The sequence below is a fragment of the Pristiophorus japonicus genome, chromosome 3 (assembly GCF_044704955.1).
Source record: "Pristiophorus japonicus isolate sPriJap1 chromosome 3, sPriJap1.hap1, whole genome shotgun sequence".
Lineage (NCBI taxonomy): Eukaryota > Metazoa > Chordata > Chondrichthyes > Pristiophoridae > Pristiophorus > Pristiophorus japonicus.
The window spans coordinates 250,601,312-250,745,490 of NC_091979.1; the positions used below are offsets into that span (position 1 = coordinate 250,601,312).

The window sequence follows — 144,179 nt, forward strand, 5'->3', positions numbered from 1 at the left end:
AAGAAATTCCCCCTCATCTCAGTCTTAAATGGCCAAACCTCTTATCCTGAGACTATGCCCCCTAGTTCTAGATTCTCCAGTCAGGGGAAACAACCTCTCAGCATCTACCCTATCAATTCCGCAACCCCCCCCCCCACCCCACCCCCTCAGAATCATATGTGTTTCAATGAGATCAGCTCTCATTCATGCAGTATTGAACACAGATGGTACAAGACTGTCTCCTCCAACTGTTCTTAAATCAAGTAACAATTCTGCAGTTATACTGTAACTTTAGCATTGCTGATACGGAAACTGTTGCAGTCTAAATGTGCCCTTAGGATCTGATGTTTTAAGTGTATCATGTTTTAAGAGAGCAATCTCCTAAGGTCCCATTTTACTCTCTCCATGGGTTTGCATTAGAAACATAGACATAGAAAATAGGTGCAGGAGTAGGCCATTCGGCCCTTCTAGCCTGCACCGCCATTCAATGAGTTCATGGCTGAACATGCAACTTCAGTACCCCATTCCTGCTTTCTCACCATACCCCTTGATCCCCTTAGTAGTAAGGACTACATCTAACTCTTTTTTGAATATATTTAGTGAATTGGCCTCAACAACTTTCTGTGGCAGAGAATTCCACAGGTTCACCACTCTCTGGGTGAAGAAGTTCCTCCTCATCTCGGTCCTAAATGGCTTACCCCTTATCCTTAGACTGTGACCCCTGGTTCTGGACTTCCCCAACATTGGGAACATTCTTCCTGCATCAAACCTGTCGAAACCCATCAGAATTTTAAACGTTTCTATGAGGTCCCCTCTCATTCTTCTGAACTCCAGTGAATACAAGCCCAGTTGATCCAGTCTTTCTTGATAGGTCAGTCCCACCATCCCGGGAATCAGTCTGGTGAACCTTCGCTGCACTCCCTCAATAGCAAGAATGTCCTTCCTCAGGTTAGGAGACCAAAACTGTACACAATACTCCAGGTGTGGCCTCACCAATGCCCTGTACAACTGTAGCAACACCTCCCTGCCCCTGTACTCAAATCCCCTCGCTATGAAGGCCAACATGCCATTTGCTTTCTTAACCGCCTGCTGTACCTGCATGCCAACCTTCAATGACTGATGTACCATGACACCCAGGTCTCGTTGCACCTCCCCTTTTCCTAATCTGTCACATTCAGATAATAGTCTGTCGCTCTGTTTTTACCACCAAAGTGGATAACCTCACATTTATCCACAGTATACTTCATCTGCCATGCATTTGCCCACTCACCTAACCTATCCAAGTCACTCTGCAGCCTCATAGCATCCTCCTCGCAGCTCACACTGCCACCCAACTTAGTGTCATCCGCAAATTTGGAGATCCTACATTTAATCCCCTCGTCTAAATCATTAATGTACAATGTAAACAGCTGGGGCCCCAGCACAGAACCTTGCGGTACCCCACTAGTCACTGCCTGCCATTCTGAAAAGTACCCATTTACTCCTACTCTTTGCTTCCTGTCTGCCAACCAGTTCTCAATCCACGTCAGCACACTACCCCCAATCCCATGTGCTTTAACTTTGCACATTAATCTCTTGTGTGGGACCTTGTTGAAAGCCTTCTGAAAGTCCAAATATACCACATCAACTGGTTCTCCCTTGTCCACTACTGGAAACATCCTCAAAAAAATTCCAGATTTGTCAAGCGTGATTTCCCTTTCACAAATCCATGCTGACTTGGACCAATCATGTCACCTCTTTCCAAATGCGCTTCTATGACATCCTTAATAATTGATTCCATCATCTTACCCACTACCGATGTCAGGCTTACCGGTCTATAATTCCCTGTTTTCTCTCTCCCTCCTTTTTTAAAAAGTGGGGTTACATTGGCTACCCTCCACTCGATAGGAACTGATCCAGAGTCAATGGAATGTTGGAAAATGACTGTCAATGCATCCGCTATTTCCAAGGCCACCTCCTTAAGTACTCTGGGATGCAGTCCATCAGGCCCTGGCGATTTATCGGCCTTCAATCCCATCAATTTCCCCAACACAATTTCCCGACTAATAAGGATTTCCCTCAGTTCCTCCTCCTTACTAGACCCTCTGACCCCTCTTATATCCGGAAGGTTGTTTGTGTCCTCCTTCGTGAATACCGAACCAAAGTACTTGTTCAATTGGTCTGCCATTTCTTTGTTCCCCGTTATGACTTCCCCTGCTTCTGACTGCAGGGGACTTATGTTTGTCTTTACTAACCTTTTTCTCTTTACATATCTATCGAAACTTTTGCAATCCGTCTTAATGTTCCCTGCAAGCTTCTTCTCGTACTCCATTTTCCCTGCCCTAATCAAACCCTTTGTCCTCCTCTGCTGAGTTCTAAATTTCTCCCAGTCTCCGGGTTCACTGCTATTTCTGGCCAATTTGTATGCCACTTCCTTGGCTTTAATACTATCCCTGATTTCCCTTGATAGCCACGGTTGATCCACCTTCCCTTTTTTATTTTTACGACAGGAATGTACAATTGTTGTAGTTCATCAATGCGGTCTCTAAATATCTGCCATTGCCCATCCACAGTCAACCCCTTAAGTATCATTCGCCAATCAATCCTAGCTAATTCACGCCTCATACCTTCAAAGTTACCCTTCTTTAAGTTCTGGACCATGGTCTCTGAATTAACTGTTTCATTCTCCATCCTAATGCAGAATTCCACCATATTATGGTCACTCTTCCCCAAGGGGCCTTGCACAACGGTATTGCTAATTAATCCTCTCTCATTACACAACACCCAGTCTAAGATGGCCTCCCCCCTAGTTGGTTCCTCGACATATTGGTCTAGAAAACCATCCCTTATGCACTCCAGGAAATCCTCCTCCACCGTATTGCTTCCAGTTTGGTTAGCCCAATCTATGTGCATATTAAAGTCACCCATTATAACTGTTGCACCCTTATTGCATGCACCCCTAATTTCCTGTTTGATGCCCTCCCCAACATCACTGCTACTGTTTGGAGGTCTGTGCACAACTCCCACTAACGTTTTTTGCCCTTTGGTGTTCTGCAGTTCTACCCATATAGATTCCACATCATCCAAACTAATGTCCATTCTAACTATTGCATTAATCTCCTCTTTAACCAGCAATGCTACCCCACCTCCTTTTCCTTTTATTCTATCCTTCCTGAATGTTGAATACCCCTGGATGTTGAGTTCCCAGCCCTGATCATCCTGGAGCCACGTCTCCGTAATCCCAATCACATCATATTTGTTAACATCTATTTGCAGTTAATTCATCCACCTTATTACGGATACTCCTTGCATTAAGACACAAAGCCTTCAGGCTTGTTTTTTTAACACCCTTTTTCCTTTTAGAATTTTGTTGTACACTGTCCCTTTTTGTTTTTTGTCTTGGGTTTCTCTGCCCTCCACTTTTCCTCATCTCCTTTCTGTCTTTTGCTTTTGTCTCCTTTTTGTTTCCCTCTGTCTCCCTGCATTGATTCCCATCCCCCTGCCATATTAGTTTAACTCCTCCCCAACAGCACTAGCAAACACTCCCCCTAGGACATTGATCCGTGGCGTTGGTCACACGATGGAGTGCAGCCAAAAGGAGGGAGATTTCTTGTAGCCAACTGTACTCCTGACATTTAAAAGAATTTTTACACTTTCCTTTTATTTCCATCCAGCCAGGGGAGAGCTATCTCTCCCTCATTTAGATTTGTTATTGAATGCTGGTCTCTAGCCCAGCGGAGGCTTTGCAGTGATTGGGAGACCAGATTACAGAGGAATGCACGTGCACAGGACTGGCTCCCCTTTTGCTTGCACGACAGTAGCCGTTGGATCAGGAATGGATTTGATCTTGCTTCTGGGCAGGTCAGATTATTGCGACCTCAATTGACAGAGGGATTGATGCAGCCCTTGATTCGCCATTGACTGCACTCCTCCAACATAAAAGCACCCAATAACAGCATGTACAGTTCTTTTTTAAAAAAAAAGACAATCACAGCTTTTGCCTCTGGCTGACCTGTCTACTTGGAGACACAGCATCCATCGCTGGTCAGTACAGGCTGGCTGGACTGTCCAGCCCACATACACTGAAAACAGCAGCAGCTCTTTATACTTTAAGCTGAGTCACTGCCAGCCAAATAGCATCTCTCGAGGGGTTTAAGAACACAAGCATTAGGAGCAGGAGTAGGCCGTACGACCCCTCGAACCTGCTCCGCCATTCAATAAGATCGTGGCTGTTCTTCGACTTTAACTCCACTTTCCTGCCCGATCTCCATGTCCTTTACAATTCAAAAATCTATCTATCTCAGCCTTGAATGTACTCACTGACTGAGCATCCACAGCCCTTTCAGGTAGAGAATTCCAAAGATTCACAACCCTCAAAGTCAAGAAATGTCTCCTCATCTCAGTCCTAAATTGCCACCCCCTTATCCCGAGGCAGTCGGTGGTGGAGCGAGCAGCCGGAGGAGGAGTGAGGAGAGGTCTATAAAGGCACAGCGGGATTCCGGGGATCAGCGGCAGTTGGTGCTGGAGCGAGCAGCTAGCTGCAACAGGGTCAAAAGTAAGAAAGAAGTAAAAAGTAATTGAAGGGTGACGTCACAGCCAAGAGGGTAAGTGATTGGCTGGTTGAGTGGAGAGTAGTTTTTTTTTTCTTTATCTTTTTTCTTGTTATTATCAGTAAGAAACCTTTGGCATTGCTGCCAAATTAAGTAATTTAAGGGTTAAGTCATGGCAAGAGAGTCCAGACCCGTGTCATGCTCCTCCTGTGCTACGTGGGAACTCGGGGATGCTTTCAGTGTCCCTGATGACTACATATGCAGGAAGTATATCCTGCTGCAGCTCCTGCCAGACCGCATTGCGGCACTGAAACTGCGCATGGATTCACTCTGGAGCATCCGCGATGCTGAGGATGGCGTGAATAGCACGTTTAGTGAGTTGGTCACACGGCAGATAAAGATTACACAGGCAGATAGGGAATGGGTGACCATCAGGCAGAATAGTGGAAGGAAGATAGTGCAGGGGTCCCCTGCGGGCATCTCCCTCCAAAACAGATGCACCACCTTGAGTAGTGTTGGGGGAGATGACTCATCAGGGGAAGGCAGCAGCAGCCATGTCCATGGCACCAGGGGTGGCTCTGCTACACAGGAGGGCAGGAAAGAGTGGGAGAGCTATAGTGATAGGGGATTTTATTGTAAGGGGAATAGATAGGCATTTCTGCGGCCGCAAACGAGACTCCAGGATGGTATGTTGCCTCCCTGGTGCAAGGGTCAAGGTTGTCTCGGAGCGGCTGCAGCGCATTCTGGAGGGGGAGGGTGAACAGCCAGCTGTTGTGGTACACATAGGTAACAACGATATAGGTAAATAAATGGGATGAGTTCCTACAAGCTGAGTTGAGGGAGCTAGGAGTTAAATTAAAAAGTATTACCTCAAAAGGTAGTAATCTCAGGATTGCTACGAGTGCCACGTGCTAGTCAGAGTAGGAATGGCAGGATAGCCAAGATGAATACGTGGTTTGAGGAGTGGTGCAGGAGGGAGCGATTCAAATTCCTGGGACATTGGAACCGGTTCTGGGGGAGGTGGGACCAGTACAAACCAAACGGTCTGCACTTGGGCAGGACCGGAACCAATGTCCTTGGGGGAAGTGTCTGCTAGTGCTGTTGGGGAGGGGTTAAACTAATATGGCAGGGGGATGGGAACCTATGTAGGGAGACAGAGTGAAGCAGAATGGGGGCAAAAGAAAAAAAGATAGCAAGAAGAAAAGTAAAAGCGCAGGGCAAAGAAACCCCAAGGCAAAAATCAAAAAGGGCCACATTACAGCAAAATTCTAAAAGGGACAAAGTGTGCTAAAAAGACAAGCCTGAAGGCTCTGTGCCTCAATGCGAGGAGTATTCGTAATAAGGTTGACGAATTGACTGCGCAGGTAGCTATTAACAAATATAATATAATTGGGATTACGGAGACATGGCTCCAGGGTGACCAAGGCTGGGAACTCAATATCCAGGGGTATTCAACATTCATGAAGGATAGACAGAAAGGAAAAGGAGATGGGGTAGTATTGCTGGTTAAAGAGGAAATTAATGCAATAGTAAGGAAGGACATTAGCTTGGATGATATAGAATCTGTATGGGTAGAGCTGCGGAATACCAAAGGGCAGTAAACACCAGTGGGAGCTGTGTACAGACCAAACAGTAGTAATGAGGTTGGGGGCAGCATCAATCAAGAAATTAGGGATGTGTGCAATAAAAGGTACAGCAGTTATCATGGGCAGCTTTAGTCTACATATTAGATTGGGCTAACCAAACTGGTAGCAATATGGAGGATGATGATTTTCTGGAGTGTATTAGGCATGGTTTTCGAGACCAATATGTCGAGGAACCAACTGGAGGGCTGGCCATCCTAGACTGGGTGTTGTGTAATGAGAAAGGACTAATTAGCAATCTTGTTGTGTGAGGCCCCTTGGGGAAGAGTGACCATAATATGGTAGAATTCTTTATTAAGATGGAGTGTGACACAGTTAATTCAGTGACTAGGGTCCTGAAATTCAGGAAGATAACTTCGATGGTATGAGACGTGAATTGGCTAGAATAGACTGGTGAATGATACTTAAAAGGGTTGATGGTGGATAGATAATGGCAAACATTTAAAGATCACATGGATGAACTTCGACAATTGTACATCTGGAGTAAAAACAAAAACAGGGAAGGTGGTTCAACCGTGGCTAACAAGGGATACTGTTAAATCCAAGGAAGAGGCATATAAATTGGCCAGAAAAAGCAGCAAACCTGAGGACTGGAAGAAATTTAGAATTCAGCAGAGGGTTTAATTAGGAGGGGGAAAATAGAGTATGAGAGGAAGCTTGCTGGGAACATAAAACTGACTGCAAAAGCTTCTGTAGATATGTGAAGAGAAAAAGATTAGTGAAGACAAACGTAGGTCTCTTGCAGTCAGAATCAGGTGACTTTATAATGGGGAACAAGGAAATTGCAGACCAATTGAACAAATACTTTGGTTCTGTCTTCACGAAGGAAGACACAAATAACCCTCCGGAAATACTGGGGGACCGAGGGTCTAGCGAGAATGAGGAACTGAAGGAAATCTTTATAGTCAGAAAATTGATGGGATTGAAGGCCGATAAATCCCCAGGGACTGATAGTCTGCATCCCAGAGTACTTAAGGGAAGTGGCCCTAGAAATAGTGGATGCCTTGGTGATCATTTTCCAACAGTCTATCGATTCTGGATCAGTTCCTATGGACTGGAGGGTAGCTAATGTAACCCCACTTTTAAAAAAAAAAGAGGGAGAGAGAGAAAACGGGGAACTATAGATCGGCTAGCCTGACATCAGTAGTGGGGAAAAGGTTAGAATCAATTATTAAAGATGAAATCGCAGCGCATTTGGAAAGCAGTGACAGGATCGGTCCAAGTCAGCATGGATTTATGAAAGGGAAATCATGCTTGACAAATCTTCTAGTTACATCTGCAAAAAATTCCAGTAGAGTGGACAAGGGAGAATCAGTGGATGTGGTGTATTTGGACTTTCAAAAGGCTTTTGACAAGGTCCCACACAAGAGATTGGTGTGCAAAATCTAAGTACATGGTATTGGGGGTAATATACTGATGTGGATAGAGAACTGGTTGGCAGACAGGAAACAGAGAGTAGGGATAAACGGGTCCTTCTCAGAATGGCAGGCAGTGACTATTGGGGTGCCGCAGGGCTAAGTGCTGGGACCCCAGCTATTTACAATATACATCAATGATTTAGATGAAGAAATTGAGTGTAATATCTCCAAATTTGCAGATGACACTAAGCTGGGTGGCGGTGAGAGCTGTGAAAGGATGCTATGAGGCTGCAGGGTGACTTGGACAAGTTAGGCGAGTGGGCAAATGCATGGCAGATGCAGTATAATGTGGATAAATGTGAGGTTATCCACTTTGGTGGCAAAAACATGAAGGCAGAATATTATCTGCATGGCGGCAGATTAGGAAAAGGGGAGGTGCAATGATTCCTGGATATCATGGTACATAATTCATTGAAAGTTGGGATGCAGGTACAGCAGGTGGTGAAGAAGGGAAATGGCATGTTGGCCTTCATAGCGAGAGGATTTGAGTATAGGAGCAGGGAGGTCTACAGGGCCTTGGTGAGGCCTCATCTGGATTATTGTGTTCAGTATTGGTCTCCTAATCTGAGGAAGGATGTTCTTGCTATTGAGGAAGTGCAGCGAGGGTTCACCAGACTGATTCCCGGGATGGGAGGACTGACATACGAAGAAAGACTGAATCGACTAGGCCTGTATTCACTGGAGTTTAGAAGAATGAGAGGGGTTCTCATAGAAACATATAAAATTCTGACGGAACTGGACAGGTTAGATGTAGGAAGAATGTTCCCAAAGTTGGGGAAGTCCAGAACCAGGGGTCACAGTCTAAGGATAAAGGGGTAAGCCATTTAGGACTGAGATAAGGAGAAACTTCTTCACTCAGAAGTTGTTAAGCTGTGGAATTCTCTACTGCAGAGAGTTGTTGATGCCAGTTCATTAGATATATCCAAGAGGGAGTTAGATATGACCCTTACGGCTAAAGGTATCAAGGGGTATGGAGAGAAAGCAGGAAAGGGGTACTGAGTTGAATGATCAGCCATAATCTTATTGAATGGTGGTGCAGGCTCGAAGGGCCGAATCGCCTACTCCTGCACCTATTTTCTATGTTTCTTTGTACCCCCTAGTTCTAGATGGTCAGCATCTACCCTGTCAAGCTCTCAGAACCCATGTGTTTCAATGAGATCATCTCGATCTTCTAAACTCGAGAGTATAGGTCCATTCTACTCAATCTCTCCTCATAGGACCAACCCTCTCATCCCAGGAATCAATCTAGTGAACCTTCGTTACAGCCCCTCCAGGACAAGTATTTCCTACCTCAGGTACGGAAACCAAAACTGTTCACAGTTCCTTCCCTCCTCCTGTGGCAATAGTCCCACCTTGCTTACATCACAGTGCTGCTAAGGTTGGAGTTGTCATCAGTGCTCGTACTGTAATGCTCCTACATTACAACAGTGACTACAGCCAATGAAGTACTTTTTGAAGTGCAAAGTGCTTTGGAACATCCTGTGGTTGTGAAAGGCGCTGTATAAATGCAAATCTTTCTTCATATAAACAACTTGTTTTTATACAGTGCCTCATTGCACCCTCAGGATATCCAAAGCGTTTTACAACAAATGGATTACTTTTGAAGTGCAGACACTATTGTTATGCAGCAGCCAATCAGGGTGCAGCAAAGTCCTCCACATAGCAAATGAATCCATGGCAAGATAATCTGCTTTTTGGCAAGACTGGGGAAGAAATATTGGCCATGACACAGGAAAAACTTCATGCTCTTCTTCAGCTGTGGCTCAGTGGTAGCACGGTCACCTCGGAGTCAGTAAGTTCTTGGTTCAAGCCCCACTCCAGAGACTTGAGCACATAGTCTAGACTGATTCTCTCTCTCTCTCTCTCTCTCTCTCTATACAGCATTGGAGTGAGAGAGTGTGCCGTACGATTTTGATTCCGTCTTTTGGAGGGGATCTGAAACCGGGATCCTGTTTGCCTGCTTAGGTAGACAAAAAAGATCCTATAGCAGTATTCAAAGAGCAGGGGAGTTCTTCCGGTGTCCTGACCGATATTTATCCCTGAACTACCAACACGAAGATCGATTATCTGCTCATTTGTGGGATCTTTCTGTGCATCAATTTCCTACATTACAACAGCGAGTACATTTTAAAAATACTTTATTGGCTGTGAAGTGCTTTGGGGCATCCTGAGGTCAAGAAAGATGCTATATAAATTGTTAAGTCTAGAAGAACTTCACGAGACTGAGTACTGAGAGCTAAAACTGATGTGACCTTAGTCTCTTTATTACAACTCGAGTGCTTAAGCAGCATGGCAGACAACCTTTTATACTCTTGCACGAGGTGTGCAGGTGACCCCTGGGCCTCCAACAATTGCACCCTCTGGTGGCAAGTTACAATATTTACATACATAACATAAATGAAGAAAGTTATTTTTTTTTCCTCTCTTCAAATTATGTCATGGGATCTTTTAACCACCTGAACAGGAACTATCACCAAGAGAGGAGAAATCAGCACAATGCCAAGTAATCAGTTAGTAAAAATCTGAGAGCAAGTTATCCATCCAGTGTCTCAGTCTGGGAATGCTATGTGACATCAAGGGGGCATCAGATCTGGGACAATATTTTTAATTTGCCCCCTTGATGCCACACAGCATTCACATTTGCTTTGGGTCTCCGTGACACTACCTGGATGATTTTTTTAAAACTTCATTCACAGGATATGGGTGTCGCTGGATAGACCAGCATTTATTGTCCATCAATAACTGACCTTAAGAAGGTGGTGATCAGCCGCCTTCTTGAACCGCAGCAGTCTATGTAGTGAAGGTACTCCCATGGTGCGATTAGGGAGATAGTTCCAGGATTGTGACCCGATGATGAAGGAACGATATATTTCCTAGTCATGATAGTGTGACGTGGAGGGGAACGTGTGATGTATTTGCTTCATGGGTTCTTTGCTATTAAGAACTACTTGGTTTATTAACAAAGGTTTTATCACACCACACATTACCAGTTCATCCATAAGGATTCTGAACCCAATTGGCTGGGGTTTCATTGAGTCTTATCAGTTGACTGGCTAAGCCACTCACAAGGCAACAACTCTAACTATTTTGTATCTCTACAACTATTTTGTAAATGTGAGCATCCTCACAGGTGTATCATCATCATCATAGGCAGTTCCTCGAAAATCGAGGAAGACTTGCTTCCACTCCAAAAATATGAGTTCTTAGGTGACTGTACAGTCCAATATTGGAATTACAGTCTCTAACAAGTGGGACAGACAGTCGTCGAAGGACAGGGTGGTTGGGACTGGTTTGCCGCACGCTTCTTCTGCTGCATGCGCTTGGCTTCTGCATACTCTCGGCGATGAGACTTGAGGTGCTCAGCGCCCTCCTGGATGCACTTCCTCCACCTAGGGCAATCTTTGGCCAGGGACTCCCAGGTGTTGGTGGGGATTGTAAAGTCCTGTCCCTGCAGTACAGACTCACATGAGGCACATGCTGAAGTCAAGGTCACTCAGGACCTGCACCTTTATTACACAGCTCTTGAATGCCACACTTGCCCGAGACCTGTCCTTATATACCTGTCTGGGACAGGTATCCAGTGTCTCCTGCAAGTGCACCCCTGGTGGTAAGGTAAGCTTGTGGTTACAGGTCATCTCTAGTTAGTCATGTATAGCAAGGTAAGATACAGTTATATACAGTAGAGATACATGACATCACCCTCCCCCAAGGTCTTAATCTTTATAGGTTCAGTCTCTCAGGTGGTCTACGCTCGCGCGTGGAGCATCTTTGTGGTTCAGTTGTTTGTCTTCCTGCCGGTTTTTCTTTCGGTGCGATTGCTGGTATCTCGCCTGGCTGTCTGTTTCGTTCAGTATGATTGTTGGGATTGCCCTTTCCTCAGGTTGTTCCCTCTGTCTGTCCACCAGGTGTGGTGTGAGTTCCACATTGTAGTCTGCTTCTGGTTCAGCAGTGTTGTTGGTAAATCTACTTTTGACTTGGTCTACATGCCTCCGGCAGGTTTGGCCATTGTCCATTAGTACCATCAGTAGCCGGTTTCCTTCCTTGTCTGTTACTGTTCCTGAAAGCCATTTGGGACCCCTGCCATAGTTTAGCACAAACACTTTGTCCCCTATCTCATTTCACCTCCCCCTCGAATTTCGGTCATGGTACTTAGTTAGAATTTGACGCTTAGCCTCAACAATTTCATGCATGTCTGGGAGGATTAATGAGAGCCTTGTCTTTAAGGTCTGTTTCATCAATAGTTGTGCGGGGGGAACTCCAGTCAATGAATGCGGATGAGATCTGTATGCCAGCAGCAGTCGCGACAGGCGGCCCTGCAACGTGGGACCTTGGATTTTGAGCATGCCTTGTTTAATGATCTGCACTGCTCGTTCCACCTGGCCGTTGGGGGCCGGCTTGAATGGTGCCGTCCTAACGTGATTTATGCCGTGGTCACTCATACAATCTTGGAATTCTGCGCTGGTGAAGCACGGACCATTATCACTGACCAATATGTCAGGAATGCCGTGCGTTGCGAACATGGTTCCAAGGCTCTCCACAGTGGTGGAGGTGGTGCTCAAGTTTAAAATGGTGCATTTGATCCACTTTGAAAATGTATCTACAACTACGAGGAACATTTTGCCCATGAGTGGGCCCGCATAGTCTACGTGCACCCGCGACCACAGTTTGGTGGGCCAGGGCCTCAGGGTGGCATTACCGAGTTGGGCACAAATGGTGCACCTTCGGACGCAGAGCTCCAAGTCCGCGTCAATGCCAGGCCACCAGACGTGGGATCTGGCTATGGCCTTCATGAGAACGATCCCCGGGTGCTCGTGGTGGAGCTCCCGGACAAATGCCTCTCTGCCTTGCAGAGGCATAACTACTCGGCTGCCCCACATCAGGCAATCTGCTTGTAGTGACAGCTCATGCATGTGCCTATGGAAAGATTTGATCTCCTCGGGGCAGGCATCACGAGCCTCTGCCCAGTCACCAGTTAAGACATCTTTTTATTAGGGATAACGTGGGGTCGCTGGTCGTCCAGGCTCTGATTTGGCGAGCCGTCATGGGCGAACTTGTGAACTCAAAGGCATTGATTGCCATGACTATCAGTCCTGTTCGTCAGACCTTTCCGTGGTTGCCAGGGGTAGCCTGCTAAGCGCATCGGCACAGTTGTCTGTGCCTTATGGTGTAAATCGTAAGAGGTCAGCATGAGTGCCCACCGTTGAATGCGCGCCGAGGCGTTGGCATTTATTGCCTTGCTCTCAGATAGTAGAGACGAGAGGTTTGTGGTCGGTTTCGAACGCAAACTTGGCCCTGAAAAAAGGTATTGTTGCATCTTTGACACCGTACACACACGCGAGCGCCTCCTTCTCCACCATTCCGTACCCGCGTTCCGCCCGCGAAAGTGACCTGGAAGCATAAGCTATGGGTTGTAATTTACCCGTACTATTGACTTGAAAAATGCACCCGACCCCGTACGCTGACGCATCACATGTAAGAACTAGCTTTTTACCTGGATCAAAGAAAGTCAAAACACTGTTGGAACACAGAAGGATGCGTGCCTTATTGAAGGCGCGTTCCAGGGCGTCCCCACCAAACCAATCGCACCCCTTTCTGAGTAGCACGTGGAGAGGTTCCAGCAGCATGCTCAAGTTCTGCATAAGATTCCCAAAGTAATTGAGTAGTCCGAAAAAGGCGCGCAGTTCTGACACATTCCGGGGCCTGGGTGCCAGGCGAATTGCTTCAGTTTTGGACTCTGTTGGGCGGATTCCATCAGCGGCAATCCTTCTGCCCAAAAATTCAACCTCTGGCGCGAGAAACAGGCACTTGGATTTCTTAACACTTCGGCCTACCCGATCCAACCGCTTTAGTACTTCCTCCAAATTGCGGAGATGGGAGTCTGTGTCCCTGCCCGTGATAAGTATGTCGTCTTGAAATACAACCGTCCCCGGGATGGACTTGAGCAGACTCTCCATGTTGCGCTGGAATATGGCAGCTGCTGACCTGATGCCAAATGGGCATCGATTGTACATGAAAAGGCCTCGATGTGTGTTGATGGTGGTGAGTAGCCTAGACTCGGTCAGTTCTTGCGTCATATACGCAGATGTGAGATCTAGTCGAGAAAAGTTTTCCTCCAGCCAATGTGGCAAATAAGTTTTCCGCTCTGGGCAATGGGTATTGGTCCTGTAGGGAGACTTTGTTTATGTAGATTTGTAGTCCCCACAGATTTATACGGATCCATCAGGCTTCATGACTGGGATGATGGGACTTGCCCAGTCGCCAAATTCCACGGGTGAGATAATGCCTTCCCGCAGAAGCCTGTCCAGTTCATGTACAATCGTTTCCCTCATCACATAGGGCATAGCTCTAGCCTGGTGATGGACTGGTCTGGCATCCTGTGTGATGTAGATTTTGACTTTAGCCCCTTTGAAGGTGCCCACACCTGGCTGAAAGATGTTCAAATCGACTTGGAACTGCTGAGCAGGAGGTCAGTTCCTCTGACGACATGGAGTGAACCTCATCCCATTTCCAGTTTAGTTTTGCCAGCCAGCTTCTCCCCAGCAGTGCTGGGAGATCTAGAGGGGACAATCCACAGGGGAAGTCAGTTCACTGTCCCTTTGTGTGTGACTGAGAGCATGGCGCTGCCAAGGACAGGGACAATTTCTTTGGTATAGGTCCTTAGTTTGGTGTCGACCCTTGAGCTTTGTGAGTTTCTGCAAACAGCATACTGAAATCGACACCCCCTTGATGAGTGCCTTCCACCACAGACTGCTTCCATTGTTTCCAAAGGATGAGCTGCGCCTGGCTGATCTCTCTTGAGCTTCTCTCAGTTTGTAGTTGATTGCTCGCATTGTGGGTTGATGAGGTGTGAACGGCCGTTCATGTGGCCCTTGATGGCTTCTGGCACCACTGCCTGCTGTTGAGGGCCTGCTCTCCTGCCTTTGTGTGTGTGAGGGGGTAGCGGCTTGTTTCACGCTGTGAACCCCTTGTTCCAATGTTTTGTTAGTTGTTGTACCTGCAGTGTAGATCAACCTCGTCGTTTCTTCTCCTGCCAAGAATGTCTGTGCAACCAATGCTGCTGCCTCTAGGGTCAAGTTCTTGGTCTCTATGAGCTTTCGGAATATGCCTGCGTGGCCTATTCCTTCAATAAAAAAAGTCTCAGTACTTCTCACCTTAGTTCATCGGAGAACTCACATAAACTAGCCAACCTCCGAAGTTCCGCCACGAAGGTCGGGTATGCTCTGGCCCACACAGCGTCTGCAGTTGTAGAACCTGTGTATGGCCATATGTAGGCTGCTCGCTGGCTTCAGGTGGTCTCTTACCAGTGTGCTCAACTCCTCAAACGACTTGCTTGCTGGTTTCTCGGGTGCCAGCAGGTCCTTCAATAAGGCGTATGTTTGAGCCACAGCTGGTCAAGAGAAGGGCTCTTCTCTTGTCTGCCTTATCGTCGCCTAACCAGTCTTTGGTTATAGAAAGGCTCCAGCAAAGCTTTGTAAAGTCCTCCCAATTATCTCCAGCATTGTATTTTTCATCTGAGCCGTTGGTCGCCATTCTGTGGATTCTGTAATCCCGTAACTCGTCGCCACTGTAAAGTCCTGTCCCTGCAGTACAGACTCACACGAGGCACATGCTGAAGTCAAGGTCACTCAGGACCTGCATCTTAATTACACAGCTCTCGAAAGCCACACTTGCCTGAGACCTGTCTTTAAATACCTGTGTGGGACAGATATCCAGTGTCTCCTGCAAGTGCACCCCTGGTGGTAAGGTAAGCTTGTGGTTACAGGTCATCGAGTTACGGTCATGTATAGCATGGTAAGATACAGTTATGTACAGTAGTGTGAGATACATGACCGGGTTGTTGCACTTTATCAAAGGAGGCTTTGAGGGTGTCCTTGAAATGTTTCCTCTGCCCACCTTGGGCCTGCCTGCCATGTAGGAGCTCCGAGTCTTGTGTCAGACATGCGAACAATGTGGCCCGCCCAGCAGAGCTGGTCGAGTGTGGTCAGTGCCTCGATGCTAGGGATGTTAGCCTAGTCAAGGATGCCAACGTTGGTGAGTCTGTCCTCCCAGGGGATTTGCAGGATCTTGCACAGACACCGTTGGTGGTATTTTTCCAGCGATTTGTGGTGTCTGCTGTATATGATCCACATCTCAGCCATACTGGAGGGCGGGTATCACTACAGCCTTGAGCTTGGTGGCAGAATTGAGGTCCTGATCTTCAAACACTCTTTTCCTCAGGTGGCCGAAGGCTGCGCTGGCACACAGGAGGCAGTGTTGAATCTTGTCTTCCAAGTCTGCCCTTGCCGATAATCAGCTTCCGAGGTATGGAAAGTGATCCATGTTGTCCAGGGCCGCGCCATGGGTCTTGATGACTGGCGGGGGGGGGGGCAGTGTTGTGTGGCGGGGACAGGCTGGTGGAGGACCTTTATCTTACGGATGTTTAGTGTCAGGCCTATGCTTTCATACGCCTCAGTGAAGATGTTGACTATGACGTGGAGTTCAGTCTCTGAATGTGCACAGACGCATGTGTCGTCCGCGTACTTTAGCTCGACGATAGAGGTCGGGACTGATATGTCTTTACAGTATACAGTATCAATGCACACGAGGCCCATACTTGAGAGAAGGTCACTGTGTGACCAGTTACCTTTATTACCAAGACCTCAAGTGATGAAGGTGGGTGGATCTTCCCCTTTTATACCTGAAAGTCCAGGTTAGGAGTGTCTCCCACAAGTGCACCCCTTGTGGTCAATGTTCTCAAGGTGTACAACTTAGGTCAGTTTATACATGGGATACAATGATAGTTGAATACATGACATCACCTCCCCCCCCCAAAGTCTTATTGGAATCACAGGTTAAGTCTCTCGAGTGGTTTACGCTCCCTTGTAGAGCGCCCGAGTTGGGGCTCCTGTTGTTGGGCGCTGGCCTGAGTGTCTGCAGTTTGCAGTGCCTCAGGCCTGCCCGGACTGCCCACAGTGACTGGGCTCTCCTCCACTTGGGTCCGGTGTTCAGTCATCGTGTTCTTCCTCTGCTTCTTCGATGGGGTTGCTGAACCTCCTTTTAGTTTGATCCACGTGTTTGCAGCAGATTTGTCCATTGGTAAGTTTAACTACCAAAACCCTATTCCACTCTTTGGCAATCACAGTGCCTGCAAGCCATTTGGGCTCTGCGGTGTAATTAAGGACAAAAAACAGGGTCATTGACATCAATACATCGCGCCCTCGCATTTCTGTCATGGTAGTCACATTGTGACTGACGCCTGCTCTCAACAATTTCTTTCATAGTAGGGTGTATAAGGGATAACCTAGTTTTGAGCGTCCTTTTCATTAGCAGCTCTGCGGGTGGAACCCCTGTGAGCGAGTGTGATCGGGATCTGTTGGCCAACAGGAGGCGTGATAAGTGGCTTTATAGGGAACCCCCTTGGATTCTGAGCATCCCCCGTTTGATTATCTGCACTGCTCGTTCCGCCTGGCCATTTGAGGCCGGCTTGAACGGTGCCGTTCCGACATGGTTGATTCCATTGCCTGCCATGAAGTCCTGGAATTCAGTGCTTGTGAAGCACGGGCCATTGTTGCTGACCGAGACATCCAGTAGACCATAGGCGGCGAACATTGCCTGTAGACTTTCTACCGTGGCAGAGCATGTGCTGGAATTTAAAATGTCACACTCAGTCCATTTGGAGTAGGCGTCTACTGCAACCAAAAATATTTTTCCCATGAAAGGACCTGTGTAGTCCACATGGATGTGTGACCATGGCTTGGCGGGCCAGGGGCTAAGGGGGGCTTCCCTGGTGCGTTGCCCAGCTGAGCACATGTGTTGCACCTGCGAACACAAAATTCCAGGTCTGCATCTATCCCTGGCCACCAAACGTGTGACCTGGCAATTGCTTTCATCATGACAATGCCCAGGTGCTCATTGTGAAGTTCTCTGAAACACCTCTCTGCCCATCTGGGGCATGACTACTCGGTTTCCCCACAGTAGGCAATCGGCCTGAATCGAGAGTTCATCCTGGCGCCTATGAAATGGTTTAAATTCTTCAGGGCATGCCCCATACGTGGCTGCCCAGTCCCCATTCAGGACACATTTCTCAACTAAAGACAGTAGCGGGTCTTTATTTGTCCAGACTTTAATCTGACGGGCTGTCACAGGTGAGCCTTCGCTTTCGAAAGCTTCAACAGCCATGACCATCTCAGCATCATGCTCAGTTGCCCCCTCAGTGGTGGCTAGTGGGAGCCTGCTGAGTGCATCGGCGCAGTTTTCAGTGCCCGGTCTGTGCCGAATTGTGTAGTCATAACGTAAGTGCCCACCTCTGTATGCGGGCCGATGCATTCACATTTATGGCCTTGTTGTCAGCCAAAAGGGACATTAGGGGTTTGTGATCTGTCTCCAGCCGAACAGGTACTGGTGATTTTTTTTTTTTTTATAAACTGCATATACTCATGCTAGCGCTTCCTTTTCTACCATCCCGTAGCCACTTTGTGCCTGGGACAGACTTCTGGAGGTATAAGCTACCAGCTGTAACTGACCATTGGCATTCACATGCTGCAACACATACCCGATCACATAGGACGACGCATCGCACGTTAACACAAGTTTCTTACACGGGTCATACAACGTTAACAGTTTGTTAGAGCACGCAATTTGTTATGCTCCATCAGAAGCCTTTTCCTGGCTGTCCCCCCAGACCCAATCGCGACCTTTGTGTAGGAGCACATGTAGCGGCTCTAACAGCATGCTCAAATTTGGGAAGAAAGTTACCAAAATAGTTCAGGAGCCCCAGGAACGAACGCAGCTCCGTCGTGTTGCGGGGTCTGGGTACTCTCTGGATTGCTTCAGTTTTGGACGCAGTAGGTCTGATCCCGTCTGCTGCTACCCTCCTCCCCAGGAATTCTACCTCTGGAGCCAAGAAGATACACTTCGCCTTTTTCAGTCGCAGCCCTACCCGGTCCAGTCTGCGTAGCACCTCCTGCAGGTTGTGGAGGTGTTCTTCAGTATCGTAATCCGTGATGAGGATGTCGTCCTGAAAAACCACCATCCCTGGAATTGACTCGAGGAGGCTTTCCATATTTCGCTGAAAGATTGCGGCGGCTGAACGAACTCGAACGGACATCTGTTATACTCAAACAACCCCTTGTGTGTCGTGATGGTGGTTAGCTTCTTCGACTCACTCGCCAGCTCCTGGGTCACGTTAGGTGAGGTCAGGTCCAATTTTGAAAAAGGTTTACCTCCAGATAGCGTCGCAAAGAGGTCCTCCACTCTCGGTAGCGGGTACTGGTCTTGGAGTGACACCCGATTGATGGTGGCCTTGTAATCGCCACATATCCTGACCAACCCATCCGCCTTGACCACCTGCACGATCGGGCTCGCCCAGTCACTGAATTCGACTGGCGAGATGATGCCTTCCATCAGCAGGCGGTCCAATTCGTATTCTATCTTTTCCCGCATCACGTACGGCACCGCTCTGGTCTTGTGGTGTACTAGCCTGGCGTCCGGGTATATGTGGATCACTACCTTGGCCCCCATGAAAGTGCCGATGCCGGGTTGAAATAACGAGTCAAATTTGTTCAGGACCTGTGAGCATGATACTCGCTCCACAGAAGAAATTGCATTGACATCGTCCTATTTCTAGTTCATGACAGCAAGCCAACTCCTCCCCAGTAGTGCGGGACCGTCACCCGGGACATCCAGAGTGACAACCTGTTCTCCGAATCTTTGTGGGTCACGGCTACCGTGGCGCTGCCTAGCACTGGAATGATCTCCTTTATCTATGTCCGTAGCTGTGCGTCAATCGGCAATAATTTTGGCCTCCTGGCCCTGGACACCCACAACCTTTCGAACGGTTTGATACTCATCAGGGACTGGCTGGCACCCGTGTCTAGCTCCATTAATACTGGGATGCCACTGAGGAGCACTTTCATCATTAACAGTGGCGTCCTGGTATATGAACTGTATATGTGCTCCACATGAGCACGCTGAACTTCAGCTTCCAGCGATTTCCCCCAGTATTTATTTGGCCTCGTAGGCTTACGTTGGGCCTGTCCTCCTTGTACATCAACCTGGCTGCAAGCTTCCTGCACATATGCGGCAAGTGACCACTGACGTTGCAGTTTCTGCAGGTATATTGCTGATATCTACAAGCTCTGGCTGGGTGTTTGCCTCCACACCTCCAGCATGAGCTGGAGGCCCCATTGTTGGAAACAAAAAAGGTCCATTACCAGTTGATCGTCTCTAACTGTCTCCGTGGCTGTCCTTAAGTGTACCATTAACAGGTGTTGATGGCCCCATTACTGGCCGTATTGTCCATTGCGATGGCATGAATCGGCGTTCAACGAGCCATTGTTTCTGCTGAATTCCCCCTTTGATTCGTCTACATGCTTGGGTATGTCCGATTGCCCTTGTCTGCCACGTTAACAATGTTGACTCCCTGGTCGTTTGCCACATTTGAGCCAAGATTTTTGTCATACATCGTTCTGGTCTCTTCCTCCCCAGAGATAAATGTCTGGGCTATCAGAGCCGCCGCTTCCAAGGTCAAGTCTTTGGTCTCAATCAGTTTCCTGAAAATCCCAGCGTGCCCGATGCCCTCAATAAAAAAAAAAAGTGTCTCAGCATCTCCGCTCTGCATGCATCTGGGAACTTACATCGGCTTGCCAGTCGCCAGAGATCTGCCACGAAGTCTGGAACGCTTTGCCCTTCTCGCCGCCGGTGCGTGTAAAACCGGTGTCTCGCTATGTGCATGTTGCTCGCCGGTTTAAGGTGTTCCCCGATCAACTTACTGAGCTCTTCGAACGTCTTGTCCGCCGGCTTTTCTGGCGCTAGAAGGTCCTTCATCAGGGAGTACATCCTGGATCCACAAACCATCAGGAGATGAGCCCTGCGTTTGTCGGCTGAATCCCAACCATTCCTTCGTGACAAAACTTTGCTGTAGTCTCTCAATAAAGTCGTCCCAATCATCACCAACTCAGTACCTCTCTTCTGTGCTGCTAGTGGCCATGCTCGCATGGTTTAAATCCCAGTTTGGTGTCGCCAATGATATGTCCTTACTATACAGTATAAATGCACACGAGGCCCATACTTGAGAGAAGGTCACTCTGTGACTAGTTACCTTTATTACCAAGACCTCAAGTGAAGAAGGTGGGTGGAGCTTCCCCTTTTATACCTGAAAGTCCAGGTTAGGAGTGTCTCCCACAAGTTCGCCCCTTGTGGTCAATGTTCTAAAGGTGTACAACTTAGGTCAGTTTATACATGGGTTACAATGATAGTTGAATACATGACAGGGATGGTCTTGGATCTGGCCTGGAGACGACGAAGGTTGAACAGGTTCCCATTGGTTCTGTAGTTTAGTTCCACTCCAGCGGAGAACTTGTCGAGTGTGAGTATGCTGAGAACAGGTGCATACATTACAGGTGTCAATGCAGCCAATCCAATCCTGCCAAATTCCACCCTTTGAACTTTTGCTCAATGGTATGCCAGATTGGACGGAAGTGAAGTCACCCTGGGTCTTTGTGGGGAAATAAGTCTAACGCCACAGGCAAGAGCAGGAAGTAGCTGTGTTAGGAAGTGCAGACAAAGCCAGATTAATGCAGAGGCCACTTTAGGCACCACAGGAAAAATTAACCTGCCGAGGGCATCCTGCTGTCACCATCACGGAACTGGAGGCGATTCCCAGGCACACAGAGGCAGGTGTTGGAGCTGTTCCTGGATTGCTACCAGTGCCACGTGTTAGTCAGAGTAGAAATAGCAGGATAGTTAAGATGAATACTTGAATTGAGGAATGGTGCAAGAAAGGGATTCAAATTCCTGGGACATTGGAACCGGTTCTGGGGGAGGTGGGACCAGTACAAACCGGATGGTCTGCACCTGGGACCTGGGCAGGACCAGAACCGATGTCCTACGGGGAGTGTTTGCTAGTACTGTTGGGGAGGGTTTAACCTAATATGGCAGAGGGATGGGAATGTAAGCAGGGAGACAGAGGGAAGTAAAATGGGGGCAGAAGAAAAAGATAGGAGAGATATAAGAAAAAGTTGAGAGCAGAGAAATCAAAGGAAAAATCAAAAAAGGGCCACATTACAATATAATTCTAAAAGATCAGAGTGTTAAAAAAACAAGCCTGAAGGCTCTGGGTTTCAATGCGAGGAGCATTCATAATAAGGTGAATGAATTAACTGCGCAGATAGCTGTTAACGGATATGATGTAATTGGGATTACGGAGACATGGCTCCAGGGTGACCAAGGCTGGGAACTCAACATCCAGGGGTATTCAATATTCAGGAACGATAGACAGAAAGGAAAAGGAGGTGGGGGTAGTGTTGCTGGTTAAAGAGGAGATTAACACAATAGTAAGGAAGGACATTAGCTTGGATGATGTGGAACCTGTACGGGTAGAGCTGCGGAACACCAAAGGGCAGAAAACGCTAGTGGGAATTGCGTACAGACCACTAAATAGTAGTAGTGAGGTTGGGGATGGCATTAAACCAGGAAATTAGGGATTCGTGCAATAAAGGTTATCATGGGTGATTTTAATATACATATAGATGGGGCTAATCAAACTGGTAGCAATACAGTGGAGGAGGATTTCCTGGATTGTATTAGGGATGGTTTTCTAGACCAATATGTCGAGGAACCAACAAGAGAGCTGGCCATCCTAGACTGGGTGTTGTGTAATGAGAGAGAATTAATTAGCAATCTTGTTGTGCGATGCCCCTTGGGGAAAAGTGACCATAATATGGTAGAATTCTTCATTAAGATGGAGAGTGACACAGTTAATTCAGAGACTAGGGTCCTGAACTTAAAGAAAGGTAACTTCGATGGTATGAGATGTGAATTGGCTAGGATAGACTGGCGAATGATACTTAAAGGGTTGACGGTGGATAGGCAATGGCAGATATTTAAAGATCACATGGATGAACTTCAACAATTGTACATCCCTGTCTGGTGTAAAAATAAAATGGGGAAGGTGGCTCAACCGTGGCTAACAAGGGAAATTAGGGATAGTGTTAAATCCAAGGAAGAGGCATATAAATTGGCCAGAAAAAGCAGCAAACCTGAGGACTGAGAGAAATTTAGAATTCAGCAGAGGAAGACAAAGGGTTTAATTAGGAGGGGGAAAATAGAGTATGAGAGCAAGCTTGCAGGGAACATAAAAACTGACTGCATAAGCTTCTATAGAGAAAAAGATTAGTGAAGACAAATGTAGGTCCCTTGCGTCAGAATCAGGTGAATTTATAACGGGGAACAAAGAAACGGCAGACCAATTGAACAAATACTTTGGTTCTGTCTTCACTAAAGACGACACAAATAACCTTCTGGAAATACTAGGAGACAGAGTGTCGAGTGAGAAGGAGGAACTGAAGGAAATCCTTATGTTAGGGAAATTGATGAGATTGAAGGCCGACAAATCCCCAGGGCCTAATAGTCTGCATACCAGAGTACTGAAGGTAATGGCCCAAGAAATAGTGGGTGCATTGGTGGTCATTTTCCAACATTCTATAGACGCTGGATCAGTTCCTATGGATTGGAAGGTAGCTAATGTAACCCCACTTTTTAAAAAAAGGAGGGAGAGAGAAAACAGAGAATTATAGACAGGTTAGCCTGACATGGGTAGTGGAGAAAATGTTGGAATCAATGATTAAAGATGTAATAGCAGCACATTTGGAAAGCAGTGACAGGATCGGTCCAAGTCAGCATGAATTTATGAAAGGGAAATCATGCTTGACAAATCTTCTAGAATTTTTTGTGGATGTAACTAGTAGAGTGGACAAGGGAGAACCAGTGGATGTGGTGTATTTGGACTTTCAAAAAGGCTTTTGACAAGGTCCCACACAAGAGATTAGTGTGCAAAATTAAAGCACATGGTATTGGAGGTAATGTATTGACGTGGATAGAGAACTGGTTGGCAGACAGGAAACAAAGAGTAGGAATAAACGGGTCCTTTTCAGAATGGCAGGCAGTGACTATGGGATACCGCAAGGTTCAGTGCTGTGACCCCAGCTATTTACAATATACATTAATGATTTAGACGAAGGAACTGAATGTAATATCTCCAAATTTGCAGATGACACCAAGCTGGGTGGTGGTGTGAGCTGTGAGGAGGATGCCAAGAGGCTGCAGGGTGACTTGGACGGGTTAGGTGAAAGGGCAAAAGCATGGCAGATGCAGTACAATGTAGATAAATATTAGGTTATCCATTTTGGTGGCAGAATCAGGAAGGCAGAATATCTGAATGGTGACAGATTAGGAAAAGGGGAGGCTGGGTGTCATGGTACATCAGTCATTGAAAGTTGGAATGCAGGTACAGCAGGCAGTGAAGGCGGCAAATGGCATGTTGGCCTTCATAGCGAGAGGATTTGAGTATAGGAGCAGGGAGGTCTTACTGCAGTTGTACAGGGCCTTGGTGAGGCCACACCTTGAATATTGTGTACAGTTTTGGTCTCCTTATCTGAGGAAGGACGTGCTTGCTATTGAGGGAGTGCAGCGAAGGTTCACCAAACTGATTCCTGGGATGGCAGGACTGACATATAAAGAAAGGCTGGATCGACTAGGCTTATCGTCACTGGAATTTAGATGAATGAGAGGGGATCGCATAGAAACATATAAAATTCTGACGGAATTGGACAGGTTAGATGCAGGAAGAATGTTCCCGATGTTGGGGAAGTCCAGAACCAGGGGTCACAATCTTAGGATAAGGGGTAAGCGATTTAGGACCAAGATGAGGAGAAACTTCACCACTCAGAATTGTGAACCTGCGGAATTCTCTACCACAGAAAGTTGTTGAGGCCAGTTTGTTAGATTTATTCAAAAGGGAGTTAAATGTGGCCCTTAGGTAAAGGGATCAAGAGGTATGGAGAGAAAGCAGGAATGGGGTACTGAAGTTGCATGATCAGCCATGATCATATTGAATGGCGGTGCAGGCTCGAAGGGCCTAATGGCCTACTCCTGCACCTATTTTCTATGTTTCCTCTACTGACCAACTGACAGTGGGGATGGTCTCTACCTATCAATCATCAGCAGAGAGCCACTCAAGGACCCGTCAATGCCATTGGGCGGAGACTACTGAACATTTTCCAAAACAGGTCAACTCTTTGAACAAGGCGGAAATGATAACCTGGAACTGGTGAAAGTTGATTCATGTTTTCACAGTTTTTTTTTTTAAATGAAAGCATACACCAAAAGATGCAATGTGATAAACTAGGCTGAAATTAATAAGCATCCAGAGGTAAATTAATATCTTAAGTTCAGTGGTATTAAATGTATTGTCTTGAATAATAACACGTAGATAATAAAGAACTTTGGTTGTAAAGTGTGTTAAAACCTGAGTTACTTATTGAAGTACTGCTGTTGTGTGGACAAATGAAGCAGCCAATTTACACACAGCATGGTCTCTAAACAGCAAAATGACAATAGGGAGGAGTATTCGCATCAAGACAACTTCTTTGAATAGTGCAGTGGGATCGTTTGATGCCCAGCTGAGCAGGCAGACTTCAATTTAACATCTCATTCAAAAAGAGAGCACCTTTGTCCCCACTGTATCCAAGTGTCAGCCTAGATTATGTGCTCCAGCCTACAGTAAGGCTTGAACCCACTATTCTTCTGACTCAGAGGCATCTGAGGCAAGCTGACATTTAGTTAAAAAAGAAAGCTATTTCATCATAAACAAGTGCACAATATCCACACGGTTTTGAAACTTTCAATTATTAAATCAGACAACAACAGCCAAACTGATATACACACACACACACATATATATATATCTAGTGCGGCAAATAGGTTGCAAAGCACCCTGAACAATATTATCTGAAAGGGATTGGCAGAGATCTTCCTGTAAGTTGAAGCCGGAGATGTAATAAAACATTTTAAAAAAAATTCAAAATTTTAAAAATCAGTCTTTTCAATTAAATAGTTCAAAAATTCAAAGCAACTCTTCCAGATTCATCCAATTTTCACTTTAAGGCTCAGAGATCTTACATTGATTAATCGAATTGTAGAAACTTACATCAAGGAGGAGGCTATTCGGCCCGTCGTGTCTGTACTGGCTCTTTGAAAGAGCACTCGTGTATTGTCCCACATGCCCGCTTTTTTGTCCGTAACCCTGTAAGTTTCTTATCCTCAAGTACATTTAAAATTATTTATTGAATCAGCTTCCACCACCTTTTCAGGTAGAGCATTCCCGATCCGGACAACAGTGAGTGAGAAAAGTTCTCTTCGCCCCTCTAGATCTTTTGCCAATGATTTTGAATCGGTGATCTCTGGTTATTGACCCTCTACCAATGAGAGTCATTTTTCGCTTTCTACTCTATCAAAACCGTTCATGAAACCCTCTATTAGGTCACCTCTTCACTCCTAACTTTTCCAACCTCTCCTCATAACTGAAGTCCCTCATCCCTGGTAAACCTCCTCTGTAACCTTTCGAAGGCCTTTACATCTTTCCTGAAGTGTGGTGCCCAGAATTGTCCACAGGACTCCAGCAGAGGCCTAACCAGTGATTTATAAAGTTCTAGCATGGTCTCTTTACTTTTATATCCGATTCCTTTCATTATAACCCCAAGTAACCCATATGCTTTTTTAATCACCTTATCAACTTGCCCTGTCACCTTTAAGGATTTGTGCAAATGGACACCAAGGTCTCTTTCTGCTCATCTACACTTTTCAAAATTGCACTATTTATCGAATTGTCTTTCCATATTAGTCCTCTCAAAGTGCATCACTTCACACTTCTCTGCATTGAACTCCATCTACCATACTTCTGCCCATTTCACCATCCTGTCTATATCATCCTGAAGCCTATAACTATCCTCATCACTATCTATTATCCTGAATGTTGATATTGTGCACCATATATTCTCCCCAATGCAATGTGAAGGCTTTTGTCCCAAATCATTTACACACCACCATGTCTCACAATCATGTTAATGTATTTTATATTGTTAATTTGAGAAACATTTGACCAAATCAAATTGATTTTGATGACCTGATCTATATTTTTTCCAATTTGAAGACAAGAATGAAACCCTGTGAAAAGCTAGAGATACAGATTACTGTTTCCTACTAAAAGGTATGGAGAGATTGGTCAGCATATCTTCTAAAAATGATTTGGTAATTGTTGAATGGAATTAAACAGTTAAATGCTAAAACTATTTTTCTTTTTAAATTGAAGTAGAATGTTACGTTGATGCTATGATATCTGCTGAGAACACCATCAAGGGGCTTTACAGCACAGAAGGAAACCACAGATGCCAATGGATCTCACTTATCAGCTGTGACTCAGTGGGTAGCACTCTCACCTCGGAGTCTTTCTTCCTTTTTATGCTCTATCCAGTTCCAACTTTCACAGTATTCTGGCCACAGCCTCGCCCCATAAAAAATATCATTCAAGAAAAAATATACCATCTTCAATTAATGAATGATAAAAATATTTTCCAGCACCGATAAACAGCGTGTGGCTTTTATACAGATTCCAGACCACCGCGGGTCAGAGTGCACGTGTTGTTTGCATTTACAAATACAGTGTACCAGTATAAATGGTGAACAGGAGATCAATGAAAAGGAAAGGCTGTCACAACAATTAAATCATCCCAGTAACACGAATGTCTGAAAACACAGTGCTCAGCAGCAATGCTGCGAATTACTGGACTGCAATATTTGCTTACTTTTTTCCCATAAATCGCTGCTTTTAAAAACAGGCTGATCAGATATCCTTTTGACGTTGTAGGAGCTCCTTTCATAATGAGAAGATGCAAGGTACTTGTTGTGTCCTTAGATGCTCTAACAAGGACTCCACGAGGCAGTGTGTTGTACTTGAACTGTAGTGATCTTAGTCCTTTATTAGTTAACTCCAGAGTGAGGATCACACCTGGTGGCCTGCCTTTTATACTAGGTCAGGCACACTAAACTGGGTGGTGGTGAGGGAGATGCTCAGAGGCTGCAGGGTGACTTGGACAGGTTAGGTGAGTGGGCAAATGTATGGCAGATGCAGTATAATGTGGATAAATGTGAGGTTATCCACTTTGGGGGCAAAAACGCAATGACAGAATATTATCTGAATGGTGGCAGATTAGGAAAAGGGAAGGTGCAACGAGACCTGGGTGTCATGGTTCATCAGTCATTGAAAGTTGGCATACAGATACAGCAGGTGGTGAAGGCGGCAAATGGTATGTTGGCCTTCATAGCTAGGAGATTTACGTATAGGAGCAGGGAGGTCTTACTGCAGTTGTACAGGGCCTTGGTGAGGCCTCACCTGGAATATTGTGTTCAGTTTTGGTCTCCTAATCTGAGGAAGGACATTCTTGCTATTGAGGGAGTGCAACAAAGGTTCACCAGACTGATTCCTGGGATGGCTAGACTGACATATGAGGAGAGACTGGATTAACTGGGCCTTTATACATTGGAGTTTAGAAGGATGAGAGGGAATTTCATAGAAACATAAGATTCTGACAGGATGGGACAGGTTAGATGCGAGTAGAATGTTCCCGATGTTGGGGAAGTCCAGAACCAGGGGACACAGTCTTAGGATAAGGGGTAGGCCATTTAGGACTGAGATGAGGAGAAACTTCTTCACTCAGAGAGTTGTTAACTTGTGGAATTCCCTGCTGCAGAGAGTTGTTGATGCCAGTTCATTGGATATATTCAAGAGGGAGTTAGATATGGCCCTTATGGCTAAGGGGATCAAGGGATATGGAGAGAAAGCAGGAAAGGGGTACTGAGGGAATGATCAGCCATGGTCTTATTGAATGGTGGTGCAGGCTCAAAGGGCTGAATGGCCTACTCCTGCACCTATTTTCTATGTACAGGTAACCTACGCGTTTCCCACTGCTGTGCCCTCTGGTGGCACACCTTAAGATAATGCCAACAGTGGCCATGACAGTACATATCTTTCCCACCCATTTTCTCCCTTTAAATTGGTGGGGTGTGACAGGGAGTCCTCCAGTATGTCACCCAAAGTGGCCATCTTGAGATGAGACTCTGTAGGCAAGACCATTCAAATGGGGGGGGGGGGGGGGGGAAAGAAAGGGGGTAGTGTCACCTGATGTAGTTCTCACTAGATAACATCCCAGCAGGAGTCACTGGTCTCCACACCCACCCCCAACCCAGGAATGCTGAGACCAACTGAAGGGCCCCCACCAGTGCCCCAACTGAGATTAACAATGTCAGCACAGACCAGTGATTAAACCAGGAGGCTAAGAAACCAACCAAGTCCCACACTTTTCTGAAAATTTGGAGTTGAATGAATTCTACGACAGTGTGTATTCAGTGGACAGCACGGATTAGCGGTAATTTTCCAGGTACAGATTGATGTCGGGGAACCTCGCTCACTTGGTGCATACTGGGAAAATTACCTCCATTGTGTCACAGAGCGAGGAGTTTTAGCTTTGCTCCTGTGATTTTCCAGTCAATTCTTGATCCTCCTTAGCCACCATGTCAGCTGTGGTTCCAGTGGGTAGCAACCTCGCCTTTGAGTCAGAAGGTTCTGGGTTCAAGTCCCACTCCAGAGACTTGAGCACATAAATCTAGTGCAGTATTGAGGGAGTGGTGCACTGTCGGAGGTGCTGTATTTCAGATGGGACATTAAACCCTCTCAGGTGGACGTAAAAGATCCTGTGGCACTGTTTCGAAGGAGAGCAGGGGCGTTATCCCTGATGTCCTGGCCAATATTTATCTTTCAATCAACATCAGTAAAAGCAGATTATTAGCACACTGCCATGTGTGGGATTTTTCTGTGTGCAAATTGGCTGTCGGGTTTCCCACATTACAACAGTGACTACACTTCAAAAAGTACTTCATTGGCTGTAAAGCACTTTGGGACATCCTGAGGTTGTGAAAGGCACTACGTAAAAGTAAGTCTTTCTTTCAGGTGAGAGCTCACTCAGAGGTCGGGTACTTCCCCACAGGGAGGGAGCGAATACTAGAGATGGAGACACTTGGGCCACTCGACTGTTAATGTCTGGTTTTCTTTTTTTTTTAAATTGTCCTGTGAAGCATTATTTTGGAATTTCCTAAGATGGCTGCTTTTTTTTTTCCAGTCAACAAGTTTAAAAAAAATAATTGCCGCAATGTTGTTAATTAAAATATCTTCAGTGCCTGGGTGATATGGGTTTGTTTCCATCTCAACAATCCTCCAAGAGGCAGTCATGATGAGTGGCACTCTGGGCAAGTGTTGCTGGAAATTGAGGGTGCCTGGGTATTGGCCGAGACCAACATTAGGCTGACTTTGATGAGTGTGCCCCCATTGCCAAATAGCACGTGGATACTCGGGATTAAATTCCTCCAAGTGAAAAAAGGGGATGAATACTTGTTTCCTCAATAATTCGTAACACTAACAAAATTGGATTCTCGGAGATTGCATGTTTCAAAGCCATTACCTGCACGTTCCTGTGATTTCAGGAACAGATTGTTAATCGTTAAGAAAAATAGGCATTGTCCTAAATTTTTGTTCAAAAATGAATTTTGGGCTCACTGCCTAGACTTGTACATGAAACAGTTAGATGAGCTATTCAAAGGCCTGTTGATACCCAGGTATCCCAGCATAAGACAGCACTGTTTGAAGAGGGGGAAGAAATTAAATTATTTTTTAAGAACATAAGAAATAGGAGCAGGAGTAGGCCATATGGCCCCTCGAGCCTGCTCCACCATTTAATATGATCATGGCTGATCCAATCATGGACTCAGGTCCACTTCCTTGCCCGCTTCCCATAACCCTTTATTCCCTTATCGTTTAAGAAACTGTTTATTTCAGGTCTTAAATTTATTCAGTGACCCAGCTTCCACAGCTCTCTGAGGCAGCGAATTCCACAGATTTACAATCCTCAGAGAAGAAATTTCTCCTCATCAGTTTTAAATGGGCGGCCCCTTATTCTAAGATTATACCCTCTAGTTCTAGTCTCCCCTATCAGTGGAAACATCCTCTGCATCCACTTTGTCAAGGCCCCTCAATCTTGTATGTTTCGATAAGATCACCTCTCATTCTTCTGAATTCCAATGAGTAGAGGCCCAACCCCCTCATCTCCAGAATCAACCTATTGAACCTTTTATTAATTGCCTCCAAAGCATTTCTTAAATATGGAAACCAAAATTGTATGCAGTATTCCAAGTGAAGCCTCACCAATACCCTGTATAACTGTCGTATAGTAGGATGTGCATTCATCCCCACAATTCTCTACATGATTTATTGAAGGAGGCACTTTGCCAATGAGAGGGGAAAAATCACTGGAGGATCCCCTGGTGCTCTTCACTCCTGGCATGTTGTGGAATATTATACTGAGCAGAGGATTGGGAACAGGCTGCTTCCATTCCCCTCTCCAGCCCCACTAAGGCTGTAAATAACTCATGATGCAGTGTCAGTTGTGGCTCAGCGTAGGGGTGAAGAGGAAAGGGGGAGGCAGCATTCTCACCTATGAGTCAGAAGGTTGTGGGTTCAAGTCTCACTCCAGAGACTTGAGCTCATAAATCTAAGCTGACACTCCAATACAGTGCTGAGGGAGTGCTGCACTGTCAGTGGTGCCATCTTTCTGATGAGAGGTTAAACAAAGGTCTGCTCTCTCAGATGGATATAAAGATCCCATGGCACTATTTAAGAGCAGGGGAGTTATCCCCAGTGTCCTGGTCAATATTTATCCCTCAATCAACATCACTAAAACAGATTATCTGGTCATTATAACATTGCTGTTTGAGGGAGCTTGCTGTGCGCAAATTGGCTGCCGCGTTTCCTACATTACAACAGTACTTCATTGGCTATAAAGCGCTTTGGGAGATCTGGTGGTCGAGAAAGGTGCTATAGAAATGCAAGTCTTTCTTTTTTAACTAAAAGTGCAAAAAATAACTTTTTTTTTTTTAAATGGAGGGTTGAGGGGAAGAAAGCCTTCTTAGAAACATCCACTTCTCTAATTCTGCTGTATAATGTACAAATTTTTCATTTCCCCAAATGTTACATGGTACAATGCAAGTCAGGAGTCGAGATTACTACAATATGCAACAAATATTGACAGTTAATAGTCTTTACAAGTGAGACTGTGAGCTTAGTTACAAGTTGCTGAGGTGAGATTAAAGCCTGCAGTGAGGGTGTGGAATGAGTCAACGAGCAAAGTTGAAATAAAGAGTATTTTTTTTAATTAAACAGAGGTGCATTGAAAAAAATTTTTTTTTTTTTTAAAAACACACACTCATTGTTTCACTTTAGTCAAAAAGAACATTTTATATATTGACCTTATGAAACATAAAACTTGATACTTTTGTGGTTGACCACGAGAGCTGGTATTGCAGAGAGAACCGGCATGATCTTACGTTACTGTGCCAGCCAATGGATCCGTTGAATGCTCTGTGTGTGAGTTGAGACATGGGCGCTTAAATGTCACATAGTGGCGCGCTGGAGTCGACAATATAAAAAAAAGAGGCGGCAGTACCGCGTCCTGGGAGCATTTTCTGCTGGATTGGACCAGGCGCTGAGACTCGCGGGAATCGCTCAATAACTCTATTCATCCCCGGCACCAGACACAGACAGGCTGAGCCTCACATGTGTAAGTGAGAGAGAGAGAGAGAGAGAGAGAGAGAATGGGAAAACGCGGAAGGCCCAGGAAAGACGTGCAATTATAATTGCCTGTCATTTATCTCCAGCCCTCTGATCAGCAGCAAGCCGCTTCTGTAACTCGGCTGGGATCTCGCAGCAATGTCGCGATTCCCTCTCAATAACATCCTGAATACAGAAGAGTCTGTGGACCAGATCAACACTTTTCTGCAAAGTGTTCAAATCCTCCTGGAAGCGGCCAGTCACTTAGAAAGGACCGAGACGGAAAACGAGAGTAAGTGCGGGGCATTAATCCTGACCGTCTGAAACTGACATGGAAATATACACGCGTTAGTTTAAAAAAAAAATCACATCAGATTTTCTACTGACTGCTTTTCGATGTGGCTGAACTGCAGAACACAGGACAAACTTAAGTTAACTATTTAGTCATCGACTGAAACTAAAGTTTCTGTGGGATTAACGTGTCAGATTTTTTTTATCCTCTCTCCACAGCACAGGTGTATGATCCACAAAGCAACTAAAAACATAGATCAAATATTTTTTTTTAAAGAGTTAGGAGAATATTGCATTGTGTTTTCGGATACAATTATTTTTTGGGAAAAAAAGCTTAATTTTAATTGGAGGCGGGAGGTATAGATAATGATATATTATATGAATATAAACATTCTAAATATAATTTTACACTTTATTGGAAAGTTTGAGTATTTAAAATGTATAATAAATGGAAGGTAGAAAACAAACTCTAGGCACGCTACACAAAGAAAGACGACACTCAGGCATCCTGTATAATTAACATCTGGTCGCTGTTTTTCCCCTTTGAACAGATCAAATGTGAACATTTAGTGATTCCTATCTCAGAGTCACTGTTCTCCATTAGTGTAATGATAATATTCACAGTAAAGATTTTTTAAAAAACGGGTTGGACTTCTAGATCCGTTTGAAACCAGCGAATAAAAGGTGGTAAAATAAAAACTCCTTTGCTTTTGTAACTGGAAAAAAAAAATCACACAATCAGTCTCGTGTTAATGTCCCGTGCTCTTTTAATCTCAGAAACGTGTTGGAAGGCGATGGGACAAATATCCTCTGCTGTTAAACTCCCTGCCCTATCTCCCCCAGACAATTCTGTGCATCATTACACAACACAGACAGGCACATAAAGTGCAGCCCTGCAACATGAGGTGCCTTTCCTTCGAATAATCAGGATCCCTTTGATACTAGTTTTTTTAAAAAAATGTTCGGTATCACTGGCTGGCGAGTCCAGCCGTGGTTTTGAGTACGTGATGACAGGTAATTTCTCAGTGCAACAGGGCATAAAATACGTGGGGCTAGAAATTGCATTGGCTTACACTGGGCGGTATGGGCCATTGTGGGCGATAACCAGGTTGGCGAGAAATTGCCCAGTTGAGTTACGCCGGCAGTTTTGAGATACCGCTGGGGAGCGGAGTGCACCGTCCTCAGATCGCCCTGGCGCGATATTTGGCTCAGCGGTGACCCATAAGTAAGTATGAAAAAAAACGTCCACGAGAATCAGGTGAGTAGCTCTGCAAGAAAAAGGTTAGTAATTGGTTTTTTTACTCATTATTTTAAAATTCTTTTGTGCGCTGATTTGTTAAAGGGGTCTTGAGAATGTTTATATGATTTTTTTTATGTTCTGTTTTTTGAAAAAATATTTTTAGTGTTTTTCTCCTCTTAGGCCCAACCCACAGCCTTGGGGTAAATTTTTGGTGAATTTTTTATTTATCGTCCATTTTCTTTAGGAACTGCTCAATTGACCCAAAATTCCACGCATTTTTTTTTGGGGGGGGGGGGGGTTAAGTTTTCGCCAGCGATAATCTTGGGAATCTTAGCGGCCTTTTGGGCGGCAATTGGGCGCTGGCAGGTTGATAGGAAATTCTAGCCCTTGATCGCCACATGCTTTGAAAAGCACAGGCAAGTGATACACAGTCATGTGTTGTAATAAGCAACAGATGTCTGAGTCTCTCTCCCCCAGGTAACAATACACCCCTAAACAATCAAATTTACCTGCATTCTGCACATTAATTTATTTTAAAAATAATAATCCAATTAGATTGTTGTTTTTTTTTCCTCAGTAGGATATTACGCTTTAGTAAAATGTCACAATGACAATCACAACAGGCGAAAGCAAACAATAACTCTTGTGCATTTAGCCCCCGTTTAAAGATGGTGCATGGGGAAGGTCTTTGTACCAAAATGCTTACTGCCCCTAGTTACTAGTCAACACAAGATTAACTAAACAGACTTGGGCCAGTTATTAACAGAGAACCAGTGCCCTCTGTTTCTCCCTATACAGTTCCTTCCTGATAGGATACAGTTTACTAATAACAAAGGTTGCTAGATGTAATGAGGGGGAGAACCCACTGTCTGCATGGCGTGAATCAGTGTATGTTTAGTCCCGTTTAGAGTTATGCTTCAGTCAAGTCAGACTCCACAAAACTAACGAGGTTTTTCTTTGCTTTAGCAGTTTCAAAATTACTACAGGTTAATCTGCATGATTTCTCAACAGTTCAATTCTTGGCAACTTAAAATGGTAATTGTATGCATCTGAGAAAATTGCATCAACTGTTAAAATGATACAAATGTGGTTTTAAAAAAAAAAGCCATTACTATTGATTTCACTAGAATTCAATTGAGGGAAACAACACATTTTTGACAATGAATTTGTTCTTGCAAATGTTGCTCCCTTCCCCACTCCATACACAGCAAGTTCTGTACAGTCATTTCACCAGGCCATCATTTACGTGGCTGGTAGTTTGCTTACTAGTGAAGCTGTACAGCCTTGTGATATTCTGTAGGTTATCAGGCAGGTCGGAGTGAAATGGTTTTCATGCCTATTTTTTTCCTACTTAGCAGCATGGATGAGAGTTGATGAAACCCAATAGGGATTGGCAATGTTCAAGCTGGAGTGCTGACCACCATCAGAACTTCACTCCAGCGCTGGGGGTTTATAATTCCAGCATCTGTGGCCTTGAATATCAAAAATATGCAACTCAAGTAGGGCATTGCTTATTCTTATTTATTTTGGTTTTTTTCTTCTTTACGTCTTGATCTACCTCTTCTCATGCTCTCTTCAACCATGTTGGTGTCCCACACTGTGGCTCTTGGGTAGGGGTGCATTTACACTAGAAGTTTAGCATTGGTGTGAGGCAGATTTATCTTTACACTAAAACCTGCAAAGTGTAAGTCCAGAGTTAAGACTACGCCTGACTCCAGAGGGAGCTAGTGAAATTCCTTCTTCCAGGATTTAGGCTACATTTATATTATATCTGTGATGTTAGTGAAGCAAAAATACATCGCACTTGTAATGTAAATATGGCTTGGGTTTCTCCATTATAATATGTGCATTGGTTCATGTACGCATTTTGAGATCAACAGAAATAAAAAAAATCAGGAGAGAGAGAGAGAGAGAGAGAGTATACAAGGGATGGTGGATTCGATATTGCCCAAAGTAAAAAAAAAAGTGTTTCCCCACAGAAACAAAAGAGAGAGAAAAAAATCAATCTAGGCCATGTTTAAAACACCTCCCAGTGATTGCTCCTGAAAGCCACAGGCTGAGGCCTACAGCAGGTGCTCTGTCTGCATGGCCTGAATCAGGAACAAAAATGCATTTAAAATGGGAGACAGTGTAATTGGTTGAAGCACAGATTAAACTGGTATTAATGAATCATCTGAATTTGTATTTCCTTAACTTTCCTCCCCTCTTGAAAATTCTGACTCACGGTAGGATGATACATTAGCCAATAACCACATGTGGCTAATTGGGAATCCAAATGTGGATAATTGCATTCGATTAGTAAATAAAAAAATGAGTTATAGACTGTCATTTGGCATGTTATCTCAGTACTCATATTCACATAGTATATTCTCGTGAACTTTAATTTTTTTGTGTACGTTTGTTGGTAAAATGGAGAGATAAAAAGCAGTGTGCACATGGTTTTTGATCACGGCGTACTTTATTTCCATGGTTACTGAATGGTGGTGGGGGTTATGTAACTATACACGTTAAGTAAATTTACCTGTATTGTGTGCGTGTGTACAAGGCCTTTTCTACTAATATTAGTGCACGTGGCTAAAACAGAGTAGCCATATGCATAACCTCTGGTTAGTCAGCAATTTCTATTGGGCAACATTCCCACAGGCACTGGCAGTCATTACTTCACCCAAGTGGCCATTCCTCATGCAAGAGCTTGGAAAGTGAATGTTGGCAGACGATTTACCTGAGGGAGGTATTACAGCAAAGCATGAGCCCAAGATCGACTCGGCAGTTACTTGAGCACAAAAATCTAGGCTGACTGACACTCCAGTGCAGTGCTGAGGGAGCCCTGCACTGTCGGAGACACCATCTTTCGGATGGGACATTAATCGAGGCCCCGTCTGCTCTCTCAGATGGACGCAAAAGATCCCATGGAACGATTTTGAAGACGAGCAGGGGAGTTATCCCCGGTGTCCTCGCCAATATTTATCCCTCAATCAACATCTAAAAATTAGATTATCTGGTCATTAACGCATCGCTGTTTGAGAGAGCTTACTGGGTGAAAATTGGCTGCCGCATTTCCAACATTACAACAGTGATTACACTGCAAAAAGTACTTCATTGGCTGTAAAGCGCTTTGGGACATCCAGTGGTTGTGAAAGGTGCTATAGAAATGCAGGTTTCTTTTTTCCCCCTTTTATTCTCACCCAATAGCCACACACATGCACAATTTTTTAGCAGAAGTCACTGGGTCTGTTTTTTTCCCTCTCCTGCATGAGGCTGATTGGCCATAATTATAACATTAATATAACTGCATATTAGCATGTTTAAAAAAAAATGAAATTGCTTAGTCATTCCCATTTTGAAACATGTTTTCTCATCCTTCAATAGGACAGACTGGTGCCCTTCTTTCAAACCACGAGCATTGCTCCTTCTAAAAAGTAGTGTTCTGAATATTGGTCTAATCCTGCAAATAAATAGCCTAAATAGTTACATTGTGTGGCCAATTAGAGGCTAATTGCTGAGGTAAATTTCTACATTGACAACTGTTTATAAACTCCCAGCTCCTGCCCCTGGGCTAAGGCCATGTTATCAAGGTCAGAAAAACAAAGTAGAACATGTCTGGCTTTCTATCCCATTTTTAAATACTTTTTTCCACTAACATTGTTTTGGAGCGGAAGAGTGATTATCTGACATATACATTGTTGTATAAACTGATTTTGATTTATACATAATTATGACAATCTATATGTACTGTGATAATAAAATGAATTGCAACAAAATTAAACAGCTAGCCAAATGTACCTGCATTTCATTAATTAACTATTTGGATAGAGGCTGAAAAATTACATAAACAGGAGGGCTGGAGAGTACAAATATCCATTGTGCTCCAAAGGGGATCTAAAAAAATCACTTCGAACTCTCAAGGCTAGCAAAACTTCCTATGCCATAGCAGAACCAATTAGGGGAAATATTCTAAAGTTTCAATTTCCTATTGAAAATACATTTGCAGCAGGACTGGGTACAAATATAAACATTTGGAACAAAATAGTGCTAAAGAGCTGCCAACATCTCATTTTCTCTCCACACACACATTAAAAAAATCAATTATGTTGTGTTTTATTGGATGTGGGTAGTCATGGGTCACGATGATTTTGCTTTTATGTAAAATAATAATAATTCCTTTGAGAAGTTGTGGCTCAGCACCAGCTTGTTGATATCAAAGACACTCCCAAAAGTAGAATCAACATTTAAAATATTCACAACCTTTGTTGTCAATTGATTAGGTTCTTGCTTAACTATTATAAAACAAGATTCCAAAAGCTGCCGCCAACTATGGACTACAAATGTCTTTAGAGATGACTATCTGAAGACTTTTCTGGATAAGCATCACATCTCTCAAACATCGCATATCAAGTACACAAACACAACATAGCATAGCAATGAGATGCATGGCCAGTTAATCTGTTTTTGAGCTGTTATTTGAAGCTGGCATGTTGGCCAGCATCCAGAAAATGTCACAGGATCTTTAACATTTACCTGCAACGCTGAAACAGGCATAAGAGGTGTTCAGTTTAATATCTCATCTGAAGAAAAGTACAAACTTCTGTCTAAAAGGCAAGAAAGAATGCTGCCAAATTGAACCAAACTGCAAAATGTGCATTAGCATCAATATTTAATACAAAAAACTGGTATTTCCAGCATTTACTATTTTTGTTTTACATAAAAATGATGCTCCCAGTTTTGAGGAAGTAACTTTGTGTGTCAGCTGTGGCTCAGTGGGTAGCTTATCGCCTGATTCAGAAGGTTGTGGGTTGGAGGTCTCACTCCAGAGATTGAGCACAAAAATCTAGGCCGTCATTCCAGTGCAGTGCTGAGGGAGTGCTGCACTTTCAGAGGTGCTGTCTTTCAGGTGAGATGTTAAACTGAGGCCCCATCTGCCCTCTCAGGTGGACTAAAGAATCCCTTGGCATTATTTCAAAGAAGAGCAGGGGAATTCTTCCCGGTGTCCTGGCCAATATTTATCCCTCAATCAACATAACAAAAACATTATCTGGTCATTATCACATTGCTGTTTGTGGGAGCTTGCGGTGTGCATATTGCTGCTGCATTTCCTACATTACAACAGTGACTACACTGCCAAAAAAAGGTACCTCTTTGGCTGTAAAGTGCTTTGGGACGTCCGGTGGTCGTGAAAGGCGCTATATAAATGCAGGTCTTTTGTATACTGATTACAAGGATATGACAGTCCAATCTTTTGACAGATCTAAAAATAAAGCTATCCAATTTACTGCAACAAAGTTTTCAATATTAATACATTCGTTACTTTCAGTAACAAATTGTATTGGAGGCACGAAGTTGCACTTGTATAAGAGTGAATGAAACCCACCTGTGCACCGTCGCGGTATTGCTCCCGTGCAAGCTTGCTTTTGTCTTTTAAATTTCCCGGGGCTGGACGCACACGAAGACGCCTGCGTCCCCTGTGACACCCGGATGTGCTCCCCGACATGTGCTTTTCACATGTTAGAAAAAAAGCCGAGCCACCGATTGGGCACGGCACTGCAGACGTCACGAGGTAGACCCCGCCCTCTCCGGGCGGAGCTCCACCAACGAGGAAAAAGCCACTCTCCTCCTGTGACGTAACGTGTTGCCAGGTTCGCTCGCACTTGCTGGCAGATCAGGAGGGCGTGGGGGGGCTCGATCGTCGACGTAGGGTGGGGGGGCCGGGGCATTGTGGGAAGTGCAGTCCGCCCACCCGACTCGGCTGGGCGGACGGGCGCGAAGAAGAACTATATTTCCCGGCATGCAGTGAGCGCGGCAACAGTGAGGGCGGGCGGGGTGAACGAGAGAGGGAGAGCCTAGCGGTGATGGACGCCTGCGCAATGGAGCGGCTCTGTTGAAGCCGTCCTCCTCGATATATCCTGAGGTAAACAAACTTGGACTGAGAGAGAGTGAGAGGAGGGTCGGCTGCTCGCACATCGCTCGCTTTTTCCCCCTTTTTTAGCCTTTCATTTTTTTATTTAAGCATTTTTTTCCTTTTTTAAAAAATAAAATCCACCCTTTTTTACTTTTTTTTTTACATGTATTGTGTGTATATATAATAATTATATATATATATATACACACACATACACACACGACCGAATTATAAATAATGAACGCAGTACAATTAATCAACATCCAGAGATTGATAGAAGCAGCCGACTATTTAGAGAGGAGAGATCGAGGTAAACAAAAAAAAGAACATTCCCGGGATTTGCGAATAAAGAAATCCGATTAATTATTATTTATTTATTTAAAAAAATTCAAATCGCCAAGAGTTCCAACTGCCATTAACCGCAGTGGAAGAAGCAGCAAACAGCAACAACCCTCGAACGCTTACAAAAATATCGCTCCCTCTCTGAAGATTTATATCTCTTTTTAACATAAACTGCAGTAGTACATTTAAAAAGCAAAAAAATACCAACGTGAACTTGTTTTTGTTTTCCTTTCAGAAGCTGAGCACGGATATGCCTCGACGTTACCCTGCACTGTCGAGGCGACGAGGAAGAAAATGAAAACCAAAAAGAATTCGAGCAATAGGTAAAAAATGTCCCTGTCTTATTTGATTTCTTGATAAATATACATGTCCCCCCCAAAAAAAAGTGGATTAAAGTCGGGGTAAATGAAAGCCAAGCGCTGTTTATGTGGTTGCCACTGACTGTACCCGCCATTTTATATATTTTTAATTTATTTTTCAAATCCGACTGACCTTACAGCTGGGAAGCTGTGACTGAGGAAAGTATATCAAACTTTTCAAATAAACATAACAGCTTTTCCTCTTTGCAAACATTTTGTGTGTGTGTGGTGAGTAGTGCAAAGAGTTGGAGGGAAAAGAAAATGCAGAGCTAATTTTTTATGGGGGGGGAAAGAGGGTTTCGAGCGCCATCTGTAATCAGCTGATTGTCAGATTTACAGTTTTGAAAACACACAATGATGTGAAATGTGAAAAGGGGGTCCCACGGAAATACCGATATATTTCACATCTGAATTTTATCTCATGGCATTTTACCTGTAAGGATAGTTCATAAATTCCTCCCCCCCCCCCATGTACCTGTAATTTACAGTACAATAATTTACAGAATAAAAAAAATCTAATGTACATAAACGATAAAAAATAGGAAGAGACCCAATTATTTCAGTTGTATTTTCTTGCATGTCAGAGACTGTTACGGGAATCGTGCAATATAATTGGAGGATCAAGGTCTTGCATTCAGTTATTTATGTTTAACTAATTCTGTGTGGTCTCGATGAGCAAAATAGACATTTTATGGTTGAGGTCATGGAAATTTGTGAGTAAAATTTAATTAACCCTCATCATGATACACACAATTGTTTTGCTCTCCCTAAATAATACTTTGTTTCACCTAAATAAACATAATTCAAAGTGTGGCTTGAAACTGGTTATTTTTAAGTAAACATTCAAACTGCTCACCTGTCAATTTCTATTAATTTTTTTTGGAATCAAATGTTTCTTTCTAGATGGTGTAACATAAAAAATGTAGGAGAGTTTATGACTAATCATTACTGTGTGGTATGTAGATTATGGAAATGTTTTGACTACATGCTCGAGATGAAAGGCAATATTGCAACTAAAAATAATCTGGGTTTTTTAATTAGAGGTTTTAATTTTCAAATTGCAATATAATGCAAACTCAGTGCTTTATAGTGCATGTCATTGCTAAAACAGGTTTTGATGTGTCTGTCCCCTTCCCACTTCCAGCATAACAGGAGGGGGTCATTTTTCTTGGTGTAAAGGTGATACCAAAACTTGCTGAAGCCAAAATAAACACAATGCATAAGGAGTCTCAATGGTCAAGTGACATCCACATATGCATTTGATATTCGCCCCCTCAAATTTTTCCCCTTCTCTTGGGGAAGGCACTCACATCTGCTATGGTGCAGTTCAATGGGGGCTAGTGGCCTCCCAGTACCTCACACAAGTCTCCTAAATACCTCATCTGTGACTTGAGACAGTAAGTGCTGTCTGCCAATTCACTGTGGCTGGTATAGTTCAGATCAATCCTGCCCTCATCAGACATCCACGCCCACATTTTGCTCTTAAGTTTTTTGATGAAATCAAAAGCAGGAACTACAGCTTATTTCATTGCCCTCCCTAATCCAGCCCAATTGCAACACACCTATCACCCACTGTTAAATCTGCTAACTCAGCACAGATCAGAAACTGGACCTGGTATCTTCTCATCTGCAATATGCCGTGCAGTGCATTTAAGTCATAGGTGAAGCCTCAGATGATTATCTTTAGGTACCAACTAGTAAAGTTTCAGTTCATTGTTAACCAATAAGATGGCTAAACTGATGCCTGATTATCAAAGGCTATTAGTTCAGCGTGGAGTGCTGTTGTTTTAGTTATATGCCTCCCACATTCCACCCTACGTAAACTAGAGATGATCCAAAACTTGGCTGTCCGTGTCCCAACTCGCACCAAGCCCCACTCACCCATCACCCCTGTGCTCATTGACCTACATTGGCTTCCGGTTAAGCAACGTCTCGATTTCAAAATTCTCCATGGCCTTATTTTCGCATCTCTCCGTGGCCTCGCCCCCCCCCTATCTCTGTAATCTTCTCCAGCTCCACAACCCCACCCCCCCCCGCTCCCCAAGATGTCTGTGCTCCTCTAATTCTGCCCTCATGAGCATCCCTGATTGTAATTGCCCAACCATTGGTGGCCATGTCTTCTGTTGCCTAGGCCCCAAGTTCTGGAACTCCCTACCTAAATCTCTCCGCCTCTCTACCTCACTTTCCTCCTTCAAGACGCTCCTTAAAACATACCTTTTTGACCAAGCTTTTGGTCACCTGCGCTAATTTCAACTTATGTGGCTCGGTGTCAAATTCTTATCGCATAATACTCTTGTGAAGCGCCTTGGGACATTTCACTATGTTAAAGATTAAAGGTGCTATATAAATACAAATTGTTGTTGTTTAATTAATTTTCAGTCAGTTTAAGAATTGAATGGGCTCACCCCCCCCCTTCCAGTGTCAGCTGTGGCTCAGTGGACAGCAGTCTCGCCATTGAGTCAGAAGGTTGTGTGTTCAAGTCCAATTCCAGAGTTTTGAGCATAAAAATCTAGGCTGACACTCCAGTGCAGTACTGAGGGAGCGCTGCACTGTTGGAGGTGAGGTCTTTTGGATGAGACATTCAAACGAGGCCCTGTCTGCTCTCTCAGGTGGACATAAAAGCACTATTTCAATAAAGAGCAGGGGAGCTATCCTGGTGTCCTGGCCAATATTTATTCCTCAATGAGCATCACCAAAAACAGTTTATCTGGTCGTTATCACATTGCTGTTTGTGGGAGCTTGCTGTGTGCAAATTGGCTGCCGCATTTCCTACATTACAATAGTGACTACACTTCAAAAGTTCTTAATTGGCTGTAAAACACTTTAGGACGTCCTGAGGTTGTGAAAGGAGTTATAGAAATGCAAGTCCTGTGGTAAATTCACTAATAGTGTGGTACTGAGCTGTCCAGACCAGAAAGAATTCAAGTTCCATTCCAAGACACTAATCTCATCTAAGGTGGTATTGGGATTGCTACAGTTGGACTCAGCGCTCCAAGCTAGGAAGGATGAGAAATAATCCAATTTACCTGCTTCTGAGCACTGACTAGTAACCAGTGCCATAATGAGTTTGTATGTTAGATGTCAAATGAGAGCAGGATAGGGATGAGCTTTGTTGACTCCCACAAACAAATAATCTTTACAGGCATTGGATGAAGGCAGGATTGGGTTCTGCTCTAAAGCCCTCATCCTTGATTACCTGCTGCTTACTATCAAGGTTCACACATGAACCATAGTCACAGGCTAGGTACCAGAGAGCTACTAGTGGCCTTGAAATTGTACCCTGCCATGGGACGATATCCTTTTTGGAGTGAGAAATTTTTGGAAAAATTAATATATATTCCTTGCATTGAAATATGTTTTTAAAGTTCTGCTTTGATGTAATTTTTTGATAGGTGATAAGTTGAATGTATTTTTGGATGACACATTGAATATACAAAAATACATTCAACTGTCATCCCTCAAATGCTAGCTAGTTTGAACATTTTCTAAAATGATACGTTCAGGAATTCATCGGTGTAAGTGAATGTTTCATTTAAGTTGTTTAAATAACTTGAAGAAATCTGTACATTGCTTTGTGTATAACTACACTTTTACTGCAGATCATGATATTGTGGTCTAATTGAGTGGCGATAGGTAGCCAGAAGCCTCGCTGCTTGTTTTTTTGTTTGTTCTTGGAAGCCTTTCTTGATGATGTTACGATGCATATTCAAATGAAAGAATGTTTTTAATCTACTGTTGACTTCTTATTGGCCATTCCCCCTATAATCAGGGGTTGGTGTCTTTCTCCTATGATTCACAGTGGGACTTTGGAATTCACAGATTTTTTAGGGCATTTTATTTCTCCAATTAAAAAGGAGCAACATTATTAATATTGGATTTTAACCATAGGGAAACATGCTCGTTGTATAGTTAAATATGGAAATCATCTCCAGCTTCAGAACAGGAAGGTCCAAGATTCAATCTTTGGTCTGTGCTGTGTTATCTGATCCCAGTTGTGGCATTCCACCTGGCCTCAGCATCCCTGGTTTGGGGACAAACAAAAATCAATCCAAATTCCTGCCTATGATTGCTGTCCAATGGCTCCTGCTGGGAAGTTGGGTGAAGACAGGATCAGGCTCAGCAGTGGCGTCTCTCAAGATCTAATAGCCTACTGACACTCACTCTTTAGGTATAAGAACGGCCACTTGGATAAAATACCAAAGGGCAAGTGGCACGTGCGAGTCAGCACCTTCAGTAGAGGAGGGAAGAATATTGGAGGAACAAAAAAAAACACAGGTTAATTAAGTTTAAATGTGACCAGTTTACTTCTCACTGGTTCTGATAGAGATGTTTTAAAAATGCATTCAAAATAACTGCTAAATTTCTGTCTTGCAGATCTACACACAATGAATTAGAAAAGAACCGGTAAGTCACTTTCAAAAAGGACTGTCACTCACTTATGTATGTAATGGGCATGAAGATTTCATTTTCATATATATATTAAATTGTATGTAATTTTTAATTTCTAAAACCTGAGTCATAAGACCTGACTTACAATAAAATAAGGAAGGCGGCTACCAATTTTGATATGGGTCTAACTTTGAGAGTCAGAGAAGCAATGTGTTTGCAAAATGCAAGAAGATGTCTGACCTACTTTAACCAGAAAATCTGTATGCAGAATACTGATTGCCTTTTTTTTCCTGACATACTGAACTCTGATTGGATCACATGATAGTGTTGTTGCTAAGGTGTCAGGTTACTGAGGCACTGTTAGTGAGCTCTTATAATGTGAGGAAAAAACCTGAATGGTCACATCATTCCAGAAGCAGAACTGTTATTTACTCTACAGAAACAATCCATCATGCACCGTGCTCTAACTTTTCATTGAATTGGTAGAAGTAGAATGGCACAAAAAATTGCAGTGTTCTGGGGGTTTCATTGACCTCAGAGAAATTTCACAATTTTCCAGAATTATTTTTCATTGTTGATTTACAATGTGCTGATTTGAAAATTAACGTTTTATTCTAAACTATTGTGCCCAAGGTGACAGTTTTCATGCTGAAGATAGTTTAGCATTAACACCAAGCACTCCTAAATTGAAGAGTAACGCTCCCTTTATTTTGCTGCAACAGTGTGCTTCCCCGGAACCCATATTTTAGAAAGGCATCCCCTGTGACATTAGACAGGAGTTTTCCATTGCTCATAGCAGCCATCTTCTGGCATCTGAGTGTGATTTTCAATTCATTGCTTATTTTTGGCATTTTGTGTTGAGGACTTTTGCCTGTTCAGACCTGGGTTGAGGCTATCCAATCGCATTTTAGTTAGTACCTATACAACCACAGAAGGAGGAGACTTCCGTCCAGTAAGTCAGCATGCGATTTGAACCATGTCCTGGAAGTGAAAAGGCAATGTACCAAGAGACTGCCATCCAGTCTCTTTGGCTTTTATAATTTTGTGAAAAATAACCTGCTATGTGAATGATCTTTTAATAGTATTGCATCACTCACTCCCCTGCTGTGACATTTAATCATGTTCCTTAAGATTATCCAATGTTTATAATTAATTTGTTGTGGTGATGATACTGTAGAACTGTTTAATTGCATGCAATAAACATTTGTTGAGTGGTTCCATATTTGCACTCTAAATTTTAAATCATGCATCAACTTCTGCTTTCCAGAATACACTTTGTAGTTGGGTATTTTCACAGTAATTATATTTCCCTAGGCTAGTTATTTCTATAAAAATTAATTTTTTAATGTGGAAAATAACAGTTTTTACATTATAATAAAGACAGACATGAGGGGTGGAAGAAAAATTGGTAGGTAAATTGCAGCACATATTCTGGAGTAAAACATTGAGTTACATATAATCATACAACTCCTGATGAGTGATTTATTTTCTGTAATTCACAGCTGAAATCGGCCCTAATGAATATAGCCCGAGTTATTTCATTCTGCTCTACATTGTGCAGAGGATGGAATGGTTGGTAGTTTGACATGAGTGCTGTTGTGTTCTGATGTGTACTTGGATTAGGGCAGCATGTGTTTGTGCAGTGCTACATTTCATCTGGTTTAAGTCCTGTAAAAGAAGCTTCCGTGCCACTTTTACACGAGGCAAATTTTCCCCACCTACAAAATTTTTTAAACTGGCGCACAGACCCTAAAAACATCATTAGGAAAACCCCTACCTGCAGTTAGAGAATCCACGCTGGCCTACTGCTATCCCTGGCCGAAGGGACTTCCATTTAGTCTGCAATTTAACTTACCTTACAGTTTAAGACAAAATATAAACTATAAACCGCTATAAATATAAAATAAATAAAAACTCACCCATATTGATGATCCTATGATGAAAAAAGAATGATGGCAGGAAAAAAATCCTTACCTTTTTCCATAGATGTCCTCACGGATGCACAGTTGGATCACAAAAATAATTTTTTTTTTACATTCGTGCACAACGTGCATCCGCAGTGGGTTAGAATATTTTTTTTTCCTCGCATGCGCTGTGCCGTTTCAGTGCTCATTGGAGGCTCCGCCTTGCAGAGTTGAATCAGGTAGTGCTGGTGCCAGAGAGTGCGCATATGGTGGAGAAAATACTACTTTAAATTTTCAGCACTGAGGTGCCTAAAAAAAAAGGTAAGTTGAGGGCATTTTTTTCCTTTGGGGAAATTTTAGGCCAATGCCTGGCTCATATATATAATATATATATATATATATATATATATACTGGGGATGATTTTTCTCCTTACCACTTGGGGCAGTTCGCCATTACAGGTACAAAATCCCTAACCACCAAACTCTCAAATGTTCCACTTGAGCTGGTGCAAAATGTATTATTTATTTAGTTATATTTATTATGACTTATTATTATGTTAATGACTTTACATGTTGGATAAGTCATTTTCATGAGTGCTGTCATGTGTTGGTCTAGCTATTTGAAATGTATTTGATCCAATTCTTAACTTCATTATAGAACTTCATTAGAATTTCTGGGTAGAGAAGTCTATGCTTCTATTGAAACAAAGAAAACGTTTTAACAGCACTCAACCAAATAAAGGGATGATGGGTTGAAAATAATAATGACCTTTCCCTAGCATGGTGGTAACTGTCACAGGTGGGACAGATGGTGGGACATAGGTGGGACACATGACAAAGTTTGTGGCTCTCGTTTTGGACTGTTCAGCCACCAAAGAACTCAATTCAGGAGTGGAAGCAAGTCTTCTTCGATTCCAAGGGACTGCCTATGATGATGATGATGATGAGGTAACTGTCTATTGTCCACTAACGAGGTAGAAAATTGATAGCCTGGGTATACTTTTTAAACCATTAGAACCAGGTAGTGAATACATAACAAGGAATATTGCAGTATTCAGAAAGGTTACAGTTACCTAACTTTGTTTCAAGTAGCTTGCCTCTGTTTTCTCTCTGTGTCCATGAAAAAGTACAGATAGCTTTAAATGCGGATTTGTGACTTTAGTAAATTGAAGATATTATATTATAATTACAGTAATATTGAGAACATGGGCAGGTAATCTTGTCTTAGACTTCTGCCTTTGTCATTCTCAAAGGGTTGCAAGAAAGTAGCCTGGTGCATTAATGATGTGGCGGATTACACGCTCTCCATTTGACCTCTTTGTTTGGCGAAGTATCTTAACTCTGCTTGCTGCTCCCTTCTCACAACCTGGTCGAGAACAGGAATCTGCCATGTGGACTATCCTGAGTGTGCACATATGCACACTCATCATTGTAGAACAGTCGGGTGATTTTAACTCTCCCCAATTGGCTCCATTCCCCGCTCTCTTCCCACTGATCTATGATTTTAATGCTGCAAGTTTTGGCAGTCCATGAGACACCCACCATACTCCTGTGGGAGTCTCATGAATAAATGCAAATCAGAGTCCTATGACACACATGGAACTCTAATAGAATTTTAACAGTCTCCTGAGCGGGGCAGCTGCTCTGTCAGGTAATCCAGTTGTAAAGCCAGCAAGGCCCACTAAACCAAGTTTAAAAAAAAAAACATTTTAGTAGATCCTGGAGGAACAGGAGTGGTCCTCCAAGCCCCACAAGGAAATTCGAGAGGGGAGAAATTTGGTTGTTTGACGCCACCATTAGCGCCAGAGAGGGTTGCTAAGGGGCCGCCAAACACCGACTGCCTGAGTGCTGTGCTATGACAGCCTGCTGCGAACTTCACTGGTAGTTTAGTGGCGGCGCTATCATTTAGCGCTGCGCACTCTAGCGCACCCACTTGGTGACATCAAGAATGTGCGACGCGTTTCCGAAATTGCTTTCGCCTCTGTAGCGCCTGCCGCTATTCCCGACAGGGAAGCAGACGGTGCACAGAGGATCCCAGGGTGATATCACAGGTATTGAAGAGGTAAGTGCTGAGAGTCAAATTTTTAACAATTACTTGCCACTCTTACCTGTGGACGCTGTTGGTAGCCTCCCTTCCATTTTTTTGCAGGTTTCACATGGTCGACCTCACATCCTCTTTAGGCGCTAGGATGCCGGTATCGCTCTACTGCCCTGCGATGTGAGGCGCCTTTGGACATTTCACTATGTTAAAGACGCTATATAAATACAAGTTGTTGTTTAGCTCCCTAAGACGATTGTGCATCGCTTCTCTTAGTGCTCCACTCTCCTCTTGGGGCTATACAACTGAATATCGCACTTTGAGGTGGGAGACATTGCCCGGCACTAAAGGTAGCACCCCGATGGCGTCACCGTTTCAAAGCGGGCAATACTGAATTTCTAGCCCTAGGTCTCTGCTGTCCCAGGCTCCTCAAACCCCTGCCACCTGTGCCCCACCCACGAGACCCTGCAAACGCTACCCCCTTCCCGGATTTAACTTGCCACCACCGGCCATCTTCCGATGCTGGTGGGTGGCCTCTGGGTCACCTGGTTTTCCTCCTTCCCTGCTGACCAGCTGTTGCTTTCTGATGGAAACAGCTAAGCAGCTGACCAGCGTGATTCAAATTAGGCACAGCAGTTAAAATCTGCTGAGTCTCTGACTTAGACACCTGGACGGAATTTCCGTCCATTCCTACTGGGAGTTAAAATCAGCTCTAGTAAATTCAAACAAAAATACATTCAACCAATTGTGGATGCAATACAATCCGATTTTACTAAAATTGATGTGTGACTTCCAGAGATTGGAGAAATGGAGATAAAGCAATCCTGCTTAATTCCTTCAAAAAGGACTTTTCTTATCTGGTTGCCAATCAGATTGGCATTTAAAGGGATGGATATAGATTTATCATCAATCATTTGATTTTAACTGAGTTTGGACCTTACAAAACCTTCTTAAACTTATTTTTCTGACCACACTTTCAACCCTCTTCCCAAATGTTTCCTCCTACTGGGTATGACATTGAACTATGAAATGCCTTAGGAGATTTTGCTGTATGAAAGACACAATGGTTGTGAGCTGTTGTTGGCAATAACTGGCGTCACCAGAGATGTAGATGCAAAGGTTTGAGCCATCTGTTCGAAGGATACCTGCAAATACCATGCAAATACCATAGAGATGGCATATGCAGTGACGGTAATGGTCAGCTGTGGCCTGAAACTTGATGATTATTATGCAGTACCATCTTGACTTCAGCCATAAACAAGTTTGGGAGCTGGGCTCATGCCTGCAGCATGGGTTTCCTTATTACCTGTCTCAGTATCCTGCCCCTTCAGCCATGGCACAGACTGCTAATGGATTGAGATGCCGTTTAAAGCTCCTCAGAGTCTTTCAGTACGCTCGTCTTGAATTAACCCCATCCCTTTAAATTTGATTTGCATGCAGTTTTCCTCTCCCATTACTAGACCCATCTAAATCTATATCTGAAAATATGATTACAAGCTGATCTTGGAAAATTGGGTTCACTTCCATTTGAATCTGTCTAAAATCCACTTGAGGAGCCTGCAGCTATGCTTTAATTTCCTACCCCTGCTATCAGCCCTAGACCCTGCCAGGAGGTGAGCCAGCATCAGAAATGCTCCCACACCATGTTAATGGTTCAGGACAGGAAATTCTGGTGCTCCTGGACCTGAATACTTACCTCTGTAATCCCTGAAAAACACCCTTTCCTGTAGATTTACCAACTAATGCAAAGCTAATTGGTTACAGTTAGCATTATATTTGAATAGATAATACAATATTTTCTTACTCAATATTTACCCTTTGGTTAGGAGGGCAGGTTGGCCCAGCACATGGAAGAGAACATGTGTATAAGCAGAGGGCAACACTAACATTTTTCCAGGGCCTCAAAACTCTTGAACTTGTTATGCCGCTAAGGCTGTCCTTCCTTTCACAATCTCAAGACTTTTAAAATGTAAGCTTGGCATTACTTAATCATTATTTCCTGATTTACCATAGCTTTCTTCTCTTTGGTATGTTCAACCATGGTAGTGTTGTACTGTACAGGCCTTGGCCCTTCACCTTGGCTTCTCAGTTTTAAAAGAAGAACTCTACAGAAAGCATTGGAGCTACTTCTTGAGCTTATCAGGATTTACTGAGCTATTTGGAAAGGGACCATTTTCACCAAATATTTTTCAGCTGAGAGGGTAGGACAGCTTTGAGATTTGATTTCCTCATTGAATCCTGTTGATGCTGCTTTGTGACTGGTTTAGTAAACATTGTGACTTGAACAAATGAGCACAACAATGCCTACTTTTCCTACCCTAAGATGAAAAACGATCAGACTGCTATACAACACTTAATGTCAAATTGTCAGGTTGTTTAATCAACGTGTGCAACTAAGGCAGCTACATTAAATGCTCAGCTTGAGAATTGAAGCTTAGCGACTTTTTCTATTGGGGTGCTAGCTTAGTTGAAAGTTAGTTTCTGATCATAAGACTATCTTTGTTAATAAAAAACACTATGGTCTGTATTTTTGGTTGAGATAATTTCGGGGCGTTAATCATGGCAGGATGGTAATTATAGCGCTCGAGAAAAGTTTGCGCCTCAGTCAGCAAAATTCTTCAGCTGGCCTCTGAGTGTGGGGCGGAGCACTAAAGGAGGCATTACACACCTTTTTGGGCGCAAGGCCGGCTGAGCAACTGAAAATCTGTTGCTAAAGAGCCGGCCTCTGAGCGCCCTAATAGAGGCTTCTGTGGCAAAAAGAAAATTGCAACTAAAAACACAACAAACATTCCTAATAGCTTAAACACCCCACAATAAGCTACATTGCAAAAATAAAAATAAACAAAATAATCAAACTTGCCTCATTCACTAATTCTATCATTGACCGCTGTCAGGACAGCGGCGGTCCCACCGAGGGGCACTATAGGGTCAGCGTACAACAAATTTCAACGTGCAGTCGAAACCGATGACGTTGCACGTCGGCTCGATGCCCCCGGGCGGTGCTGCTCGGCACCCCCACAAAATCGACAACAAATCTGCCGGCAGGGCGCTCGAAGCTGGCCGCCAGGCTGGAAAGCAGTTCCTCCGACATTACTGCCCCTCCGGAGCATGAACAGAGGCGGCAACATAACGAAAATCCAGCCCGACCTTTTTAAAAATTATCCATCTAAGTGTAGCAAAGTAGATTCTGAGGATGGCTTGTTGCCATGAGTTGAAATACTTGTTGCCACACTGATACCATCACCCTGTCATATTAAACTATAATGGAGACTGGAATTGATGGGAATGGTCAGGATTGTGGGACGACCTTGTAGGTATGTGAGCTTGCAGCTAGGGGGAATTGGAAGATACAGTTTTAGACTAAGAAATATAGAAGTGGGACTGCAACAAATTTTCATAATTTGTCACAGCCCAACTCTCAGAAGTACGCGTTAAGAACTGTTGAAGTTGACTTGGGTTCTACTTCTGATTGCTGGAAGATATGAAAGTCAAAAGATCAGTTGGTTCAGCTGTGGTGTTCCCCATAGCCTTAAAAGAATATCAATACTTGTAGTCCAAGCTTGCACTTGAAGAATGGCCAAATGTGCAAGGTACTAAAGGATTGCCAGTGCCCATACCTGGTAATCCATACCTCAGTATGACTCACTACTTCAGGACAAGGAGGTATGAGTAGGAAATTGGAGAAAAAATGTAATGTTACTTGGCCTTAAGTATAATTGTACAAGCATTTTACAGCTTTACATTTGTTTTTCAAAGAGCTGACTGAAAGTCTTCATTCTAATTTTGCATGTCTAGGTGAGGTATAGAGAAAAAAATAACTAAGCAGCTCTCAGTGTGTATAGTTAGTTCCAGGATGTGGTCATTGTGGTATAAACATAACAAGCAACTTAGCCCGTATCACTTCCTCTTTTCAATCTTAAAGTGGGCATTTTGGTAAACCAGAACAACACAATTTGAAAAATATGCTGTCAGTTTCATGCATAATTGGCAGGTTGGATTGCTGTCCTCTCGAGGTCTTAAAATCAGCACATTGAACATAAGAACATAAGAATTAGGAACAGGAGTGGGCCATCTATCCCCTCGAGCCTGCTCCGCCATTCAACAAGATCATGGCTGATCTGGCCGTGGACTCAGCTCCACTTACCTGCCCGCTCTCCGTAACCCTTAATTCCCTTATTGGTTAAAAATCTATCTATCTGTGATTTGAATACATTCAATGAGCTAGCCTAAACTGCTTCCTTGGGCAGAGAATTTGAGATTCACAGCCCTCTGGGAGAAGAAATTCCTTCTCAACTCGGTTTTAAATTGGCTCCCCCGTATTTTGAGGCTGTGTCCTCTAGTTCTAGTCTCCCCGACCAGTGGAAACAACCTCTCTGTCTCTATCTTATCTATCCCTTTCATTATTTTAAATGTTTCTATCAGATCACCCCTCGTCCTTCTGAACTCTAACGAGTAAAGACCCAGTCTACTCAATCTATCATCATAAGGTAACCCCCTCATCTCCGGAATCAGCCTCGTGAATCGTCTCTGTACCCCCTCCAAAGCTAGTATATCCTTCCTTAAGTAAGGTGACCAAAACTGCACGCAGTACTCCAGGTGTGGCCTCACCAATACCCTATATAGTTGCAGCAGCACCTCCCTGCTTTTGTACTCCATCCCGCTCGCAATGAAGGCCAACATTCCATTCGCCTTCCTGATTACCTGCTGCACCTGCAAACTAACTTTTTGGGATTCATGCACAAGGACCCCCAGGTCCCTCTGCACCGCAGCATGTTGTAATTTCTCCCCATTCAAATAATATTCCCTTTTACTGTTTTTCTTTCCATGGTGGATGACCTCACATTTTCCGACATTGTATTCCATCTGCCAAACCTTAGCCCATTCGCTTAACCTATTTAAATCTCTTTGCAGCCTCTCTGTGTCCTCTATACAACCCACTTTCCCACTAATCTTCGTGTCATCTGCAAATTTTGTTGCACTACACTCTGTCCCCTCTTCCAGGTCATCTATGTATATTGTAAACAGTTGCGGTCCCAGCACCGATCCCTGTGGCACACCACTAACCACCGATTTCCAACCCGAAAAGGACCCATTTATCCCGACTCTCTGCTTTCTGTTAGCCAACCAGTTCTCTATCCATGCTAATACATTTCCTCTGACTCCGCGTACCTTTTATCTTCTGCAGTAACCTTTTGTGTGGCACCTTATCAAATGCCTTTTGGAAATCTAAATACACCACACCCATCGGTACACCTCTATCCACCATGCTCGTTATATCCTCAAAGAATTCCAGTAAATTAGTTAAACATGATTTCCCCTTCATGAATCCATGTTGCATCTGTTTGATTGCATTATTCCTATCTAGATGACCCGCTATTTCTTCCTTAATGATAGCTTCAAGCATTTTCCCCACTACAGATGTTAAACTAACCGGCCTATAGTTACCTGCCTTTTATTTGCCCCCCTTTTTAAACAGAGGCGTTACATTAGCTACTTTCCAATCCGCTGGTACCTCCCCAGAGTCCAGAGAATTTTGGTAGATTATAACGAATGCATCTGCTATAACTTCCGCCATCTCTTTTAAAACCCTGGGATGCATTTCATCAGGACCAGGGGACTTGTCTACCTTGAGTCCGATTAGCCTATCCAGCACTACCCCCATAGTGATAGTGATTATCTCAAGGTCCTCCCTTCCCACATTCCCGTGACCAGCAATTTTTGGCACGGATTTTGTGTCTTCCACTGTGAAGACCGAAGCAAAATAATTGTTTAAGGTCTCAGCCATTTCCACATTTCCCATTATTAAATCCCCCTTCTCATCTTCTAAGGGACCAACATTTACTTTAGTCACTCTGTTCCGTTTTATATATCTGTAAAAGCTTTTACTATCTGTTTTTATGTTTTGCGCAAGTTTACTTTTGTAATCTATCTTTCCTTTCTTTATTGCTTTCTTAGTCATTCTTTGCTGTCGTTTAAAATTTTCCCAATCTTCTAGTTTCCCACTAACCTTGGCCACCTTATACGCATTGGTTTTTAATTTGATACTCTCCTTTATTTTCTTGGTTATCCACGGCTGGTTATCCCTTTTCTTACCGCCCTTTTTCACTGGAATATATTTTTGTTGAGCACTATGAAATAGCTCCTTAAGCACTCTATAATGCTGCCTCTTAGCTGCCAAGCCAGTGTGATATATGTCATTTCTATATTTCAGTTTAGCATTAAAGCTACAATGTACCATACTTCTAGCTTAGTTCTTAAATGCATCATTCACCAAAAGTGATGTTTTGAGCTGTTGTACTTATTTTAGTTAAGGAATTATAGCAACGTGTGTGCTATTGGGAAAAAAAAATGAAAATATTCTGCCATTTTCATTTCCTGTATTTGTTCATAAGTGATAACCATGACTCTGGCTTGATAATGTTTTATCTGATGGAACAAGATGTATAAACCAACAATTACTATTATTGCACAATCATTGGCATTCTAAGCGCCATTAGCAGAAGCCTGGGATTATGGGCCACATTTTCTTTTGGCTGTCAGTTGGTATGGAGCCTGGTAAAGCCAAAAGGGGAGGAAATAAACTGGGGAAGAATCTGGGTTTGCATGTTGTCCAAAAAGTATGAGAGAAGTTCTTGATCTCACTCCTTTGCTGGATTCTCTGGCCCAGAAATTCATTTCGGGCAGTGGCGCAAAACAGGCGGTATTGGATTGGCTGCCCATTATACACACGCCTGATATTTACTTCTATTGACTGCAAGGGAACTGAATATCAAGCACTGCGTATGACGGCGACTGATCTGATACCCCAGTTTTGCCCTATCACCTGAGATGAATTTAAATTTCTAGGCCCTCTTGTCTTGACAGGATTTCTGAGGTGGATTTTCTCTGACATTCAGAACTTATTATGCACAATTAATACCTGGATGAATGTAGAATAAATCTGTTAATTTTAATTTCAGATCATTGTGATTGTGCCGTTACACATTGGAAGCCAAATTGTAGTGTGCCTATGCATACAGAATTTTGTGAATAATCTGAAAAATGTCATCTAAATCACGACTTAGAAACTTCAAAGATTTATTGCTGGAAAGAGTCACAGTTGTATGGTAATGCTAGATATTCCTCCAATTGGCTGTATCTTGCCTTCCAAGACAGAAATTAATTGCAACAATGCTCCTTAAATTGTTGTTTTAAACTATTTTTACTTCCTGTTGACCTTGCATAGTTTCCATCTCCTGTCAAGTGGCATTCAGGACTTTTGATTTACATTTGGGTTAACTATGCAAATTTAGAAACTGTTTAAAAATAGCATACTCATTATGTTTTGATGCACATTTGAAAGTCTGGCAAATAGTTAACAGTAGTGTTTAACCATAGGTTTTGCGAGGACTACTTTAGAAAATAGGGTAGAAGTCTCAGCTGTACTGAGTTGAGGAAATACTCAGTGGAAGTCAGATTGTTCCCCAAAGGGATTGAAATAAGGTGAGAAGGAGAGTCACTGCTGGCTACTTTCACACACAGCCCAGTGGCTAATTTCAGGGCAACCATAACGACAACAACTTGTGTTTCTAAAGCATTTCTTATGCATAAAGAGATGTCTCAGAGCTTTACAGGGTGGTGGACAAAGAGTAGATGTTGATCAGGTGGGAGAAATTGAGGGGAGGTGTTCGAAGGGGCTAAAAGCATGGTTATAGATAAAGCTTTTGAAACTGGGAGGCAGGTGATCAGGCAGAGGTACTGATAGAAGGAATTCCAGAGAGTCGGGCTCAATGGTTGAAAGAGGGCTACTGATGTTTCTGAGGGAGTAAGGAAGGAGAATTGGGCCAGCTTCAGGAAGAAAGGGAACATGCATAATATATGGCTAGAGGAGATCACAATAGTAGGAGAGATGAGCCTATATGTGGATTTGAGGATATGAAACTCTGAGGTACAGGGAGCCATTTGAGCTTGGCAAGTAAAGAGTATGATGGAGATGTTGTATCAATGCAGACTAGAATTCTGGATCATTAATATCGTGTATGCAGGCACCTTTAGTAATGACTCCATGAGGCAGGGTATGGTGCTTGAATTCTGTAGATTTGCAGTCCTTTATTAGCAGCTCCTGAGTGCCAACAACAAGCTGTGTGTTCCTTTTTTATACTGCCGTGTGCAGGCAACCCCTGGGTCTCCAGCAACAGCACCCTCTAGTGTACCGGTAAGGCGTGTACAGTACAAGGGTACATTCAATGTTGCATACCGTGTTACAGACATCACACAGTAAACAGGTATGCATACACAACAATACTCCCTGCTGAGCATTTTTCATATCCTATTTGTCTTGTCCAGGGGAGGTGATCAGTGGTGGGCTATGGGAGGTTGTGGTGAGGGTTGTGTGGTTGCCAGGTGTGACCCCTGTGCTTGAGGCTGGCCTCGTACGTTTCCCCTCCCTCACACACAAACCAAGTGGGTGTCACTGTTGTGGGATCCCTCGGGGAGGTAGCCAAGGCAGCAGTGGGTGGTGTGTATACACTGTGATATGGGTAGTTGTGGGGTGGTGTACAGGGCCACAAGACTGGGTGGACTCCTTGTCCACCAATGGGGATGAGGGTCAGGTCATCCCAGGGTTTGCCAGGGTAGCTGGAGGGTATTGGCCTCATGCTTCTGGTGTTGGCCCTGGTGGCCAGGGACTGTAGGGCTGGTCTGGTGCCATTGGTGGTGGCGGTGCTGCCCATTGACCACTGTCCCTGTAGCGGGTCTGCTCCCACTGCCTGTGTGTGTGTCCTGCAAGGGACATCACATTCGTTCCAACGGTCCAGGCTACATGGTCAGGTAGCCTGTTGGACCTGGGGGTCTCCTACAGGGGGATTCCATTGGCATTAGCATGGTCCCTGTAGGACCCAATGTCCTTTGGCAGTGTCCTACCGGTATCCATGACACCTTGGCTCTGATCACAGATAGTCGAGCCTGCATTATACATTCGCGCACTTGCATCACTTTTGGGTGTCCTGGTTTCAACAGCTTTAAAGTCCGTGTACTCAAATAGTTGGAACTTCCCCTTTAAATTTTTTTGGTTACCGGTCTCTTTAAGGGAGCTTTCAAATCTAATTGGCCGCTCGCTGTCACATGATGCTCCTCCATGTTGACTCGCATTTTGAATGCAGGTCTGCTCACCAAGCAGCAGCCATTTTGTGGTGCTCCTTTCCTCCACGTTCTTGTGGTGCTGCAGCCATTTTGTGGTCTTGTTGCAGGCAGGCTGTGGTGGTCTTTTCTTCCATATGCTTGTGGTGCTGCAGTTATTCTGTGGTCTTGCTGCAGGCAGGCTGTGGTGGTCTTTTCTTCCACAGCACCATTTCGCCTGATGTGGACCCGGTTCATCCAATTCCTGCCCAGCAGCGTGGGACCATCGGCGGCTACAATCCACAGGGGGAGTTTGTGCAACACACCGCCCTAGGAGACCTGGACGTGTACATTGCCAATGATTTGGATTTTACCTTTGGTATAGGTGAGCAGCTTTGCCTGGACAGGAGACAGTTTTGGTCGAGTGGTAGAATTCCTCCAAATTCTTTCAAAGGTCTTTTGGCTCATCACACACTGGCTCGCCCCTGTGTCGATCTCCATGGAGACTGGGACCCCGTCGATGTCCACTTCCATCATCCATGGAGAACTTCCGGTGGAGCAGGTAAAGATTCCATACTCCTCTCCCAGGGTCAGAGCAGCTACATCTTCATCTGTGTCGGAGCCCCGGTGATTAGCCAACTCATCAGAGACACAGTGAGTACAGCCTTTTCTGCACATTCTCTGAAGGTGCCCTTTTTCTTTGCAGCCTTTGCATGCATAGTCTTTGTAGCGGCACTGGTGGGCCCTGTGGTTTCCTCCACAGCGCCAGCACGGGGCCATCCGGTTTGCCCCATGTGGCGGACACAGGGTTGCGGGACTCGGGGCAGCATTTCTGCCTTTAGAAGTGTCCATGCGGTGCACTGCTCTCGCCGGTTTAGAGTCCTGGGTCAGTATTCGCTTGGAGTCGCTGGCCGAAACTGTGTAGGCCTGGCTCACTTGAATTGCTTTCTGCAGGGCGACCATAATGTCAGCCGAGAGCAATTTGTGTAGGAGGCCTTCGTGGCCGATTCCGATGACAAATATGTCCCTTAGTGCTTCATTAAGGTGGTCGCCAAACTCACATGGTGCAGTTAGTCTTCTTAAGTGTGCAGCATACTTGGCAATTTCTTGGCCCTCAGGTCGCCGGTAATTGTAGAACCGGTGCCTGGCTGTGAGGATGCTTTCTTTTGGTTTTAGTTGTTCCTGTATGATTGTTACAAGTTCCTCATAACTCTTGGTGGTTGTCTTCTCCAGGGCTAGTAAGTCCCTGACAAGACCGTAGATGATGGGCCCACAACTGCTAAGCAGGATGGCCCTGCGTTTGTTCGGTAGTGTGGCCGGTGTGTCCCCGTCCAGGTCGTTGGCTATGAAGAAGTGTTCCAATCTTTCCACAAAAGCGTTCCAATCCTCCCCCTCTGAAAGTTGCTGAGGTTAGACATGTTGAGCATGTAGTTTGTGATCCCGTATTCCCGTTGCCAGTTATAGTGTATGCAGGCACCTTTAGTAATGACTCCACGAGGCAGGGTATGGTGCTTGAATTCTGCAGACTTGCAGTCCTTTATTAGCAGTTCCTGAGTGCCAACAACAGGCTGTGTGTTCCTTTTTATACTGGGTTACCTGCCGTGTGCAGGCAACCCCTGGGTCTCCAGCATCAGCACCCTCTGGTGCACCGGTAAGGTGTGTACAGTACAAGGGTACATTCAATGTTGCATACCGTGTTACAGACATCACCCAGTAAACAGGCATGCATACACAACAATTAATAGTTTATGGAGGGCAGCAAGGAAAGCACTAGAGAAGTCTAGTGTCAAGGGAATAAAGGCATGGATTAGGCTTTTGCTGACAGAGGCAGGGAGATGGGGCAGAAGCTGACAATGTTTCAGAGGTGAAAAAATATGTTCTGGGTGACTGATCGAATTTGAGGGAGGAAGCTGAGGTCAAATCAAGCAGGACAGGACGCCAGTGTTCCAAACCTCTGTGCTTGGTCGGAGATGGCATCTAGGAAGGCTAATGTAGTCAGGGCTGGAGACAAAGGAGCCAAAGAGAATGGTTTCAATTTTGCTGACACTTGGCTGGAGGAGGTTTTGGCTTATCCTAGTCTTGGTGTTGGATGGTTGTTGGAGAGAGTGAAAACAGCACCAGGTTTGTTGGATGAGGTGGAACAGTAGAGCTGAATGCCGTCAGTGTATATATAAAAGCTGACCCCATGTTTCTGGATAATAATGGCAAGGGGTAGCATATAAAAGATGAAGAGGAGGGCTACAGCAGAGCTGACTGTAGAAAGAGGAACGACTTGGATTTATATAGCACCTTTCACGACCACCGGACGTCTCAAAGCACTTTACAGCTAATGAAGTACTTTTGAAGTGTAGTCACTGTTGTAATGTGGGAAACGCGGCAGCCAATTTGCACACAGCAAGCTCCCACAAACAGCAATGTGATAATGACCAGATAATCTGTTTTTGTTATGTTGATTAAGGGATAAATATTGGCCAGGGCACCGGGGATAACTCCCCTGCTGTTCTTCGAAATAGTGTCATGGGATATTTTACGTTCACCTGAGAGAGCAATCGGGGCTTTGATTTAACGTCTCATCCAAAAGACTGCACCTCTGACAGTATAGCACTCCCTCAGCACTACACTGGAGTGTCAGCCTAGATGTATGTAGGCATAGGAAGAGAAGACATTGGAGGCAATGTGGTGTCCTTGATGCAGCAGGTAGGAGTGGAAGCTTGAGAGAGCAGTGTCATGGAGTTGGACTCGTGGAGGATTGATTGACTGCTGTTGGCAGTAAATGACAGTTGCTGGTGGTGCTTGCTGATGGAGCTGAAATTTTTGTCTGGCTGCCTCGGGACTGAGCTCCCAGCCTGCCTGTAGAGGACAGCATTGTGACTTTATTATTGCTGGTTTGTACTACCTTCTTCCAGCAAATGCATTGCTCGAATGGTAAAATCACAAATGTCCAGGTTATATGCATACACTGTTAGTTAGTTCAGTGTTGCTGCTCATCCCTTCATTGTAAATAAGCCATGATGATGTATCACATCTGGCATATAATGAATGCAGCTTTATAGGTCAAATGTCCTTATGGTCTTAAACTAATTGTTCAGGAATTACTGTACCGTAGTTGAAATAATTACAACCTCCACTGAACCGAAGAAAAAAGAAGCAATCCTGTTGTAGGATTGCTGGGTTTTATATGGTAGCTAATTGTTTCTGTACAACATTACTACTTGAGGATTATGGCAATGACTTGGATACGAGAACTATAAACAGCTTTTAATTTTATTTGGAAAATACTGTAGAAATGCTCAGTTCTTTCTGTTTCCATAAAGCTAGTTTTGTAATATTCTACTTTCCATTAAAAGCACCCTGTGCATTTCAAAAGTGAATGTAATTGAAGGGTTAACCACAGTGTGCACAGTGTGACACTTGTTAGGGAAGAAGTAGTTTGTGCAATGCAACTGCATACTGTTAAGCTTTTATGGGCTTAGCTTTACAAGCAGTCTGATCTTTGCCAACTGAAGCTTATTTGAGCACACCTTTCTGAATCTAGTTTCTTCCCCACCCACCCCCATTGTGTATTAGTGGAGTGCTGGGTTGCTAAGAAAAGAATAGTGGCAAGGCCTATTTTGTAAGATAGAATCCAGCTCTTTTATTTCTGTATAGAATACATTAAACAGTAAATGCTAAAATCTAGAAGGGAACGGATATAGTTTGACTGAGCTAAAATGATCTGTGGTGGATCTAAACAATGGGACGGGCTGTTTGAGGCTTGTAGTTTTTTTTCTTGTTCCTACCTTCTTGCAATCATACAGAAGACTATTTGTGAAACTGCAGCATAATCCCAGTCCGTGATAGAACTGAACCGGGATATTTAGCTTGAAGTTTCACCTGCTTGGAACAACAAAGCTGGAGTGGCTGCTGTTGGAGGCGGATATGTGCTGGAACAAACATTTCAAAGGCCAATATTTAGCTCCAGCGGAACAAATGGAGCCTAGAAACTTCATTACAGTGGGTTTCTAAGAAATGCAGGTGGTAATATTTAATGATTTAAAACAAAAAATAATTTGCTCCCTAATTTAGTTGTACTCTAAACTTTAGTCATGATGTTACCTTAAAGCATATTTATTATTGGTCTACAATTTTCCTACAAGTACACAATATTTCAAATTGGTGTTATGAAGTCAGATTAACCAACTATTTAACAAATCAGAGCTAATGGTGTTATAACACTATTGCTATACACTTTTTAAACAGATCTGTAATGCTTATTACATAAGGGACCTGGGGCTAGAAATTAGCCAGTCTAATGCACGTTTTAACATGATTTTTTCACGTTAAAACTGCTTTTTTGTTCTTAAAAATAAAGTGCACAAAATTCCCCAAAGTTTAAGAATGGCGTTTTCAAAATATCGCCATTTTCTGGATCATCATACCATACAAATAGGAACGTCTAAATTTGGCCATTCGGCGAACCCTACTCGGGTCAAAAAACAACACATGGAAAAAGCAGGCGATGCAGCCTAAGAAACGTCAGTAAGTAAGAAGACCTATAAAAAAGGTAAGTTGAAGTTTAAAATTTTTTTTTTCAGCGATTCATTTCTTAAGGCTTTTGTGAATGTTTTCTCATTTTTTAATTTTTAATTTTTGCAAATTTTTGTGTTTTCTCCCCTGTATTTTTGGCGCTATCGGCCTTGCTGTAAAGATAGAGAAGATGGCGGTATTAAACACGATTCTTCCACCAACGCCGTTTTTTAATGACAGGGTTATTTTTTGGCCAAACTTACACTCTTTAAAAAATGGCAAAAAGTTTCTTCTTATTTCTTCACAAAAATGACCTTATTTATCAAATAACGACAAGTTTGGGGAATTTCTAGCCCCTAAAATCTAGTTGGTTTATAGAGTTCAGTTTCAGTGTTGAACAAAATGAAGAGCTGCTCTGTTTATACAATACATTTACAGGGATGTGGCTAACTGAAAACTGTGTGCAACTGTGAATGCAACAAAATGATACAGTTTGTATCATTGGCTATTTTTGTGATGAAGATACCACAATTTTAAAAATGTATTTTCAGGGTATGGTCATCACCAGCAATTATTATTCATATTACAACTGATTGGCTTATTAGACCACTTCAGAGAGCAGTTTAGAGTCAACTAAATTGACCTCACATATAGGCCGGGCAAGGTCGGCAGGGTTCCTTCCCTAAAGAACATTACAACTTTCCCTAAAAGTTTTTACAACAGCTTCATAGCAACTTTTATTGGTACCAGGTCTTTATTTCGACATTTTAAAAAACTGAATCCAAATTCTCAAACTGCCTTGGTAGTATTTAGACTCATGCTCGCTGAATTATTAGTTCAGGCCTCTGCATTGCTAGTTCAGTAATATAACCACCACAATACAGTACCATTTATGTAGAAGCAAGCTTCATATTGCCTTAAGAGTTTCATTCTAAATATTTGTCATATGAAACTTGGCTCTTAGCAAGTAAAGTTTCACACCGCTGTCTTTAGTTTGGTGTGATTTACGTGACCTTTTTGTATGGCATTGTTTGAATTTGGCTTTTGTGCATTAGCATAACAAAGTGTTTTAGTCCCTCCATTTTCTCGCCGCTCCCTCTCTCCATAACCTCCTCAAGTGCTCTGTCCCACCATTGGCTGCTGTGCCTTAAGCTGCCTCGGCCCCATGCTCTGGAATTCCCTTCCAAACCCCTCCAGCTCTCCACCTCCCTCTCCTCCTTTAAGACATTTCTTAAAACCCTCTTTGGTCCAAGCTTTTGGTCATCGCTCCTAATAGCTCCTCCTTTGTTTTTTGGGGGATATTTGTCTACATTAAAGGCACTATATAAATACAAGTTTGTTATTTAATTAATGTCAACATTACTGAATTGGGTCAAACCAGTATCTCTTCTTGCTCTTACTCCATACAGTGTCAGCTGTGACTCAGTGGGTAGCACACTTGCCTCTGAGTCAGAAGGTTATGGATTAAAATCCCACTCCAGGAACTTGAGCACATGACACTCCAGTACAGTGCTGAGGGATCGCTGCATTGTCGAAGGTGTCATCTTTCGGATGAGATGTTAAACCGTCTGCTCTCTCAGGTGGACGTAAAAGATCCCATGGCACTATTTCGAAGAAGGGCAGGGGTATCCCCAGTGTCCTGGCCAATATTTATCCCTCAATCAACATAACAAAAAACAGATTATCTGGTCATTATCGCATTGCTGTTTATGAGAGCTTGTTGTGCGCAGGGTGGCTGTCATGTTTCCCATATTACAACAATATTTACACCCCAAAAGTACTTAATTGGCTTTAAAGCTCTTTGAGATGTCCGGTGGTTGTGAAAGGCACTATATAAATGCAAGTCTTTTTTCTTTCCATATCTTCCTGTGTGCAACGCCACAGGAGATTGATTAGCAGTATTTTCATGGCCTTTTACTTTTACTTCTCCCATCTTTTCTGGGGTCTCCCTGCACAATTAACCATCCCAGGCCAAGAGGACAGGGATGTGACCTGCTCCCTGGCCTCAGCCAGTGATGTTTTAAAATCAGCTGCTGGGTGGTGTTGGGGAATAACTTTGAATGACTCCCTGCTATTGGTGGGGAAGCACCTAGACCCACTAAATGCCTCATTGGAGGGTAATCAATCTAAACAACGTTTTACCACTCCATAGCACAAGTTATGTTATGTTTTCTTTACTATGCTTCAATTTAAAATTTGTTATATAGGGTAAACGCTTCCACGGTTTGTATTTCAGGATTTTTCCATTAAATCAGTAAAGATAACATTTAGATGAAACTAAAATGTTGCTAATTCCTGTTGAAATTGACTTCGTGGTGAAATCCAGCTGATAGCAGCTGTGTTATAAAGGTTTACATTTGTGCTGTACAAATGTTTGTCCTATACCTATAACAGAGTGCAAAATTGTATTGATTTTAATTCCCTTGTCCCCCTGCGACATGTGGTTGTTCAAACAGTTGTTGTAGTTCACATAAAACTATTGACTCCTGTCTTGATGGAATAAAGAACCATTGCCAACAAGTTAAAATTTATTCAACTCATTAACAATTAAAAAGGGAGGTTTATTATGTGGAACCCTGCCAAAAATAAATGACTAATTCAGTTGATACTGTAGCATAGCATGTTACAGTTGCAACGTATAGTCCCCATACATCTGACTTGACACGGTGGGGGTCAGGTACTTCCCCATGAAGAGAGAACATATAAGATTCTGACAGGACTGGATAGGTTAGATGCGGTAGATTGTTCCTGATGTTGGGGAAGTCCAGAACCAGGGGACACAGTCTTAGGATAAGGGGTAGGCCATTTAGGATCGAGATGAGGAGAAACTTCTTCACTCAGAGAGTTGTTAACCTGTGGAATTCCCTGCCGCAGAGAGTTGTTGATGCCAGTTCATTGGATATATTCAAGAGGGAGTTAGATTTGGCCCTTACAGCTAAGGGGATCAATGGGTATGGAGAGAAAGCAGGAAAGGGGTACTGAGGGAATGATCAATCATGATCTTATCGAATGGTGGTGCAGGCTCGAGGGGCCTATTTTCTATGAGATGGGTAGATTAGAGGGAGAATTGCTGCTGGGCTGTTCTAGTACACTTCCAAGTAACTGGCACAAGAGCAGTGTAGGCCAGATAGTAAGTTGTTTGTCCTCTTGCCTAGTATTATTTATGGCCCAAAAAGACTGGAGATAATGGAGGAAAATACTTAATAAGTAATGAACTATAAAGATGTACAAAACCAATTTGAAATCAACTTTGACACTTGTGTTTTTCTGTGTTATTATTATTGAAACTATAAATTTGTTAATATCTGTATTACTGGGAGAACAGCTTAAATGAGTTTCTGAGCTTATGAGTTGTATGAGGAACTCAATTCATATATACAGTTGAATTTCTCTAGATCTTTGACTACTACTGTCAGCTGATGCTGATTCAGCTCTGTTACATTGTCAGAATCAGCAATGTCATCCAATGTTAACCGTATGCACTTACTTTCTACAAAACCTTACTTCCTGTTGCACGTTTTTATCTCACTTTGTCAACTTTTCCCATTATAAAAACCTATGTCCACATTTATAATGAAAACTGCCCATGGAAACTCATTTACAAAGGGAAGCTACAAAGGGACATTGACTGTCTAAGTGAGTGGGCAAGACTATGGTAGATGGAGTTCAATGTTGGGAATTGTAAGGTCATCCATGTTGGATCTGAGAAAGACAAATATTTTATTGATGGTGAGAGAGTAGGGGGTAGAAATTTGACTCGGGCCGTTGCGCAAAATGGTATTGTATCTGCTGCCTGTTGTACTACCCGCCCAATATTCAGTTCCGTTGACTCAGTGGGGCATATAACAGGAGGCCAATGTGATATTGCCTGTTAAGTGCTACCGTCTTAGACAAATTTCTACCCCTCAGAGCTGTGGAGGAACAAAGGGATTTAGGTGCCTATATACACAAATCATTAAAAGCTTGTGCACAGGTACAAAAAGACTAATGTAATGTTGGCCTTTATTTCAAGGGATTGGAATGCAAAAGTGATGATGATGCTTCAGTTGTACAGAGTATTGATCAGACCTCAACTTAGAACAAGATTTAAAAATAATAGGATAATAAGGAGCTGGCAATATATTACAAGGCTGTGATTCAATTGACAAGTTGCGATGGTATTGTAAATTGTGAGAGGTTGAGCCATTTGTGATCAGAAGCAGAACCATACTTTTAATCAGATTTCTTCAACTTGCTGCCTCCATTGTGTTATGCATGTACTGAGTAGCTCATCAAAAGTAAATCCTTGGTTTCTCTTTTTTTAACCGTTATATCACAGGAGTGCTGAGCGCAGTTGTGTGGTAGATGCATCGTGACACTAAATTAAAGAGAAAGGAAAACCTAGGATTCGAAGTACTGTCTCAATATATACAAGTATAAAAATATTGATTTGACATTATAAGTTTTACATTTCATACTCGTGCAGCATACTCCGCCAGCAGAGTGTTTGTTGGGGTCAGGTGGTCCTGGATGGCTACCAGGATAGGCTAAAGTCATGACCTGACTCCAATTACTGCTACCACTCAGAGAAGAGCCTCACTGCTCCTCAACAGTAATGTCACCGCAGCAACCTGGAAGCAAAGAGATCTGATATGGCATGTCTTCAGAGGAGTGAAAAATGTAATGCTTTTAACATCAAATCAGTATTTTAATGCCTGTGTTTTTTGAATATACAAAGAGAAAATATTCAAAATCATCGGAGTGAGAAATATGCCCTTTAAATTAAAATTAATCATTTAATGAAATTAGGGAGTACTTCAAATACATTTCTATAATGCAAAGCTACAAAACTCAAGGCTGCTCAATTGCACAGCAACCTATATTTGCCTAAATTTCTTGCAACAAGAATGAATACAGTAACAGGTACAACGTCTGGAATCCTCGGGACTGAGTCCGTTCCGATTTTTTGGGTTTTTCCAGATTTCAGACAAGAAAATCAATAGTCTGAAATCCGGAATCTTTGACTGAATCCGTGCCGGGTTTTGTGCGGCGAGGTCCGAAATCCGGCACGGATTCGGTCGAGGATTACAGATTTCAGGCTTGATTTTCTTATATGAAATCTGGAATCCTCGACTAATCTGTGCCTGATTTTGGGTTTTGCCTCAAAAAAGTCCGGCTTTCGGACAATAATTCCGGATTCCATATGACTCCACCAGGTATGCGCAAATTGTCCGGTTTTCGGACAATTACGATTTTCAGAGTTCCGGATTCAGGACGTTGCACCTGTAATATAAAAATTTAAGAAAAATGCTCACGTCTTGTGAGTTCATTTATGCTGTGAAGGATTACCTCAATATCTTTCAAAGGTGAATACATTATAACATCTTAAATGGCTGATAGAAGTGGTTAGATGGTAAAAACTGGACCCTAACATGTGAAAGATTAACCGCCACATCATGGTAAGTGGCATTATCCATCAAAAGAATCACCTTTTTGCACCACTTTCTCATCCTGGCATTGAAAGATCGCAGCCACTTTCCTTAAATTGTTTGCGTCATCCAAGCTTACCACCGTTCACCTTCTCTCCTTTTTTTGTGTTGGATTGATCAGGTAGGTCATGATCGAAAGGTCCAGTGTTGTTGCAATTGTAAATGCAGTCAAGTGGATATTCTTCCAGAAACACTTCCTCAGCCCATGCATCAACAGCGGGTTTGTCACTGCACAGCTTTTTGTAAACAAGGTTGTGTCTTTCTTTCTAGCGGAACAGGAATCCATTTGATGCTTCAAAGCTTTCCACGCCAAGTTCTTTGGCAAGCTCATTTAGCTTTAGCTTTCAACAGGCAGTCGTCAAATGGGACTTTCTGAGCTGCTAAACAGTGCTTCATCAACATCGGCCATCTTACTTTCACACATCAGTTTCCTACCCTGGTTTGCTTTCCTTTTCAGAATTCTAGAAACTTGAGATTCAGAAATGCCATGTTTCAGTCGACTAGCTTCAAACTGTTCAAATCAGCCACCTGTTAGCGCAACAAGTCACCCCGCTTTATTTGTTGAGCCAGTTTAAAATTCGACTTCCACTCCTCTCTCATAGACACACTAAAACAGGTGGAAACCAGGTCAGCCCGGTTTTTAGGCAGGTTGACTAATCCAATCAGATTGCGAAGTGAAAACCTCAGGTTCAATGATGAAAAGTTTTGTTCAAACGGGATTTCTGCATGTCGCACTTACATATATGCAGTAATTGATATAAATGAAATTGCAATAAAACAAACTTCACAATTGGAAAAAAATGGGACTATTGAAGTGGTTGCATTAAAACGGGAATTGCAATTAAGTGAGTTATAGATAAACAGGTAAGACTAGCTAGAATGAAGGAGTACAAACTAATGTCATGTCCTTCCTTGACTTCTCTGTCTCCATTTCTGGGGATAGGCTTTTGATCAGTATCCACTATAAGCCCACTGACTCCCACAGTTACCTGGACTACACTTCCTCCCACCCCGCATCCTGTAAGGACTCCAGTCCATCATCATCATCATCATCATAGGCAATCCTTCGGAATCGAGGAAGACTTGCTTCCACTCCTGGTGAGTTCTTTGGTGGCTGAACAATCCAATACGAGGGCCACAGACTCTGTCACAGGTGGGACAGACATTCGCCGAGGGAAGGGATGGGTGGGACTGGTTTGCTGCATGCTCCTTCCGCTGCCTGCGCTTGACCTCTTCACACGCTCGGGCATTGAGATTTGAAGAGCTCAACGCTCTCCCGGATGCACTTTCTCCACCTGGGCGGTCTTCGGCCAGGCACTCCCAGGTATCGGTGGTGATGTCGCACTTTACCAGGGAGGCTTTGAGGGTGTCCTTGTAACATTTCCGCTGCCCACCTTTGGCTCGTTTGCCGTGAAGGAGCTCCGCATAGAGCATTTGCTTGGGGAGTCTTGGGTCTGGCTTGCGAACTATGTGGCCTGCCCAGCGAAGCTGATCAAGTGTGGTCAGTGCTTCAATGCTGGGGATGATGGCGTGGACGAGGACACTGGGGATTTGCAGGATGTTGCGGAGACATTCTCCCAGTTTCTCCGTCTCCATCACATCTGCTCTGATGGCGCCACCTTTCACACTAGTGCCTCTGACATGTCTTCCTTTTTTCTCAGCCGAGGATTCCCCTCCGCCATTGGTAACGTGGCCCTCGAACGTGTCAGTTCTATTTCCCGCACCTCTACTCTCACCCCTTCCCCTCCCTCTCAGAACCACGACAGGATTCCCCTTGACCTCACCTTTCACCCCGCCAGCCTCCAACTCATCATCCTCCGCCATTTCCGTCACCTCCAGTGTGATCCCATCACCAATCACATCTTCTCCTCCCCTCTCAGCGTGGCGAAGGGACCGCTCCCTTCGCGACACCCTAGTCCATTCCGCAGTCATCCCCAGAACCCCCTCCCCTTCCCACGGCACCTTCCCTTGCAAGCGCAGGAGATGCAACACCTGCCCTTTTACCTCCTCCCTCCCCACTATCCAGGACCCCAAAATACTCCTTCCAGGTGAAACAGCGATTTACTTGTACTTCTTTCAACTTGGTATACTGTATTTGCTGCTCACGATGTGGTCTCCTCTACATTGGGGAGATTAAGCATAGATTGGATGATCGCCTTTGTGAGGTCAAAGAAGGCCATGTACAAGGATTGGTGCTGTTCCCTGCATTTCTCTTGTATCAGTTCTACAGACGTCTGAACACCTTTCAGTCCATAAGTGTGACCCTGATCATTCGGTCGCCTGTCACTTTTTAATTCTCCGCTCCACTCACTCTGATATCTATGTCCTCGGACTCCTCCACTGTTCTAATGAATCTCAACGCAAGCTCGAGGAACAGCACCTCATCTTTCGTTTAGGCACTTTACAGCTTTCTGGACTCAACACGAGTTCAACAATTTCAGAGCATAACCTTTGGCTCCCTTTCATCCACCCTCTTATGTTTTTTTTCTTTGTCTATAATAGCAGCTGGTCATTACTACGCCATTCACATCCTATCCAGATTAACATCCTATCCAGAGTAACCTTTTTCTGACTTCTGTCATTACCATTTCAATTCGGCCATCATCCCTTTTGTCTCTCTCATCTCTCCTGCCTTCCAACCTATCACAGATCTTCCCTTTTGTTCTTTCTTCCCCTCCCCCTTTCAGTGCTTAAGAATGTGCTCTTTTCGAACATTCGGCAGTTCTGATGAAGGGTTGTCGACCCAAAACGTTAACTCTGTTTTTCTCTCCGCAGATGCTGCCTGACCTACTGAGATTTCCAGCATTTTGTTTTTATTTCAGATTCCAGCATCCGCAGTATTTTGCTTTTGTATTAATGTCACGTCACTTGGGACAGTGTACTCTTGAGCTGGCTGTCTGCCAACTGTCTTCAGTGAGCAATTATGTAACACCCACTGCTTGGCTTTTCCACAAACTTACTCCATTTTTATGGTAATTTGCAAGATTGTTTCCAGCAGAGAAAGAACTATGGACAGACCTCATTCTTACCCTAAATAACCACAGCTAGAGATAAATAACTGCTGTTCAGCTAATCCCTAAAAACAAAGTGCTGTCAGTAGCAAAATTAAACTGCTATCGCCACTGTCACTTGCATAGATTGCCAGTTCGACTGTAACCAAAGGCAAGGTTTGTTTGGTTTTGCAACCTTGGCGTCTTATTTGACAGTCTGAGATTCCGAACCCATGTCCTCTCCATCATCAAGACCACCTACTTCCATCTTTGTAACATCGCCCATATCCGCCCCTGCCTCAACCCATTTGCTGCTAAAACACTCATCCATACCTTTGTTACCTCCAAACTTGAGTATTCCTATGCTCTCCTGGCTGGCCTCCTACTTTGCATCCTCGTAAACTTGAGCTCATCCAAAACTCTGCTGCCTGCATCCTAACTCGCACCAAGTCCTGTTTCCTTCATCGCCCCTGTGCCCGCTAACCTATATTGGCTCCCAGACTGGCAATGCTTCGATTTAAAAAAAAAAAAAATTCTCATCCTTGTTTTCAAATCCATTCACTGCCTCACCCCTCCAGCCCTACAACCAATGTTAAGCTGTGCAGCGGTCTGGAAGTCCCGTGCAGGCTGCCCAACGGCTTCATAATGGAACCAAGCGTGCACGCATGTTAATTTGGATGGGCCGCGCACCCAAAAAAAAATTAGTGCCAACATTGCCTACAACCCTCTGAGATCTCTGCACTCCTCCAATTCTGACCTCCTGCACACCCCTGATTTTCAATGCTGCACCATTGGTGGCTGTGCCTTCAGCTGCCTAGGCCCTTTGCCCTGGAATTCCCTCCCTAAACCTCTGTGCCTCTACCTCTCCTCCTTCAAGATTCTTCTTAAAACCTACCTCTTTAACCAAGCTTTTGGCCGCCTATCTTAATATCTCCTTATGTGGCTCGGTGTCAAATTCTCTTTGCTAACACTCCTGTGAAGTGCCTTGGAACATTTTACTACGTTAAAGGTGCTATATAAATGCAAGTTGTTGAGTTGTCAGCATGCTCATACAGGCCAGCAATGCAGTTTGTACATTGATGGCCTGACATTAGAGATCTGTGACAGTGACAAAAGTCATGAACTTTTGTTTATTTAGGCCTTATACAGAGCTGACTTCCCTTATAGAAAGGTTAATATTTATTTTAAGTAGACTTGATTGTATAAGCTGATTGAAGGATTGGTGTTGTCAAAAAGCCTAACTGTATCAATAAATCAATACAAACACTTCATCAATTAAGGTTTATGACCCGGGTGACCTTTAACTCAAGTCCTAATCTACTGCTTCAGCTGATGATGTGTAATGATGTAAGAATTATAGGTGCAACAACATAGGGCAAGCAAGCAGGCATCTGCTTCTTTAGTGGGGTTTTTCAAACCTGACCAAATAAACTGCAAATATTTCAGCAATCTTCAACATTTATAATTTGTCCACTTTCATTATTGCTCAGAGCCCCATTTCTGCAATGTGGTTGCTCATGGTTCCGTAAACACCTTAAATAAAAAAAGTAAAACTTTTACCCCATTTTGTCCCTCCTCTCCTTCAAACAGTGTTACTTGCTCAGCAGGCACTTAGCTGCTGATCAGGTCTGCCTCATTCAAGTTACCATTCTTCACAAAAGCAGGGACGTTGTGGAGCATATCCATTTTTTAGTTTTGGAGGTCAGTGTATGGCCACTTTTTGGCAGCATGTAATCGAGGATATACTGGCGTACAAATTGTGTCGCATAACATTAAGGCCCCAAAATAGCGGGCAGGAAGCACGCTCGTACTTCCGACCAGAAGCACACTGCTTGCCATATTAGGTAAGGACAAACCACAGATGTCCTTTATTCTTGCCTAAAGCAGGAATTAGGCCATTTACATATGCAAATAAGGGGCTTAACACCTGCTTCAGGTCCCCACTCAAACATCGCTTTGCCCTGAGGCAGTCAGTGTTAAAGGCCGCCTGAAAGAAAAGGTAAGTTACTTACCTGTGAAGCACAATTCCAATTGCTGCCGCCCCGACCTCCAATTGCTCCTCAGCTAGCCACCGATCGCTCCCACTGCTAAGGCCCACGATTCCCTCTTCCAAGGCCTGCAATACCACCCCGGCAACCAATCATTTACTTGTGGGCCATTGCGATGTTAGAATTTCCATTACTTACCTCATCCACACTTTTCAAGGTCATACCATTTATAGTATGCTGTCTTTCCATATTAGTCCTCCCAAAGTGCATCAGTTCACAAATAATAACAGAAAATGCTGACAATACTCAGCAGGTTAGGCAACATCTGTGGAGAGAGAAACAGAGTTAACGTTTCAGATCGATGATCTTTCATCAGAACTGGAAAAAGTTAGAAATGTAACAGATTTTAAGCAAGTGCAGAGACTGGGAAAGGGGGGGCGGGGAGGATAGAACAAAGGGAAGGTCTGTGATGGGGTGGAAGACAGGAGTAATTAAATGATGATGATGGTGCAAAACGAAAGGAGATGATAATGGGACAATAAAATAAGAGTTGGGTCTGGAGGAGATGAAAATGGCAAAAGCAGAATCATTATCAGTAACTGCTGTCCGAAAAAATGGAAGCAAAGGTTATAATCTGAAATTGTTGAACTTAATGTTGAGTCTGGATGGCTGTAAAGTGCCTAATCAAAAGATTAGTAGTAGTAACCAAACTTTTGGTCATCTGCCATAATATCGCCTTGTGTGCTCTGTGTCAAATGTTGTTTAATAACACTCCTGTGAAGCGCCTTGGACTGTTTTACTACGTTAAAGATGCTATATAAATATAGTTCTTGTAATAGTTTGTAACATCATTCTTGCAGGTTTATCAAGAGGTAATCTGCAGTTGATTTCAGGAATTTCTGTATTTGAAATGTACAACAGAAATTAATCCTTAATTCATTTGTCATTGAATCACTGTCATAAATGTGATATCTAATGTGGATTTGATCAAGTGATGCACTTCATACTTTGTATGACCATTAAAGTTCTACAGAAAATCAAAGCTAATGATAAGGCAACAAAGCAAATGTTGATATGTATTTTTGTCCTGATCTTTATTAGATGGACAATTGACATTAGGTATTGTCTGAAATAAAATATTAGTAGTTTAACTAGGTTGTTCTGTTCTTAATGCCAATTAATATTCCATGAATTAAATTATTGATGAGTGAGCTGAGATTGTAATGGAGGTGTGGAGGATTGCCGATTGAGAAAGGATTGTAATGGGGTGTGTGGAGAATTATTTAAATTAGCTTCTAATTACTGTATATATTTTTATTGGTTTACCATTGGATTGAGTATGAAGCAAGATCACATATTGTGCTTTTGATTACAGGCGCGCACACCTTCGTCTCTGCTTGGAGCGATTGAAGGAACTTATACCACTGGGATCAGAGTGTACCAGGCACACTACACTTGGTTTACTCAACAAAGCCAAAGCACATATTAAGGTAAAGTAAAACACTACAGCTGCATTTTTCTGTCAGATGCACATAAATTCTTGACCTCTTTCAGTCTCTTTTGCAATACGTCATTTCATCTGTAATCATTTTTGAAAAACCTTTAAGTTCATGACCTGCCTAAAATCACTACTGTGAATTCCTCTGGTGTTGCTTAGCTTGGCAATTCTCCTTTGATTAGCTTGCTCTATAGAAGCTAATTCATCATTTTGTGTGATACTCCATTGCAGAAACTTGAAGAGCTGGATAGGAAGTCATTGTACCAGATTGAGCATCTGGAAAGGGAACATCGCTTTTTAAAGAGGAGACTGGAACAGCTACAGGATCTGCCAGAGAATGAACGAATACGAATGGACAGCATAGGGTCCATTGTCTTCTCTGATCGTTCAGATTCAGATCGAGGTAGTGTTTCATCAATAGTTTCTGTTGCTCAAAACCATTTTATGTTGAATAGTGATCAGAGTAATGCCATACAGTGATGCATTTCATCACATTTAAAACCCACAATAATCTTGTCTGCTCATGATAATCATAATCCATTGCGTGACCAGATCAACATGAAGGAGCTGACGCTCGTAATGAGGCTTTTTAGAAGGACTAACAAGGATATATTTCCAGCAACGATAACGAGCTCATTTGTATGCTGTACTTTCTGCCATGCATTTGCATTATTATGCCTATTACCTCCCTTGTGGATGAAATGAGAATTCTTAAGGTGTAGTTTTTTCATGTAATTTAACTATGTCACCTGCAATATAAAGTGTTAGGAAGCATACTGCCCTGTTGTGTATGTATAGCAGTGCAGCAGTTAGTTGAATCAGGCTCCACTTGTAAGGGGCCATTTTGTGACTCTGTGTTTCTGATATTGAGCATCGCTAGATGGGAGTATGAGGCCACAGAGTTGGCACTAGTGTTATAGGCTTACCTTTGGCATATTTCTGTCTAGCCAGACTTCATGCCATGAGCAGAGCCGCTCAAATTACCCTATAATGCAAAGGTTTAGGCCTGTGAACAAAAATGCTATAAAATTATTTTGCTAGTTAACTTAAATCTTGTAAAAACAATCGCTATATCTGACCATGTTACCTGATACAGTGCTAATGATCTTGCTTTTGCTCGTTTCCAGAAGAGATTGAGGTGGATGTCGAGAGCACAGAGTTCTCCCATGGAGACATGGACAATATTAGCACTTCCAGCATCAGCGACCTTGACGACCACAGCAGCCTCCAAAGTGTTGGTAGTGATGAAGGTTACTCCAGCTGCAGCATAAAGCTGTCCTCATCAATATAGACAGGAAGACCCTGAAGCTACCTGCAGATAAGATATGTCTGAGGGATCACAATATGACAAGCTACTTCAGTTTCGGACTTTTGGGGGGGAAAAATAGGTTAAGGACATGCGCTTGTACTACAATACTTCTGCACAAGGCACTCACCTAGTACGGAGATAGATTGCATTGTTTGGAGGAAAGAAATAGCACATAGTGCATAGCATTGTGGGTACAAAGCGTGACCACTATTCAGATGGTTCTTTGTGTATTCACAGATAATCCATTAGTGTCAATTCAGTTGGAAAATACAAGCCTTTTTTTAAAAAGAAAATTGCACTTTTAAGCTGAAGAGCATCTTGTTGTGTAGCCCAGAGTTCCGATGTGATTTGATCAATGTCAGAAAGTTTGTGACTTCCTGACAGATTGTTTTTAACCTGCACTTGGAGGTCTTCATTTCCTTTATAAAACTCGCAGAGATGTTCTCTTTGTGGAGACCTCATCAATCAGATTGTTTCAAAGTCTGTTTACTGTACAAAAAAATAACTACCCCAAATAGAGATTGAAGAACACTTTACCAAATTGGTAATTTATGGCTGATTTTATTTGGTGTGAAAGAAATGAAAAGTGTATCTCAGTCCCTTTGATTCTCCCAAGTTTTATGAAGTTAAATCTTAGGGACTGTGATCTCCTTTTTGTTTTTATTTTTGTTTGTGCTAATGTTGTGCCTTCTAAGTTGTGCATTGTGTTGTCATGAAGTTAGTGTCTCTGTTATCTATTTGTCCCTGCATGTATTCAGAGCTGCTTAAAAATAGTTCAATCTTAATCTTTTTTTCATCGCTTCCCTCCAACCTTGGTTCCATAATAGAATGGCCTGATTACTGTAAGGATAACCTGACCTCCCCGCCCCCTTCAGAGGCAGCAACTTGAAGCCCTCAAACCAATAAAGTTATTAAATTAGCTTTGCAGGAATAGAAACCTATAAGCTTTGTATCTGTTCTAACTGTTGGCATATGTGCACATTGCAGCACACTGTTAATGGTATTTTTATAGAGAGAAGTGAAAGTTTCTATTGTTGCTATGGTCAAATCCAATGTTGGTGTTAACTATAGAAGCATTAGCAGTAGATTCAGGTCTACAGCCTGCATATATAGAGATGCATCTTGTTAAACTAAAATGTAAAAACCACTAGGGACTATTAGGCAGAGGGTCTGTCTGCTTGAATTTAACATTTGCCTGTAGCTGAGCTCTAGCATTAATCATTTTAAATCAGAAATATTCCAATTTTTGTTAAAGAAAAAAAAAGTCACTTTTTCATTTAAAACATCCTAGCTGTGTTATATTTTCTACAAGTTGTGACTTGGGCTTAAGGGCATCTCAAAAAGATCATCACTAGTCGAAGACTCCTGGATGAAGTGCATATCAGGAAATTGCAATCGCATTGCACAATGTTTCATCCATTAAAACTATTTGAACAAAAATCGTGGGGTGTACGCCCGTGATTTGCCAATGTGTGCTCTTGACGGGTGAGGGTTCTGTGCTGGAAGCATGCGTTTATAAAAATCAACCAGTACTCATCTTGGGAAATTATAATCATTTCTCGAAATAAGTACTTTGTATTTCAGTTGAAGACAAAAGCACTTCCATATAATCAAACAGCCCTTCAATTTTATGCTATAATTGCAACGTTTTTCAGGTCATGAACCATGTGTAGGTCATTGGGTGCAGCTTAGATAATTGGAAGTGATAATTCAAACATTTGTTTTAGATGAGTTCCAACATGATTTCCAAATTCAAATTTCAGTAACTTAAAGCCATTCGATTTTTTTTTCCTGCTTTGCTTATTTCAGATGAATTTTAGAATTTTGAAATTTGGATTTGGAATATCTGACTAAGTAAATCTGAATGGTCATCCTTAGTATATTTGTTTGCCTCTTTGAAGGGAGAAATTGTTACAGGTTACAGTTTTAACTGGGCTTGTATAAATATTTACAAAAGCAATGTTGCCGAAATACATCAAATTGCACTAAAGGCAAGGCATGTTACCTACTGCATGTGTTTTCCATAGAGTTCTAAACTAAAGCCATGAACAGAAGCCAAAAAATTATTTCACATTTGAAGAAACTCTGAACATTTTACAATCTGTTTTCACATTACTTAAAACTTAAAAACAGACAAGAATTTAATTCTGGTGCTACTCAATGCTAGTTAATTGGGACACAATGTTTGCAAAATTTGAAACTGCTAGTGTATATTTACTATTCTTACCCAACCCTATTTGGTTTAGTTAGTTATCAAACTCATATGGCCAATATGCACATCTGGCAGCTTTGCAATATATTTTATAGCATGCTCACACATTTATTTTTGTTTCCTTTTTGCCACTTTTCTGAAAAGTGAGCAAAACCTGAATGTAAATCAAAAGGCAGCTTTTTGCCAGAACACTCAGCTACAGAATCCTGTGACTGACTGGTGTGTATGTGCTGATAGACCAACAGATTTCTTGTCTATTTCTAGGGTTACACTTAATAATGTACAGCAACTTCCACAGGTCTACATCGCGTGATATTGCCTGAATCTGATTACATTACTGACCAAAATCCTCGAAGTTGTATACTTCTTTCACTTGTCAAGGTCATTTCAAAATAAACCTAGAACTAGCTGGTTATCATCCAAGCTCCTTGCAATTGAGGTTGTACATTACCATAATCTTCTTAAAGGGTAAAGTAAATTAGCCAGGACTGGCAGATTCAGTTCATATTACTAGAGTTCTTGGTGATGAGGTTTTACTTTAGTAATATGACTTAATGACTTTGAATGTTGAGCATTCAGTAATGCTGGAGTAGATCTTTGAATTTTGTCAAAAGCCACTTTTAATGCAGCAGTTACATGTTTTAAAAATATGTATATTCAAGTCTCTCAACAGACCACTTAACCAGATCCAGTTACCATGTACATTCATAAACAACTGTTGCAACAAAATCATGGGTAACAGGAATTTTATGTAAGTGTACAGAAGATTGACAAGAATAAAGGCAATTTGGGATTGTCAGAAATTAATGGAATAGGTAAAAAAAATAACTCATAGTTATAGATGAGAACACGAAGTCTAATGCAAGGCACAATAGTACCAAAAAAAGCCTTAAATTGCAACGTCCCTTATATTGCAAAAAAGAAATACGCAAAACTATTTCATTGCAGTATTTTACGTTGATACTGTTAAAAGTTTGTTATAACGTGCAAGAACGTGTGATGCCTGACCCCTTACTTTCAGCAGTAACAGCCAGCAATAATTACTTGGCAACAAATAATGATTATTAATATTTCCAAGTGGTTTCAGTTATAGGTTACTTGCATGATGGATTAAATTGATCGGCTTATTGAAGAAACAAAGGTGAAAGAGAAACTGCTGATTGGTTAATGGTACTAACCAGAGAGTTAATATTCACAAAGTAAGCAAAGCTTTGTACTGCTATTGATCACACAATCTTCATACCCAATACCAATAATAATTCTTTATCACTTTTACTTTAGATGGTTATTTTGGAAAGAATGTCTTTTTCCCCGTGTCACTGCATAGTATCTATATTTTAAAATACAAAAACTGTGCTGCTGGTTTTACAGCAGCCCTTTGCAACAGTTAGCCTGTTCTGGGCTTGTGCAATTATGCACTGAATTGATTACTATATCTGGTTACATTCATATGACAACATACGCATTCCTACTTATTGAGAATAGTCCCCCAGTATTGAGTATTTTTTATTTGTTATGCCCTTCATGCCATAGGTAAGTTAAATGTTCAACCAGACAAAATTATATGTACTGTGTATTTTTAGGACAGATGTACATGATCTTCCCATTCCTGTGTCATCAAAGACATCCTATAATAGATGCTTTTCTCCTCTCCCTTATTGTTGCACATTGCATCTATAAACTTTCATAAATTTATGCCAGCTGTCAACTTACACATTGACTGTAGAAAGCCCTGATCCATTATCTAGAGTTCACGGATGATGCTTCAGGTGCATTTTCCTTGACAGTAACTTTGCCTCCTACAAAATATCTTCCAGTTTAAAGGGTGAAAAAAAACAAAGCTGTAATTTTTCATTTTTGCAGAGAAGGGTTGAAACAAAATTGTTGAAAAATATTAGTAAATAGATTCGTGCTCTCCCTGTACTTCTGGAGATAAGCAGAAAAGCCTACACCGAGGATTGCTCTCAAATTAAACTTGGGGAAGTAAAGCAAACTGACAAAAAACCCCAAGAACTGCATCAGTCTTATCCAGTATTGGTGGCAGGATCAGATGCTGTTACCCAATGGCAGACACCTGTGCTTCATCTGAACAAAGCAGTGTGTTCTCCCTTTTAGTGCAAGCTGACCGTGAGCTACAGACTTTTACAGTAGTTTTGACACCCTGCCAGGATGTGGTTACATTTAATCATCTAATGATATTATAGACAGGGTCTCGAGTCCTCAACGATTTCCTGCAATTTCATTAACTGTCCCACTTACAAATTCAGTAGATTGTAAGTATCGCCTGACTAGTTTGTGTTTTCTAACACATATATACTTCATTGGCTATAAAGCCTTGGGAATGTTCGGAGGTCATGAAAGGCATTATATAAATGCAAGTTATTTGTGTTATTCAGGCAATATAAACAGAGTTCTGCATTCTTCACCTTCCCTCAATGCAGAGAAACAAAGACAGCAGAAAATCTCACCCAAAATGCCATCATAAAGCCATTTTAAAATTGATACAATATTGGCATAGGTACAAATTCCTTTAAAAAAAAACATGAGAATTCTTAGAATGCAAAACAGGATTGATCCTCAAATTTGTCACAGTCGGTCTCCAGAATGCAACCTGAACAAAGCAGTTTAATGCTTATGCATTTTACACCTTGCCCACTTGACTTCCAAGTGAAGTTTGCAAGGTATGAAATACATGGCAATTATTTAATCCCATTAATCTCAGCTCCTTGAAACTGGCTTTGCAAAAACTTGAATCAATTTTAACAGCTCAGATTTTCACCAGGTATTGGTTATCTGCTACTAAACACCTAGCTAGGTGTTATGTGGAAGCTGGGCAAAATATAGGGATTCAAATACACAGTAAATTCTTTCAAACAGTTCAAAATACCCATATAGTGAGATGCCCTCAAAATCACTACAGAATATGTTTTTTGCCACAGATTTTGGTTCAATTTGCCATGGAAATTGGTTTCAAAGTGCCACAGAATTTTTTGGTTAAACGTTATCCTTGCGACAAGTATGCCAAATTATATTTGACAAGTTCCCGCCCTCCCACATTAGTACTACATTGAGGTTTCTTGCCGATCAACAATATGTCAAATGATCAGAAATAACTGGAGGCAGCTACTTAGGCATATGCTTCGTATGGTGCAGGAAGGACACAATTGCAAACATCTCAAAGGTGCCCACATGATTCTGTTCCTTCCTCTCCGGATAGATAACCACAATGGTTGGAATTTATCTTTATGCAGTCATTGTTCCTCAAATTAAAGATAAATTATTTTCTTTTGAACCTTTAAGGATTTCCAATAATTCATTTCCCTACACAGATCATTGAAAATGTAATGACAGAAGCTATAGTGCACCTATGTTTCCCCATTTGTGGCTTCTTCATAAGTACCCTGAAACTGGCTGAATCAAATAACTGAATAATATTCTGACACTAAAATTCTGATATAGTACAACACCACTGCAGGCTACATTTCCTCACTCTATTTAGTCTCCTGCCATTCATTATTTATATCTAACCTATTCCTGGATGTATATAAACTGCATTTGTAACCTTTGAGATGGTGCTGTCACCCAGAGTTTACACTCACAATCTTGGTCCAGTTAATGTAGCCATGAATTTCAAATAACTTCTTTCCTCCCTCCACCCCCTCCCAAATCAAGGAATATCACATCTTGTAGCACCTTCAGAATTTACCTCAAACTTAAAATAACTTTTTCAACTGTAGCACTGCCAGCTCGCTATCTCTTGGCTTGTTGGAGCATGCACAGTTGACATTCATCGAAACATTTTAGACTTCATGGCTTCCACATGCTAGAAAGTGGGACTTGTTCATCCTACTAAAGTGGCTTAGACATACATCTATGCACAAAAATGATTTTAAGACTGTGAACTCACTTTCAAGAGTATAAATGGATTTTTTATTTCAGAAAAAAAGTCAATGAAATTCAAAAAAAAATTAAATCCTCATCAAACTAAATGCACCTCAAGTCAACCCTACCCTAGCTACATTATTGTGCCTATCCACATTAACCTGCCAACTTACTATTAAACATATTTCTCATCAAATGTCATCCTTTTTTCATCAAATTATATTAAGTTAACAAAGTATACTTTTGGCTTTTATCTCAGCAGTTGGAAATTAGGAGGCAAAAACTGTATATATATATACGTACACCATAGCTATAAGCAGCAGCACTTACATTGCATTATAATCCACTTAAAGCATCTGGATACACCTTCACTGTTCTCTTCTCCCCCTCCCCAGTTAGCAGCTGGGCATATTTGATTCCAAAAGCCAGCATTATTTGGCCAGAAATTAAAAATGCCAGTACTGATCCAAGTCCCTCCCAGGTCTGTTGTCAAATGGAGGAAGTAGTGCTCAAGTCTAGATTTTAACACATTTGGGCAGCTCTATTCATGGGTAGCTACAGAATTTTTTTTTTTTTAAATCACTTGAAATGAACAGTGGCATAACTACAATATTCATTATGATAGAAATCAAAATGGCACTTGTCATAATGTAGGTGCTATTTATAATTTCAATATATATTGGTTTAAGTTAATAACCATTTATAGCCTAAATCACATGCTGCAAAGTGTACAAAACGAGGCTTGTAGCAAGTCTTAAGTAGAATGCAGTGCGAGGGAAAACAGGACAAATCGATTTTAAGGAGGTAGACTGTCCATTCAGTGTGAATACCCAATGTTTGTGTGTAATGAGAGAGTTCATACTGGTTCAAACAAATAGCACACTTGTTCCCTAAGCTACTCTGATTTTAAAAGTTACTTTATCTTTGTGTTTGTAGATAAACCTCTTATTTACCTCTTGTATAAAGCATAAAATAAAACTTCATTTTGTGAAATACTGGATTTATCATTAGTTGTGCCACCTACATTGCTAATATTCTATTAACAGTGGAAGAAGAGTGACAACATGCAAGTTAATCTGGAAGGAAATGTATGTGCTTTACTATTTAACAAAAAATACCAAATAGGAAGAGAGTTGTTTTTGCCTTTCAGACATGTCTCACTGCATTTCTTCTCCAGGTTCCGTCTTGCTGATCCTGACTTTCCAATCTCTAACATTCTACAATCATTGATAGATGGGATGCCAGTTTTGTAACTGCTAAGATTTTCTCACTAGTGCAAATTTCCAACATGGAGTTCCTGACAATTATTTCTCCCAATTTACTGATTTGACTTAATTTTTGCACACAGCACAAAAGTTTCTCTCCAGCAACCTTGAGTGTTGACCATGCGCCACCATTCCTGCAGTAGTAAATGACGAAGTTAAATAAAATGGCATCCAAATGAAACATTTACATCTATGTAGCAATTGAGTAGCATACTTTCAGAATGAATGGGAAATGTTTATAAACCGATGAGGGTTTCAAGACACTCCAAATTTACCAATTTCAATGACTCGGGTGTATTCACTTCAGAAATTTGCATTATTTGTAAATTCCTCCATTGTTAACTTGTTTAGCAAATTACATAAACAGCATCTTCCAACAAGTTGGTTTTTCATTCTGTATCTCGTTTGAGTGATTCGAAGTACATTTTCATTTTTGGCTGTGGAAAAGTGACCCCCAAGAATCATTAGGTTTTTTGATAACAGTTTTAAGTAACTGTTACATGTACCAGTAAATGGGTTCATTAGAACAGTGGTATGCAGTTGAAGGACCCCTTTTCAAATGGATTAGTAATCATGAACCATCTAAATTCTATTTACATGCAGCACTTTCATATGAATATTAGAGTGTTTAAGAGAACAGGTACAGGCTGAGCATCCGAAATTCGGAATGTTCCGAAATCCTAATCGATCCATGAATCCGGGTCGTCTAGACTCTGAAAAATGTTCCAAAATCTGGGCCCCCTTTACCTCAGCGCAGACGTTTCCGAATTCAGGACATCAGAAAGAAGTTACAAAATCCGTAAACACCCGAACCTCAGCCCGGCCGTCGGAAAGCCGTTACAAAATCTGGAAATACCTGAAATCCGGAACGGCCTTGGTCCCAAACACACTACCTATATTTACTTAGATATCAGTGAAATGGGAGTTCCTGCTTCTCAATGCAGTCAATCTTGTCTATCCTTGGTGTTATGTTTGACAATGACACACTCCTCTTGAACAGGGCTGAACTCACCTGGCGCCTACTACCAGCCTTGGTAACTGTGGGTCTAACCTGGCAATCTTCATGCCACTTTAAGTGTGCGGATCAGATTACCAATGACATGTAGTTTGACATCACACATCTGAAGCAACCCCAACACAGTTTGCTTTTGTCCAGTGTCTATCAGCAATCCATTCTCAAGTCCCTAATATATATTTGCACAGAGCCACCTTCTTTAAAGTACGATCAGCATACTTAAATCCTTGGGAAGGCTGGGATTAGTACACGAGTGTGAATGGGCGAAATCTTTGATTAACGTTGCTTGCAGGAGTCTTGTCAACCTGCTGCAGGAGAGCCAAGTTGCCAATCCTCCAGACCAGTCCCATTAAAAATTGCTGTTTGGATAAATGCCCTGCAGACCCCCTGGAAAGTCTCTACAGACCCCAGTTTGAGAACCACTGCATTAGAAAGTGAGTAACCAGGTTTCTTTCCCTCCCCTAAATCCTTCTGAAGTCCAAATAAAGTTTGCACATCAAGTTCTTTCCTTGGACATAAAGTAGACTTTCTGAAGTTAAAATTGGCAAATTTGGCATGTCTCAAAACTCCCATCTGTTCAACACAATACTCAGCAGTAATGGGAAAAGTTTAAAATCAATCACCACATAATCCTAAAACTGTAGAATTATACCTCCCTTGGTCTTTTCTCCATTCTACAAATCATCAGGCTTTTAAATGCCACGGTTGGCATAAATTATTTGCTTTATTTTCTTCCCTTCTCTTGAATTATGGAACTTGGCCCTTCACCCATTGCCCAATGAATAAAATACTTCAAAAAGTATAGAATGTTACATTAGTTATAATTGGTTTTTTTTCAAGGGGGGGGTCCCACCCTAGTGTCCACAACCATCCAAAGGGTAAACAATTTCATCCAGGCATCTGCTGCTCTGATGTCCCCTTGGGGCCTGCAGGATGGGACGACTCTCCCTTCCAACTGGTCTTTTCCCAAAGCCACCGTTCAGGTTAGAGTGAAAATTCAGTGTGGGACACGACAAGTGCCAACTAACCTTTCACAACACAGTATGTTACTTAACATCTCGCTCCACTCATTACTTTGAAATTTATTTTTTAAACCAGAAAATACATACGAGTGATTTTAAATTTTTTTTATTTGTTAAAATTGCCCAATTATACATACAAAACAAAACAAACCACTTCTCAATTTGTAAAAATTACACTCTTCCTCAAATAGGAAAATCGATTTATTAAATCCTCCAACTGCCTCAGTAATGGATGGTAACTATACACATTAATCAACTTTCTCACATATACCTGGTATCACACAGCTACAACTTTGTGCTGATACGCCAAATGAACTTGCCAAAAAAAAACTATTAAAAGTGCACTAATGTAATACAACATTGACAAAAGAAAATAGGAAGAAATACGTTATCTTGGAAATACTTTACACAGGTGTTAGTTACTGTGGCATAAGATGCCGCACATTGTATTTGGATGTGTCTTGATACTGAGTCATCGGTCTGTCTGCGATTCCACATGTGCCAACTCCAACTTTTCCAGTCACGCTCTCTGGTGAAGCAAAAATGCTTTTCTTTACCTTTTAAAAAAAAAAGAATCAATACACATGGGCTCCAAATAGCTTTAAAGAAAGCATACTATATTGGCAATTAGAATGATATATCTATCATCCACGTTTTTTTGTCCGTTTCCATTGGACTACTTTGACCTGTTAACAAAATTCTCATCACCAAAACATCTGACTCAACGGAACTTGCATGTACATTATATATATATGCAGAGTTATGTTCTCTAACAAGTGGTGAAAGACGACTAAATGTTATAGCAGTTAAATCACATGGTTGATCATGGGAGTGTGGCAAAATACAAGTACCAAAACAGAATAAATGCGTCTTGCAAAGGTTTACAGTACCTGTCTGCAGACGTTTAAGAGAATAAGGCAGATACTTAACAAGCGACTAAATTGAAAGAAAAGTGTTCAAAAACAAAAAAGATGTGACCGAACTTGAAATTTTTTACTTGTGGTTTTTTGGCTATGGTATTGCAGCATGACGGAGCAACAACTTACTGCATCGCCAAGTGGTGGAGGACATCCTGTGTACAATTTTGCATAGGGTGAATGTGTCATGGAGACCCATCATTTAGTGGCAAAGTGCTTCTTCACAGGTAAGAATGGGGTAAATATCTAAGTCAATTCTGCATTTCAGAGTACAAAGGGGACGCTAATTACCAACAGTTCAGTGCTAGCACTTACATCAGCCTTGAAGCCAAGCACAAGAATATTTGGTGAAATTAGGTGTAGCTTCCCTTTCAGCACTTGACACTTAGGCCCCAAGTTTCCACACGCGGCAAAACGGGCGCCCCTCCGAGCTGGGCGCCCGTTTTTCGTGCCGAAAATGGCGCCTGAAAAAAACCGCGCTATTCTCGAGCGCTTTGCAGCTCGATGTCTGCTTGGCGAGGCGCACAGGGGGCGGAGCCTACCGCTCGCGCCGATTTTGTAAGTAAGAGGGGGTGGGTACAATTTAAATGAGTTTTTTTCGTGCCGGCAACCCTGCGCGTTGGAGCGTTCGCGCACGCGCAGTGTGAAGGAAACATTGGCACTCGGCCATTTTTAAAAGTGCTGCAGAAAAAGTGAAAATTTGTTTATTGAACCCTTGCAAAGGCTTGTATTTTAATTTTCTTGATATTTCTGTGTGTGAGGGTGAGGGAGTGCATTCTGTAATTAAAGATAGACTGTGATAAATGGGACACATGCACTTAAACAAGACTATTCAAATTCTTTGTAGCTGTTCAATTTTTAACATTTTTTAATAAAACCACATTGCCCTTCCATGATCAGCACTGAGGCTTCTTGCAGCTTTCTCCCCCTGCCGTCGGTCGGGCCCGACGGCAAATGGCTGCCTCAAGTTCTGAGGCTTCCTGCAGCCTTCTCCCTCCCTCCCTCCCTCCCTCCCCCCCCCCCGTCGGTCGGGCCCGACGGCAAACGGCTGCCTCAAGTTCTGAGGCTTCCTGCAGCCTTCTCCCTCCCTCCCCCCCCCCCCCCCCCGCCGTCGGTCGGGCCCGACGGCAAACGGCTGCCTCAAGTTCTGAGGCTTCCTGCAGCCTTCTCCCTCCCCCCCCCCCGTCGGTCGGTCCCGACGGCAAACCGCTGCCTGAAAGGCCTGCCTGAAGCACTTTCACACAGGTAGGAACATGGTTTATTTAATCTTTTCTTTGCTTATAAATTTTTATTCAGGTTGGATTTATTTGTATAATATTTGTATAAGTATAACTAAGGATTTATTGTAGAATTTAATGACTTCCCTTCCCCCCCACCTCGTTCCCGACGCCTAATTTGTAACCTGCGCCTGATTTTTTAATGTGTAGACAAGGTTTTTTCAAGCCTACAAAAATCTTCACTTGCTCCATTCCAAGTTAGTTTGGAGTAAGTTTTCACTGTGGAAACTTTCAAATCAGGCGTCAGTGGCCGGACACGCCCACTTTTGAAAAAAAAATTCTGTTCAAAAGTGAAACTGTTCTACCTGACTAGAACTGCAGAAAACTTAAATGTGGAGAATTCCGATTTCTAAGATACTCCCGTTCTCCACCAGTTGCTCCTAAAAATCAGGAGCAAATCATGTGGAAACTTGGGGCCTTAGTGTGGTGGTTAACTGGAAAATGTAAGCATGAATTCTGGGCAGGTTCAAATTCTGATCAGCAGCTAGAACAAAAAAAGACCTGAGTGACAGTGAAAAGGGAATGGCGTTCGCTACATGCTCAATGAGTCTGCAACCCAAAATAATAAGTTTCAGAGAAGCTAGTGAGGAATTTGAAACATTCCAACACAGGGAAGGGACTACAATAGAAGTTCTCTCTCTTAAAAATAAAATCTAAAGTTTCCCCCACCCAATGGCTCCTGCTAAGTGTGCAAGTTGGGTGAAGGTAGCATCATGCTCAAGTACGACACCGCTGATCAAAATAAAAAGTGTTACTCCTGAAATCATGTGCATCAGTACCTTCACGGGTGGGGGGGCGGGGAGGAATTGGCACAAAAAAAACAGGACATGCAGAAATCAGTGCCTTTTTAACTACACGATACACACCTGTCCTTTCTTGTTCTTGGAATAGGCTCTATTATTAAACTGCTGCCATTTTACTTTTTGTTCCTCTCTCTCCTGTTCAAGCTCCTTCATTCTCTGGGCCTTTTTCAATGCTTTCTTCTTCTTGTACTCCCTCTGTTGAGCGACCATTTCTTTCCTGTAAACAGCCCAAGACAAAAATCACTAAGTAAATGGTATGACTTAATGTTTTGTCTCCCACGCATTAGAAACAAGAATCTTGGTTTCTGCTCAAAAAAAATATACACAAACACATTTAGCTGACTGCCAGCACTCACTTTGACTTGGGTTTGTCGCCACCCAGTTCCTCAGAATCATTTCCTTCTTCAACAGGTTTCAGGTTGGCCAAGGGGAGCACGTCGGCATTACCGTATCCAGAAAAGGTGATGGCAGCTGTACCATTCTCCTGGTCAAGCTCTTCAATCTCCGCTTCATACAATCTGCAAGGAAGTTAGGGCTGTAAGCATGTGAGTAGAGGTTTGACAATCAGGCCCTATAAGCCTCTAATTAACTTCTACAACATAGGAAAATGTAAAGTTAAAATGATTTGTTACAAATTATGTTTCACAAATCATATAATTTATTGAAAACCAAAGCTGCAAATTTTTTAATTTGCTAACAGATGTTTGTCAACACTGATGGGTGTTTTAGATTTTGACAATATTTCGGTCAGTTTAGCAAAATCTATTTAATGTAATACAAGTTTGGTTTCAACTATTTATTAAATGTTAATATAAGTGGCTCTATTAATCTAATTCTGCTGATTTATCAGGACAAATAAAACAGTAAAATTACCATTTTAGATGAGCATAAAGAAGACATCAGAAAGTGTCCAGCAGGCGAAATGCTTGCCTGACAGAACAAGCTGGAATGAGAATAGATAGATGCTCAGTGATACGTGAAACTCTCTTTTGTAAGTTTCCACCAGAGGTAGCTTGTAGAGTCTGCACAAGCAGCTCCCTTTTCAGGTGGATATAGGCCATCGGGTATCACCATGACCACAATGTCTCGTGGATCATAAAAAGCAGGATGCCAGAGCAAACAACAACGGGGGAGGATTCTAACCGGGAGGCTGCTTTTAAGAGTGAAATCTGTGGGAGGACCTGCCAATTTTCCATTGGCCTTTTTAAGTCACCAGTGCACCCACAGAAATCAAAAACAAATCAGGAATGGAGACACCTACCTGGCAGTCATCATCATACATGACAACTACCCGCTGCTAAATTTACTGGTCTTGGGTTCTTCAAAACCAAAGAAACTAGTATTGAGGTCGCAACCTGTAAACAACAGGTTTGCTTGATAAGGAATTGTAGCAAGCTTGTGGTACAGTTACCGTCAGGGTAAAAAAAACATATTCCTCTATCTTAACTATTATTACAGGTTAAACGCAATTGACCTAAGTGACAAATTCCAAAATAAATCCCAAAGAATCTCTTACCATTTGCTACTGTTCTATGGATGTATTGTTAGAGAGTTCTACACTTACTGTCCATCCTCATTCCAAATGGCCATACACTTGTCACCAGTCTTCCATTTGTGACTGGCCACGGAATTTGCCGAGCTGTCAGCATTGGCTGCAGCAACAGAAGGCTGGTTTGATAGCAGGTCATTGGTCAGCTCGATAACTTCCTGTAAGACATGCAAGTAAATATAGGGCTTAGTGCTGCTTTTTTTTTTAAATAAAAGTATTAAACCATATCTTACAAGCTTGGATCTAGTTTCAGCACCAAGCTAGTTTAGTCAACACTTTATTCAAATGAGGAAAGATAAAGAAACGGTTAAGCTGCAAACTAATTTCACTGCCCCCCAAACTAATGAAACCTCATCTCACCCTTTATATTCAACACTATCTGTTGTCACTTGACACAGGGATTAAAACCAGGAACTTTGACTTGTATACCAATAACACTGACCTATGCCTCTGCTTGTGGTCTCCGTTTCGAATTGGAGAGCAAATTAAAAGGTTAACAAGCAAAGGAAAGCAGCGTTTGAGCATAAAGATTGGTTTCCAAATCACCATAACCTCAGACAATTAAAAAAAAATTCTAAGATAGAATTTTCTCAGAAAATCTAATTCTTTATTTAGGACTTTAACCAAGGAAAGAATTCATATGACACCATTACTGCAATCAGACATCGAGGACCAAAATACTGATCCCCATTCTAAATCCCACTGTACTTTACAATAAATGTGAATGGTATTGGTATGGGACCGGTTTAGGTATTTAAAATTGATTTGATTGGTACATGTTGGTATTGGTTTGCCCAGATTTAAAAATTGCTTTTTACATCAAGCAGGTGTAGTGTAGCCCATAAAATTCAATAACTTAGCTTCAAATTGCCTTGGCTGGGGCTTTCCCTCCCACAACACATTTAGATAGCAACTTGTTAAATCCAGGACTGCTGTTTCTGTCTCGGACTGTTATGATTCACAATATATAAATGGGCACTCCCAACCCAATCAAAGGTCCTACTCAGTACTCCCCATCTGTACCCAGAACTAGATGGAAAGCTATCCCAGCTGGAAACCAATTAGCACCAACTACTTTACAACTCCGAGGATTTTGGCCAGTTCAATCCATGTACATAAGTCACAAAACTGCTCATTTCTCATCTCTGATTACTTTCTGCTAATGTTTGATTTTATCAAGTCCTCATCCAAGCCTTTGTTACCGCAACACTCGACTATTCCAATGCTCTCCTAGCCAGCTTCTACTTTCCACTCTCCGTAAACTTGAGCTCATCCAAAACTCTTCTTCCTGTATCCTAACTCACACCATTCACCCATCACTCCCGTGCTTGCTGACCTGTATTAGTTGTCAGTCCGGCAACAGCTCGATTTAAAAATTCTCATCCAGCTGCTCAAATCCCTCCATGATGCCACCCCTCCATATCTTTGTGGCATCCTCTGATCCTACAACCTTCCGGGATCTCTGCACTCCTCCAATTCTGGCCTCTTGCGCATCCCAGATTTTCATTGCTCCAACATTGGTGACTGTGCTTTCAACCGCCATGGCCCTTAGCTCTGGAATTCCCTCCCTAAACACCTCTCTCATCCATTAAGTCACCCCATAAAACTTGCCTCTTTGACCAAGCTTTTGGTCACCTGTCCTAATATCTCATGTGGCTCAGTGTCAAATTATGTTTGATAATGTTCCTGTCTTAGGACATTTTACTATGCTAAAAGCACTATATAAATAAAAGTCGTTGTGATAAAGTCTCCACATTCATGATAGACAATGCAAGATGCAACCGTCTCCATTTTGAACAAAATTTTACAGCCTACATTCATCAGACTGCAATCAGTAACTAATGCACTCAGGGTTGGTCTAGGCTGCATTTACACTACAACTACCAGTGGGGCAAAGCAGATTTGCTTTGCAGACATTAAAGCTGTAGTGCAACTCCAAAGTCAGGGGATGGCCTGGCACTGGAGCAAAGCCAAATGAGACTCCCTAGGGGAGTCTCGCTCTACTTGACCCGACTCTGGATTTACACCACAACTGAGTGGCAGTATGAAGGAACCTGCAATGTTAATGGGAAGTATTGTGGTGCATTATGTCACACAAGACGGCCCTTACTCAAACAGAACCAGCTATTTTCAAAATCGATTTATTGATAAGCGAAGACAAGATTTAAATCTATTTAATTTCAAATTACTAGCTGTTATTCATGCCCCCTCTAAGCAAAGATTTTCAGCTGGTCTAATCTCCTGCAATTCATAACAAGCAGGTACATTAGAGGAAGACTACCACACACACAGATATACTTCCAGCAGTAGATACTCACAATGGCTAATTTGCACCAAAGAGGTACATCATCAAGCTAAAGACCGTGCTTGAAGAGTGGAAATTTCCAAAATTTAGACATAAAACAAGAATGATGAGCATTACAGCTAAGATCGCAATCTTTAATCTCATTAATGGTGTAAATAATTTGAGGGCCGAGTCACAGATCTAGGAAGATAAAACTTCTCCACAACCAATAATTTGCACTTTTATAATAAACTGTCACAAATAACTTGAGGGGTTTAAAATAAAAGCCAGACACCGACTGACTAGTGGCTGGAGTATGGTTAGGGGTAGCGACCGATAGGCACGATTAAACAGGTGGGCTGTCAGGAGGCTTTTGAAAGAGTAGAGAGGTGTAGCAAGGTGGAATGGTTTGGGGAGCGTGCTCCAATGTGGGAGCTGAAGATTCTGCAGCTGAAGTTGGAGAGGGATGGCAGATGTAAGGAAGGCGAGGGTAGGAACACTGAACTGATGGAACACAGAGCAGAAGGATGTTGTAGAGGCTGGGAGTCACAAGACCATGGAGGGACTTTGAAATTGACGTCTAAATAAGTAACATTCTATATGGGGGAGGGTGGAAAAGAGAGCGGAAGCAGAAAACTTAAATCAGCCGATTTCAAATAAGCAAAACTAGGAGGTTCACTTGAAAAGTAAGTTGGGAGACACGCTATGACCTCAAGCTACATGCATCCTCATCTATCCTGTTACGTAGTTAGCAATCCCTCAAACCACGCTCCCATGCTTTTGCTGTTAAGTTTGCTACTGTTTTCCCCCTTATGTATGCTCAATAGGAGTCCATAGCTTGATGATCTGCTGCCATTTGGACGAGGGTCCCAGCCCCAAAACTGTTGAACCCTTTCAGCTGGTTATGCTTTCTCTCTCACTTTGTCTTAATGCCTGAATGTGAAATTCTCACCAATGGGTACTGTGTGTGTACCTACCCTTAGAGATCTATCATTACCTATATTATCTACCTCTGTTGTAACTACTTGTGAGTGGAAGACATTCTACCAGTTGCAGATTGGCCCTTACAGGTGTAGATTTGAGTATTAACAAACTGTAGACTTCCATCATTTTAGATGTAGATCACTGTAGACTTTCATCACAGATCAGCCCATGATCTTATTGACTGGCAGAGCAGGCTTGAGGGGCCAAATTGTCTACTCCTGCTATTTCTTATGTTTCCCATGTTAGATTTTTGAAGTGATAAGAACCAGTGTATGTTTTTGGAAACTATGAAACTTGAAGAGTGGAGGTGGATTGTGGTTTATGTTGAGGCTGTGGGGAAGCTCCGAGTCCTACTTTTGCCCTGGATTGGATAGATTTATTTGCACTTTGGCCACCCCTCCGAGCGGCGGTTTTCAAAGTGACATTGAAAGACAGAATGTGCCCCAGGTTGGTCAAAGGGAGAAAACAATTTAAAGAGGACAAAATGAATGCACATCCCAAATACACAAAGCAAAAATATAAAAATATATAGTTTTTTCTTAGAAAAAAAAAGAGAAAATGCTTGCTCCTCTGCCACAAGCTCCTCGCAGCCAGCCATTTCAAGGTACAAGCTTACCAGGGAACCAGGTGCTATTGAGTTTGAATACTCCTGACATCCAATTGTCAATCTCTTCAGTCCTGCATTCCAATCACTGCTGGAGGCACTTGTTGGCTAATCTCGTGGCCGTTATTAGCTCCCCGGTGAGTTGGAGACCTGGAATAGCAAGTTTCCAAAGGGAAATGGAGGTGGAGTTGTGGAGCAACACAGGACACTTAAAAAAAAAACTCCAAACGAGATGGGAAAGTGCAGAAATATTTGCTTGTACATTCACTTTATCCTTTAAGATTAGGACACTAACAGGGCTCGACAGTAAATGCTTACAGGGTCTGGACATCAATTAACAGACAAAGGGAATGCTGGAAACAACTGTTCAGCAAGCCACTTCGCCCCTTCTCAAATCACGCACAAAATCCCCCACCTGATCCACTGTCCTCTATAAAACAGAACCACAGCAAGAGGTACTTTCTACAGGGAGACAGCGCTACCGCAACCAGCCATGTGTTCTGAAATGGGCCAATTAATACAATAGCAGCCTAGCATAAATGCAAACCAAAGGCTGGTGAAGAGAAATAGGAGGCACAGGATAATCAGGAAGGTAAAGCAAGTCAGTTGTCTCTATTAGTTTATCTGCTTAAGGGTTAAAACATGGCTCTTTATTCCTAGGTTATCTGTGTAGCAGTGCCTAGATGTCAATAAAATGGAAGGGTTTGGTTTTAATTAACAAAAATATAATCTATGTATATAAATATATTTTTTCATGTAAATCTTGTTGGGCACTTCCCTCAAAGGCTTGTGTTAAATATAGGTCAGAGTTTAGCACTACTGCTAAACTGGGAGCTATATTTAGTCCATGCATCTACCATGCTCTGGAAGGATTTCCTATTTACTACACCAGCTTCAGGAAGAGCTAATATGTTGTATCTGGACTATTGCAGAGCACCACCTTGTGGCAGGAAAGAGACTACATTTCGATACAACATGAAATTGGGGCTTCTGAAGTTGGACAAAAAGAACAAAAAATCTGCAGACACTAAATCTGAGAGAAAAACAGAAAATGCTAGAAACAATCCACAGTAACAGCATCTGCGGGGAGAACAGACAAGTTAATATACAGATCTTCACATCAACTTGTCTGTTCTCTCTGCAGATGCTGCTAACAGCCAGAGAATCACCTGCAAAGGCTTTTCTTCCCACCCCCGCATCGTTACCTCTGGTGTCCCCCAAAGATCTATCCTTGGACCCCTCCTATTTCTCATCTACATGTTGCCCCTTGGCGACATCACCCGAAAACACAGCGTCAGTTTCTACATGTACTCTGATGACACCCAGCTCTACCTCACTACCATTTCTCTCAACCCCTCCACGGTCTCTAAATTGTCAGATTGCTTGTCCGACATCCACTTCTGGATGAGCAGAAATGTTCTCCTATTGGGAAGACCGAAGCCATTGTTTTCAGTCCCCGCCACAAACTCCGTCCCTAGCCACTGACTCTGTCCCCCAACTTCAGTCCAAGGCTGAACCACTGTTCGCAACCCTGGTGTCATATTTGATCCTGAAATGAGCTTTCGACCACATACCCACACATAATTAAGACTGCTTATTTCCACCTCCATAACATTGCCCATCTCCGCCCTTGCTTCAACGCATCCGTTGCTGAAGCCTTCTTCCATGCCTTTGTTATCTCTAGACTTGACTATTCCAATTGGAATCCTTCGGTCTACATTGGCTCCATTTAGAAAGTGCCTTGCTAAATATGTGGGGTGGAAAATGGATCCAAAGCAATTGAAGTCTAGCAAGGATTCCTCACTCTGCTCAATGTACATCAAGTTTTGCTGGCCTCTACCCAAGGTATCACTGTATGGCTGGCCTCCCACATTCTACCCTACGTAAACTAGAGGTGATCAAAACTCAGCTGCCCATGTCCTAACTCGCACCAAGTCTCGTTCACCCATCACCCCTGTGCTCGCTGACCTACATTTGCTTCCGGTTAAGAAACGCCTCGATTAAAAAATTTTCATCTTTATTTTAAAATCTCGCCATGGCCACGCCCCTATCTCTAATCTCAAGTCCCATAACCCCTCGAGATAGCTGTGCTCCTCAAATTCTGGCCTCTTGAGCATCCCTGATTATCGCTCAACGATTGCTGGCCATGCCTTTTGTTGTCTCGGCTCCAGGAACTCCCTGTCTAAACCTCTCTATCTCGCTTTCCTCCTTCAAGACGCTCCTTAAAACGTACCTCTTTTTTGGCCACCTGCGCGAATTTCTACTTATGCGGCTCGGTGTCAAATTTTTAATCTCATAATACTTCTGTGAAGCGCCTTGGGATGTTTCACTATGTTATAGGTGCTATATAAATACAAGTTGTTGTTGATACCGGTTTAGACACACTAGTTACTTCCCATAACATGACTACTCTATTTTTTTTTACATTAGATACCCACAGAATCCTTAATATCGCTGTGTATAACAAACCAGAATGTTGCTTTCATGTGTAGCCTCACAAATCTTTTGATATTAAGAATTGCAACAAATAAGAGGTATAACACTTTGTTAGATAAGCTGCACCTTCAGTCTACATTGGCTCCATTTAGAAAGTGTCTTGCTAAATATGTGGGGTGGAAAATGGATCCAAAGCAATTGAAGTCTAGCAAGGATTCCTCACTCTGCTCAATGTACATCAAGTTTTGCTGGCCTCTACCCAAGGTATCACTGTACGTAAATATTTCTATATTCAAAGCACTGTCACTGACTTTGTAACGGCCACCGCACATTGTAGGCCTGAAATTCAGTACTGCTGGAAACCTTTTTGTGGCCATTAGTGGCAAAAAATTTTCGTGGTTGGGTCACCCCATATTCAGCTCCAAAAGTGAACAAATGGGTTCCAGCACTAATGATCCCTTCCAAAGTGGATTTTTCAGCGGTGTGGCTAGAATTATGACGTTATATAACTGGGAAAATGAAACCAAATTTTACTGGGAACCGGTGCTAACAACATTGAGGTAGATTTGATCATTAATGGATATCTCCAACTACATGCAGGCTAAAGTTTTCTGTAGTATGCCTAAGAAATGAATCTTAATTCATTTAGATTGGGGTTTGAAAGCAGACTAGACATTAGGAGTGTAACCAATGTTTTCGTGGGAAATAAAATCCTGTTAACTATTTTAGCCAATTATATCTATTTAAATCCATGTGCAACTGGTGACAAGGATTAATACTTACTCAGAACAAGATGCAGAGTCCATTTCCACCTGAAATCAAACATGGCGTGTATCAACTGTGAAAAAAAGATGTAAAATATAGAAGTACTACAGTCTGATTTCCCCTGAATGTGATATCATGGTAGCTTGGGTTATGACGGATTGCAACAGGCCTGATGTTTCCATTATACAGTAATATCTAGAGTATGCTACTTAAAAAAAATAAAGGGGGATGGATGGTAAGAGAGGGAGAGTAATTGTCACATCCTTGCAGCAATTTTGGACACAGTGACCCCAACAGCAAATACATACATAAAACTTAAGGGTTTATCCAACTAATGGGCGGTTGAACACTTTGATGATCTAAATTTACCACGCCTCAGAATTGTAGGATGTGGGTCCACGTTTGAGGGTTCCCCACAAAGCAAATTCCTAATCTTGCACGTGGCAGCAATGAGAAGTATCAAACAAATGTTAAGCACTTCCTCATAGGGCAAGAAAAAAAAGGCAGACACGTAACTGTAGATTATTTCTGCATACCTCATGCACATAAACAGCTTTGACAAGGTGCCCAAGATGTGGCAACCTAGGGAACTGTTACATGAATTGCTCCAGGAATGTAACTTTTTTTCTGTACTCCTCTTATAGTGCTACTTTATGGAGTCTTGCATCCATTTGCTGCATACGCAGTCAGAAAGATGGAGTAACTTAGAACAAGCTGATTCACATCCAGCACACAGACTGCAAATTAGTGTCTTGAGATTGGCGACATGCCATCTGTTCTCCCGTCATCCTCCAATCTTTGCTGTGCATTTACAAATTCCATCTACTTCCTGCAATATAGGGTATGGTCGTGTAGTGGTTATGTTATTGGACTAGTAATTCAGAGGTCTGGACTAATCCAGAGAACGCAAGTTCCTAAGCAACCGATTGAGAAATGTGATTTTTTTTTAAATCTGGAAATAAAAAGCTGCTATCAGTAAAAGTGAAGCATGAAGCTGCCGGATTGTTGTAAAACCCCATTGGTTCTTTAGGGAAGGTAATCTGCCATCCTTACCTGCTCTGGCCTATATGTGGCTCCAGTCACATACCGATGTGATTTTGAATCTAACCGTAATTCAAAAGGCAGCCCACCACTACTTCATCAAAGTAACTAGGGATGGGCAATAAATGCCAGCCTGGCCAGTAATGCCCACATCATGAGCATGAATTAAAAAAATGGAAGAGATGGGTACAGGACTCTCCAAGTTACTTTTAAAAATGGAGTTACCATTTCAATAACAGAATAATATGGTAACACATGTAAAAAATATCAAAAGAACTTCTAAATAGACTTCATGGTTATGTTGTGTAATTTTCCCAATAGTGAAGTTCGGAGTTCTACTTCTTACTGCCAGATTAAAGCACTGCATCTTAGGAAGAGTTTTATTTTAAAAAAGGGGCCAATTACAACATCTGACAGTTGACAGGATGGAAGGCAGGGGACAGAAGGCAATAAGCCCCAGGCAGTCACACAGTCAAACGGAATCCTGATGTACAGTCCCAGGATTGGAATCCTTAAAAACTCCAGTCGATTTTATGCATTAAGTGTATATGGTGACAAGACCAAAACACGAGCAGAGAAAGGAAGTCACACAGACTCCAAACTACCTTTCTGGTACCTCGGGTTTCAAAACACTTGCCACACTTTATCTTCAATAGTTTATTTCTGCGAAGTAATCACCATGCATTTGCAGAACAGTATGGTGCACTGTTTGCACTTCGAGCTAAGCGTAGAATCCTTGTGGACTTGAACTGTTCTATAATCTGACTGTTTGAGTTCAAATTACGAGATGCTGGCTTAAAGAGCCAGCTTCCAGTGTTTGCACTAAATCTGCCTCCCTTATCCCAATGGCAGGCTTGTAATCACAGTTTTTCAGTCAATGGGTCTGCCATTCTGATAAGGTAACTGGATTTAACAATAGCGTTAGTCTCCTGGAATCCAAACGAACACGGAACCAGTATAAAAGCAATTTTAAATTAAGACCAATTAGATGAATGCCCTGCAGTAAGACAATTTGTATCAAGACTTATGGATCAATTCACACATCATACATTCCCAACGCCACAATTAGTAGTGTGCAGTATTCATAAATCAAGGTGATAAACATGAGCAATATTCTTTTTAAGCTGCACGGTTGTGCAGCGCTCCAGGGAACCCGCACAGCCGGCTTTTCAATGTAAAAATCGTGCATGCATGGTATTTTGAATGGCCTGCTCAGCCCTTAAAAGGGGCCTCATGGCACCAAAACAAAACTAGAGGGAACACTGAACACTAGGACCTAATGTTTTTCACTCCAGCCAAAATGCTAACACTACTTGCTAATTTTGGGGGGTTTAAAAAAAAAAAATCACCATGTTGGATGTTTCGTGAATGAGAAGTTTTGTTCATTTTTACTTTTCAGTTGCAGAGGCAATCACTGAGCAGCTTATTCTTCTACTGAAGGCAATACTTGTGAATGTCTTTGGGAAAGTGATCCTACATGATATGAATTTTTATCCTGCATGTTCCAACTGTTGTTCAACAGAACCACGTGTTAAAATATATTCTCCTAAATTTCAGGTGACTAACACTAACTGTGTGCTTCCAATGAGGAAACTCTTGGGCTGGCAGTACATAGTTTCATATTTTTGTAGAAAGACAGTGAAACACCTACTCCAGACAATGTCAGTAACAGCTACCCACACTGCATACAATGTCCAACATAGGAAGAGTCAAGACAACCTATCACTATATTCTCAACAGGCAGAATCACCCATTACTTGTGGCATGAAGTTGTAGCAAAATCAGAATACTTCCGGTATTAAGTGATTTGATTTATTTTCTTCTGTTAGGTTCTGGTTATGTAGCTAGATGGGTTCCAGAGTGATACATTGGAAACACATTGTTCCTAGTCCCACACAATCATCCTGTTCAGTAGATGTTATTCCAGTTCTTTATTAATAAAGATAGCTGTGTTTTAACCACCTTAACGTTACACCCTACTGCTTCACTAAAAATAACACCTGTTCATTAATAAACTGGGGGTGGGAGTGTTTTTTTTTGGGGGGGGGGGGGGGGAGAAAAGAGAAATCTTATCTTTGAGTTGAAAATGTGTGTTTAAAAAATAGAACACCAACCTGCAAATCCTTTTGTAACTTAAGGAGATCTTCATTGTCTGCGTCAGTAGACAATGCAGCTTCCACTTGTTGAAGTTGTGCCTTATAACTGGCCAGCTGCTTTGCCAGCTCATCTGACATCTACAGAAAATAACAATTCAATTATGCAGAAATACCAACCTGCCAAGCCTCAGGTAGTGAGTAATAATTCAGTTTTTTATGTACATATACACACTATTCCTAAAGATTAACACATGTCCACAATAAATGTCACTGCTAATATTCCTGGGACATTCAGCCCTGATAAATATGAGAACACTACGTAGAATTTACAGTACAGAAACAGGCCCTTCAGCCCAAGAGGTCCGTGCCGGTGTTTATGCTCCACACAAGCCTCATCCCCAATCTACTTCATATCACCTGATCAACATATCCTTCTATTCATTTCTCCCTCATGTACCTATTTAGCTTCCCCTTAAATGCATCTATGCTATTCGCATCAACTACTCTATATGGTACCATGTTCCACACATTTTCACCAGTATCTCTGATGATAATCAATTCCAGCAACTCAAAAAATAAATTTAAATAAACAGGGAAATTTGAAGATTCTTTTTATAAAAGACAAAGTTATGGATACAATTTAAAAATATGCTTTCTGGATATTTCACACTGACAGATCATATTTATAGGTTTCTTCATTGGGAAGTTGAAAAAATAATTTTCCCTCCTCCTCATCCATGAAAAGGGTGCATTTTTAACAGCATCTTGAGAAATACTAGCATACTACATTACAACAGTGACTACACTTCAAAAAGTACTTCACGGGCAGGAAAACACTTTGGGACATCCGGTGGTCATGAAAAGCAGAATATAAATGCAAGTCTTTCTTTCAAAACTATGGATAATAAGGGAATCAAGGCATAGTGCGGGAAGGTGGAGTTGCGGTTGAATATCAGCCATGATCTTATCGAATGGCAGAGCAGGTTTGAGGGGCCGAATGGCCTACTCTCATTCCTATTATGTTCTTATATCTCAAAACACTTTGCAAAATTACATTTTGACTTATGTTGGCTAAACAAAGTAAAATATTTACACTAACTGGTGAGAGCACATCACAAGGTCCTAAACCTCAATGTAAAGTCACAGAATTATAGAATGGTTACAGCACGGAAGGCGGCCATTTGGCCTGTCCCGACTCTCAGCTAGTCCCACTCCCTTGCCCTTTTCCCATAGCCCTGCAAACATCTTACCTTCAGATACTCATCCAACTGCCCTTTGAAAGATAACACTGAATCTGCTTCCAGCCGCCCTTTCAGGCAGTGCATTCCAGATTTTAACCACTCACTGCATAAAAAAGTTTTTTTTAATGTCACCTTTGGTTCTTTTGCCAATCACCTTAATTCTGTTTCCTCTGGTTTTGTACCCTTCTGCCAGCAGGAACAGTTTTTCTCCCGTCCACCTTGTCCAGGCCCCTCATTATTTTGAATACCTCTAGCAAATCTCTCAAACTTCTTTGCTCCAAGAACTACAACCCCAGCTTCTCCACTCTATCCATGTAACTGAAGTCCCTCATTCCTGGAATCGTTCACGTAAATCTTTTCTGCACCTCTCGAAGGTCTTCACATCCTTCCTAAAGCGCAGTGCCCAGAATTGGACACAATACTCCAGTTGAGGCCAAACCCGTGTTGTATACAAGTTCTTCATAATTTCCACACTTTTGTATTCTATTAATGAAGGCCAGGATCCCGTAAGCCATTTTATTTATTTATAAATTGTATTTATTTGTTACATAATTTTTTTTAAAAAAGTATTCCCCCCCAGCAAAGATTCAGGTTGAAACAGCTTCTTCTTACCAAGTGTCCAGACTAAGTGTCCAGACTAAACCCGCCCAACACTTGGCACATTCTAGGCCCCCAACTGGCGAGCGAGAGCACACGAGCTGCCGGCTCCTTGAACCAGCGGCGGTCATTCTAAACCCTGCTAAAACTAGATTATTTATCGCCAGGAGCTAAAACCATGATTGTTTGGGCGAGGATTAGTTTGGCTCCAGTTGCCGGCCGACTGCAGCGGGTGGATCGCCGCCCCGCGTCGCCTGGCCGCGGGCAGAGCCCCAACTCCCAGTCGTCAGGCCTCGGGCCTAGTTGCGCACTTCAAGCGGCCGCTTGTGGGCCGAGCCCTTGGCGCCCGGTTACCCCCCCACTTCCAGCTTTCGATCCTTACTCACATTTACACCGACTCCGTTCAAATCTCCGGACTTTAATATATATATATATATATTTTTAAAAAGGATAAAAAAAAAGCTCGCTGAAGCGGACGACGATAAAAAAAAAACACCGTGCCGCCGCCGCTCCAAATCTCGGACCACCCACCTCCTGCGAGAGCTCGCTGACGTCACACAACCCCGCTCTCCGGGGCGTGGCACAACGAGGTTGGGAGCGGGCGGCGGGGCGACCTGGCAGTCATTTCGAGTGACAGCAGCCTTGGCCCCGCCTCCCGTTCTCCTGGCAACTGCCAGTTCAGATCACAACATCATCATAGGCAGTTCCTCCGAATTGAGATTTGCTTCCCCTTTTAAAGTGAGTTCTCAAGTGCTGTACAGTCCAATATGGGAATTACAGTTTCTGTCACAGGTGGGGCACACTCATAGGCCGAACTCCAAGCCATCGTCAACACCTTCACCGAGGTGTACGAGAGCATGGGCCTTACGCTAAACATCCGTAAGACCAAGGTTCTCCACCAACCTGACCCCACCACACAGCACTGTCCCCCGGTCATCAAAATCCACGGCGTGGCCTTGGACAATGTAGACCATTTTCTGTACTTCGAGAGCCTACTATCAGTGAAAGTAGATATTGATGTTAGATCACAACCAATTAAACAACAATAACTTGTATTTATATAGAGCCAAATGACCCAAGGCGCCTCACAGGAGTGTTATGACAAAACATTTGACATGGAGCCGCATAAGAAGAAATTGTGGCAGACGACCAAAAGCTTGGTCAAAGAGATAGGTTTGAAGGAGCGTCTTGAAGGAGAAAAGAGAGGCGGCGAGGTTCAGGCAGGGAGTTCCAGAGCTTGGGGCCTAGCCAGCTGTGTAAGTGGTTTCCCTTGGGTGTTTTCGACACACCCCACGTTACACTAGTTCTACACCTGGGAGTGATTACTGTACTGAACAGATGAATGAGTCACGGACAAATACCTCGGTCTCAACCGGCAATGCTTTATTAAAGCTAAAACACACACCCTGGTGTGTGAACGAAACAAATGCAGTACAATACTGTGGCCTGTCTAACAGGCCCCTAACGCGAAGCACCCCAACATTTAAAACATCATCATCATCATCATAGGCAGTCCCTCAGACTCAAGGAAGACTTGCTTCCACTCCTGAGGTGCGTTCTGTTATGTCTTGAATAAGGAGTCAGACTAGATACTGCAAGCTCATAGTAAGGTGTGACTGTAGTCCTTTATTACAGATCTCAGAGTGCCTCTTCAGCCTGCGAGGTATCCTTATATACAGGTGCTCCCAAGGGATTGTGGGATCCCTTGGGACGCCAGGGGATAAGCCCTCTGGTGGTTGGACATGGTATTTACAGGTTTACATACATAATAACACTCCCCCGCCGATGTGGGGCCTTCCTTTCCCTGGTTGATTGTCTCGGTGCAAATGCTGGTTTTGGTGAGTTGTTTGTTGGGCCCTCGCTGGGCTGCTGCGCAGCTGGCCTTGCTGGGCTGCTGGGGGTGGTGAGTCCTGCTGGGCTGCTGCGGGTGATGGGTTCTGCTTCGTGGTCAACCGCTGGGTCGGTTGCCACTTGTGTGTGTGTTGGAGGGTCAAAAAAGGTAGAGTCTATTGTGGGTTGTTTTGGATCATCCGTAAATTGGAGTTTGGTTTGGTCCAAGTGTTTCCTACAGGTGAGTCCATTTGAGAGTTTGACCACAAACACCCTACTCCTCTTTGGCCAGAACAATGCCAGGAAGCCACTTGGGACCTTGTCCATAGTTCAACACAAATACAGGATCATTTATCTCAATTTCGCATGACACATTTGCGCGATCATGATATGTATTCTGTTGAAGCCGTCTGCTCTCTACCTGTTCGTGTAGATCAGGGTGGACTAACGAGAGCGTTGTCTTAAGTGCCCTTTTCATGAGCAGTTCAACGGGAGGGACCCTAGTGAGTGAGTGGGGTCTTGTGTGGTAACTAAGCAGGACTCGGGATAAGCGAGTCTGCAGTGAGCCTTCAGTTACCCTTTTCAAGCTCTGCTTGATTGTTTGAACTGCTCATTCTGCCTGACTGTTGGATGCTGGTTTAAACGGGGCAGACATGACATGTTTAATCCCATTGAGGGTCATGAACTCCTTGAACTCGGCACTGGTAAAGCACGGCCCATTGTCACTTACAAGGAAATCCGGCAGGCCGTGCGTGGCAAACATGGCCCGTAGGCTTTCAATGGTGGCAGCGGACGTGCTTGCTGACATTATCACACATTCAATCCATTTGGAGTACGCATCTACAGCCACTAAGAACATTTTTCCCAAGAATGGGCTTGCATAGTCGACATAGACCCTGGACCACGGTTTGGAGGGCCAGGACCATAAGCTTAGTGGCGCCTCCCTGGGTGCATTGCTTAACTATGAACATGTATTACATTTGTGCACGCAGGACTCTGAGTCTGCATCGATACTGGGCCACCACACGTGGGATCTGACTATCGCTTTCATCATTACGATGCCTGGGTGGGTGCTGCGGAGATCACTAATGAAAGTGTCGCTGCCCTTTTTTGGCACCACTGCATGATTGCCCCATAGGAGGCAGTCTGTCTGTCTAGACATTTCATCTTTGCACCGCTGGTACAGCTTTATTTCATCCTGCATCTCTAGCGGAACACTAGACCAACTCCTGTGGAACACACAGTTTTTTTTACTAAGGACAGTAAGGGGTCCTGGCTCGTCCAGGTTCTAATCTGGCGGGCGGTAACAGGTGATTGCTCACTCTCGAATGCTTCCATTTCCATAACTAAATCTGTGGGCTGTGCCATTTCCACCCCTGTGGTGGACAGTGGCAGCCTACTGAGAGCATTGGCACAGTTTTCTGTGCCTGGCCTGTGGCAGATGGCGTAGTTGTATGCCCGCATCCAGAGAGCGCCCATCTCTGGATGCGGGCCAATGCATTCGTATTTATCCCCTTGCTTTCAGAAAAGAGGGATATAAGCAGCTTATGGTCAGTTTCCAATTCAAATTTGAGCCCGAACAGATATTGATGCATTTTCTTTGCCCCGTAAACACACGCTAACGCTTCTTTTTCGGTCATACTGTAGACTCAGCCTTAGACAGACTTCTGGATGCATAAGCAACCGGTTGCAATTTCCCACATTCATTAGCTTGTTGCAATACACACCCGACCCCGTACGACGACGCATCACCTGTTAATATCAAACACTTACATGGATCGTACAACACAAGCAATTTGTTTGAACATAACAGCTTCCTAGATTTCTCAAAGGCATTGTCTTGGCTTTTACCCCATACCCATTCATCTCCTTTACGCATTAAAGAGTGCAGGGGTTCTAACAATGTGGTAAGACCCGGTAAGAAGTTACCAAAATAGTTCAGGAGTCCTAGAAACGACTGCAGCTCCGTTACGCTCTGTGGTCTCGATGCGTTCTTGATTGCCTCCGTCTTCGAATCGGTGGGCCTGATGCCATCCGTTGCAATTCTTCTCCCCAGGAACTCCACTTCAGGCGCCAGGAAAATGCACTTCGAGCATTTTAGCCTGAGCCCTACATGATTAAGCTGACTAAGAACCTCCTCCAGGTTCTGCAGGTGCTCGACGGTGTCTCGTCCTGGAAGACCACGGTGCGCGGGACCGACTTCAGCAAGCTTTCCATGTTCCTCTGGAATATCACTGCGGCCGATCGAATCCCAAACGGGCATCTGTTGTAAATGAAAAGACCTTTGTGCGTGTTGATGCAGGTGAGGCCTTTCGATGATTCCTCCAGCTCCTGCGTCATGTAGGCCGAGGTCAAGTCCAGCTTTGTGAACCTTTTCCCTCCCGCCAGCGTCGCAAATAGGTCGTCTGCCTTTGGTAGCGGGTATTGATCCTGCAGTGAGAAACGATTGATAGATACTTTGTAATCACCACAGATTCGGACGGTGCCGTCTCCCTTGAGGACTGGAACACTCGGACTGGTCCACTCATTGAATTCGATCGGCGAAATGATGCTCTCTTGTTGCAGCCTGTCCAGCTCGATCTCCACCCTCTCATCGTGTAAGGTACCGCTCTCGCCTTGTGATGGATGGGTCGCGACCTGGGCACATGAGGTGTCGTTGACGGATGAAAGTGCTCGGACATCGTCCCAGTTCCAGCGTATCTTTCCCAGCCAGCTCCTGACGAACAGCGTGGGGCCATCGCCCGGTACCACCCAGAGTAGTAACTCATGCACCGCTCCATCGAATGAGACCTTTACGGTAGCACTGCCGATTACGGGAATCAGTTCCTTTGTGTACGTTCTCAGTTTAGTACGAATGGGAGTCAGGACTGGCCTTGAGGCCTTGCTACACCACAATTTATCGAAAGTCTTTTTGCTCATTATGGACTGGCTTGCGCCCGTGTCCAGCTCCATGGACACCGGGAGCCCATTTAATTCAACCTTCAGCATTATCGGGGGACACTTTGTGGTAAATGTGTGCACCCCACATACCTCTGCCACCTCAGGTCTGAGGCTCTGGTTCGTCGTGATCCACTGTGGATCTGTCCTCCTCTGCAACATGGTGGTTTGCAGGATTAGCAGCTCGCCTGCACATACGTTGGAGGTGTCCCATTGTTCCAACGACCCTTGCAAACGTACTCTTTGAAACATAGAAACATAGAAAATAGGTGCAGGAGTAGGCCACTCGGCCCCTCGAGCCTGCACCGCCACCCAATAAGATCACGGCTGGTCATTCCCTCAGTACCCCTTTCCTGCTTTCTCTACATACCCCTTGATCCCCTTAGCCGTAAGGGCCATATCTAACTCCCTCTTGAATATATCCAATGAACTGGCATCAACAACTCTCTGCGGCAGGGAATTCCATAGATCAACAACTCCCTGAGTGAAGGAGTTTCTCCTCATCTCAGTCCTAAATGGCCTACCCGTTATCCTAAGACTATGTCCCCTGGTTCTGGACTTCCCCAACATCGGGAACGGCATGAATGGAAACGATGATCACCCCCGCAGCGCCAACAAGGTATTATGGCCTTGTATTCACCACCCTTGATGGTGGACTCTGCGTCATCTGTGGACATTCAGCTGCAGGCGTGTAAGTCCTGCCCTGTACATTTCGATTCGAAAACAACTTTACTTTGTTCACAGTACTTGCAGCAGCACTCGTGTGCTAAGAAATTTGTTTGGTATTGTCACTAGAGGCGATAAACGCCTGGGCTATCACTATGGCTTTACTCAAGGTTGGGGTCTCTACAGTCAAAAGTTTGCAAAGTATTACTTCATGGCCAATGCCAAGTACAAAGAAGTCCCTGAGCATGTGCTCCAAGTGTCCTTCAAATTCGCAATGTCCTGCAAGGCGCCTTAGCTCGGCGACATAGCTCGTCACTTACTGGCCTTTAGACCTCTTGTACGTGTAGAACCAATACCTCGCCATCAGAACGCTTTCCTTCAGGTTTAGATGCTCCCGGACCAGTGTGCACAACTCATCGTATGACTTGTCTGTGGGTTTCGCTGGAGCGAGCAGATTTTTCATGAGGCCATACATTGGTGCCCCCAAAACGGTGAGGAGGATCGCCTTCGTTTGGCAGCGTTTGCTTCTCCTTCCAGCTCGTTGGCCACGAAGAATTGGTCGAGTCGCTCCACGAAGGTTTCTCCAGGATGCCCACGGTTCTCTGCATTGTTGCAGTGGGGTTTGTCATCTGTAACTTGTCGCCAGTTGTTATGTCTTGACTAATGAGTCAGACTAGATACTGCAAGTTCAAAGTATGGTGTGACCGTAGTCCTTTATTACAGATCTCAGAGTGTCTCTCCAGCCTGTGAGGTCTCCTTATATACAGGTGCTCCCAAGGGATTGTGGAATCCATTGGGACTCCAGGGGATAAGCCCTCTGGTGATTAGACACGGTATTTACAGGTTTACATACATAACAAGTTCTTTGGTGGCTGAACAGTCCAATACGAGAGCCACAGATTCAGTCACAGGTGGGACAGATAGTCGTTGAGGGAAGAGGTGGGTGGGACTGGTTTGCCAAACGCTCTTTCCGCTGTCTGCGCTTGATTTCTGCATGCTCTCGGCGTTGAGACTCAAGGTGCTCAGCGCTCTCTCGGATGCACTTCCTCCACTTAGGGCGGTCTTTGGCCAGTGACTCCCAGGTATCAGTGGGGATGTCGCACTTCATCAGGGAGGCTTTGAGGGTGTCCGTGTAGCGTTTCCGCTGCCCACCTTTGGCTCATTTGCCGTGAGGGAGCTCCGAGTAGAGCACTTGCTTTGGGAGTCTCGTGTCTGGCATGCGGACTATGTGGCCTGCCCAGCAGAGCTGATCGAATGTGGTCAATGCTTCAATGCTGGGGATGTCAGCCTCAATGAGGACGCTGATGTTGGTGCGCCTGTCCTCCAGGGAATTTGTAGGATCTTGCGGAGACATCTTTGGTGATATTTCTCCAGCAACTTGAGGTGTCTACTGCACATGACCCATGTCTCTGAGCCATACAGGAGGGCAGGTTTACTACAGCCCTGTAGACCATAAGCTTGGTGGCAGTTTTGAGGGCCTGGTCTTCAAACACTCTTTTCCTCAGGCGGCCGAAGGCTGCACTGGCGCACTGGGGGCAGTGTTGGATCTCATCGTCGATGCCTGCTCTTGTTGATAGGAGGCTCCCGAGATATGGGAAGTGGTCCACAGTGTCCAGGTCCGCGCCATGGATCTTGATGGCTGGGGGGCAGTGCTGTGTGGTGATTTCAGGCTGGTGGAGGACCTTTGTCTTACGGATGTTTAGCATAAGGCTCATGCTCTCATATGCCTCAGTAAATACATCGACTATGTTCTGGATGTGCGCAGACGCAGGCGTCGTCTGCGTACTGTAGCTCAACGACAGAGGTTGGGGTGGTCTTGGATCTGGCCTGGAGATGGCGCAGGTTGAACGGATTCCCACTGATTCTGTAGTTTAGTTCCACTCCAGCGGGGAGCTTGTTGACTGTGAGACGGAGCATGGCGGCGAGAAAGATTGAGAAGAGGGTTGGGGCGATGACGTAGCCCTGTTTGACGCCGGTCCAGACATGGATTGGGTCTGTGATGGATCCGTTGGTTAGGATCACGGCCTACATGTCATCGTGGAGCAGGAAGAGGATGGTGACGAACTTTTGGGGGCATCTGAAACGGAGGAGGACGCTCCATAGACCCTCATGGTTGACAGTGTCAAAGGCCTTTGTAAATTCGAAGAAGGCCATATATCAGGGCTGGCGCTGTTCTCTGCATTTTTCCTGTAGCTGTCGTGCTGCAAAAATCATGTCCGTTGTGTCCCGTAAGGGATAAAATCCGCACTGTGACTCCGGGAGGAGCTCCTTGTTCCCGGGAAGAAGACGGTTGAGGAGGACTCTAACGACGACTTTCCCAGTGGCTGATAGCAGGGAGATTCCTCTGTAGTTGCTGCAGTCAGACTTGTCCCCTTTTTAAAAGATGGTCATGATGACTGCATCTCTGAGATCCCCCAGTATGCTCTGCTCCCTCCAGATGAGAGAGAGGAGGTTGTGTATTTGCGCCAGCAGTGCCTTTCTGCCATACTTCAATGCCTCAGCAGGGATTCCGTCCGCACCTGTAGCCTTGTTTTTAAGCTGTTTTATGGCTTTTTCTACCTCGTGCAGTGTTGGGGGTCTCACTGAGGTGGTGGCGGGTAGCATGCTGCGGGATGGAGTCGAGAACACTCGAGTCAAAGGCAGAGTCTCAATTGAGGAGATCTTCGAAGTGCTCCTTCCAGCGGGCCCTGATTGCCTTGGTGTCCTTGATGAGTGTTTCCCCATTCTTGGCCAGCAATGGGGTGGGGCCTTGGGTGTTTAGCCTGTAGGTGGCCTTGACTGCTATGAAGAATCCTCGCACATCATGGTTGTCGGCCAACTGCTGTATCTCCTGTGCTTTCTCCATCCACCACCTGTCCTTTAGGTCCTGAGTTTTTTGTTGGACCTCAGCCTTGAGCCGCCTGTAATGCTGTTTTGCTGCTCCCGCGTTGGGTTGTTGTTTAAGGCTCAGAAATGCTCTGCGCTTGTGATCTATTAGCTCTTGGATCTCCTGATCATTCTCATCAAACCTGTCCTGGTGTTTCCTGGTTGAGTAACCAAGCATCTCTTTGCAGGCACTGGTTATGGAGGCCTGGAGGGCAGACCAAGCGCTGTGGGCATTCTGCGTCTCGGGGTCGTCAAGACATGCCGGGTTAGCTGTGAGGCACTGGCTGTATAGGGCTCTCTTAGCTGGGTCCTTAAGTGCTCCGGCATTGACTTTTTTGCAGCACTGCTTCTGCTGCCCCCTCCGCTTTGGGGCTATGTTGATGTCGGTGATGGATCGGATTAGGCGGTGGTCCATCCAGCAGTTGTTGGCTCCTGTCATGGCGTGGGTCTTGCGCACATCCTTGCAATCCCTGGCTCGGATGGTGACATAGTCGAGCAGGTGTCAGTGTTTGGAGCGAGGGCGTTGCCACGATGCCTTGTATTTGTCCCTCTGGCAGAACAAGGTGTTGGTGATGACAAGTTCGTGCTCTAGATATTTTGTCAGGAGTAGGGTACCACTGGAGTTGGCTTTCCTTATCCCCCTCTGCCAATCTCGCCCCCGCCCCCCCCCTCCCAGAGGTCTGTGTCCTTGCCAACCCTGGCGTTGAAGTCACCGAGGAGGATCAGTTTGTCGTCCGCGGGGATGCAGGACAGGGATTTTTCGAGGTTGGTGTAAAAAACCTCTTTGGCCTCATCAGTTGCATCGAGTGTTGGGGCGTACGCACTGATGACTATGGTGCACTGGTTCAGGATAAGGTGAGTCGAAGAGCCATGAGGCGTTCGTTAGCCCTGCACGGGGAGTCTTTGAGGCGGTCAACCAGCTTGTTTTGATGGCGAAGCCGACTCCGTGGAGGCGGCGTTCTTCCTCTGGTTTCCCTTTCCAGAAGAAGGTGTAACCTCCACCTTGTTCCTTGAGCTGGCCTTCACCTGCCCACCGAGTCTCGCTTAGGGCGGCGATGTCGATATCAAAGTGCTTAAGTTCCCGGGCAACTATGGCGGTGCGGCGTTCTGACCTGTCGCTGTTGGGGCTGTCCATGAGGGTCCTGACGTTCCAGGTCCCGAACTTCATGTTAACGGAGTGAAAGATGCCTGTGCGTGAGTTCTTTTAATGTGGGGTGATCGTTGCACACTGGCTACCACAGGGGCTTAGCTGAGCGAGGTCTTGATCCAGTGGCAAAGGGGTCAAAGACGACTGGAGACCAGGCATTGCTGTATGGGCCTAGTTGCCTATGGCAAGATGTTGGCCGCAGGCTCGGCGCTGGGTAGGTAGAATGCACGATAGCCCCTCACACCGTGACTGTGATTTTAAAAGATATGTATGCAGAAATACTCACCGATTTCACTGGCTTATTCGCTGCTTCTTCCGATGAAAAGGTGTCTCTTCTGGTTTCTTCTCTCCGTCACAATACGGAGGGTTGGATTCTTGTAGGGGCGAAGCAGCGAGGCAAGAGAGAAAGCTGTGTCCACATGGCATGCTTTTATATCCCAAGTTCGTTTGCCCTTTCAGGCTGAATGGCTGTTGAGGCTTCCTTTGGCCTTTGTTTCAGGGTTTCCTGTGGGTATGTCTTCTGCTTTTACCCAATAAAGTTCCTTGTTTTTAAGGCTTTCTGTGTTTGAGTCCAGTGATGAGTTTTTGCTTCCAGGCAGTTTGGGCTTAATGACCTTTTGGCTAAGATCAAGTGTAGAATCTGTTCTTATCAGTTTAATATCCCCTATGGGGACCTGATATTAAATTGTTTTTTGGACAGGGAGCTGGAGCGGGGGCTTGCCCCGTCCACTCCATGCACCGACCTGGTATTGCAGTATTTCCAGGAACGGCGCAACTTTGCCTCTCGGCCTTTTGGCTAAGATCAAATATATTGGCGCAAAGTGATCTTTGGCGTTAGAGTTGATCTGGAAAGAAATTGGATAAAAAAATTTTTTTTTAAATAAATTTAAAAAAAAGTTTGGGCTTAATGGCTTTCCATTGTTCTGGTAACTCATCCAGGTAATTGGTCCGATCACTGATTAACGAGATCACCTTGCCTAACAATGAACTCCATTAGCCCACCGTGGATGGTTCTGGGATTGGAATAATACGTTCCTGTGCCACTTGAACTTCAGCGTGGGGTTTGAAGCAGAAAGTGCTGTCGGTGACCGGACACCAAGTGTCCTGGTGCACTCGATACCGGTCCACACTCGTGGTTACACAGTATGTCCCGTTGCCCGCATATGCTACCTGAGGTGGAACGTGGCTCTGGGCCCTCACCCCCATGGTGCAGTTGATAGGCTCTCGACTATCGGATTCAAACCCGCACTCTGGTCGATCAAACACGTTCAAATGCTGGGGATACAATATGACGTGTGCACCCCTACTCTGGCACCCCTTGAGGTCAGTGCCGATCATTGTGTGCTCCCACTTTATAGCAAATGGTGGGACCGCATGATACCGCACATGCACCCCTTCCCCTATGACCCTAATGTTCTCCACCCTGTATACCGGCGCTGGTTGTGATGTCCCACCCATTACCGGCATACTCAACACTATCCCCATGATTGTGTGGTTGGACCGACCGCAAACCACTGGGACTGGGTAGGCTTCGGAGGATAGACGGAGCTGACATGGGCTCATCGAATTACTATACGGGCTGAGCGCTGCGAGGTGCCAGTTGCTGATCCATGATGGAACGCGACCTTGCTGGAGGTCCTGTAAATTACTGCGCCCCTCGCTCAGTAACCAGGCACCATACAATACGCACACTTCGTTTCGTGCTGCTTGCACCGGGGCATTCCTGTCCTCCCGTATTAATGCATTTACAGTCTTTATGTGTGTCTCCGGCTCTACGATAACCTCCTTTAAATGGACAGTCATTGCCTGGTCCTCCTCTAACTCCGACCCTACCACCACGTTCCCTTCCCCCAGGATTTTCCGCACTGGTCCTTTAAACCACTGATCTGCATCTGCAGCTCCACGTCATCCATGCTGTTGACGAGAGATGTACCCGCGCTCAATGCCGTAGCGACATCATTGAGCATCCCTCACCTCTGTCTCCCCGGACCAACGTTATCGTACACTCCTATATCGTACAATCTTTCCCGACTCACATCCCCATAACTGAGTTCAAAGAACTGGTGGAACATTTCTTTAATGAGCGCCTCATACAGCTGCTCAGTTTCTTTTGGACACCACTCGGGCAGATGTACCCTGGTTAGGTTTAAACTGACTGACGCGACCGCGTAATGCACCCCCTGGAATAAAACCTTTCCAGCCGGGACTAAAACTAAACCATTCCCTGGGCCTGGTGTGGTGGCTGGATACCTAACTTCTGTCGTCTGTACCGGTGGGGCTGTGGACAGAGGCTTCCTCTTGTGTGCTACAAGTTCAGTGGCATTTATTGTGTTGGGAGGGTCTGGGATCACGCAGGAGTCCATACTCCGAACCCATCTGATCCCAGCCCCGGCATCCTGCCATTGCCTCGAAAAGGTAATCGATACACCTGCTGGGCAGATCTGCTCCGATCCCCACATACTCACATAAATTCCCTGGTCCTCCTTCCACCAATTGTCCCAGCACACTTCCAGTCCACCCTTTGACCCCGTGATCTGTCGGTACGTATCGTTCCCCAGTCGTTCCCAGTCCGCTGCCTGGTTCCCCGTGACCCGACACAATTTCCTGAGCCACCACCACCATCCCAGGGGAATGTAACCCTTGCACTTCAAGCATATGCGCTTGCCCTTGGTCACCCTAACCCGTGTGGCTGTGACCTTCAGTCTGGGACACGGTATGGAAGCCTCCCCATATGTGGACCCAGCGTGGCTGGAGTATTTCGTCGAATTTGACCCCAGCCACCCTGGCCACCTTCCCTCGTGGAAGTAGGCTGCCATCCTGTCCGTGTCCCCTGTCCTACACCCCTGTGTCATGGTGGGTCCTTCCCCCCAGTACATCCGTAGAGGAAGGACAACTCGGCGTCCCCCCTCCTGCTGTACCCTGTTCCGGCCAAGCTCCAAAGAACGATTACCAGGGTTGTCTCCATCTTTCTCTTGGCTTCCTGTGAAGATACAAAGAAACAACAACCTTTCTGTGAGAGGGTATACCTCCACAGGTCTGGCTTCATCAAAAACATACTCTGTAAAAACACGAAACTGAGAAGGAAACTATATACACCACCACCCGTCTCTGGGTGGCCACGCTAGGTCTGTATGACCCTGGGCCTTTTACGACTTCTCAGCAGCGTGTAAGGAGGTGACCACGGCGTTCTCAACCGTGGGATCCTGCTACTCCTCCTAACCACCACCATGGGCTCCTCACTGTCCCAAACTATGGGAGGAAGACCATGCTGTTTACAGCGCCTTGGTGCTTCTTTCTGTTTCTCACTCTTTCCCCCGGGTTAAACTGTTGTGTATGCAATAACTGTTAGATTGGGTACTGTTTAACTCCAAGAGTTATGACCTTGGCTCTGCTTTATTAAGGCCCAAAGTGACTAATATACAAAATGGCTGGCCTTTTATACTTGGGCTGCACATATGTGCGTGCAGCCCAATGGCCTCTAACAGTGATGCCATCTAGTGGCTAGTGATCCCAAAAGTACATACATGACAATACCCGCCTCTGAGATGTTAACACAATCTTTTACAAATTGAGACGGTCCGGTGTTTTACGCTCCTGGGTTGACCGTCTCAGTTCAACTCCAGCCTTGGGTGAGTTTTCAGTGTCTGTTGTGACTCTTGGCTGGGTGGCAGATCTGGTGGGAGTGGCAATGGCCATGTCAGCGATTGAACACGTCAGTGATTGATAGTCCCGATTCACCGATGACCACTGAGTCCTCTGATGACTGGGGGTAGGTTGATTGGTCGTCGATTGTCTCTTCCTCTGACTGTTCTGGTTCATCTGTGTGCCGCAGCTTTGTCTGATCCATTTGTTTCCTACATGTTTGTCCATTTTTGAGCTTGACAATAAATACACTGTTGCCCTCTTTGGCCATGACAGTACCAGCGATCCACTTGGGACCCTGACCATAATTCAGAACATATACAGGACCATTTACAGAAACATCACGTGACACAGCTACGCGATCGTGATACCCTTGCTGACTTTGTCTTCTATATTCAACATGATTTTTCAAGTCAGGGTGTACAAGAGATAGCTTGGTCTTAAGACCTCTCTTTATCATTAGTTCAGCAGGCGAGACCCCGATAAGCATGTGTGGTCTTGTCCTGTAACTAAGCAGTATACATGACAGGCGGGTCTGCAGTGACCCTTGGGTTACTCGCTTCATACTCTGCTTTATGATTTGGACAGCACGTTCTGTTTGCCCATTGGATGCAGGTTTGAACAGTGCTGACCATACATGTTTGATACCATTGAGTTTCATGAACTCTTGAAACTCCTGACTGGTGAAGCACGATCCGCTGTCGCTAACAACGATGTCAGGCAGACCATGTGTCGCGAACATGACACTGAGATTCTTAATGGTAGCTGTGAATGTGTTGGATGACATGATTATACACTCTATCCACTTCGAATATGCATCCACCACAATTAAAAACATCTTCCTCAGGAAGGGACCTGCAAAGTCTATGTGGAGCCTGGACCATGGTTTGGCCGGCCACGACCACAGTCTCAGCGACGATTCCGCTGGTGCTTTGTTGAGCTGCAAGCAAGTGTTGCACTGATGCACACATGATTCCAGCTCAGAATTAATTCCCGGCCACCATACATGAGACCTGGCGATGGCTTTCATCATTACAATGCCGGGATGTGTGCTATGTAGCTCACGTACACATTTCTCTCTCCCTTTCTTGGGCATAACAACACGATTGCCCCACAGTATATAATCCGACTGAATAGACAGTTCGTCTTTGCGACGAATGTAAGATTTGTTCTCCTCGCACATTTGCTTGGGTCTGGCAGACCAATCACCTTTGAGGATGCAACTCTTTACCACTGATAAAATCGGGTCCTGGCTGGTCCAGGTCTTAACTTGTTGAGCCGTGACAGGGGTTCCTTCACTCTCAAAAGCATCCATAACTAACAATAGGTCCGCCGGTTGTGGCGTTTCCACCTCCGGTGTGGGCAACGGCAGACGGCTCAAAGCATCAGCACAATTCTCGGTGCCAGGTCTATGGCGAATGACATTATCATAAGCGGATAATGTCAGCACCCACCTCTGGATGCGGGATGAAACATTGGTATTGATACTTTTGTTTTTAGAGAACAGTGAAATGAGCAGCTTGTGATCTGTCTCCAGTTCAAACCGAAGACCAAACAGGTACTGATGCATCTTTTTAACCCCATACACACAGGCTAGTGCTTCTTTCTCTACCATGCTGTAGGCTCTTTTGACTTTCGACAAACTTTTTGAAGCATACGCGACTGGTTGAAGTTTACCCGACTCATTAGCTTGTTGGAGTACGCAACCAATTCCATATGATGAAGCATCACAGGCCAATACTAAATGTTTACATGGATCATAATGTACCAGCAGCTTGTTAGAGCAAAGCAGATTAGTGGTTTTCTCAAAATCTCTGTCTTGAGACGCACCTCACACCCAGTTGTCGCCTTTTCTTAGCAGCATGTGCAGTGGTTCTAATAAGGTGCTCAATTTAGGTAGGAAGTTACCGAAGTAGTTGAATAGACCCAGGAACAAACGCGGCTCCATCACATTCTGCAGCTTGGGTGCACTCTTGATGGCCTTGGTTTTCGCATCCGTGGGCCTGATGCCGTCAGCAGCAATTTTCCTCCCCAGGAATTCGACCTCTGGTGCCATGAAGACGCACTTGGAGCGTTTCAGTCTGAGTCCCACTTTGTCCAGACGATGTAGAACCTCTTCCAGGTTGTTCAGATGTTCCTCGGTGTCAGGTGATCAGGATGTCATCTTGGAACACGACAGTTCTGGGAACGGACTTCCGTAGACTCTCCATGTTCCTCTGAAATATTGCTGCAGCCGAGCGAATTCCAAAAGTGCACCTGTAATAAATAAACAGTCCTTTATGCATGTTAATGCATGTAAGTCTCTTCGACGTCTCGACCAGCTCCTGTATCATGTAGACCGACGTCAAGTCCAGTTTAGTGAACGACTTCCTCCCGGCTAGCATTGCAAACAAGGCATCAGTCTTCGGTAACAGGTATTGATCCTGTTTTGAAACCCTGTTGATTGTAGCCTTGTAGTCTCCACAGATTCTGACTATGCCATCATTTTTCAGCACAGGAATAATGGGGCTGGCCCATTCATTAAATTCAACCGGTGTTATGATCCCTTCACGCTGGAGTTTGTCCAGTTTGATTTTGACCTTCTCCCTCATCATATACGGAACTGCCCGAGCTTTATGATGGACGGGTCTTGCATCCGAGTTCACGTGAATCTGCACCTTGGCTCCCGTGAAGTTGCCGATGTCTGGTTCAAACAGCGCCAATGTCTGGTTCAAACAGCGAGGGGAACTTGTTCAGTACTTGGGCACATGTATCTTTCTCCGATGATAATGCCTTGATGTCGTTCCAATCGCATCTGATTTTTTCAAGCCAGTTCCTGCCGAACAGTGTTGGGCCATTGCCTGGGACAATCCATAGCGGTAACCCGTGAACCGCACCTTCATATGACACTTTAATTGTGGCACTGCCAATCACCGTTATGAGTTCTTTGGTGTACATGCGCAACTTGGTATTGACTGGACTCAGCCTGGGCCTCACAGCCTTAGTATCTCACAGCTTGTCTAATGCCCTCTGGCTCATTATCGATTGACTCACCCCCATGTCTAGTTCCATCGATACCAGCACCCCATCACGCTGATCATTATCAGTTTGCTCTTAGTTCGGAACGAGTACAGTCCACACACTTCCTCCTCTGGTATCTCGGATTGCCTATCTGGATCCCGTGCTAATCTGACCATCATCCTCCACGTGGTGTGTCGCAGCACGCTTGCTCATCTGCGGACACTTGCGCTGGAGGTGCCCCACTCTCAGACAGCCTTTGTAACTGCCTCGCTTTGAGAACTGGCGCCAGAACATGGGTGGGCGTGCGCATGACCCTACCAGTCATGGGCTCATGCGGGGAATACCCTGTGTTTCTAGAGAAGCTGGCTCGGACCCCCATCAGGACAAACGGCAGGACCTCAACCCAGTTTTTCGGGGACTGTCCTGTTTTCTTCCGCAGCCTTTCTTTGATGGTCCGATTAAGTCACTGCACAACCCCTGATGACTGTGGGTTGTGAGCCACATGCCATTTCCCTTCTATCCAAAGCACTTTCAAGGTAGCCTGCATGACCTGCACTGTGAAGTGGCTCCCCTGATCAGACTCCATGATCTGTGGCAGTCCCCACCTAGAGAACACTTCCCTCACCAAGATCCTTGCCGTCGCCAATGCTGTGGCTGATCGGCAAGGGAAGGCTTCAACCCACTTCGAGAAAAAGTCCACTAGGACCAAACAGTACTTGTAACTCCCTTTTGCGGTGGGCAATGGCCCATGTAATCGACCTGTACCGACTGCCATGGTCCCTCTACCCTTCTCGTGTGTCCCATGGGAACCTTTCTTTTCTGGGGATCGGGGTTGTTCGCTGCACACACCAGACAGTCTGCGCAAAAATCGTGGACATCCTCCCTCAGTTGCGGCCACCACCCTGCCTGTACTACCCTCTGCCAGGTAGTCTCCGGCCCTGGGTGTCCCGCTCCTGCGCCCCCGTGGGCTATCTGGAAGAATTCCCTCTGGTGTTGTTCTGGAACTACCCACTGATGACCCCTGAAAAGAATTCCCCCCTTTAAAGTAATGCCCGCTACCCTGAACGGGCCTTCTACCTTTTCTTCCGTAGCCAGCTGCTGCAGGACAACCTTGAGGACAGGATGCTGTGCCTGGACTTTCCTCAAGTCCGGGGCCAATGCTACCCCTACACTCCTTTGTCTCGGATCGCTGCTACTGAGCTGGACCTGTATGGGTCCCAAGACTCTCCTGTTTTGGTTCCCTCCTTGGCTAACTCATCAGCCTTTTGGTTGCCTTCCCCTCTGAGCTCTGTCTTGGAATGGGCCTTTACTTTATGAGTCTAATGGCTTCCCTGGGTTCCCGTGGCCTCTAAGATCCATTGCAATAGTGGTTTGGTTGCTAAGGGCTTCCCATCTGCGGATATGAAACCGCGACGAGACCAGATGACCAAGTATACGGTGCATGAATTGCATGTAAACATGAAATCCGAGCAGATAGTGTATGGGGTCGGGAACTCGTCGGCGTGGGTAACGACATACACCACCGCCGACAGTTCGGCATGCTAAAGCGCTCAGGGTGGCTCGGGAGTTTAATGGCCCTTGCAATGCCTGCCGTAGGGTCATAAATCCCACACCCAGTGAAACGCTCCCCTGCTACCACCGAACTGGATCCGTCGACATATATTTTGCGGCCCGTGGGATGCAACCCGGCCCGAAATCCTATGTCTACACCCAATGCTCCCTCTACCGAACACCTATGGGCCGTCCCTGCATAGATCATGTTAGCTGCCAGCTTGGGCTCACACAGGCCTTACACTCGCAGATACATCTGTGAGAACAATAAAGTCCAATAAATGCGAGCATTGCTCACTGTGCCGTCCTTTATCCTCCCATCTAATAACATCTGAGTGGGGGTATGGTGGGTTAGTAGAATGATCAGGGATGAACCCGTGAAGAGCTGGGAGCGCTTCATGGCCCAATGTGTGGCAAGGAGGTGCCTCTCGCAATTGGAGTATTCCCGTTCTACATCTGTGAGCACTCTTGAGGAGTAAGCCACAGGTCTCAGCTTGCCATGCCGTTCCTGGAGCAGCATCGTGCTCAAACTGTCCCCGTTGGCTGCTACTTCTAAAAGGAAGTCCTCCCCACCATTAATCGCCCCTAGTGCGGGTGCCGTCTGCGGGTCTCCCTTGAGATGATTGAATGCGGCCGTGCAGTTCTCACCCACTCCCATCCGACTCCTTTGCGGAGGAGCCGTAGTGAACGGGCTGCTGTGGCAGCGTAATCCTCAATAAAGTCCCTGCAGTACCCCGTGAGCCCCAGGAAGGACCTCACCCCTGTCATGGGCATGGGGGCTGGTAACTCCTGTATCGCCTTCCGTTTGGTCTCGTCTATAGCCCTTTCCCCAGTCCTCACGATCAGCCCGAGGAATTTGACTTCACTCTGACCGATCTGAGCTTTCTTGGGATTGACCTTGAACCCAGTATCCTTCAACAGCTCCAGCAGCTTAACCAGCAGCGGACCATGCTCTTCCCCCTCGTCGGAAAATAGAAGCAAATCGTCCACATACTGCACCAACTGCTGAGGTCTGCTGAAACCCTTTAAACTGTTGGCCATGCACTGGTGAAAAATGGAGGGGCTGTTGTGGAAACCCTGAGGAAGGCACGTCCAGGTGTACTGTTGCCTTTTAAATGTGAATGCGAACTTGTACTTGTTATGTCTTGAATAAAGAGTCAGACCAGATACTGCAAGCTCAAAGTAAGGTGTGACCGTAGTCCTTTATTACAGATCTCAGAGTGCCTCTCCAGCCTGTGAGGCCTCCTTATATACAGGTGCGCCCAAGGGATTGTGGGATCCCTTGGGACTCCAGGGGATAAGCCCTCTGGTGGTTAGACATGGTTTTTACAGGTTTACATAACAGTACTGGTCCCCTCTTTTGAGGGGAATTGACCAGAACCCGTTCGATATATCCAGCACCGTGAATGTGGTTGCGGATGCTGAAATGCTCCCTATCAGGTCGGCCACGGCCGCGACAGTGGGCGTGCAAGCTGGGATGTTCTTCTGGAGCACCCGATAGTCCACGGTGGCCCTCCACAACTGGTCTGGTTTCTGAACCGGCCAAAGTGGAGAGTTCACGTATGTCTATGGGCCTCAACACCTTCTGGACTACCAGGGATCCCAGTGTCATCTGTAAGCCGGCCTCTACCTCCCTGGGGAAATTATACTGTTTCTGTGGTCGGGACATGGGGTCTCTTTGTACCCTGACTTCTACTCCCGTCACCCTACCGCAGTCGTGTTTGTGTGTGGCGAACGATGCGAGATTGTCCCGCACGTAAGCCTGGTACTCAGCCAGGGTACTATTGACCAATTGCTCTAGGTCGTAACTACTCTTCGGCTTCATCGTACACAATGTGCCTTTTCCCTCCCCCTTCCTTGAGATCTCTACAACTTCTTCCTCCTTATCGGAACCCATTACTCCCCAAAGACAGAGATTCCTTAAAGCCACTATGGTTCTGTGGGCTAACACAAAGTTGGCCCCCAGGACTCCTGACCCCGGCTGCTCCCATTTCAGCAGGAAGCACTTCCATTTTGCTTGGAGTGATCCTAAATCGATGGCTAGCCGCCTGGAGATCGACCCCACCTGTTCGTTCCCTGTGAACCCCACCAGACTGTGTGGAACCTTGCTAGACAGAGGTGAGGTCGTTGGATCATCTGCATGAATCACCATGCTGGAAGCCCCGGTGTCAAACAAATACTTCCCCACTACCTTCTCCATCCCCATCTTCACGCATGGTCTACTCCACTCATCATACGTGAACGAACACAGGTACTCAGGCTGGGTGCGTGCTAATCAGGGTGGTGGGATTATTGGAGCGGTCAGGATTTCCCTGCTCATGGCAGTGTCTACCCTTCCTTGCTCTGGCACAAAAGCTGTCCGAAGGGGGGCCACCAGAACATCAACTTGTTCCGGGGTCGGTCCCTTCGCCTCGACAGGTTTTGTCAGGCACTGGAGGATCCCCTTTGCCTTGCCCCCTCCTTGGGGCCAGGCAATTTCTCCTCCAGTGTCCCGAAATAGGTCCTAGCCCTCTCTGAGCTACCTCCTTCCAGGTGCCATTCCCTTTTACTACCCTCACTGGCCTTTAACTCGTGAACCTTCCCTTTAACTGGTTTGACCTCCTCCTCCACACTGGCCTTAAATGCCAGACTCATGTGACAGAGCACATCGGCCTCCATGTTTTGGAGATTCTCAGGGTCAAACCAGTTCTCGGACTTCACCCTTATCCAGGGCAAACTCTTTGACATTCAGGTCCTGAGCCAATGGTTCCTTGGCTCCCCCTGCAACTGTGCTCGGTCCAGCACTCCATTACAGGCTTTATTATAGACCGGCCAGAGCCGGTCTGCAAAAGCCTGAGGTGCTTCCCCAGCCAGTTGCAGCGTCCTCTCTACCTTGGAGAATAGACTACCTTGGGTGTAACCCATGGCTCTTAGGATTTCCTCCTTTAAGCCCTCTATGGTTCCCTGCCCCCTCTTTTATGGCAGATAGGGCCTGATTCATCTTCCCCTCCAGGGAAAATAATAGCAGCTTGTGAACCTCTACTTCGTTACACCCATTAATCCCCCCCAACTGTTCCACCTCCGTGAAGTGGACTGATGGGTCTCCTTCATTGGTAAGCTTGGTCACCCCTGAAATCATATTTTGCAGCTGTGGGGTTGTGAATGAGACCACAAAATCGCTTTGCAGTGCCCCCTGACCTTGGCCGTCTATGGGCGCACCGTATTTCTGCTGCCGTATGGGATGGATGGGTCCCTTTGGCGCTTCAAGCGGTGGTCGGACGTCCCTACCCTGCCCCCAATCCTCGCTATCTTCTTCCTCTTCCCAGTCCACCCGTACTTCCCCCGGGGCCATCAAGCAAACCATGCCTTTGGCTTTGGCAAGAGCTTGAGTCAAGCTTTGGATTTTTTCTTGGCAGGGCCCGTGATTCCTACTCTCAAACCCCCTACAGCTAGCTACCCTGTAAGCTGTCTTAATATCCTTCAGTTGCTTCTCCAGCCTGTACACTTTACCCGCTAGATGAGCGGTCTCCTCCCGTGCGACCTGCTCATTGAGCTTGGCCTTTGTTACCTGACACTGCAGGTACTCCCTTTTGTTACGGGAGGCTTCCTCCTGAGTGTGCCTCACCTGCTTTTCTTCGCTCAACTATCTAAAAGCCTCATTCCTACCACGGCCCTTGCGGCTGCCTGCTCCTCAGACTCTTTGAGCTCTGCCTTAAGTGTACCAACCTGCTCCCTAAGCAGTTGGACTTGCTTCTGCAGTCACAGGACCCAGATGGCCTTTTCCTTTGTCTTTCTATGCTCCTTACTCCCCGTCCACTCAGCAGTTTTGTCCTCCGAATTCTCAGCCCGCAAAAGATCTAGTACCCACTGCTGTGTTACGTTAACTTTCCCAAAGATATATGAGGAAATCCTAGTCCCCATTGCTGATCTCTTGGCCTTAATATCTTCCATAATTCTCTGTTCAACACACCCAGGTCCTGCCGCAGTCACCAATTCTGTAAGTGGTTTCCCTTGGGTGTTTTTGACACACCCCACGTTACACTAGTTCTAGACCTGGGAGTGATTACTGTACTGAACAGATGAATGAGTCACGGACAGATACCTCGGTCTCAACCGGCAATGCTTTATTAAAGCTAAAATCCATCACTGGACTCAAACACAGGAAGCCTCAAAAACAAGGAACTTTATTGGCTAAAAGCAGAAGACATACCCACAGGAAACCTTGAAACAAAGGCCAAAGGAAGACACACCCACAGGAAGCCTCAACAGCAATTCAGCCTGAAAAGGCAAATGAACTTGGGACATAAAAGCATGCTATGTGGACACAGCTCTCTCTCATGCCTCGCTGCTTCACCCCTACAAGAATCCAACCCTCCGTATTGTGATGGAGAGAAGAAACCTGCACCCAATAAAACCACACACACCCTGGTGTGTGAAACAAACAAATGCAGTACAATACAGAGTGTGGCTGTCTAACAGGCCCCTAAAGCGAAGTATCTCAATGTCTAAAATACCTCCCTTGTAAACCCCGAAGAATTTAGTTGGGAGAACGCACGATACCCCCTCACACCCTGGCTGTGATCTTAAAAGATGTGTGTGCAGAAATGATCACCGATTTCACTGGCTTACTCGCAGCTTCTAATGAAAAGGTGTCTCTTCAGGTTTCTTCTCTCTGTAGGGGAAGGTGGGGGGGGGGGGCGCCGTTCCCATATTCCGCAAAATTGGAAAATTATCTACAGAGCTAATTATTTTTAATGCACCAAATTACAATCCAAATGAATTGACTCAGACTCCAGAGTCAGAGTTTACTATTTGTCTATTTGAGTTTAAGAACATAACCAAGTTTGACATGCCTTACTATAAAATTAAACAAAGCTGTGCTTAATTTGGCTTGCAATTTGTGCCACTCTTTTTTAGTCATTAATCTGACTCCAAACTTAAACAGCGGAAGGAGCACACGGCATCCCAAGCACCCACCTACCCGTTCCTTCAACCACCGTCTGCCCGACCTGTGACAGAGACTGTAGGTCCTGCATTGGACTCATTAGTCACATGAGAACTAATTTTTAGCGTGGAAGCAAGTCATCCTCGATTCCGAGGGATTGCCTAAGAAGAAGAGAATCTGACTCCTAATATTTACTCAATTTTGGCAACCTTGTAAAACAAATGACAAATGTAAAGAAATTATATAAACAGAAATGGACTCCTCTGCTTGCCCATGTGGATGTCCTGTATATTAGTGAAACCTGCAAAATACATTTTACAGGAGGGACAAATAAGCAACACTGGAAAGGACTGTTAATTATTTGCAAGTTCATTGCCTGGCTCAGGTGTTAACACTTTCGTCCCTGGGTCAGCAGGTTAGGCCTTCGGGCCTTACTTCAGACAGTAGTGCTATTTTAAATATAACTTTAAATCAAGTGCCTCCTTTTGTAAGGGTCAACAACTCTACAACTATTTTGAGAAGAAACTTTAAATCAAGTGCCTGGAACAGCTCCACAATTATTTTTGTGAACTTATAAATCAAGTGCCCCCTTGTTAACAGGGGGCACTAAAACTGGCAAATTAAACAAATTAACTTTTAAACTTTAATGATCAAATTAAAATTTGGTTGCCGGGGGTGATGATGCACTCCAGTCAGACAGTAGTACATAATGTCCTCAGCCTCCAATGGGAAACTGACGTGTCCTCACCTGCTCCTCACTTCCCCAGTTCCCTCGTTTTATGTGAATCACCCAGTATCAAAGCTGGTGTGTAGGAGTGAGGAAAGAACAGGCACTTGGGATGATATCAAGGAAAAGAATGACTTGCATTTATATAGCACCTTTCATGACCACCGGGCGTCCCAAAGCGCTTTACAGCCAATGAAGTACTTTTTTAATGAAGTGTAGCCACTGTTGTAATGTAGGAAACGCATCAGCAAGCTCCCACAAATAACAATATGATTCTTTGTAGAAGAGTAAAAATATTAAGCTTTATTTTAAAAATGATTCATAACATTAAACATCTATCACAGTGACAAATCCCTACTACAAAAAGCGGTTGTGGTTTTCTTTTATAATACAGTAGTTTTGAAGTGTCTCTTGCAAAAAGACATCAAGTATTTAGAATAGAATGCTGCAATTTCCATAACCCACCTAATAAGACTATTGTTTATACTTATCTCTAGCTCCTTCCCATTTCCTTTTTTTCTGGGGATAACCTTAACCTACGTGGAATAGATTATGATTTCTGCATACCGTTTGTGTGTGTGAACAAAGTCTCATTATTGTGGTTTTTACATTTTCACTTCCTCTGTGGTAACCAGGCACGAAATGTTTGAAGAACAGTGACTCAATCTAGAATGACATGCAGCGGTAAAACTGTGCTGTGCCCCCACATTTCCCAATGCGATGACTTTCCGATGTCTATCGTGCTAACAGAGTACAGGCATGTCAGCACAGAACAAGAGGAAACTGGGGAGAAGTTCAACCCATGTAATGTATTTACTTCATGGGTTCTTTGCTTAAGAATTCATAGCAACACATTACTGTTGGTTTATGAGCAAAAGGTTTAACAATCACACTTCACGTTACCAGTTCATCCACCAGGCTCACAACCACCTGCCTACTCGTGGATCCTCCGAAACTGACTGGCTGGGGTTTTATTGAGTCTTGTGAACATCACGTGACTGGCTAAGCTACTCCCAATTCAACAGCTCTACAACAATTTTAGCAGAGCCTTAAAACAAGTGCCTCCTTATTAAAGAGGCACTAGAACCAACAAATTATCAAATGAAATCTTTTACAGTAACTTAAATCAAATTAAAATTTGGTTGCCTGGAATGATGATGCACTCCAGTCCCTCCGGCGCCCATCTCTCGCGGAAGGCCGCGAGCGTACCGGTGGACACCACGTGCTCCATCTCCAGGGACACCCTGGCGCGAATATAACTGCGGAAGAGAGGCAGGCAGTTGGGCTGAATGACCCCTTCGATCGCCTGCTGCTTGGCCCGGTTAATCACCACCTTGGCCTTGCCCAGGAGCAGTCCTACGAGGAGGCCTTCTGACCTGCCCGCTCCCCTCTGCACAGGGTGCCCAAAGATCAGGAGTGTGGGACTGAAGTGCAGCCAGAATTTGAGGAGCAGCCCCTTCAGATATTGGAAGAGGGGCTGCAACCTCGCACACTCAATAAAAACGTGGAGCACGGACTCTTCCAGACCGCAGAAATTACAGGCGGCCTGGGAGCCCATGAACCGACTTAAAAACTTATTGCATGGGACTGCTCCGTGCAACACCCTCCAGGCCAAGTCCCCATTAAATTGAGGGAGGACTCTTGCATAGAGAGCACTCCATTGGAGACCCCCGCCTCCTCCGGATGGCAAGATGGTGCTCAACAGCTCTACAACTCTTCCTGTGAGCATACTCACAGGTGTGTACATTACACTCTTAGCAGTGGGAAGGGTCTGGGCTCAGCATCATGTAAGTGAATGCCCACTTTCTCGGTAGTTGTCCCTCCTACTTCATATCTCCAACTCCCTCTGCAAATGCCCAGAATGATAGGGGCTTCCCTCTTGTTGTAGGTGAGAGGTTAGAGGTTGGGGAAGGGCATTTGTGGTATTTCTTGTTTTATTGTTGTGGCCTGTCTTCTTGAAAAGGAATGGAAAAACTTTATCATTACCTTTGGACACCATGTAATTCTGAAAAATACAGATCAAAGGAAGACTTGGATTTATATAGCACCTTTCACAATGACCAGATGCCTCAAAGCGCTTTACAGCCAATGAAGTACTTTTGGAGTGTAATCACTGTTGTAATGTAGGAAACACGGCAGTCAATTTGCAACCGAGCAAGCTCCCACAAACAGCAATGTGTTTTTTTGCTATGTTGCTTGAGGGATAAATATTGGCCAGAACACCGGGGATAACTCCCCTGGTCTTCTTTGAAATAGTGCCATGGGATCTTTTACATCCACTTGAGAGATCAGACGGGGCCTCAGTTTAACGTCTCATCCGAAAGACGGCACCTCCGACAGTGCAGCCCTCCCTAAGGAGGTGGTACTCAGTAAGATAATGGGACTAAAGGCAGATAAATCCCCTGGACCTGATGGATGTATCCTAGGGTCTTAAGAGAAGTAGTGGCAGGGATTGTGGATGCATTGCTTGTAATTTACCAAAATTCCCTGGATTCTGGGGAGGTCTCAGCAGATTGGAAAACTGCAAATGTAACGCACCTATTTAAAAAAGGAGGCAGACAAAAAGCAGGAAACTATAGACCAGCTAGCCTAACATCTGTGGTTGGGAAAATGTTGGAGTCCATTATTAAAGAAGCAATAGCAAGATATTTGGAAAAGCAAAATTTGATCAGGCAGAGTCAGCATGGATTTATGAAGGGGAAGTCATGTTTGACAAATTTGCTGGAATTCTTTGAGGATGTAACGAACAGGGTGGATAAAGGGGAACCAGTGTATGTGGTGTATTTGGACTTTCAGAAGGCATTTGACAAGGTGCCACATAAAAGGTTACTGCACAAGATAAAAGTTCACAGGGCTGGGGGTAATATATTAGCATGGATAGAGGATTGGCTAACGAACAAAAAACAGAGAGTTGGGATAAATGGTTCATTCTTAGGTTGCCAATCAGTAACTAGTGGGGTGCCGCAGGGAGGAGGAGAGTTGTCGCTAGAGTCCTCCTCAACCGTCTTCTCCCTGTGGCTGAGGAGCTCCTTCCGGAGTCACAGTGTGGATTTCATCCCCTACGGGGCACAACGGACATGATCCTTGCAGCGCGACAGCTGCAGGAAAAATGCAGAGAGCAGCACCAGCCCCTATACATGGCCTTCTTCGATCTTACAAAGGCCTTTGACACTGTCAACCGCGAGGGTCTATGGAGCGTCCTCCTCCGTTTCGGATGCCCCCAAAAGTTCGTCAACATTCTTCGCCTGTTCCACGACTACATGCAGCCCGTGCTCCTTACCAATGGATCCATTACAGACCCAAACCCCGTCTGGACCGGGGTCAAACAGGGCTGCGTCATCGCCCCAACCCTCTTCTCAATTTTCCTCGCTGCCATGCTCCACTTCACAGTCAACAAGCTCCCGCTGGAGTGGAACTAAACTACAGAACCAGTGGGAAGCTGTTCAACCCTCGCTGTCTCCAGGCCAGGTCCAAGACCACCCCAATCTCTGACGTCGAGCTACAGTACGCGGACGACACCTGCGGCTGCGCACATTCAGAGGCTGAACTCCAGGACATAGTCGACGTATTTACTGAGGCATACGAAAGCATGGGCCTTATGCTAAACATCCAAAAGACAAAGGTCCTCCACCAGCCTGTCCTCGCCGCACAACACTACTCCCCAGTCATCTAGATCCACGGCGCGGTCCTGGACAACGTGGAGCATTTCCCATACCTCGGGAGCCTTTTATCAACAAAAGCAGATATTGATGAGGAGATTCAACACCGCCTCCAGTGCGCCAGCGCAGCCTTTGGCCACCTGAGGAAAAGAGTGTTCGAAGACCAGGCCCTCAAATCTACAACCAAGCTCATGGTCTACAGGGCTGTAGTAATACCCGCCCTCCTGTATGGCTCAGAGACATGGACCATGTACAGCAGGCACCTCAAGTCGCTGGAGAAATACAACCAAAGATGCCTCCGCAAGATCCTTCAAATCCCCTGGGAGGACAGATGCACCAACATTAGTTTCCTCGTCCAGGCCAACATCCCCAGCTTTGAAGCACTGACCACACTTGATCAGCTCCGCTGGGCAGGCCACATTGACACGAGACTCCTAAAGCAAGCGCTCTACTCGGAACTCCTTCATGGCAAACAAGCCAAAGATGGACAGAGGAAACATTACAAGGACACCCTCAAAGCCTCCCTCATCAAGTGCAACATCCACACCGACATCTGGAAGTCCCTGGCCAAAGACCGCCCTAAGTGAAGGAAGTGCATCCGGGAAGGCGCTGAGCGTCTCGAGTCTCATTGTCGAGTACATGTAGAAAACAAGCGCAGGCAGCAGACAGAACGTGCGGCAAACCTGTCCCACCCACCCTTACCCTCAACGACTGTATGTCCCATCTGTGGCAGAGACTGTGGCTCTCGTATTGGACTGTTTAGCCACCTAAGGACTCAATCTAAGGGTGGAAGCAAGTTTTCCTCGATTCCGAGGGACCACCTATGATGATGATGATGATGCCACAGGGATCAGTGCTGGGACCCCAACTACTTACAATCTATATTAACGGCTTGGAAGAAGGGACTGAGTGTAACGTAGCCAAGTTTGCTGACGATACAAAGATGGGAGGAAAAGCAATGCATGAGGAGGACACAAAAAATCTGCAAAAGTATATAGACAGGCGAAATGAGTGGGCAAGCATTTGGCAGATGGAGTGTAATGTTGGAAAGTGTGAGGTCATGCACTTTGGCAGAAAAAAATCAAAGAGCAAGTTATTATTTAAATGGAGAAAGATTGCAAAGTGCTGCAGTACAGCGGAACCTGGGGGTACTTGTGCATGAAACACAAAAGGTTAGTAGGCAGGTACAGCAAGTGATCAGGAAGGCCAATGGAATCTTGACCTTTATTGCAAAGGGGATGGAGTATAAAAGCAGGGAAGTCTTGCTACAGTTGTACAGGGATTGGTGAGGCCACACCTGGAATACTGCGTGCAGTTTTGGTTTCCATATTTACGAAAGGATATACTTGCTTTGGAGGCAGTTCAGAGAGGTTGATTCCGGAGATGATGGGGTTGACTTATGAGGAAAGGTTGAGTATGTTGGGCCTCTACTCATTGGAATTCAGAAGAATGAGAGATGATCTTATTGAAACGTATAAGATTATGAGGGGGCTTGACAAGGTGGATGCAGAGAGGATGTTTCCACTGATAGGGGAGACTAGAACTAGATGGCATAATCTTACAATAAGGGGCTGCCCATTTAAAACTGAGATGAGGAGAAATTTCTTCTCTCAGAGGGTTGTAACTCTGTGGAATTCGCTGCCTCAGAGAGCTGTGGAAGCTGGGACATTGAATACATTTAAGACAGAAATTGACAGTTTCTTAAACGATAAGGGAATAAGGGTTTTGGAGAGCGGGCAGGGAAGTGGACCTGAGTCCATGATCGGATCAGCCATGATCGTATTAATTGGCGGAGCAGGCTCGAGGGGCCATATGGTCTACTCCTGCTCCTATTTCTTATGTTCTTATGTTCCCTCAGTACTGCATCAGGAGGTTAGCCGAGATTGTTTTGTGCCCAAGTCACTGGAGTGAGACTTGAACCCACAACCTTCTGACTCAGAGGCAAGTGTGCTACCCACTGAGCCAGAAAGCAGCCAGGTATATATGAAAATGAGGTGCCAATCTGGTGAAGTTATGACACAAGACTTCATGCATGCTAAACAACGGATCAAAGCTCTGCAGTCCTGCCACATCTGGTCGTGAATGGTGGTGGACAATTAAACAATTAACGGGAGGAGAACATCTCCATCCTCAACGATGGCGGAGCCCAGCATGTGAGTGGAAAACACAAGGCTGAGAAGTGTTCGCAACCATCTTTAGCTAGAAGTGCTGAGTGGATGAACCATCTTGGCCTCCTCCTGAGGTTCCCATCATCACAGATGCCAGTCTTCAGCCAATTTGATTCACTCCACGTGATATCAAGAAAGGGCTGAGCACCATGGATACAGCAAAAGCTATGGACCTCAACAACATCCCGGTTGTCATGCTGGATACCTGTGCGCCAGAACTAGCCTCACCTCCAGCCAAGCTGTTCCAGTACAGCTGCAACACTGGCACCTATATGAGAAAATGGAAAATTGCCCAGATATGTCCTATCCATAAAAAGCAGGACAATTCCAATTCGGCCAATTACCATCTCATCAGCCTACTAGCGATCATCAGCAAAATGATGGAAGGTGTCGTCGACAGTGCTATCAAGCGGCAGTTGCTCACCAATAACCTGCTCACTGGTGCTCAGTTTGGGTTTCGTCAGGACCACTCAGCTCCAAACCTTATTACAGCCTTGGTCCAAACATGGACAAAAGAGCTGAATTCCAGAGGTAAGGTGAGAGTGACTGCCCCTTACATCAATAATAATAATAATAACTTTTATTTATATAGCGCCTTTAACGTAGTAAAACGTCCCAAGAACCTTCATAACAATTTTACAACACGTTAGATATTGACCATTGAGGGAAAGAGAGAAAAACCATGAGATGGAAGTGTAAAAAGAGGTTAAAGGCTCGGGTCCGAAGCAGCAGCCAAAATGCGCATGCAGATAGACAGACGAGAAAACTAAAAAAAAGGAAATTCAAATTACATTGTAAATAATACAATAAGGAGTATACAATAGTAAAATCAGGATAATAAGGATTAATTATAATTAAACAAAAATAAATAATATATATGATAATTATAAATTAAGTTAAAATGAGAAAATCAACAATTGAATCAAATTAAATCAGTTATTAGCGTTCTTTAAGATTCATTCCCTGTCCAGTGATTCAATTAATATGGAAGAACCAATCACCGACCTCCATCCTTGTGATGTTATTTTATTACTTTTTATTTCTCACTTTGTCCTCTCGATAGGACCTGTAATAGCTCCAGGCTCGAGCTGTCTCCGTTGTCAGGGAGATGTGATGTTTAAATCTCCCTCCAGTTGCTCCAGGCTCACGCTGCCTCCGTTGTCAGGGAGACGCTGATGTTTAAATCTCCCTCCAGCTGTGCCAAGCTCACGCAGCATTGGACCGAGTGTGGCACCAAGGAGCCCGAGTAAAACTGGTCAATGGGAATCAGGGGGAAAACTCTTTAATGGTTGGAGTCATACCTAGCACAAAGGAAGATAGCTGTGGTTGTTGAAGGCCAATCATCTCAGCCCCAGGACATCGTTGCAGAAGTTCCTCAGGGCTGCTTCATCAATGACCTTCCCTCCATCATAAGGTTAGAAGTGGGGATGTTCTGTTCCCTTCGCAATTCCTCAGGTAATGAAACAATACGTGCCCGCATGCAACAAGACTGGGACAACATCCAGGCTTGGGCTGAGAAATGACAAGTAACATTTACGTCACACAAATGCCAAGCAATGACTATTGCCAAGAAGAGAGAGTATAATCAACTCTCCTTGACATTCAATGGCATAACCATTGTTGAATCCCCCACATCCTGGGGAGTCACCAGTAACCAGAAACTGAACCAGCACATAAATACTGTGGCATCAAGAGCAGGTCAAGAGGCTGGGTATTCTGCGGCAAGTGTCTCACCTCCTGACGCCCCAAGCCTCTCAACATCTACAAGACACAAATCTAAAGTACAATGGAATAGTCTCCACTTGCCTGGATAATTGCAACTCAAACAACACTCAAGAAGCTCGACACTATCCATCACCTTAAACATTCACTCCTTCCACCACTGGCGCACCGTGGATGTACACCATCTGCAGGATGCACTGCGGCAACTTGTCAAGGCTTCTTCGACAGCTCCTCCCAAGCTCTCGACTTCAACCACTTAGAAGGACAAGGGCAGCAGGCACATCGGAACATCACCACCTCCAAGTTCCACTCCAAGTTACAAACTATCCTGACTTGGAAATATATCCATTCCTTCATCGTCGCAGGTTCAAAATCCTGGAACTCCCTCCCAACAGCACTGTGGAAGTACCTTCAACTCATAACGGGGAACAAAGAAATGGCGGACCAATTGAACAAGTACTTTGGTTCGGTATTCACGAAGGAGGACACGAACAACCTTCCGGTTATAAAAGGGGTCGGGGGGTCTAGTAAGGAGGAGGAACTGAGGGAAATCCTTATTAGCCGGGAAATTGTGTTGGGGAAATTGATGGGATTGAAGGCCGATAAATCCCCAGGGCCTGATGGACTGCATCCCAGAGTACTTAAGGAGGTGGCCTTGGAAATAGTGGATGCGTTGACAGTCATTTTCCAACATTCCATTGACTCTGGATCAGTTCCTATGGAGTGGAGGGTAGCCAATGTAACCCCACTTTTTAAAAAAGGAGGGAGAGAGAAAACAGGGAATTATAGACCGGTCAGCCTGACATCGGTAGTGGGTAAAATGATGGAATCAATTATTAAGGATGTCATAGCAGCGCATTTGAAAAGAGGTGACATGATAGGTCCAAGTCAGCATGGATTTGTGAAAGGGAAATCATGCTTGACAAATCTTCTGGAATTTTTTGAGGATGTTTCCAGTAGAGTGGACAAGGGAGAACCAGTTGATGTGGTGTATTTGGACTTTCAGAAGGCTTTCGACAAGGTCCCACACAAGAGATTGATGTGCAAAGTTAGAGCACATGGGATTGGGGGTAGTGTGCTGACATGGATTGAGAACTGGTTGTCAGACAGGAAGCAAAGAGTAGGAGTAAATGGGTACTTTTCAGAATGGCAGGCAGTGACTAGTGGGGTACCGCAAGGTTCTGTGCTGGGGCCCCAGCTGTTTACACTGTACATTAATGATTTAGATGAGGGGATTAAATGTAGTATCTTCAAATTTGCGGATGACACTAAGTTGGGTGGCAGTGTGAGCTGCGAGGAGGATGCTGTGAGGCTGCAGAGCGACTTGGATAGGTTAGGTGAGTGGGCAAATGCATGGCAGATGAAGTATAATGTGGATAAATGTGAGGTTATCCACTTTGGTGGTAAAAACAGAGAGACAGACTATTATCTGAATGGTGACAGATTAGGAAAAGGGGAGGTGCAAAGAGACCTGGGTGTCATGGTACATCAGTCATTGAAGGTTGGCATGCAGGTGCAGCAGGCGGTTAAGAAAGCAAATGGCATGTTGGCCTTCATAGCAAGGGGATTTGAGTACAGGGGCAGGGAGGTGTTGCTACAGTTGTACAGGGCATTGGTGAGGCCACACCTGGAGTATTGTGTACAGTTTTGGTCTCCTAACCTGAGGAAGGACATTCTTGCTATTGAGGGAGTGCAGCGAAGGTTCACCAGACTGATTCCCGGGATGGCGGGACTGACCTATCAAGAAAGACTGGATCAACTGGGCTTGTATTCACTGGAGTTCAGAAGAATGAGAGGGGACCTCATAGAAACATTTAAAATTCTGACGGGGTTAGACAGGTTAGATGCAGGAAGAATGTTCCCAATGTTGGGGAAGTCCAGAACCAGAGGTCACAGTCTAAGGATAAGGGGTAAGCCATTTAGGACCGAGATGCGGAGGAACTTCTTCACCCAGAGAGTGGTGAACCTGTGGAATTCTCTACCACAGAAAGTTGTTGAGGCCAATTCACTAAATATATTCAAAAAGGAGTTAGATGAGGTCCTTACTACTAGGGGGATCAAGGGGTATGGCGAGAAAGCAGGAATGGGGTACTGAAGTTGAATGTTCAGCCATGAACTCATTGAATGGCGGTGCAGGCTAGAAGGCCTACTCCTGCACCTATTTTCTATGTTTCTATGTTTCTATGGAATGCAGCAGTTCAAGAAGGCAGCTCACCACCACCTTCTGAAGAACAATTAGGGATGGTCAATAAATATTAGTCTTGTCAGCGACGCCCACAACCCGTGAATGAATAAAAATTAGCCCATGACGCACGATCAATTTTAGCTGTATTATTATTATTAAAAACAGAATTTCCGGAGAAGGTGATGACTGAATTCGTATTTTCTTTTCATGATTCTTCCTTTAAGCTCCCCATGCCATATACAATTCCCCACCCGGGCAAGGCTGGGAGGGAGGTCACTGAAATGACCTGGCATGGGGAGCTTAAAGGAAAAGAGTCATAAAAAGAAAAGTGATCTATTTATAAACTGTCATCAAATCGATTGAGTAAAAATGTCTATCAGCATTAAGTATATCTAAATAATAAATTTATAACCTGATTACAAATGTATCTATTAACTGTATAACATAGAAACATAGAAAATAGGTGCAGGAGTAGGCCATTCGGCCCTTCGAGCCTGCACCACCATTCAATGAGTTCATGGCTGAACAGGAATTTGCAGCAGGTTTACATTTCTTTGATGCACCAGTAGAGGGGGATATTACTCATAAAATAAATGGCTAATCTGAGAATTAGGAGCATGCCTGACTGGGTTTCCAGTTCGGGTGAAAATTCGAGTGGTAAAATGGCACAGCAGATTCACGGCCACTGACTAAGAAATTGACTGACCCTGCATAATTTCTGGGGTCAGCCATAATTTAATATTTCAGGTGAACTCTCAGCAGTAGCCATGTGTGGGGGAGGGGGTAAATTGCATGCTGCTGTAGAATATAAAAGCCTGCAAAAGTGTAAAGAGGCCGTGTCATTAAATATTGCTTTGCCGGTACAGCTTCCATTGACTTACCACAAGAGAAGGGCTGAACACCCGTCGGTTCCGAGGAAGCAGTATACAAGCTTCTCCACAAAGTAGTGCTGTGGAGAGCTGAACTGTTATAGAAAGAAGAAAGAAAGACTTGCATTTATCTGGCTCAGTGGGCAGCACCTCTGAGTCAGAAAGTTGTGGGTTCAAGTCCCACTCTAGAGACTTGAGCACAAAAATGGCTGACACTCCAGTGCAGTGCTGAGGGAGTGCTGCACTGTCGGGTGCGGGGGGGGACATCTTTTGGATGAGACGTTAAACCGAGGCCCTGTCTGCTCTCAGGCGGACGTAAAAGATCCCATGGCACTATTTTGTAGAAGAGCAAGGGAGTTATCCCCGATGTCCTGGCCAATATCTATCCCTCAATCAACATAACAAAAAACAGATTATCTGGTTATTAGCACATTGCTGTTTGTGGGAGTTTGCTGTGCGCACATTGGCTGTCGTGTTTCCCACATTACAACAGTGACTACATTTCAAAAGTACTTCATTGGCTGTAAAGCGCTTTGAGACATCTGGTTGTCGTGAAAGATGCTATATAAATGCAAATCTTTTCTTTCTTATATTGCGCCTTTCACGACCACCGGACATCTCAAAGCGCAGATGGGACTTCATCCGAAAGACAGCACCACCAACAGTGCAGCACGAATACAATCTTACAACACAGAAGGAGGCCATTCAGCCCCTCAAGCCTGTGCAGGCTCTTTGAAAGAGCTACCTGATCAGTCCCTCTCATCATTTCTTTCCCTGTAGCCCCACAAATCTCTCCTTTTTAATATATATCCAATTCCCTTTTGAATGTTACTATTGAATCTGCTTCTGCCATTTGGGTGAAAGAGATACACAGGAAAGAAAGACAGACAGAAGGAAAGAACCTTTCATGACTTCAGGATATCCCAACAATGAAGTAATTTTTAAGTGTAGTCACTGTTCTAATGGGCTAGTCTTTCCCTAAAGCCCCCCACCACCGGATTGCCGCTCAAAATGACTGCTAAAATTCTTCAAATAATGTTAGCGAAAAATTGCATAAAAAAGGGAAAAAATACCGTCCGGTGAGAAAATGGATCTTACACGTAGATTCTCGGCGGTTAAATGCGATCCTTGGTAAAATGGGCGGTTCTCAACCAGAATGGGGAATAAGTACTCAAAATTTAGACCGAGGCTGCGATTGGGCCTACGGAGGAAGGGGAGGGGAGGGTGGGGGAACAACTCAAAAAATATTTTTTCAATGAAACAAAAAATAAAAATGTAGAAAACATTCTCAAGACCCTTTTTAACTTAATTGTCGTGAAAGAATTTAAAAATAGTTATAAAAACAACCTTTAACTTACCTTTCTTTGCCGGGTACTTACTTACCGCCCTGTTTCTGGAAGCTTTTTCCGATCTTACCTACGAGGCAAAACTTGAATAGTGGTGGTTTTCTCGGCGGTGCACGCAGATGCACGTGGGCAGTCTGCTCCCCAGCGGTATTTTGAAAATGTCGGCGGAACTTTTTAAAAAATGAAGTGAAAACTTTCGCCGGGTGGTTTTCCACCGAAAAAGAGCTAGACCACCGAGAAAACCGGCAAAAATGAAGAGGAAAGTATAGCCCAATGTGTGAAATGTGGCAGCCAATTTGTGCTCACCAGCTCCCAAAAACAGCAATGTGATGATAACCAGATTATCTGTTTTATTATGTTGATTGAGGGATAAATATTGGCCAGGAAACCGGGGATAACTCCCCTTCAAAATAGTGCCAAAAAATCTTTTACGTCCACCTGAGAGGGTGGACGGGGCTTCAGTTTAATATCTCATCCAAAAGACAGCATCTCTGACAGTGCAGTACTCCTTCAGCACTGCAGTGTCAGCCTAGATTTTTGTGTTCAAGCCCCTGGAGTGGAATTTGAACCCACAACCTTTGGACTACAGAGGCAAGGGTGCCTCCCACTGAGCCACTGGCTGACGAGTGACCAATGCAGCGAGTGGAACCATGCACAGCAACTCAGTATCCCAAAAGGTTTAATGACCTTACAAGCACAGGCAGAAAGGAGAAGTCAGCAGCACTTTTCAAGAATGCACTGTACAAAACATGTCAGCCACTCTCAGTGACTCTGTGTAAAGTGTTTACCAGCACTGATTGTCCAGGAAGCAGCAATGTGCCCTTAACACGCCCATCCTTCACCTCAAAATACTCTTTCCCTCGCAGCCTCTCATACAGTCACCATGCTAAAAGTTCATGCGGTGTCTAATTACATGGTGCATCACAAATGTTCTGGGCTGCTTGCTGGCACCTGAATTCTGCAGAATCTCATGGTACCCAAAGGTAATTTTATTTTACATTCTATTTCAAAGAGAAGACATTCCGGGGGAAATTTGGTTGGATAGCACCCCTCATGAGGGGCACAACAGGGGCACTAAAGAGCCACGAGCGTCGACATTCGCGCCGCTCGGCAAATTCAGTGTGACGGTACCGCCGGTATTGCACGCGTAGCGCCCTGCAGAGACCCCACCAGCAAAAGCTGCCGTGCAGAGCTGTCCCGGGGCGCTAAGGGAAGGAATGACTGCATGAGGTAAGTGTGATGGGTATATTTTTTTTGCTATTTAACTTTATTTGGGGTGAGTTTTGTATAAGGAATATTTTTTGTGTTTTTTGTTCCGATTTTTTTTGTTGCATGGATGCCTCTCTTAGGGCACTACAAAGCCAGCTATTTAGCATGGGATATTTAGTTGCGCACCCGGCCTAGCGCCCTAAGAGAAGTGCGGAATGCTTCCCTTAGCGCTCCACTCCACTTTCAGGGTGCAAAAAACAGAATTTTGCTGTTCCCGTCACTAAAGATTTTCCGGCACTAAATTTAGTAGCCGCCCGACATTAGCGCCTCAGGAACCCTCCAACCAAATTTCTAGTCCCCCGTAATAACATTGGGAGAAGTACCACTGATGGGCCCCCTGACTAGGGGCGGTGTTTGCCTTTTGGAGGGGAAGGGGGGGGGAGGCCTACATTTTACTAGACAACAATACTAAATGCTACCTACTTAATCTAGTGTCAAATCAGGAGGGAGCCCTCTTTAAATATGATGTACAGTGGATACCAAAACAATTTTGAGGTACCAATGCGTGGAGCGTGGGCCGTGCATGTTCCGCCCATCAGTATCAGGCATGGAGCAACCTCATCAACGGTCCGTACATGGACCACTGCAAGCCGTTCAGAGAAAGGGAAGTTTAATTTTTTTTTTAGATCTTTATGGGGACAGGAGGAGCGTGAACTGCTGATTTGCCTACGCCCCACCCCATGATTCCTCCCACCCCTCCCTAATTGATGAGCTGCCTATGCCTGCTGATTCAGTGCTTGCAACCTTCCGATCAAATGTTAATGGGACCCGGCATTCGGCGCAGCGGCCCCGACCTGCAAGGATCAGCGTATGCTGGAGAGCGACAACTGTGAAAAGGGCGACTGGATTGGACGTCACCATAATACAGGTCGGTGATTGGAGCATGGGCAGGCACAGCAGGAGCGCCGATATCAGGGCGCAGGAGCGGCGAGTGATCGTGGAGCGACATGATCGGGGCCCAAGAGAGGCGTGAGTTTGGGATCCAGAAGAGGCGAGGGCCCAGGGACAGCATGGGCCAGCCCACACTGCACTATGTGTGTGCACTAGATCTGTGTAGCAGAGCTGATCTCCAGTCGTTTTGGTTATACCTTGCCACAGGACCAAGACCTAGCATGTGGCTGGTGTGCAACAGCCACCACACGTTAAAAAAATCCACGCACTGGCGTCTTCCACCCTTCAACATGTAGCTCGGGACCTGGCATATTAGGTCCTTCATTGAAACACTTGTGAACTCATCCCTTTTTGGCGTGGAAGCAAGTCATCCTTGATATGAGGGACCACCAATGATGATATGATAAATGGGGCCCGGCCTTGAAAATGGCCCAAGCCTCACACTGAGTTTATTGGGGGAGGGTGGGGGGAGCACACACACTGCCCGACTGATTGTCCAGGATACAGGTCGAACCTCCCTTATCCAGAAATCTCAGGACCTGGCCTCTTCTGGATAAGGGATTTTTCCAGGCGAGGGGAGGTCACTTTAAATTGGATGGTACAGGTACTGATCAAGGGGATATCAGGGCTGACTGGCTTAGTGCTGGGAGTGCGGCAGAGAAATCATGGGGCGGAGGGCGGTGGATCGCGGGGTCAGGCCAGCAATTGCAGGAGTCAGCAGCGAGGAAGGACTTCAATTTGTTCATGTCGGAGTTCTGCGCATGTGCCACTCGATGGCCGGGAATGGTTCTGGACGAGGAATGGTTCCTGATAAGGGAGTTCTGGATAAAGGAGGTTCAACCTGTAATTGGCTTTTTTAGACAAATCGTACAATCCCAATATATGTAATGTAAGGCTGCCAAACAGTGCCTCAATTATATACTCAGTCCATTACTGGCATGTAAAACTTCTTTGATTCAATTATTAGGAATTTTAAAAACTGATGATATGTAAATGACCCTTTTGTGTGAAAATGAATAATTAAGTAAAGTCTATTGCAGTTGGCTGGATTTGGCTTTATCCGAGGCGGTACACATTGCCATCTTCAGAGTACATTGAATTTGCCAAACATTTTTCAGACAAGAACACTTTTTTAAATTCATTCATGGGATGTGGGTGTCACTAACGAAGTCAGCATTCATTGCCCATCCCTAATTGCCCTTGAGAAGGTGGTGGTGAGCCGCCTTCTCGAACTGCTGCAGTCCATGTGGTGAAGATACTCCCACAGTGCTGCTAGGTAGGGAGTTCCAGGATTTTGACCCAGTAACGATGAAGGAACAGCGATGGTGTGTAACTTGGAGGGAAACTTACTGCTCAGAACTACTGACCCAATCAAATTTTCAACCATTTGATATTTCCACCATTAGCAATTAGGTAGAATGTCAGTCCACTGCCGATGTAAATAGATATGTTCCTGTTTTTACCTACACGACCTGAGGAATTTTCTTTTTGAATATGGAGAAGTACTGAATAACACTAAACCTGCTTGATTGATCCCTGGGATGAGTGGGTTGTCCTATGAGGAGAGATTGAGTAGAATGGGCCTATACTCTGGAGTTTAGAAGAATGAGAGGTGATCTCAGTGAAACATATAAGATTCTGAGGGGGATTGGCAGTGTAGATGCGAGAGGTTGTTTCCCCTGGCTGAAGAGTTTAGAACTAGGGGGCACGAGAAGGTCTCACGATAAGGGGTCCGCCATTTAAGACTGAAATAAAGAGAAATTTCTTCACTCGAAGGGTTGTGAATCTTTGGAATTCTCTACCTCAAAGGGCCGTGGATGCTCAAGGCTGAGATAGATAGATTTTTGGACTCTAGAGGAATCAAGGGATATGGGGATCAGGCGGGAAAGTGGAGCTGAGGTCGAAGATCAGCCATGATCTTATTGAATGGCGGAGCAGGCTTGAAGGGCCGTATGGCCTACTCCTGCTCCTATTTCCTACATTACAACAGTGACTACACTTCAAAACATAATTTATTGGCTGTAAAACGCTTTGAGACATCTGGTGATTGTGAGAGGCGCAATATAAAGCCAAGTTTTTTCTTCTTTCTTATGTTCTTTTGTTCTTTATCCCTCCTCCAAAATAATTAGCTGTCTTTCCTTTACAGTACAGTGAAAGAAGGAAAGAACTTGTATACATATAATGTCTTTCACGCTCAAAAGTGCTTCACAGCTAATAAAGTACTTATAAAGTGTTGGCATCTTTGTAAAATAGGCAATTGCAGCTGGCAATTTACGCCCAGCAAGATCCCACAAACAGCAATGAGATAAATGGCCAGATAATCTGTTTTAGTGATGTTAGCTGAGGGATAAATGTTGGCAAGGACACCAGGGAGAACTTCCCTTCTCTTCTTCCAATAGTGCCACGGCATCTTTTACGTCAATCTGAGAGGGCACCTTGGACTCTTATTCAAATGACGGCACTTCCAATAGCATAGCACTTTCTCATGACAGGATTGAAATGATGTACTCAAGTCTTGGGAGTGGGACTTGAACCAACAACTTTCTGATTCAGAGATAGGCGAGAGTACTACCACTGAGCCAAGGCTGACCCCAGATGGCTGGAGATGGCAGCTCTGTAATGTAAATGAGATGGAGCTACCGCTGCTGGAGTAAGGTTGCCAACCCTCCAGGATTGCCCTGGAGTTTCCAGGAGAACACTCCTCGAGGCATGAAGAAATTCTGTGGGTTTTTTTCATGCCCCAAGGAATTTTCTTTGAACATTTTAATTTATTCATCATAAAAATATTGGAGATGTGGAAAAAGACTGTTTATTGGACAGGGCAGTAGAAGGCGGGGAGGTCATGTGAGGAAACCTCCAGCATTACGTCCAACCAGAATTGGTAATGCTACGCTGGAGCCGTGTCAGCCATGGCTCAGTGGGCAGCACTCTCACCTCTGAGTTCAGAAAGTCATGGGTTCAAGTCCCACTCCAGAGACTTGAGCACAAAAATCTAGGCTGACACTCCAGTGCAGTACTGAGGGAGTGCTGCATTGTTGGAGGTGCCGTCTTTCAGAGCCGTTAAACTGAGGTCTGTCTGCCCTCTCAGGTGGACATAAAAGATCCTATGGCAGTATATTGAAGAAGAGCAGGGGAGTTATCCCTGATGTCCTGGTCAATATTTATCCTGCAATCAACATCACTAAAACAGATTATCTCGTCATCGCATTGCTGTTTGTGGGAATTTGTTGTGCGCAAATTGGCTGCAACGTTCCCTGCATTACAACAGTGACTACACTTCAAAAAGTACTTCATTGACTGCCTTGAAATGAGCTTTCGACCACATATCCGTAGCATAACTAACATCGCCCGTCTCCACCCTTGCCTCAGCTCATCCGCTGCTGATGCCCTCATCAATGTCTTTGTTACCTTGAGACTTGACTATTCCAATGCACTTCTTGCTGGCCTTCCACATTCTACCCTATGTAAACTAGAGGTGATCCAAAACTCAGCTGCCCGTGTCCTAACTCGCACCAAGTCCCGCTTACCCATCACCCCGTGCTCGCTGACCTACATTGGCTTCCGGTTAACCAATGTCTCGATTTCAAAATTCTCATCCTTGTTTTCTAATCCCCCCAAGATGTCTGCGCTCCTCTAATTCTGCCTTCTTGAGCATCCCTGATTATAATCGCTCAACCATTGATGGCCGTGCCTTCTGTTGCCTAGGCCCTAAGCTCTGGAATTCCCTGCCTAAATATTTCCGCCTCTCTCCCTCTCTTTCCTCCTTCAAGACGCTCTTAAAACCTACCTCTTTGACCAAGCTTTTGGTCACCTGCCCTAATCTCTACTTATGTGGCTCAGTGCCAATTTTTTTGTCTCTTAATACTCCTGTGAAGCACCTTGGGACATTTCACTACATTAAAGGCGCTATATAAATAAAAGTTGTTGGTGTAAGAGTCAACCACATTGCTGTAGGTCTGGAATCACATATAGGCCAGACCGGGTAAGGATGGTAGATTTCCTTCCCTAAAGGACATTAGTGAATCAGATGGATTTTTACCACAATCCGATAGTTGCATGAAACCATTACTGATACTAGCTTTTTTTAATTCCGATTTATTTAATTAACTGAATTTAAATTCCCCTAACAGTGCGCGTAATATGGGAACATTCATGTGTATCAGAGAGACAGAAGAAAGCATAGCAGGAAACTTCTATTGAAATACCTGACTTTGATTATAATTGGCTGGATATATTGATGCGCGGCAGACTCACTGAGCCAGCATGAACCAGAAGCGAGGCTATTTGTCATTTCGTTGCAAAAGGTGAAGCTGTGGAAATGACCGGCTCCAATTTTATATCCTCCTGCACCTCGTGAGGAGTTTGTTGTGACCGTAGTTCTGTAGCATGCTGCGTCTGCCAGTCACTGTGGAATCCTCTGAATTTCCATTGCAGATGGCTTTCCAAGGGCTTTTGGCAACAGAGAAACTGTGAATCCATACTTTATTTCTGATTGCGGACTTTCAACAACGGCTGCTGAGCTACGCAGGCCGGCAATGCAAAGGCTGCAGCACTGGCTTGTGCAGACAGACTCAGCACACAGGCCACAGTCAGAAATAAAATATTATATCATTTTCGCTTTCCACCGGTGGCCAGCAAATCGAGTTTTTGCAATCTCTTGCGCTGGTTTAAAAAACTGGCCACACAAAACTGGCCACACCCCCCCGGATCGAATTAACCATCAAGGCGAGTTTCTGCTAATTGTGACTCTTAAAATTAAGCTTTTTTTTTAGGCGCAATGACACTAATAGTACCTTTTCAAAGCTTTTAAATAGTAACAAATATTTTATTTACTAAGAAACTGTACACCAATGAAACTAGCAAATGGTTCTGTGTAGTTTTTTTAAAGTCATTTTCAGTTATTTAAAATCAGGTGGTGGACTAGATATACTGATTAAAAATTCACCGGTACCTGGGAGTCCCTGGCCAAAGACCACCCTAAGTGGAGGAAGAGCATCCAGGAGGGCGCTGAGCACCTCGAGTCTCGTCGCTAAGAGCATGCAGAAATCAAGCGCAGACAGCGGAAGGAGCGTGCGGCAAACCAGGCTCCTCGCCCACCCTTTCCTTCAATGACTGTCTGCTCCATCTGTGACAGAGACTATAATTCCCGCATCAGATTGTACAGCCACCTGAGAACTCACTTTTAGAGTGGAAGCAAGTCTTCCTCGATTTCAAGGGACTACCTATGATGATTTGGTGAAAAACCCATTTTAAGTTGTAATAATAAAACTGCACCAGGTTAGCACTCTTAAATATATCAAGGAATATTTTTAATGCAAAACTTAAAAAAAAAAGTTACATTCTAAAACATTTCCCTATTGCGTTGGTGCATAAAAGAAAAAAAGATTTGCATTTATTTTGCATCTTTCATGACTTCAAGGGCATCCCAAAGTGCTTTAC

General features: G+C 44.3%; 2 protein-coding genes and 1 pseudogene across 4 annotated transcripts; 2 read left to right on the forward strand and 1 right to left on the reverse strand.

Annotated features, from left to right (window-relative positions):
* The first annotated feature begins 31,948 nt into the window (after positions 1–31,948).
* Positions 31,949–83,021, forward strand: mxi1 (max interactor 1, dimerization protein). 2 transcript variants are annotated; one of them, XM_070876527.1, is made up of 6 exons: positions 31,949–32,330; positions 40,043–40,130; positions 44,541–44,570; positions 73,921–74,035; positions 74,275–74,446; positions 75,171–83,021. In XM_070876527.1, the coding sequence occupies exons 1-6, from the start codon at positions 32,198–32,200 to the stop codon at positions 75,332–75,334; spliced, it is 702 nt and encodes a 233-aa protein (XP_070732628.1). In that variant the 5' UTR covers positions 31,949–32,197; the 3' UTR covers positions 75,335–83,021. The 2 variants fall into 2 exon arrangements, with proteins under 2 accessions (XP_070732628.1, XP_070732629.1); XM_070876528.1 differs by lacking the exon at positions 31,949–32,330 and adding an exon at positions 39,496–39,775.
* A 1,817-nt stretch (positions 83,022–84,838) lies between these two features.
* Positions 84,839–101,879, reverse strand: smndc1 (survival motor neuron domain containing 1). 2 transcript variants are annotated; one of them, XM_070876529.1, is made up of 6 exons: positions 101,729–101,879; positions 99,523–99,642; positions 89,310–89,452; positions 88,102–88,263; positions 87,809–87,962; positions 84,839–85,305 (listed from the first exon to the last, which is right to left on the reverse strand). In XM_070876529.1, exons 2-6 carry the CDS (start codon positions 99,640–99,642, stop codon positions 85,168–85,170), a joined length of 717 nt encoding a protein of 238 aa, XP_070732630.1. In that variant the 5' UTR covers positions 101,729–101,879; the 3' UTR covers positions 84,839–85,167. The 2 variants fall into 2 exon arrangements, with proteins under 2 accessions (XP_070732630.1, XP_070732631.1); XM_070876530.1 differs by lacking the exon at positions 101,729–101,879 and adding an exon at positions 100,900–101,696.
* A 9,509-nt stretch (positions 101,880–111,388) lies between these two features.
* LOC139260480 (U2 spliceosomal RNA) lies at positions 111,389–111,567 on the forward strand (annotated as a pseudogene).
* The last annotated feature ends 32,612 nt before the right edge of the window (positions 111,568–144,179 follow it).

What these genes read in the sequence shown, in the direction of transcription:
- smndc1 (XM_070876529.1), bottom strand. Translation starts at nt 99,642, where the DNA reads ATGTCAGATGAGCTGGCAAAGCAGCTGGCCAGTTATAAGGCACAACTT. An exon ending in AGTTACAAAAGGATTTGCAG is followed by an intron (nt 89,453 to 99,522) that starts GTTGGTGTTCTA and finishes CATGTCTTACAG; the next exon opens with GAAGTTATCGAGCTGACCAA. An exon ending in ATTTGGAATGAGGATGGACA is followed by an intron (nt 88,264 to 89,309) that starts GTAAGTGTAGAA and finishes ACTTCCTTGCAG; the next exon opens with ATTGTATGAAGCGGAGATTG.
- mxi1 (XM_070876527.1), top strand. Translation starts at nt 32,198, where the DNA reads ATGTCGCGATTCCCTCTCAATAACATCCTGAATACAGAAGAGTCTGTG. An exon ending in GACCGAGACGGAAAACGAGA is followed by an intron (nt 32,331 to 40,042) that starts GTAAGTGCGGGG and finishes TTTTCCTTTCAG; the next exon opens with AAGCTGAGCACGGATATGCC. An exon ending in TCGTTCAGATTCAGATCGAG is followed by an intron (nt 74,447 to 75,170) that starts GTAGTGTTTCAT and finishes GCTCGTTTCCAG; the next exon opens with AAGAGATTGAGGTGGATGTC.